Source organism: Theropithecus gelada, chromosome 3 (assembly GCF_003255815.1).
Source record: "Theropithecus gelada isolate Dixy chromosome 3, Tgel_1.0, whole genome shotgun sequence".
In the NCBI taxonomy this organism is placed as follows: Eukaryota; Metazoa; Chordata; class Mammalia; order Primates; family Cercopithecidae; genus Theropithecus; species Theropithecus gelada.
In genome coordinates this window covers 141,151,090-141,295,268 of record NC_037670.1, presented here as the reverse complement: position 1 = coordinate 141,295,268, position 144,179 = coordinate 141,151,090, and the positions used below count along the sequence as shown (strand labels likewise).

The 144,179-nt window shown below is 39.5% G+C and overlaps 2 protein-coding genes and 1 pseudogene across 8 annotated transcripts in view; 1 reads left to right on the top strand and 2 right to left on the bottom strand.

Annotated features, from left to right (window-relative positions):
- ST7 (suppression of tumorigenicity 7) overlaps positions 1–53,604 on the bottom strand; it is a 284,304-nt gene extending 230,700 nt beyond the window's left edge. For all 6 annotated transcript variants that reach the window (XM_025379148.1, XM_025379149.1, XM_025379151.1 and 3 more), the window contains exon 1: positions 52,383–53,604. In XM_025379148.1, coding sequence (XP_025234933.1) covers positions 52,383–52,533 — 151 coding nt within the window. In that variant the 5' untranslated portion in view covers positions 52,534–53,604. The remainder of the gene's footprint in view (positions 1–52,382) is intronic.
- Positions 33,435–34,168, top strand: LOC112620554 (annotated as a pseudogene).
- Positions 53,605–86,667: 33,063 nt separating the features above from the next.
- Positions 86,668–141,991, bottom strand: CAPZA2 (capping actin protein of muscle Z-line subunit alpha 2). 2 transcript variants are annotated; one of them, XM_025378554.1, is made up of 10 exons: positions 141,819–141,991; positions 116,867–116,930; positions 112,419–112,470; positions 106,612–106,675; positions 101,161–101,367; positions 99,235–99,314; positions 95,259–95,337; positions 93,433–93,504; positions 89,464–89,526; positions 86,668–88,191 (listed from the first exon to the last, which is right to left on the bottom strand). In XM_025378554.1, exons 1-10 carry the CDS (start codon positions 141,855–141,857, stop codon positions 88,051–88,053), a joined length of 861 nt encoding a protein of 286 aa, XP_025234339.1. In that variant the 5' UTR covers positions 141,858–141,991; the 3' UTR covers positions 86,668–88,050. The 2 variants fall into 2 exon arrangements, with proteins under 2 accessions (XP_025234339.1, XP_025234340.1); XM_025378555.1 differs by lacking the exon at positions 93,433–93,504.
- Positions 141,992–144,179: the final 2,188 nt, after the last annotated feature.

Sequence of the window (144,179 nt, the reverse complement as noted above, 5' to 3'; positions counted from 1 at the left end):
AAATGTAAATGGACTAAATGCTCCAATTAAGAGACACAGACTGGCAAACTGGATAAAGAGTCAAGACCCATCAGTCTGCTGTATTCAGGAGACCCATCTCACACGCAGAGACATACATAGGCTCAAAATAAAGGGATGGAGGAAGATTTACCAAGCAAATGGAGAACAAAAAAAAGCGGGGGTTGCAATACTAGTCTCTGATAAAACAGACTTTAAACCATCAAAGATCAAAAGAGACAAAGAAGGCCATTACATAATGGTAAAGGGATCAATTCAACAGGAAGAGCTAACTATCCTAAATATATATGCACCCAATACAGGAGCACCCAGATTCATAAAGCAAGTCCTTAGAGACTTACAAAGAGACTTAGACTCCCATACAATAATAATGGGAGACTTCAACACTCCATTGTCAACATTAGACAGATCAACGAGACAGGAAGTTAACAAGGATATCCAGGAATTGAACTCATCTCTGCAGCAAGCAGACCTAATAGACATCTATAGAACTCTCCACCCCAAATCAACAGAATATACATTCTTCTCAGCACCACATCGTACTTATTCCAAAATTGACCACGTAATTGGAAGTAAAGCACTCCTCAGCAAATGTACAAGAACAGAAATTATAACAAACTGTCTCTCAGACCACAGTGCAATCAAACTAGAACTCAGGACTAAGAAACTCAATCAAAACCGCTCAACTACATGGAAACTGAACAACCTGCTCCTGAATGACTACTGGGTACATAACGAAATGAAGGCAGAAATAAAGATGTTCTTTGAAACCAATGAGAACAAAGATACAACATACCAGAATCTCTGGGACACATTTAAAGCAGTGTGTAGAGGGAAATTTATAGCACTAAATGCCCACAAGAGAAAGCAGGAAAGATCTAAAATTGACACTCTAACATCGCAATTAAAAGAACTAGAGAAGCAAGAGCAAACACATTCGAAAACTAGCAGAAGGCTAGAAATAACTAAGATCAGAGCAGAACTGAAGGAGATAGAGACACAAAAAACCCTCCAAAAAATCAATGAATCCAGGAGTTGGTTTTTTGAAAAGATCAACAAAATTGACAGACCACTAGCAAGACTAATAAAGAAGAAAAGAGAGAAGAATCAAATCGACGCAATTAAAAATGAAAAAGGGGATATCACCACCGACCACACAGAAATACAAACTACCATCAGAGAATACTATAAACACCTCTACGCAAATAAACTGGAAAATCTAGAAGAAATGGATAATTTCCTGGACACTTACACTCTTCCAAGACTAAACCAGGAAGAAGTTGAATCCCTGAATAGACCAATAGCAGGCTCTGAAATTGAGGCAACAATTAATAGCCTACCAACCAAAAAAAGTCCAGGACCAGATGGATTCACAGCTGAATTCTACCAGAGGTACAAGGAGGAGTTGGTACCATTCCTTCTGAAACTATTCCAATCAATAGAAAAAGAGGGAATCCTCCCTAACTCATTTTATGAGGCCAACATCATCCTGATACCAAAGCCTGGCAGAGATACAACAAAAAAAGAGAATTTTAGACCAATATCCCTGATGAACATCGATGCAAAAATCCTCAATAAAATACTGGCAAACCGGATTCAGCAACACATCAAAAAGCTTATCCACCATGATCAAGTGGGCTTCATCCCTGGGATGCAAGGCTGGTTCAACATTCGCAAATCAATAAACATAATCCAGCATATAAACAGAACCAAAGACAAGAACCACATGATTATTTCAATAGATGCAGAAAAGGCTTTTGACAAAATTCAACAGCCCTTCATGCTAAAAACGCTCAATAAATTCGGTATTGATGGAACGTACCTCAAAATAATAAGAGCTATTTATGACAAACCCACAGCCAATATCATACTGAATGGGCAAAAACTGGAAAAATTCCCTTTGAAAACTGGCACAAGACAGGGATGCCCTCTCTCACCACTCCTATTCAACATAGTGTTGGAAGTTCTGGCTAGGGCAATCAGGCAAGAGAAAGAAATCAAGGGTATTCAGTTAGGAAAAGAAGAAGTCAAATTGTCCCTCTTTGCAGATGACATGATTGTATATTTAGAAAACCCCATTGTCTCAGCCCAAAATCTCCTTAAGCTGATAAGCAACTTCAGCAAAGTCTCAGGATACAAAATTAATGTGCAAAAATCACAAGCATTCTTATACACCAGTAACAGACAAACAGAGAGCCAAATCATGAATGAACTTCCATTCACAATTGCTTCAAAGAGAATAAAATACCTAGGAATCCAACTTACAAGGGATGTAAAGGACCTCTTCAAGGAGAACTACAAACCACTGCTCAGTGAAATAAAAGAGGACACAAACAAATGGAAGAACATACCATGCTCATGGATAGGAAGAATCAATATCGTGAAAATGGCCATACTGCCCAAGGTAATTTATAGATTCAATGCCATCCCCATCAAGCTACCAATGAGTTTCTTCACAGAATTGGAAAAAACTGCTTTAAAGTTCATATGGAACCAAAAAAGAGCCCGCATCTCCAAGACAATCCTAAGTCAAAAGAACAAAGCTGGAGGCATCACGCTACCTGACTTCAAACTATACTACAAGGCTACAGTAACCAAAACAGCATGGTACTGGTACCAAAACAGAGATATAGACCAATGGAACAGAACAGAGTCCTCAGAAATAATACCACACATCTACAGCCATCTGATCTTTGACAAACCTGAGAGAAACAAGAAATGGGGAAAGGATTCCCTATTTAATAAATGGTGCTGGGAAAATTGGCTAGCCATAAGTAGAAAGCTGAAACTGGATCCTTTCCTTACTCCTTATACGAAAATTAATTCAAGATGGATTAGAGACTTAAATGTTAGACCTAATACCATAAAAATCCTAGAGGAAAATCTAGGTAGTACCATTCAGGACATAGGCATGGGCAAAGACTTCATGTCTAAAACACCAAAAGCAACGGCAGCAAAAGCCAAAATTGACAAATGGGATCTCATTAAACTAAAGAGCTTCTGCACAGCAAAAGAAACTACCATCAGAGTGAACAGGCAACCTACAGAATGGGAGAAAATTTTTGCAATCTACTCATCTGACAAAGGGCTAATATCCAGAACCTACAAAGAACTCCAACAAATTTACAAGAAAAAAACAAACAACCCCATCAAAAAGTGGGCAAAGGATATGAATAGACATTTCTCAAAAGAAGACATTCATACAGCCAACAAACACATGAAAAAATGCTCATCATCACTGGCCATCAGAGAAATGCAAATCAAAACCACAATGAGATACCATCTCACACCAGTTAGAATGGCGATCATTCAAAAGTCAGGAAACAACAGGTGCTGGAGAGGATGTGGAGAAATAGGAACACTTTTACACTGTTGGTGGGATTGTAAACTAGTTCAACCATTATGGAAAACAGTATGGCGATTCCTCAAGGATCTAGAACTAGATGTACCATATGACCCAGCCATCCCATTACTGGGTATATACCCAAAGGATTATAAATTATGCTGCTATAAAGACACATGCACACGTATGTTTATTGCAGCACTATTCACAATAGCAAAGACTTGGAATCAACCCAAATGTCCATCAGTGACAGATTGGATTAAGAAAATGTGGCATATATACACCATGGAATACTATGCAGCCATAAAAAAGGATGAGTTTGTGTCCTTTGTAGGGACATGGATGCAGCTGGAATCCATCATTCTTAGCAAACTATCACAAGAACAGAAAACCAAACACCGCATGTTCTCACTCATAGGTGGGAACTGAACAATGAGATCACTTGGACTCGGGAAGGGGAACATCACACACCGGGGCCTATCATGGGGAGGGGGGCGGGGGGAGGGATTGCATTGGGAGTTATACCTGATGTAAATGACGAGTTGATGGGTGCAGCACACCAACAAGGCACAAGTATACATATGTAACAAACCTGCACGTTATGCACATGTACCCTACAACTTACAGTATAATAATAATAAATAAATTAAAAAAAAAAAAAAAAAAAAAAAGAAAAAAAAAAAAAATATGTTATCCATACTAATTGGCATTCATCCATATCAATGTAAAAAAAACTTTCCAAAAAAGAAGAAACTTAAATAGGATTTTTAATGGGATACCATAAAATTTATTCTTTTCAATTTAAAAGGTAGACAATAGACAATGGCAGTCTCATTCTCAATTTGAGAAATTCTGAACTCAGAGTTGTAGAGACAATGAAAAACGAAGGAGAGAACCCTGAACAGACTGTAGTCACCCTGCAAAGACACCCTCCATGTGACATGAATCAAATCAGCAACAATGGCAGCCTACAGACAACTCATTCAGAAGTTGTCCTTTGAACAACTCAAAACCCCTTCCTATGAAACATTTTCTTAAAAGCCCTTCAGCACACCATAGGGAAAAGATATACACATTCGTCAGCTATGGTGGCTCACACTCTAATGCCAGCACTTTGGGAGGCTGAGGCAGGAGGATCACTTGAGCCCAGGAGGTCAAGACCAGCCTGGGCAATATGGCGAAAGCCCCATCTCTCCCAAAGATATACAAAAATTAGCCAGGCATGGCCACGAGTGGTGGCTCACGCTTGTAATCCCAGCACTTTGGGAAGCCAAGGGAGGTGGATCATCTGAGGTCAGGAGTTCAAGACCAGTCTGTTCAACATGGTGAAACCCCATCTTTACTAAAAATACAAAAATTAGCCAGGTGTGGTGGTGCCCACCTGTAGTCCCAGCTACTCAGGAGGCTGAGACAGGAGAATTGCTTGAACCCAGGAGGGAGAGGTTGCAGTGTGCGAAGATCGTGCCACTGCACTCCAGCCTGGGTGACAAAGTGAGACTATGTCTCAAAAAAAAAAAAAAATTAGCCAGGTGTGGTGGCACACACTTAATAGTCTTAGCTACTTGGGAGGCTGAGGTGGAAAGATCACTTGGGCCCGGGTGGGGCTCATGACACTGCACTCTAGCCTAGGCGACAGAGTAAAACCTTGTCTTAAAAAAAAAAAACACATACACATTCTAAAAAACTAATTCAGGCCCGGCGCGGTGGCTCATGCCTGTAATCTCAGCACTATGGGAGACCGAGGCGGATGGATCACCTGAGGTTAGGAGTTGGAGACCATCCTGGCCAACATGGTGAAACCCTGTCTCTACTAAAAATACAAAAACTTAGCCAGGTATGGTGGTGGGCGCCTGTAATCCCAGCTACTCAGTAGGCTGAAGCAGCAGAATTGCTTGAATCTGGGAGGCAGAGTTTGCAGTGAGCAGAGATTAGCCCTTGCACTCCAGCCTGGACAACAGGAATGAAAGTTCATCTCAAAAAAAGAAAAAAAAATCAGTAGATGCATTTAATTTTATGTTGTTTTAATCATATAAAATCATAAGCAGATTTTATTATTAATTTGCATAATTTCTTCAATGGTTCATAGTGAAGAGATTCTGCCTTTAACACACATACACACACAAACACATATACACACACACACCCTCAACTGCAATCCTTAGGAGGTTACCAGAGATTCTGTATGCCTGATCAATTTGAAACAGATTGCGTTGAAAATATATCATGCTATTAACTGGAGGTAATTAATGAAGCTTGTAAACACAGCAAATGCTGTGTAAAAACAATAATATTGTATTAGAACCTTGAAATTAGAAAATAATAGGTCTTAGTTCACCTCCAGCTAAAATTACTTAGACAATCTTTAGTGTTTAAGAGTGTATATTCATAAGGCTGGGTATGGTGTTGCGTTCTCATAGTCCCCACCACTCAAGAGGCTGAGGTAGCAGGATCATTTAAGCCTAGGAGATCAAGACCAACCTGGACAGTACAGAGAGACCTGTCTCTAAAAAATATATAAAATAAATAAATAAAGCATTTTATTTTATTTATTTTTTTTTTTTTGAGATGGAGTCTCCCTCTGTCACCCAGGCTGGAATGTAGCGGTGTGACCTCAGCTCACTGCAACCTCCGCCTCCCAGGTTCAAGCAATTCTCCTGCCTCAGCCTCTCGAGTAATTGGGATTACAGGCGCACATCACCATACCCAGCTAAATTTTTTTGTATTTTTAGTAGAGACGGGGTTTCACCATGTTGGCCAGGATAGTCTTGATCCCCTGACCTCGTGATCCGTCTGCCTCGGACTCCCAAAGTGCTGGGATTACAGGCGTGAGCCACCACGCCTGGCCAATAAAACATTTTAATAAGAAAGTACGTTCATAAAACGTAATGTCTTGTCCATGTACTTTCCCATGTAGTTTTATTATATTTTGTCTTTAGACAAAATAGACATCAGATTATATTTGTTGAACAACATAAGGATCTTGCCATTATTATGGTACTGGAGGAAAGAATAAGAAAACTCAGCCACTTTTTTTTAAAAAAAATATAGCTCCTGTACTGATATTAATGCAATTATCAATCTATCACCCATAATTACAAAAAAAGGGATAAGAACACTAAACTGTATCAAAAATGTTCTCTGGTTACAATGACAATTACATAAGATATACCTTCTTCCAAGGTTGGCTGAGGAATAACCTCAAAGGTTTGTAGGCTCTGCTGACAGCCTGCAGTGATTGCTTCTGAAAGTATCACTGCCTGATCCTGCAATTTTATCACCTTACTAACTACTAGTCCTTTTCGCAACTCACACAGACATAAACTCCCGGTTTCCAGCTCATTTATCAAGTGAAAAGGTTCCTTCCCATGAAAATGGACACCTGAGCTCCAGGGACTGTAACAGAAAACAGCAGGAAAACCACTCAACTGTACTTAGTATCGGTAGTTTTCTTTTCTATGTTCTTTCAGGCAAAAGGTAGACTTTAAATTTGGAAATATATTATACAAATACATACATTCTTCTACATAATACTACAAGTAGTTTAATTTGTCTTTTAAAGTGGAGACAGGCGAATACTACTTAGGTGAGGTTTCAGTTGACGATGATTAGACTTCCTGCTTTCTTCCCTTCATTTGCAACACAGCAGTTTTTAAATCATCCACATGGATTTTTGTGCATATGAGATAAGGTGCCGGTTTCACTGTTGCTGCTCAAAACAAATGTCAATAGCTTCTTCAGTGTTATCCAACAGCAACATTAGGATGTTCTACTAATTGTCTGGTGCTGAAAAGGCATCTTAGATTCACAGTGCCATAGACTACAATATAGAAAAACATCCAGAAGCTGCAGAGAATGTCTACCAGATGTCTGGGTTTTTCAGAGAAGCAATAATTCTTTGAGTTCTGAAATTTTTAAATTTTAACATAACTCTTACCATCAAAAAGATCCAATAATGCTTCTCAATGAGGGTGCTATTGGTATTTTGGGCAGGATAATATTACAGTCAATATCCCCAGGTATTATGGCCAGTAGCACTAACAAGTCATTGTGACAACGCAAAGCCCACACCCACATTTCCACATGGCAGTACCGCCTCCCAACCTTCAAATGTATTTCCCTGCGATCTTAAGTCACACAAAGCTCCGAAAAGCTTCTCCTAATAACGCAATTACTTTTATAGACTACAAAAGTAACTGGATATGCAAATAAAGATGATGTAGGATATAGGCCTAACCTCTAAAAAGGATCTCGAACAAGCTGCTTCAAAGTCTCAAAAATCACTTTGCTTTTGGTCACTTGTTTCTCCCCTTGTAAAGGTATTAAAGTTATCTCAAAGCCTGTGCTATTCAATATGGTAGCCACTAGCTATAAAGGGCTATTTAAATTTAAATTAATTAAAATTAAAAATTCACTTCCTCAGTCACACTAGCCACATGAGCTCAACAGACACTGTATTACAGGACATTTCCATTATTGTAGAAAGTTCTACTGGACAACGCTGCTCTAAAAGCTTCCTAAGCATATGACCTGCCACCACCTCATTGCCATCTTGAGGGTAGTTTGCAGCAAAGATAGAATTCTTCACTGGCAGTAACAGAAAGTACTTACACAGTTCACAGTTCATGTCCAGACTCTTTTTGACATTTGGCTTTGAAAGAAAATTCTAGGCACAAGCGAAATTAAAAACAGAAATGTCAATCTTAGAACAAGTTATTTAGTATCTACAGGATGGATCAGTTCTCTTACAGTATCTTCTAAACAAAGTGTCCTAAAAGATAATGTTGATAAGTGAAATGATACTAAGAACATGCCTATCCTTTCTTTCTCATCTAGATATCACCTTCTAAAATGTTCTGCATGGCCTTTGGGGGCCACAGAGGTATGATGTCTATTTGCTCCTCCCAAATTCAGAGCTGTTCCATTTTCTCTTCTGTTACTGGACACTTTTCCTCATAGGGTTTGTTGTTTGCACACTTACTAAACCTTGGAATTGTGCCCAAGAAGGGGCCCTGAAGGCTGAACTCCAAGTATCTAAGATGCTTAGAATGTAAGTTCCTGAAAAAGTATTTAATAAAGCTGTAAAAGTATTTCTCTACCTCTCTACGATTTGAAACTCTAAGATGATGGCAGTAATTCTAATTCTGTTATAATTCCTTGTATACCAGAGTTCTCCAATTTCGTGTACCTGAGCTTATTAGGAGGCCTACTATTGAAAAAAAGAAAGAAGGGAGGATATTTCAATCTCAAGCAATTTGGAAGGCAGTATAGCACAAGCATGTGTGAGTTCCATCCACTTTCCACCATAAGTTGACATGCTCTAAGACCTTAGGCCAGTTGCATGGTAAGCCAAGATTCTCAACTGAAAAATGAACTGATAAAAGATTATCAGGCAAAATGCCTAGCACATAGTAGGGACACAAAGTATTTTGCTAATGTTACTTTTGCCCTTGCTGTTCCTTTTGCCTGAAACATTCTTCCCCTGATAGTTCAGAGAGATAGCTTGTTCTCATTCTTTAGGTCTCAGTTACCTCCTTAGAGAGGCCTTTCCTGACCACTTACGTTCAATATATGCCCGTTATTCTCTATCACAGCTCCCTGTTTAGTTTCTTCCCACTATTTACTCATGATGTATAAGGAATTTACATATTCACTTAGTTCTCCGTTATCAGTTTTTCTCACCAGAACATAAGTTCCATGAGGACAATATGTCCTGGAAGAAAAGCAAAGTCTCTGGCACATAGTAAATGCTCAATAAATAGTTGGCATATAAATGAATGACTCAGTTTCTGGATTAAACAAAGTTAACTGTTTCCTTACTACAGGACTCCTCATTCTTTTCCAAGCAAATCTGCCTTATGACCCTTCTAGAGGGTCATAGGGTACGGAATATTTCTCCTACCAGCTATCAAATCCTTTTCCTATAGAAGATCTTCATGTCTCCAGAACTAATATTTTATGGACACAAATTTGAAAAACACCAGCTATATATGTCAATTCAGTTGTATACTAGAAAGTGTAAATAGTATGTAAATGTCATCTAGGCACTTTTATCACCTTCTTTGGCAAAAGGGAGTTATTCATTTGCACCATGAGAAAACACTAGAATATTTAAATCAAACCAGGTAACTTTCTGGTCTCTGCAGATTAATAAAGAAGAATGCACCTATTCAGAAAATGACAACTAATGGACTGGAGGAGGGAACATAACAGATTTCTATACTGCCTGGTTAAGAAGAGACTGTAGCCACCTAAGCAAGCCCGGTATGATGAAGCAGCACTAAGAAGTTCATATCATGTATCAGCAGATCAGCTTCTACAAGAATTGGCAGAGGTATTAGCTCAATTTCCTAGACAGTGTTTCCCAGAGTGCATTCCCACACATTTGGATATGACAAGTATTAAACATAAAGAACTGGGAATTGGCCGGGATGGTGACTCACGCCTGTAATCCCAGCACTTTGGGAGGCCAAGGCGGGTGGATCACGAGGTCAGGAGATCGAGACCATCCTGGCTAACACAGTGAAACTCCATCTCTACTAAAAATACAAAAAATAAGCCAGGCATTGTGGCATGTGCCTGCAGTTCCAGCTACTCGGGAGGCTGAGGCAGGAGAATCACTTGAACCCGGGAGGTGGAGGTTGCAGTGAGCCGAGACTGTGCCACTGAACTCCAGGCTGGGCAACAGAGCAAGGCTTCATCTCAAAAGAAAAAACAAAACTGGGAATCTGCAGAGTTAACACCAGAAACCAAAAAGTGGAAGACACATCAGTATGTTATGGAGATAAGAAGGGGTAGGAACTCTAGTCTAATCCTATAAAGTCACTAGGAAATCCAAGATGGCCATATAGCAGAGATCAAAAGTTGCAGCCCACAGGTCATATCTAGCTCAGACGTGTGTCTTTTCAGCCCAAACACAATTTTTAAAATTTTAATTAGTTGTTAACATTTGTAAATTGGGAAACTTCACATAAAAATTGACATTTTCAACTTTCCTTGAAAAGTTAGAAGATATGACCCATATTCCCTCACAGAAACAACTGACTGGAACAAATAACTCACACCTACTGTAGGCATCTGAGTTTGCAACTCCTGGACATACTCAAAGTTATGATCCATATCAGGAGCTGAATAGCAGGAAAGAGGAAGGGGAAAGCACAGTCAAACTAAGAAACCAGACATTACAGTCTGCAGCACCATCCAACCCATTCTCTAAAACAGCTTCCTTGTTACTCAGGACTGCTTCCCATGGGCTCCCAATAAGTGCCAGCCCTGGCCATTTATGGCTTGTACGTTACCTCCAGCCCATCATATCACCTCACCAGGAAGGGTTTATTCCCCTCACTTGGCATTTCACACTGGTGGTGAGTGTAATAATAATGCCTTTCATTGGTGGCAGTTTGTTTTAAAAAGCTTTCAGGTAAACTTAGATATGTATATATGTACATTACCACAAAAGCACCCTAGGATGGGGATGGTTACTATTCCTCATTTGTCAAAGGGCAAAGGCACAGAGATTATTTTGTCTCTTACGAATAACAGCAAAGACAAGTCTAATATCCAGATCTCTTGGGTTGGTGATTCTTTCCTCTCTTCCAACTGTTTATTAGATTTGGTTATATGTATTACTTAGGTCATAGCAGAAAGCAGATACCATACTCTGAAGATTTTGAGGAGAATTTAATAAAGATGTAGAAAGGGCACAGGCTTTGGTGGAGGAGCACAGCCAGATAAGTCACTCTCCTTAAGTCCCCCAATCTCCTACTAGGCTTCCTCCAATGGGCTAAACCCAACCAGAAAACAGAGGTATGCAAGACATCTGACTGCAAAAGTCCATCCTGATTACCTCCCAGGATAGAAGGAGATGGTAAAAAAGAGTGAAAAGTAAGTATGAAAGAGCTAACAGAACAGGATTGGTACATCGTGTAATCTCTAGTCATTTATCTTAAATTACACATATTCCCAGCATCAATTTCCCAACAGAAAAAAACCACTGTTAGCACTTCATGTTCCACAACTAAATACTTACTTCTCTTTTTTATTATGGTCTCTAAGAGAGAATGCCTCCAATGTCAAAGTATCCCTCTAATGGTTAATGAATTCATTTTTAATAGTCTTGAGTATAAAAATATCACTAAAGATTTGCTTTTAATCTAAAAACATTTTGTCCATTGGTTTATCCTTGTTTGGAGGTAAATATACCCTCCCAGACACATCTAGTAGATTCTATCATAAAAATTAGGCATTCTTTCACCAAAGAGTTATAGTTGTTTCCTTAGTCAATGATTCTGTTATTTATTGTGCATTAAAATGTTAAACATTATATATTTTGGCAAATAATTAATTATGCCTTTAAGTTTCCTTGATACTTTTGGAAAGATGTCTTTGAATCTGAGAGAGTGAAGTGTTTTTTTATTTATTAATCAACCCCAAATCATCCTCCAGTCTATTTGCTTCAAAAGAAAATTTTAGAATCTTGAAGACATTATACTAAGTAAAATAAGTTAGTCATGAAAGGATAAATATTACATGATTCCTCTTAAATTAGGCTCCTAGTGCAGTCAAATTCATAGAGACAGAAAGTAGAATGGTGATGACCAAGGGTTAGCAGGAAGGTGGAATGAGGAGTTGGTGTTTAATGGGTACAGAGTTTCATTAGGTGAAGGTGAAAAAGTTCTAGAGATGAACAGTGGTGACGACTGCATAACAATGTGAATGTACTTAATGCCACAGAACTGTATACTTTTAAAATAGTCAAAATGGTAAATGTCACTATATATATTTTAGCATAATTTAAAAAAGAAAATTAAGAAATTAGGCATCTACCTCTCATCTACTTTACATTAAGGCAAAAAATTCTTTTTGTATTTCTGCTACCTGCTTTTCTATCTGAAAATACCTTATACAATACAATCAAAGTACACTACTGATTCCTTAGCCACATTTCTATCTTCAATGTATTTAGAACACCTCTTATTGCTGGTTTTGAAGTTTCTACATGGTGAGTCTCAATTTCATCCCTGATCCTTCTAAATAAACTCTATTTCCCCTAGCTCTGGTATCTACTCTGAGAATAAAAGCTGATGTGATCCCTCAGAAATGGTCTTTAGATTATTATGCTACTGGCCCATGCCAAACACTAAAGTTTCCAAGATGATTAAGTCAAGATTTCTGTTCTCAAGGAGAACAGAGAATGCAAATATGGCTTGATATGGTTTGGCTCTGTGTCCCCATCCAAATCTCATCTTGAACTGTACTCCCATAATTCCACGTGTTGTGGGAGGGAGCCAGTGGGAGGTAAATTGAATCATGGGGGCCATTTTCTCCATACTGTTCTCATGGTAGTGAACAAGTCTCATGATATACGATGGTTCTATCAGGGGTTTCCATTTTTGCATCTTCCTCATTTTCTCTTTCCGCTGCCATGTAAGAAGTGCCTTTTGCTTCCCACCATGATTCTGAGGCCTCCCCAGCCATGTGGCATTGTAAGTCCAATTAAACCTCTTTTTCTTCCCAGCCTCAGGTTATGTCTTTATCAGCAGTGTGAAAACAAACTAATTCAGTAAATTGTTACCAGTAGAGTGGAGTGTTGCTGAAAAGATATGTGAAATTGTGGAAGCAACTTCAGAACTGGATAACAGGCAGAGGCTGAAACAGTTTGGAAGTTCAGAAGAAGATAGGAAAATGTGGGAAAGTTTGGAACTTCCTAGAGACTTGTTGAACGGCTTTGCCCAAAATGCTGAGAGCAACATGGACAATAAAGTCCAGACTGAGGTCATCTCAGATGGAAATGAGGAACTTGGGAACTGCAGCAAAGGCTACTTTTATTATGTTTTACCAAAGAGACTGGTGGCACTTTGCCCCTGCCTGAGAGATCTGTGGACCTTTGAACTTGAGGGAGATGATTTAGGGTATCTAGCAAAAGAAATTTCTAAGCAGCAAAGCATTCAAGGGTGACTTGGGTGCTGTTAAAAGCATTCAGTTTTAAAAGGGAAGCAGAGCATAAAACTTCAGAAAATTTGCAACCTGACAATGCAATAGAAAATCCCATTTTCTGAGGAGAAATTCAAGCCAACTGCAGACATTTGCAAAAGTAACAAGGAGCCGAATGTTAATCTCCAAGACAATGGGGAAAATGTCTCCAGGACATGTGAGAGACCTTTGCGGCAGCCTCTCTCATCACAGACCTGGAGTTCTGGGAGGAAAAAATGGTTTCATGGGCAGGGTCCCGTGCTGTGTGCAGTCTAGGGACTTGGTGCCCTGCATCCCAGCTGTTCCAGCCGTGGCTGAAAGGGGCCAACAAAAACCTCAGGCCATGGCTTCAGAGGATTCAAGCCCAAGCCTTGGAAGCTTCCACGTGGTGTTGAGCCTGCGGGTGCACAGAAGTCAAGAACTGGGGTTTGGGAAACTCCACCTAGATTTCAGCAGATGTATGGAGATGCCTGGATGCCCAGGCAGAAGTTCACTGCAGGTGCAGGGCTCTCATGGAGAACTTCTGCTAGGGCAGTGCAGAAGGGAAATGTAGAGTCAGAGCCCTAACATAGAGTCCCTACTGGTGCACTGCCTAGTGGAGCTGTGAAAAGAGGGCCACTGTTCTCCAGACCCCAGAATAGTAGATCCACCTACAGCTTGCATCGTGCGCCTGGAAAAGCCACAGACACTCAACGCCAGCCCATGAAAGCAGCAGGAGAGAGGCAGTACCCTGCAAAGAAAGCCATGGAGGCAGAGCTGCCCAAGGCCATGGGAACTACCCTCTTGCATCAGCGTGATCTGGATGTGAGACCTGGAGTCAAAGGAGATCATTTTGGAGCTTTAAAATTTGACTGCCTCGCTAGATTTCAGACTTGCCTGGGCCCTGTAACCCCTTTGTTTTGGCCAATTTCTCCCACTGGAATGGCTGTACTTACCCAATACCTGTACTAGGAAGAACTAGCTTGCTTTTGACTTTACACGCTCATAGGCAGAAGGGACTTACCTTGTCTCAGGTGTGACTTTGGACTGTGGACTTTTGGGTTAATGCTGAAATGAGTTAAGACTTTGGCGGACTGTTGGGAAGGCATGATTGGTTTTGAAATGTGAGGGCATGAAATTTGGAAGGGCCAGAGGTGAAATGATATGGTTTGGCTCTGTGTCCCCACCCAAATCTCATCTTGAACTGTACTCCCATAATTCCTATGTGTTGTGGGAGGGAGCCAGTGGGTGGTAATTTGAATCATGGGGGCCGTTTCCCCCATACTGTTCTCATGGTAGTGAACAAGTCTCATGAGATACAATGGTTCTATCAGGGGTTTCCATTTTTGCATCTTCCTCATTTTCTCTTGCTGCCACCATGTAAGAAGTGCCTTTTGCCTCCCCCCATGATTCTGAGGCCTCCCCTGCCATGAGGAACTATAAGTCCAATTAAACCTCTTTTTCTTCCAAGTCTTGGGTATATCTTTATCAGCAGCATGAAAACGGAGTAGTACATGGCTGGATAACATTTCCACCTCCCCAAATTCAAGCAGAGAGCCGTGCTTAATGCCTCAAAGGAGGCGTATGTCAGCGTGGATAAAGTAGTAGCCTAGGAACCTTTCAGGCTTTTTCAAAACAAAATACTAACTATTCATAATAGGTCCAACTGGCAACCAACCAAATATACATAAAAAGTATAATAGAGAAATAAAATGTGAACATACAATGGAGAACTATGCAAACCAATGCAACAAGAACCAACAAACCTTTGAGGAGGGGTTTAGGTCAGGGTTAGTGATAGGAAGGGGCATATGGAAGGCCTCTCAGTACTGGTAATGTTCTGTTTCTTGATATGGGACACAGTAATCAAATGTATGTGTCACTTAATGAAAATTCATCAAGTTTTAAACTTAGAATATCTGCTCTTTTCTGAATGAATGTTACATTAATTTTAAAGTCTACTTCTTAAATTTTCCATTCTCATTTTGGGGAGAGAAAGACATTAGTAAAGTATATACTGTATCAGTGATGGTAAGTGCAACTAAAATAATAATAATAATAATAAAGCGAGAAAAGGGAACAGTCAGTGCCAGGGTATATAGATGAGTATGGAAGGGGATTTACAATTTTAAAGGGTCATGGAAAGCTGAACTTAGAAGGTGACATTTAATTAGAAACCTGAAAAGAGTGTGGGTATGCAGCTTTCTAAAGAAAGTACACAGAACAGATAGTTCAACCTATGCTTGTGTACTGCAATTTATATCACAAACTGAAAGTAATCCACCTATCTTCTACCTTTTATTTTTTTTCAGTGGAATTATAACAACCTAGACCATTAGAACATTTTTTAAAATGGTGTTTCCCCTCTGTGCATACAACAGAACAAAACAAAACAACACTAACCCCTTAGAGGAAGGGGACTGATTCCTAGGCACAAGCAGAGCTAGTCTGCTGAGCAAAAGTAAAAAGAATGAGTTTACCCAGAATAGAAAGAAAATGGTCCGAACAGGATAAAGAGGAAAGCTGAAAAAGAAATTACTCATTTTTACTCATTCACTTACTCACTCACTCTACAAAGAAATCAAAGTTTCATCACCGGCCGGGCGTGCTGGCTCACGCCTGTAATCCCAGCACTTTGGGAGGCCGAGGCAGGTAGATCATGAGGTCAGGAGATCGAGACCATCCTGGGTAACATGGTGAAACCCCTACAAAAAATTAGCCGGGTGTGGTGGCAGGCGCCTGTAGTCCCAGTTACTCGGGAGGCTGAGGCAGGAGAATCACTTGAACCCGGGAGGCGGAGGTTGCAGTGAGCCAAGATCCTGCCACTGCACTCCAGCCTGAGCAACAGAGCAAGACTCCATCTCAAAAACAAACTAACTAACAACAACAACAAAAACGGTTAATCACCAATCTATGCCACATAACACACACACACACACACATATATATGGTTTTCTGTCAATCTAGGATCACCAGACAAAAGGAAAAAAAAAATTTTTTTTTGGAGAGAGGGTATCACTCTGTCACCTAGGCTAGAGTGCACTGGCACAGTCAAACTTCACTGTAACCTTGAACTCCTGGGTTCAAATGATCCTCCCACCTCAGCCTCCTGAGCAGCTAGGACTACAGGTACATGTCACCATGCCCAGCTAATTAAAAAAAAAAAAAATTTTTTTTTTAGAGATGGGAGTCTCATTATGTTGCCCAGGCTAGTCTCAATCTCCTGGCCTCAAGCGATCCTCCCACCTCAGACTCCCAAAGTGCTGAGATTACAGCCTCATTTGAGGAAAATTTCTAACAAAATACTGACAAAAACAACCAACAAAACACTTAAAAACAAAAAAAAAAGCTCAGCGAGATAAGATGTTACATCCTTGGAATAAGAACAGATGCTGTTTAAAAGAGAACGGGTAACAGAATTGCACACTACAATGGATGAATTTCTTGGCATATAAATGATACCTAAACAAAGATTGAGAGGCTATTACCTAAATCTCCAGGATGCAGCCTAGTGAAAATGCTGAGCTCCACAGCTGTGCAGGGCCCCAGAGCTGCACTGTCCAAAAGAATAGCCACAAGCTACATGTGGATACTGAGCACTTGAAATGTGGCCAATGCAAGGGAAGATGTGCTAGAAATGGAAAGTACACATTGGATTTCAGACTCTTAATACCAAAAACAACCTGTAAATATCTCATTAATAATTTTTATATTTAATACATTTTGAAATGATAATATCTTGAATATATGGGGTTATATAAAAGATATTATTAAAAATAATGTCATCTGTTTCTCTTTACTTTGTTAATGTGTCTTCTAGAAAATGTGAAATTTCATATGTGGCTCGTGTGTGGCTTGAATATCATATTTCTACTGGATACCACTATGCTAGATCATACATTCGCTGTGGACAAGGGTTGTATCTAAATCATTTTTGTGTCCTCTAGGGAGCCTAGACCATCATAAACCCTCAGTAGGTATTTGCTATTTGCTGAATTTAAAAAATATATATATATGTTTCACAGCATTAGTGCCCAAGTGTGACATGTTAAAAGTGTACATTTTGGAAGTTCAGCCTGAGACAAGCTGGATAGTCAATTCAAGTAACAACATCTGCATTCCTGTATTTGGTTGATTATTTAAAGTATTTTCGGTATCCTTTATAGATTATGATTTATGTTTCTCATATTTAATCAGAACACAACAATCATTTTAATCACTACCTTCAATTGTTTCAATAGCTATGATCATACAGATTTCAAAAATCGAGAAATGAAAAAAATCTGCTTTATCTTTTAAAGAGTGCCCTCTAGTGATCATATTATTATTAAAATACATTGGTCTGCAAAGATGAATTAGTTTTATAATAAAATTTAAAAACAAATTTGACTATGAAATCTGTATATAACAATGTTAAAGGACTCTCTGAAAAATATAGTAAAAACTAAATGCAGCAGATAGCTAAAATATTGGCTTCAAGTGAACCAGTTTAATGAAAGAAAGCAGAAGAGAAAATATCCCTCAGTGTTATTTTTAAAATATCAATAAATATTCCATTTTACAAAAGTGGGTAAACTCACAACCTAATTTTCTAGCCCTATTACTCCAAAGAGATCCACATAAACACTCTGACCATCAAGTTAATCAAAGCAATTAATGTAGCTGAGATATGGGCTGAGTCAGGAAAACAGGAGGCCTCCTATAGAACTATATAAATGTTTCAAGCAGTTTGGATTTTTACAAGTCATAATAGGGGTTAATTTAACTAGTTCAGCCAGTACTCCTGAACTAGCAAAGGATAAAAATGATTCATTATATTAGGACTAGCTAGAAAATTAGAAAATTTTTGGAAAATAAGAAAAGGTGGGCTGGACGCGGTGGCTCATGCCTGTAATTCCAGCACAGTGGAAGGCCAATGCAGATGGATCACTTGAGGTCAGGAGTTCGAGACCAGCCTGGCCAACATGGCAAAACCCTGTCTCTACCAAAAATATAAAAATTAGTAGTCAGGCGTGGTGGTTGGCCTCTGTAATCCCAGCTACTCAGGAGGCTGAGGCAGGAGAATTGCTTGAACCTGGGAGGCGGAGGTTGCAGTGAGCCAAGATTGCCCCATTGCACTCCAGCCCGGGCGACAGAGTGAGACTCTGTGTCAAAAGGAGAAAAAAGGTGTATATACAGTGGGTGATGTCTGGTACCAAAGAGAGACTGATGCCAGATGTGAACAAGAGAAGCCCCTGGTAATAGGTTTCCTTTGAGGTATCTGAGCCAATAATAAGGTCAGAAATTATTCTTTAGAAATGTGGCCAATATAAGTGAAGGGATTGGTGCCGAGAGCAATCTCATGGAAAATCAGTATGTCTGAAGTTCAGGGTGTCACGCAGAGTCAGGAACCAAATCAGAGGCCAATTTTTAGTGACAAGAATCTGGGACTAGGCAAAGAACATCAAAAGAGGAGCAGTTTTCTTGCTGCAGCCTTGAACAGCCAAGCCAATGATGCCATAGCAGGCCTAAAGGCCCAGGAGGTTGCATAATAGGATGTACACACCCAGTAAGTCTACTCTTGTGCCTCAAACATATACCAGTTCACGGGGACTCACCTAGAACCCTGTTAGATACTTAAAGATGAAAAATACCCAGCCCATTTTGATGGCTCTATATGGCATGATAGTACTCATTTACTGCCGATAGCCCTTCTTTGGGGTAACTGAGAATAATGAAGAAGGGAGAGTCTTCAAATAACACATCTTCTTACTTTCTCTGCCAGAAGAAAAGCCATAGGATGAGAATCTATATAAATTTCTGAGCAATGGCTAATGTCCTGCTGAAAAAGCTGGACTGAAGGATTTCCAGCTCAAAGGTTGGAGATTAAGAATGTGGATAGGCAGACTATATGAAAGGGCTCAGAGAATTTGAATACACACATGAATTCTCACTTAAAGGTGCAGCAGCAGCAGTTCTTAATCATCCTTCTCAGTCTCCTTTGCCGGTTCTTCTTCCTCCCATTCTCTTTGGGTTGGAAAGCCTCACCATACAATTTAAGGACTCTCATGTATACTCACTTCTTTAGTAACCATATCTAATCCCATGACTTTAAATACCACCTATCCAAAATCTCTCTCTCTACCTCCAGACTCATATATCCAACTACCTACCCAATATCTCAGTTTGAATATTTAAATCTCTTCCACTGACATCCAAAACTAGTCTTTCCATGAAAACCTGCTCCTCTTTTCCCTCACACTAGCCTTCCCCATTTCATCTGATGTCAACTGGGATTGGTACTTATGCTCTCTCCAAAGAATATAGTATTTATCAGTAATGTTTTTAAATAATAAAAGAAAAAAACTGAAGCAGCCAGAATTCATTTATTCTTACAGTGGCATCCTGAGAAAATGATTTGTTATTTCCTGCTACCTAAATCCCTGAAAATGCTCTTGATTTTGTCCTTTCTGAAACTGAATCCTTTAACTTTCTATTAGATTCTGAAAATTTTTCGCTTTTCCTTAAAAATAGAGTCAGTTTCCATTGCTTACAAATAAAATCCCTTACCCTACATGACACCACCTCTCAACTCATTGACTCTGCTTCAGTACCCCTCAACTCTCAATTCACCACCAGCCCATCTCCTCCCCTCCTTCCCACTTACAGTTAGAATCAAACAGCAGAATCATCCCACTTTCAACTAAAATAGACTACTCACACAACCCAGAACTGCTCTTAGTGTTGAGAAATTTTGAAAATTAAAATTATCACGCTGGGCGTGGTAGCTCACGGCTGGAGTCCCAGCACTTTGGGAGGCCAAAGTGGGTAGATCGCTGGAGGTCAGGAGTTTGAGACCAGCCTGGCCAACATGGCAAAACCCCATCTGTACTACAAATACAAAAATTAGTCAGGCATGGTAGTATATGCCTGTAATCCCAGCTACTTGCTTGAACCTGAGAGGCAGAGGTTGCAGTGAGCCAAGATCATGCTACTGCACTCCAGCCTCAGCAACAGAGTCAGACTCTGTCTCAAAATGAAATAAAGTAAAATAAAATAAATCACCAAAGTATTTATTTCCAAACTGGTTATGTCAGCTATTTGTGGAAAGCACAGAGTAGGAAATCTCTAGCAGGGATTTCCTTGCAGTTCATCTAAAATAGTTGTGTGACACAAATTCTGATCACCTTTTCCTCTGATCCCACACAATCTCTATTATACCAGCTAACCCCAGTCAAACAAAATTAATTATTCCTAACTTCATGAAAGAAGGGACCATATCTCATCTCTGTATCCCCATGTGAGGCATGTTGAATTTACTTTTCGAATTTGTTCAGAAAGCAAAACAAAAATTGCTTTATATTTTTTGATGTCACCATACTTCAAATAATGTGTACTCTGAGTTGTACGTGATGTTGACTATCCACTACTAGTACACTGGAGTGTGAAATGTCTGCTAAGCTTTTCTGTTCATATTGAAAAATCAAGAGGAAATTATGTGGGCCTACAAATTGCTTAATTATCTTGACGCTTCTAACAAATTCATGAACTAGCCTAGGTCCAATTTCGCACACATTTCAAAAATACAAATACCATATTACCCACATTAATTCTTCCCATCTCATCCTTTTTTTAGTAAATATCTTAAACTTAGGAGTTGCGAATTATATGGGTAAACAAAGTGATCCAAACTTTTAAATTCTCATCAAATCCTTCCCTAAATTTTACTCTTAAAAACATCTCATCAACAAGGTGAACATGAGTATCAGTACCACTATACAATTCTCAAAGGTCAACAAGATGTGTTTTACCCCAAATTATGTAACTTTATATAGGAGAGCCTCACAAATATACGGACAAGCACCATCTAGTGGTAAAAAGAATTACTCTGGATAAACAGTTACCGTTGATGCTACCTAAATTATCTGCCAAAATTCAAATCATGGGCAGTTCTTATTCAGGACTCAATTTTATTAACAAATTTAATAATCACATCATGACTAAATCAAGGATAATGCCAGTTTTAGGGTAAATATTAAGTCTGAATGGTCATGAGAACAGTCCAGATTGAGCTGTTCTAACATCCTTGCATGAGTCTTAAACCTGCAGTAGAGGGAAGTGAATGCCTATATTGAGCACTGACTCTGCACATGTGTTGGGCATATTTACATACGTTGTATCTCATTTAATCCTCATAGCAACAGGGTAAGAAAGTTATTAAAATCCCCACTGTACAAATGAGAAAACTGACCCTCACATATTAAATAATGTATCCTAACTCATACAGACATTAAGTGATAGAGTCACCTCCCCATCTACCGTGCCTCCTGCCCTGCATCTATTACTGGGTCCTTGGGGAAAAAAATTAAGTAATACAATAGGAGAAGTGCACACAAGTTCACTGAGCACTTAGTTTAGGGCACACGTAACTGAACCCAACATGGAAAAGAGAGATGCGCTGTTGTATAATAGATAATCCCACAGACTCTGGGATTAACCAGACTCTTGCCATCTTAAAAGAAACCAGAGCCTGTATTAGTCTATTTTTTGTTGCTCATAATAAAATACCTGAAACTAGGTAATTTATAAAGAAAAGGAATTTATTTCTTATAGTTATGGAGGCTGAGAAGTCTCAGATTGACAGGCCGAATCTGGGGATGTTTAAAGACTATCACAACAAGGGAGTCCTTTATAAATTATTCAGCCCAATTTCAAAAGTTTCTCTTCTTTCTCAGACAGACAGACAGACAGACACGCACACACACACACCCCCCACACACAGCTGACATAAATATGTGCAAACTGGAGCTTGCATTCAAACTGCTGCTTTCCAACAGACATGCTCTCTGTGGCAAGGTTTGCAAGGTTTCTTCAAGGCCTTACATCTTCACATAATTTGATCAATTCCACCTTAAGAACCAAAGAATGTGACAAATAGATGAGAGCTTAGCGTAATGAAAGAGGACATGACTTTGGAACCAAGAATGAGACCAAAAACTTTAAGTATATAGTAACTGATTAATAGGTTATTTGGAGTTTCTTTAAGGTAGCAAGAAAGAGAAAGGGGTGGGAGAAGAATCAATCAAAAAGATGGGCCCACCTCTTCTTTCTCTTCTCCTTCCTACATAGTTCTAAAGTCATAGGTGGGGCCAAGCGAGGTAGGTATCTATGCTTGGGTGAAGACAGACAGTGGGGGTTGGCGGCAGCACTGAGACTCAGCAAGGTGAGGAGAGCATCGATGCATCGGGCGGCCCTGCTTAGGGTGTCATGGCCCAAGCAGAGAAAGGAGGGTATAAGAGCAGGGGGCAGGCTGCACGTGGTGTCAGAGCCCAGTGTGTATAGGAGGCACCCCCTAGGGGAAGGGGGATGGATGTAGAGGATATTGGGTGCTGGAGCCCAAACAACTGAGCAAGGCCTCTGAGAAGGATGCTCAGCATGTGGTTTCAAAGCCCAAGCATGTGATATCAGACCCAGAGTGAGGTGAGAGGGGATATTAAGAGACACTGGTTGCATACAGATGGGTTAAGCAAATAGGTAAATATATTAAGGATAATGGGACCTATGTTTCTGATTTTCAGGAAATAAAAGGTTAAGCAAATAGGTAAATATATTAAGGATAATGGGACCTACATTTCCGATTTTCAGGAAGTAAACAAATATGAAAAGAAGGAAACTGGAGACATTAGATGAGGATCTGAGATATCAATATGAACTTATAATTTCAAGAGAGATAGGTAAGAACTAGATATAAAAACAATACATGTGGCTGGGCGTGGTGGCTCATGTCTGTAATCTCAGCACTTTGGGAAGCCAAGGAGGGCAGATCACCTGAGGTCAGGAGTTCAAGACCAGCTTGGCCAATATGGTGAAACCCCATCTCTACCCAAAACACAAAATTAGCCGGGCATGGTGGCATGTGCCTGTAATCCCAGCTACTTAGGAGGCTCAGGCAGGAGAATCGCTTGAACCTGGGAGGTGGAGGTTGCAGTGAGATGAGACTGCGCCATTGTACTCCAGTCTGGGCAACAAGAGCAAAACTCCGTCTCAAAAACAAACAAACAAAACACATATATGTGTAAAAGTGCATAGATCTATATATGTATATATACATATATTCCCTTACTCTCCCCTGAGACGAATGGGAGCAGCAACTCCTCAATGGCAACAAGCATACCTTGTGCCCAGATCTTGGCTTCTAAATATTTTTCTCCACTGAAAGGAAAAAGGGATCCTCAGAGAAACTGCTGATTCCAAGACTGGAAGAGGAAAACTACAAGATGAGACTGGGACATCTTAGAAAGTAATCAAGTCCCCAAAGAATAACAGGGACATGTCAAAAGGATACAGAAGTTAGCCTGAAGGGGTTTCCATGGGCCAAATCTAGGACAATTTGAGTACTGAAATAATGATAGTAAAAATAGGCTATATCCCAGTGAATACAACAGAAAAGCAGGATTCCACACTGGTTTAAAGAAGTAAATGGGGAGGCCGAGGCAGGTGGATCACCTGAGGTCGGGAGTTCGAGACCAGCCTGACCAACATGGAGAAATCCCATCTCTACTAAAAATGCAAAATTAGCCGGGCATGATGGTGCATGCCTATAATCTAGCTACTCAGGAGGCTGAGGCAGAAGAATCACTTGAACCCGGGAGGCGGAGGTTGCAGTGAGTCAAGATTGCATCATTGCACTCCAGCCTGGGCAACAAGAGCAAAACTCTATCTCAAAAAGAAAAAGGAAGAGGAAGAAGAAGGAGGAGGAGGAGAAAGAAAGAAGAAGAAAAAGAAGAAGGAGAAAGAAGAAGGAAGAAGAAGGAAGAAGCAGCAGCAGAAGCAGCAGCAACAGCAGCAGCAGCAGTAAATGAATACAGTCATGCATCACATAACAACATATCTGTCAATGACAGACCACATTAAACAACAGTACAAGATTATATATCAAAAGATGAAAATGGAACTGAAAGGTTCCTATCACCTAATGATGTCGCAACCATTGTAACATTGTAGCACAACTTATTACTCACTTTGTAACTTACTGCCAAGATTATATACCAAAAGATTAAAATGAAACTGAAAGATTCCTATCACCTAATGATTCTGCAGCCATTGTAACACTGTAGCACAAACAATTACTCACTTTTGTAATGAAACCTACTGCGCTGCCAATTAAATAAAGTATAGCACATATAATTATGTATAGTACATTATACTTGAAAATGATAATAAATGACTATTCCTGGTTTATGTATGCACTACAGTTCTGTCATTATTTTAGAGTATACTCCTACTTAGTTCACTGTAAAACAGCCTCAAGCAGGTCCTTCAGGAAGTATTCTAGAAAGGAGAGATTGTCATTAAGCAACGCATGACTGTACATTAAGCGTCTGATAAAGAATTTACAGTTTCAAAGTGTCTCTCCAAAAATACTTGTTATCTACAAAAAAGAATAGAATAACTAAAATCCTCACAGACACCATCAATCAAGTAATCACAATGAGAATAATCAATAACGGGACCCAGAAAAAATCATTTGCCACCTGATAGGATTCTATGAGAAAAACATAGCATCATCACAGCCAAGGATACCTACATAACCTGAATTCAATCATGAGGAACCATTGAGGCCAGGTGCAGTGGTTCATACGTATAATCCTGACATTTTGGGAGGCCAAGGTGGGAGCATCGCTAAAGCCCAGGAGTTTGAGACCAGCCTGGGCAAAACAATGAGAACCCATCTCTACAAAACTTACACAAAAATTAGCTGGGTGTGGTGCCATGCGCCTGTGGACCCAGCTACTTGGGAGGCTGAGGGGGAGGATCACTTGAGCCTGGGAGGTCCAGGCTGCAGTGAGCCATGATTGCACCACTGCACTCCAGCCTGGGTGACAGAGCAAGATTGTCTAAAGAAAAAACAAAAAAACTACTGAACAGATTCAAATTGAATGGTATTCTACAAAATAACTGGCATGTATTCATCAAAACTATCAAGGTCAAGGTCATCAAAGTCAAGGAAAAATTTAGGAACTTTTGCAAAAAAAGGGAGTCTGGAGAGACATGGCAACTAAATGGAAGGCATGATTGTGAACTGAATTATTTTGCTTTAAAGCACATTATTGTAATAATTGACGAAACGCATAGAATCGAGAGAATTAGATGGTGTCACTGTACCAATTTCAGATTAATAAATCTCATTAATTTCTTATTTTGATGAGTATACTATGGTTATTTTGAAGAACACCTTTGTTTGTATGAAATATACACTAAAGTATTTCAGAGTGATAAAGTCCCACATCAGCATCTAATGGTTCTAGAAGAAAAAACTGTACTGTACGTTCAAGTTTTCTACAAATTTGAAATTATTTTTAAATAATTATTTTAAATTAAAGGTGGGTGAGGAATGCTAGAGACGCCTCCATATAGACTGCCAGCTGTTTCTTGTGACGACAGCAGCTGGAAGAGCTCAGCTTGTAGACAAACATGCACTGAGGCAAAAAGACCCAGAGCATGTCAAAGTCCAGGGGTTTCCAAGCCAGGATGCACCATCAAGCATCAAGTAAAACTGTGGAGGGAAAATTGAAATCCTGTGGAGGAACCACAGGACAAGGAGACTAAGGAGCCAATGAGGTATATTGGTTATGTGGGACATTTCGAATGTGGGGTATTTGGAAGTGTTCAGACTCAGATAAACTATAGGTGTCTAACTTGCAGATGACTCATCTGGCCTCCATGACAACAAAAGTGAAGAATTTTTTAAGGTGATCATGAATATGAGTGCTGGGCGCAGTGGCTCACAGCTGTAATCCCAGCACTTTGGGAGGTGAGGCAGGCATATCATTTGAGGCCAGGAATTGGAGACAAGCCTGGCTAACATGGCGAAACCTCGTCTCTACTAAAAATGCAAAAATTAGCCAGGCGTTGTGATGGGCGCCTGTAATCCCGGTTACTCAGGAGGCTGAGGCAGGAGAATTGCTTGAATCCGGGAGGCGGAGGTTGCAGTGAGCCGACATCACAGCACTGCACTCGAGCCCATGCAACAGAGTGAGACTCTGTCTCAAAAACAAAACAAAACAAAACAAAAGAAAAAGAAAAAAGGAATATGAGCATGATAAATATGATAAAGTTACATTTTATAAAGCATACTTTGAATGGAGCATGGTGTATGAAGGAAAGCAGTTAGTATCAAGCCAGAAACATGCAGTGGCCTCACGGTAGAAGGCCTAGGATATTAGGTTTAGGGGTCTCTATTTTATTTGCTAGGCAACAGAAAGACATTAAAGAATTTGCAAGCAATATCCCAGTATATAGGATAGATTAGGAGAGATTAGAGGCAGGAAGACCAGTTGGGAGATTACTGTAATAAGATTATAAGTGTTGAAATAATGGCAGAAGTAGGAAGCAAAGAGAGATTAAGGCAATACAAAGTTAATGGGATTTAGGAATTTAACGTATATAAAGGAAAGACCAGATGAAGACTATTAAGAGCCTTGACGAGAAATTGCACTCTGTTAGAAGGAAGAGATGGAGCTAGTAATCTATGCCTCACTGAAAATATACAATAGGCAATTGAAAATGAAAACCTGGAAGTTGAGAGAGGACAGAAAGGAGAAAGATCTCACTTTCATTTACACAAGCTTATTGAAAGATACAGCATAAGAAGACTCCTATAAATGGAATCTTGAGAAATGCCTCTTGTTAGGAAAAGAGACAGTGAAACAAAAAAATATTTCAATGAGTCAGAGAAAATGTCTTCTGCTAGTTATTTTCCATTTGTCCCTCCCCTTACACTTTCCCTGCTGCTTGCCCTAGGCTTCTGGTTGGGTTCCCCAATAGGGGATCAATAGAGATCAACAGGCACATAGCATTTTCCCCAGGCTCCCAATGCACAAACTGGCTGCGTCTCTCCACTGAAGGCCATAGCCTTTCCACATGGCTGCCTCCCCAGGTTTTAGAGCTGTGCCCAAGAATGGTCATGGTCCCTTCTGCAGCTTGCTCCAGGGCACTGTGCTATCCTTTGTTACCAGTAAAACATTCTTTATTATTATCCTGCCAATACCTTTGTAAATAGCCTTTTATTAATTATCTTCAGTTGCCAATTTGAATGCATGATTTGGGCCAGGCGCAGTGGCTCACGCCTGTAATCTTAGCACTTTGGGAGGCCAAGGCAGGCGGATCACCTGAGCTCAGGAGTTTGAGACCAGCCTAGGCAACAAGCAAAACTCTGTCTCTACTAAAAATACAAAAATTAGTCGGACCTGGTGGTGTATGCCATTAGTCCCAGCTACTCGGAGGCTGAGGCACGAGAATCGCTTGAACCTGGGAGCTGTAGGTTTGCAGTGAGCCAAGATCATGCCACTGCACTCCAGCCTGGGCAACAGAATAAGACTGTCGATCGATCGATGGATAGATAGATAGATATATAGATAGATAGATAGATAGATAGATAGATAGATAGATAGATAGATAGATAGATAGATAGATAGATAGATAGATAGACAGACAGACAGACAGAGTGTATGATCTGTTTCCTGCTAGGACCTTCATTTGAATACAGTGCCCTATCTTTGTCAGTCATAATAATCTCCATAATATATATTGAAGCATTTAATTTTTCCCACTATCCCTAAACAAAGTTCTAGTCAACAGCCTTTTCTAGAATGTAATTGGTTCATTCTATCTTTGATCTTCTCTGTTGTCTGTCAAGATGCTGGATTCTAAGATGTCAGAAGCGGGATACATCCTCACCAAATCCTGTGGAAGCTGGTGACTCCTGGGAAAAGGAAATCGGGGGACATCAGAAAACTTCACACCTGCAGTTCAGGAACCAACTTCTTTCTTATCTGGTAAGAGAGACATTGTTCCACCTACACTGGCCTGGCCTTCCTCAACTATGGTTCTTCTCTGAAAATGTCACATAAGTCTCCATGTTTTACCAAAGGATATGAGGCTGGCCCATGGAATGATTCAGCCAAGCTCAGCTGAGCAGATGAGAGTGAGAACGGTAAAAGCTCTGCTGACCAGCCACAGGAGAGAGAACTGAGGAGAGAAGTGAGAAATGAGAAGTAGAAGCCAAAGGAGGGCTCTGGAAATGTTACTGGGGTTATTAATTGTATCTCCTTTAAGAAATAACAGTATAGAAAGAAATTCCTTTTCAACTTTTATTGTTTTTGCAGGTATGGCCCGTGCTTCTTTAAAAATACCACCACTAGGCCAGGCGTGGTGGTTCACGCCTGTAATCCCAACACTTTGGGAGGCCAAGGCGGACAAATCATGAGGTCAAGAGATCGAGACAATCCTGGCCAACATGGTGAAATCCTGTCTCTACTAAAAATACAAAAAAATTAGCTGTGCGTGGTGGCACGTGCCTGGAGTCCCAGCTACTTGGGAGGCTAAGGCAGGAGAATCGCTTTAACCTGGGAGGTGGAGGTTACAATGAGCCGAGATCGTGCCATTGCACTCCAGCCTGGCAAAAGAGTGAGACTTTGTCTCAAAATAAACAAATATATTAAAAAAAAAAATGGGCCGGGTGTGGTGGCTCACGCCTGTAATCCCAGCACTTTGGGAGGCCGAGGCGGGCAGATCATGAGGTCAGGAGATCGAGACCATCCTGGCTAACACGGTGAAACCCCGTCTCTACTAAAAATACAAAAAATTAGCCGGGTGTGTGGTGGGCCCCCATAATCCCAGCTGTTCGGGAGGCTGAGGCGGGAGAATGGCATGAACCCAGGAGGCAGAGCTTGCAGTGAGCTGAGATCTGGACACTGCACTCCAGTCTGGGCAACAAAGAGAGACTCCGTCTCAAAAAAATAAAAATAAAAAAATAAAAAAAAATTACCACTCTTGGCCCGATCTGTCTGATCCCAGCACAAATGAGATTATATTTACGAGGCAGAAGCTCTGTGGGTGCCTTTCTTCCTTCCCACCCCTCTCTCACCTGAATGCAGCTCTCCAGCAAGACCTGCCTCCACATCAGAGGACTGCCAATAAACAGGAAGCATTCTTCCCAGAGGAATGTACCAGAAATCCATTTATTGAAACCCACAACATCTGCATTTTTTGCAGTACAGTCACACTTTTGCAAGAGTAGTTTGCAAGATAATGCCTACACCTTACTTACTTAGTGGGGTCAATAAAATTAGATTATTACATGGAAATAAAATTACAAATGCATCATGTACACAGAATCAGAACATTAGAACAGGGCTCTTGGAGAACACAGTCTAGACATTTTAATGGTCCTCAGAATATCTGACATTACATAAGCAAAGGAAAAACAAATTAGTTGGTAGCCAAAGCGAGTAATTAATTATAACTATCACAATCTCAGATTCCAAATTTTTATTTTCATCACAAAAACCTCCTTATTCTAACTGACTTTAGAGTGGAGACTAAAACTAATCTTTTAAAATGAATAGATAGTATTTTAAAAGACCTATGTAATTGGAAACGAAAATTAAAATAACAGTGTCATTTAACACTCAAACTAGCAAGAATGTGAAGTTTGGTAACATCAAGACTAGTGAAGATGTTCAGAAACAGGAGTTTGCATCTATTACTGGTGAGGTATATAATGGCACACCCCTGTGGTAAACTGAATCATTATTCATAATTCTTCACACCCTCCCTGTACTAGAATTCTAATCCACATCGTTGCCACATAACTTTGCAGTACCGTTCACTAGAATAAACAGAATATATTGCCCTACCTCATGGATGTGGGGCTTGACCTTGTGACAAGCTAGGGTCCATGAAATGTTAGCAAAAATGACAGCGAGTCAGTTCTATGCATGGCCCACATGAGGTTTCACATATTTCCACTTGGCTTCTTTTGCTTCTGCCACTTTCCATGAGAACAACATGTCCTAGGTAGCTGTTAGTCCAAGAGAATGAGAGACTTGGAGCAGACCTGAACTCAACCTCAATCCGACCTGCAGACTGGAGCCCAGAGCCTGAAGTCCAGAATCCTGCCCAGCTAATTTTTGTTGCAACCTATCCACAGGTTGACAGGGAAAAATAAATCCTTACTATATTAAGCCACTGAGTTTTGAACTTGGGGTCTTTCGGGGTTTGTTGCTGTTGTTGTTGTTGTTGTTGGAGAGAGAGTCTTGCTCTGTCACCCACGCTAGAATGCAGCGGTGTGATCTCGGCTCACTGCAACCTCCGCCTCCTGGGTTCAGGCGATTCTCTCCCTCAGCCTCCCAAGTAGCTGAGATTGCAGGCTGCCACCACCACGCCCAGCTAAATTTTTTTGTATGTTTTAGTAGAGAAGGGGTTTCACCATGTTGGCCACGCTGGTCTCGAACTCCTGACCTCAGGTGATCTGCCCACCTCGGCCTCCCAAAGTGCTGGGATTACAGGCATGAGCCACCGTGCCTGGCCTTCTTTCTTTTAATGTAGCATCACTACAGCAATCTCTGACTGAGACAACCATTCTGTAAAGGAATCTGGCAACACCCAATAAAGTTGAAGATGCTCATATGGTCCAACAAAGGGTACTTCCAAGTTTGTGTCCTAAAGCAGTGGTTCTCAGACCAATCAGATCTAATATTTCCTTTTAAAGGAAATTATTTGAAACACCCTTTTTCTATTCTATAATGAACATAATAGATAATCTACCTAACACACATAAATTTAAAAAAAAAAAAAAAAGAAGGCTGGGCATGGTGGCTCATGCCTGTAATCCCAGCACTTTAGAAGGCCAAGGCGGGCAAATCACTTGAGGTCAGGAGTTCAAGACCAGCCTGGCCAACATGATGAAACCCTGTCTCTACTAAAAATACAAAAATTAGCCAGGTGTGGAGCCAGGCACCTGTAATCCCGGCTACTCGGGAGACTGAGGAAGGAGAATCACTTGAACCCGGGAGATGGAGGCTGCAGTGAGCCAAGATCATGTCACTGCACTCCAGCCTGGGAGACAAAGCAAGACTCTATCTCAAAAAAAAAAAAAAAAAAAATTGTTTTCAAAAAACCCCCATAATATCTGATACGGTTTGGCTGTGTCCCCATCCAAATCTCATCTTTAATTATAGCTCCCATAATCCTCACGTGTCATGGGAGGGACTTGGTGGGAGGTAATTGAATCATGGGGGTGGGTTTTTCCCATGCTGTTGTGATAATGAGTAAGTTTCATGAGATCAGATGGTTTTATAAAGGGCAGTTCCCCTGCACACCCTCTCTTGTCTGCCACCATGTAAAACATGCCTTTGCTCCTCCTTCACTTTCTGCCATGACTATGAAGCCTCCTCAGCCATGTGGAACTGTGAGTGCATGAAACCTCTTTTTCTTTATAAATTATCCAGTCTTGGGTATTTCTTCATAGCAGTATGAAAATGGACTAATGCACTAGCCTAACTAAAATATGAAAAAAATAAATAAAATATTACTTATAATCAGGGCAGAATGGAGATGAGGCAAGCAAGGTGCTTAGGGTGCAAAATTTAAGGAGGCAAAGTAGTGAAAGTGCTGAACCTCCACTTGCAGGACACTTGCATCTGTATCTCCTCAAATTTTGCACCTAAGCAACCTCAGTTGCCTCACCTTAGTCCTGGCCCTATTTAGAATAATATAATTATATTAAAAATGCAAATTTTTTCATGACTTTGGTAGAGGATTTAATGAAGCAAATAGACATTTGCACCCCTATATACACTGTCATCATGAATGCAAAACCTACAAATGCAGGATGATACAAGTGTGTTATTTTATTCAGAACTTGGTAAAAGTTCTGAACAAAGTAAACTCTTCCCTCAATGTGCATGGTAGTTTCAATTAAAAAAAAAAAAAAGCACATACTAAAACCATGCCAAAAATACTTTAGTTTTACATGCAAAATGGAGGTTCTAGAGTCAGATCATCATACAAAGAATTTTTAAGTACAAGAAGACCTGACGGGGATATTTAAAAATCATATGGGAGAAAGGCATATACACACATCACAGGTCATCACACATCCTTTGTCCTCACCCTCTCTCAATGTCAGTAAGGCTCTCCCAATCAATAATTGAAAATATCCCTCCTGCTGGCATTTCCTGAAGAAAAAAGAAATACGTAAAAATTTAAAAAATAAAATGTCCCCCACAAATTTCCAAACTTTCCCTAGTTGATCCATTACTATTGATAACACTGTCCTTTGATAAATCAAATACATGTGTAAAGAGGTCCATGTAGAGTTAATTCATCTACTTATGGTAAAATTGATATGCCATGGTATACTCATGCAATGAAATATTATATAACATCTAAATTAACTATATCTACAACATGGGAAGAGCTCATAAACATAATGTTTGATAATAGAAACAAGCTGCAGAAGGGTATGGGCAGTAGTCTACCATGTACATTTTTAAAACTTACAAAATAACTATATATTGTTGATGAATACATGAAATACATGGGAACAATACCAACTTCAGGACAATAGTTACCAACAAAGAAAAAATGAGGGGAAAGGGATGTAGGAGTAGCTTTACCTGTCTAGGTAACAGTTTATTTTTAAAAACAGAGAGGCCAGGAGCAGTGCTCGCACCTGTAATCCCAGCACTTTGGGAGGCCAAGGGAGTAGTATCTTGAGCCCAGGAGTTTGAGATCAGCCTGGGCAACATGGGGAGACTCCATCTCTACAAAAAATTAAAAAGTAGTCTGACATGGTGGCACACACCTGTGGTCCCGGCTACTCAGGAGGCTGAGATGAAAGGATTGCTTGAGCCTGGGAGGTCAAGGCTGCAATAAGCCATGATTGTGCCACTGCACTCCAGCCTGGGTGATAGCACAAGAACTTGTCTCAATTAATCAATCAATAAATAAAGAGAGAGAGAAAGAGGTGGGACGAGAAATAAACAAGATGAGCCTAGAACATCTTGTAGTGCTAGAAAGTAAGGAAATCCTCAAAAGAAAAACCCACTATCATGGGAGCATGTCAAAGAAACACAGAAGCCAACCAGTAGAGCTCTCAATGAGCCAAAACTGGAAAAATTTGAACAATGAAATAAAGCAGTACTGGATTATAACCTGTATAAAATAAATATCCATGAGTCCATACTGATATAAACAAATGAATGAATAAGTGAATAAATAAATGGGGGAGGGAGAGGAGGCTGCAACACCGAGTAGAGGAGGCAGGAACCAGAGCGCGAGCAGTAGCTGAGTAGGCACCATGGCTGGGATCACCACCATTGAGGCAGTTAAGGGCAATGTTCAGGTTCCACAGCAGCAGGCAGATGATGCAGAGGGCCTCCAGTGAGAAGTTGAGGGGGAAAGGTGGGCCCGGGAACAGGCTGAGGTTGAGGTGGCCTCCTTGAACTGCAGGATCCAGCTGGTTGATGAGAAGCTGGACCATGCTCAGGAGCGCCTGGCCACTGCCCTGCAAAAGCTGGAAGAAGCGGAAAAAGCTGCTGATAAGAGTGAGAGAGGTATGAAGGTTATTGAAAACCGGCCTTAAAAAATGAAGAAAAGATGGAACTCCAGGAAATCCAACTCAAAGAAGCTAAGCACATTGCAAAAGAGGCAGATAGGAAGTATAAAAAGGTGGCTCATAAGTTGGTGATCATTGAAAGAGACTTGAAACACACAGAGGAACAAGCTGAGCTGGCAGAGTCCCGCTGCCGAGAGATGGATGAGCATATCAGACGGAGGGACCAGAACCTGAAGTGTTTGAGTGCTGCTGAAGAAAAGTACTCTCAAAAAGAAGACAAATATGAGAAAGAGATCAAGATTCTTACTGATAAACTCAAGGAGGCAGAGACCTGTGCTGGGTTTGCTGAGAGATCGGTAGCCAAGCTGGAAAAGACAATTGATGACTTGGAAGATAAACTGAAATGCACCAAAGAAGAGCACCTCTGTACACAAAGGATGCTGGACCAGACTCTGCTTGACCTGAATAACACGTAGAATGCCCCAATCCCACCCTGCTGCTGCTCCTCCCTCTGACCCTGACTCTTCCTGAGGCCAGCCTGCCTGAAGCTGACCTTTAACTGAGGGCTGATCTTTAACTGGAAGGCTGCTTTCCCCTTTTGCCTCCTGCTCCTCCCCTGTGTCTTTTTTGCCAAACTGTCTCTACCAATTCCCGGAGATTCCAGCTGGGCTAGAGGCTGAGCACCTTTGGAAACAACATTTAAGGGAATGTGAGCACAATGCATAGTCTTTAAAAGCATGTGGTGATGTACACATTTTGTAATTACCGTTTTTGTTGTTTTGTAGCAACCATTTGTAAAACATTCCGAATAATTCCACAGCCCTGAAGCAGCAACCTCATCCCTTTCTCACTTTTGGAAGGTGACTTTTCAGCTTACTGCATATTGCACTCTCCACAGAGGACAGGAAAAGGTATAGGCCTGCCTTACTGAGAGCCAAACAGAGCCCAGGGAAAGACTCCACTAGGGGAAACCTCATTGCTCTGTACGAAGTACCAGCTGAACCACAAAGGTGATTCCAGGAGGAGTTAGTCAAATGACAACAACAACAACAACAACAAAGTGTGCTGTTCAAGTTCTCACTTTAAGATATCTTTGGACAATATTACTTTTTTCTTTTTTTTTTTTTTCATTAGAAGTGACCAAATTAAGATGGTAAGACCTCTGAGACCAAATTTTTGTCCCATCTCTACCCCTCCCAACTGCTTACAGAATGGATCACATGACCCTTACGTTGAGGTGACCATTTAATTGCTTTCCTGCCTCCTTGAAAGAAAGAAGATTATGTTTTTGCCACTGATTTAGCCATGTGAAGCTCATCTCATTACCCTTTTCTGGGTTTGAAGCTGCTGTCTCTAAAAGTGCCATCTCATTGTGCTTTGTATCAGTCAGTGCTTTGTATCAGTCAGTGCTGGAGAAATCTTGAACAGCTTATGTACAAAATTTTAAATTTTGTATTATTTTGAAACTTTGTTTCTTTGGGTTTGTGGCACCCTGGCCATCCCATCTGGCTGTGACAGCCTCTGCAGTCCGTGGACTGGCAGTTTAGTGATATTTTAAAGCTTGTTTCCCCATTTCCTGGTAAGGTTTCCAGGAGGTCTGTTAGATGTACGTCCTGCAGTTTACTGGCTTCAAATGTACTCTCCTTTGATGTGGTCTCTTTGGGTCCAATTGGGAGAAAGAGAAATCAATAGCGCAACTGTTTTGATACTGAATATTGACAAATGTCTTTGAAATAAAGAACCAGTCCCTCCAAAAAATAAAAAATAAATAGATGGGAAAGAAGAGACAAATCTCCCATGCAGAAGAATTCAAAATAATTGATATAGAACACTACCTTTGAGGTGGGTGAAAGAGTGAATACACAAATGGGTAATGACCAGACCACATATAAAAATAGAACTCTGACTCACAACCTGCAACAACCAGTCCAGAAAGCCAAACCACAATGCTATGGACTGAATGTTTGTGTCACCCCAAAATTCATACATTGAAGCCTAATCCCCAATGTGATAGCACCTGGAGGTGGGGTTTTTGGGAGGTAATTAGGTCATGATGATGGAGTGCTCTATAAATGAGATTAGTTCCCTCATAAGAAGACACATGCCGGGCGCGGTGGCTCACGCCTGTAATCCCAGCACTTTGGGAGGCCGAGGCGGGCGGATCACAAGGTCAGGAGATCGAGACCACAGTGAAACCCCGTCTCTATTAAAAATACAAAAAATTAGCCGGGCACGGTGGCGGGTGCCTGTAGTCCCAGCTACTCAGGAGGCTGAGGCAGGAGAATGGCGTGAACCCGAGAAGCGGAGCTTGCAGTGAGCCGAGATCGTGCCACTGCACTCCAGCCTGGGCGACAGAGCGAGACTCCGTCTCAAAAAAAAAAAAAAAAAGAAGACACATGAGAAAGCTTGCTTCCTCTCTCTCTTCCATGTGAGGACACAAGGAGAAGAAGGCCATCTGCAAACCAGGAAGCAAGACCTCCAGACACAGGATCTTCCAGCCCCTTAATCTTGCACTTCCCAGCCTCCAGAACTGTAAGTAATAAATGTTTGTTGTTGAAGCCACCAAACCCTATGGTTTATTTGTCCAGAGTAGCCTAAACTGACTAAGCACAAAACTTATATAACAATTAGCCCAACAGTCAAGACTTGACCAGTAACTAACAGCTTCTCTAATTTCTGTACCAACTTTTAAGTTAAGACTTGCTGAAGAAAGCAAAATATATACCACTAATCAGTAACACAGGATGTCCCACCCTCTCCATGTCAGCAGCCTCCAAACAGGGCCTACCTGGAACTTTCCCTTTCTTCTACAATATAGCTTTCCTTCTTTTATTGTTTTCTGTTTTGTTTTGTTTTTTGAGATGAAGTTTTGCTCTTGTTGCCCAGGCTGGAGTGCAATGGCGTGATCTCAGCTCACCGCAACCTCCACCTCCCAGGTTCAAACGATTCTCCTGCCTCAGCCTCCCGAATAGCTGGGATTACAGGCATGCACCACACACCCGGCTAATTTTGTGTTTTTAGTAGACACATGTTGGTCATGGCTGGTCTCGAACTCCTGACCTCAGGTGATCCGCCCGCCTCAGCCTCCCAAAGTGCTGGGATTATAGGCGTGAGCCACCGCGCCCAGCCACTTTCCCTTTTTTCTACAATAAAGCTTTCCTACTCCTCTAACTGCCAAACACAAGTGATGATGGCTGACTCCTTTGCTATGGGAGGCTTTGAATAGATAGCCTTTACTTGTTCTCATTTAGATGTTCCTCATTTATTTCCACAAGAGGAAATAAAGCTTCATTCCTTAAGTGTGGCCTGAGCAAAGCGAACTCCTTCCCAAGAGCACAGTATGAGGAAGTAAAGGGTAACTTTACAGTGAAGAAACCTGATCAACACTATCTCTGCCAGGGGATCAAGGTCAATATTAACAGTGACAAGTCAAGTTGATACTATGTCGTGACAAAAATGGCACTTGACCTCTGTGGTCTTCCTCCCAAAAACTCATAATCCCAGAAAATCATTAGAAGAATATCAAACAAATCTCAATTAAGCAATAGTCTAAAAAATTATCGACCGGTACTCCTCAAAATTGTAAAGGTTATCAAAAACAAGGAAAGTCTGAAAAACTGCCGCATCTAAAAGGTTCTTAAAAATAGTTTATTTGAAAAAGAGAGAGAAAGCAATATGAGCAGTTGTGGCAAAATGTTAACAAACATTAAATATGGATGATGGGTCACCCCACTATTACTGTTTCTCATATTATTCCCTGTCCCTTTCTATACAGGTAAAATATATCAGAATTTCAATTATTTTTAATCCTTCAAAATGAACTCCAATTTAACCCCAACAGATTCTAGCTTTTCTCTTTTTCACCCTCCCATCTGTCACACTGGCAGTTTTCTGAAGGGACCAAGCAGATGCCCATTCGCACATTCTCCAAGCAGCCTGGGAATTCCTACAGTTATTTCAGTAACTACCACTATGATTTGAAAGCTTTCTCTCATCCCCTTGTTTTGGTGTTTACTTCTCCTTTGTGCTCTACACATTTTACTTTGGATTAGAGTTAGTTTTGTCCCTGTTTTTCTTTCCCTGAGTGCTCAATATCTCAAGATACTGAAGACAGGGACCGTGTCTTGGTCATCATTCCATTCCTCTACCCCCGCACCAAGCACTGTGACTTGCTAGTAGTATGACTCAATGAATTTATTATTTGATTGTAAGAGAAAAGAGGTTCAACATAAAGTCCTTTTCTAAGCCAGGCATGGTGGTGCACACCTGTAGTCTAACTACTCAGAAGGTTAAGGCAGAAGGATTGCTCGAGCCCGGGAGTTCGAGTCAGCACGGGCAACATAGTAAGACCCTGTCTCAAGAAGAAGCAAAAAGAAGGAAGAAGAAGGAAGAAGGAGCAAGGGAGGGAAGGAGGGAGGGAGGGAGGGAGAGAAGGAGGGAGGGAGGGAGGGAAAGAAGGAAGGAAGGAAGGAAGGAAGGAAGGAAGGAAGGAAGGAAGGAAGGAAGGAAGGAAGGAAGGAAGGAAGAGGGGAGGGGAGAATTTGTAAAACAAAACAAAAAAGTGAATATTAGAAAAAAAAATTTAAGTCCTTTTCTGTAGTGCAACATATCAGTAAGAACAAAATCTGAGAAATGATGAATGAAATTTGGCTTTGAAATTACCAATGAGGTTTAAGAAGTTCCAGACAAATTATGAAAGCAGGTAACAGAATACAAAGAGTTAAGGAGTAAAGTTAAGAAACAGATAATATAAGCTTATTCACTTACACTAAGAGTGGAGCTCCTCATGCTGCTATCATATTTCACCCCAAAACTGAATGGGAACAGAAAATATACAGAGGACATACATGTCACTATGAAAACAAAGAACAGATGTATTTAAAAAGAACTATCAGTCTAGAAACTGACTTAAGAGAAAAAGCTGATTGAGTTAGACACCAAGAATTACCAAACAAAGTCAGTATTATAGTAGGAGCCACAACAGTAACTACAACTAAATATCTAAAATGTACTGAGCACTAGAAAGTGCCGGCACTGGTTAAGGCTTTTTTCATAGTATCTCATTTAATCCTCCCAACAGTCCTATGAGGTACCCACCATTATTGTGCTCAGTTATAAAGAAGGTAACTAGTGTTAAGATCACAGAACTGATAAATGACTGCTGACCTTTTTGCTAGAATGTGGTAAGGGCGCCATCATTTTTTATTGCAGGTCAGTAATTCAAGAATGAAAAGGCTGCACACAATTAGCAGAAAGGTCCACTGGGACTGGACCCGCTAGAGCTGTAGACCTGCCTCTGGGACGCTGACTTGCACAGGCTGCCTGACCAAATTCACTCCTTAATGTCCACAACAATAGGAACTGGTAATACAGGGAGAGGGGACAGTGGTCCTAAGCACCAGGAACCAGAAGTGAGAGTAGTGCAACTGGAGCACTCACAGGCAGAAGTGGTCATTAACGGCCACCACTGCGAGTATGTGAGCCCTACTGAACTCTGCAGAGGAATGCGGTCTTCCAGAACAGGCTCAGAATTACTACCTATTCATACCAATATATCCTTTGTCCTACACATCCAGGAGAACATTGCTTGAGAAACTCAGGTTTATATGAGTTACTTTGTAATTAGCGGGGGGGGGAGGGGGTATAGGAATGATAGAAACCCACAAATAGCAAAGTGAATCATTTGATATGTTGTGTAACATACATCAAAGGGTTGATTTCCTAACCTCCATTTTATTTCTGAAAGTAACAAGTGATACATTAATTTTTTATTGATTTGCAAATTTTACATCCTATTTTGGATAATTTGCTACATTCTGTGGTAAGTAAACTAGGACAGAGAATCACAGGCATACAACATCGTGCTGCAAGAAGCAATAGTTACTTGTTCTCCAATGCCTCTAAGAAGGGTGAAAGCAATGTGCCAGGACTACAAAGGAGCTGCTTTCAATTAAATGCAAGGTAAAAATAATGTCATTTCACAAACACAGCTGGGCTTCCTGCCTAGGAGGGTATGCTCTGCTTAAACTACTTAAAATCTCCAGTAAGTAAATTGATTTGAAAGGATTGACATTGCCTGTCTAGCTGCCACGTTTTAATCTTCTGGGTGAGTAGTCAACACGAAAAAGAGATTTCCATAAAGCCAAGTATCAATAGCAATCACTTATGAACACCATGTTTTTAATGAAATGCAATTCATTATGGGCTGGGCGCAGTGGCTCACACCTGTAATCCCAGCACTTTGGGAGGCCAAGGCAGGCAGATCACCTGAGGTCAGGAGTTCAAGATCAGCCTGGCCAACATAGTGAAACCTCGTCTCTACTAAAAAGACAAAAATTAGCCGGGTGTGATGGCGGGTGCCCATAATCCCAACTACTCGGGAGGCTGAGGCCTGAGAATCACTTCAACCTGGGAGGCAAAGATTGCAGTGAGCCAAGATCATGCCACTGCACTGCAGCCCTGGCGACAGAGTGAGACTCCTATCTTAAAAAAAAAAAAAAAGCAACATATATTATGGAAATAAATGACTGCAATAAATAAGTGTAATCCACTAAAAAAGATACTGTCTTAATGTCTACCTATTGTTGCATGTTTTGTTTTTGCAGGTGTTACAAACAGAAGAAAACATGTTAAAATGGACCTTATATTTTATTTCTAGGTCATGTTTATTTCTAGAAAGTGAGCTGGGTATGAACCAATGGCTAGGTGGGCAGGAACCAATGAACCACATTCAAGATATGATAGGGGAAAATCTCTTGCCTGTGACACTACACAACTACATTTCCCCTGCTAGATCCAACCTGCTCATCACTACATTTATAAATATCATTTAAGTTTTCTCTTTGGACTGAACAATGATAAATCTTTATTTTATCTTAGCAGCTGACAATATTTCATGCAAACTTTGAATTTAGGTTCTCTTTAGCCCCAACAGTAACGTGCTGTTTGTCTTATCTTCTCCAAATATCTTATTACTTTTCTTCATCCCATTTATTCTCATGATTAAAACTGAAAACATTCATTCAAGAGTCACAGTTCCTTTAACTGTACTTTAAGAGCTACCAGAATTGTTACACTATTTTCTATAGATAAGCAATAAAAAATACAGTGTATAAAACATTTATAGGAATACTGTTTTAAAAAATTTTTATTATACTTTAAGTTCTGGGATACACGTGCAGAACGTGCAGGTTTGTTACACAGGCATACATGTGTCCTGGTGGTTTGCTGCACCCATCAATACATCATCTAGGTTTTAAGCCTCACATTCATTAGGTATTTGTCCCAACGCTCTCCCTCCCCTTGCCCCCAATCCCCCGACAGGCTCCAGTGTGTGATGTTCCCCTCCCTGTGTCCATGGAATACTTTTATAGCCTAAACTAAGTCTGCGTATCTTTGCTCTAACTTAATTGATGTTATATTGCCATCACTTCTGTGCTTTCCCTCCAAAAACAGAATTTCCTTATTCAAATAATGTAAGAGAAAGAAAAAGTTTCTCTTAGGATAATAACTTTAATTGATTAGATTTGCTATAAGATTTTTAAGATTCCATTTCAGACTTTTAGTGAATGATAATGCATATACAATTTCCAGTTTGGGGAAAGAACGATTGGGCAGCAAATTTCTAATATTTCAAAATTGTAGTTTAGCCTCTCATGCTTCACCTCTCAAATGTAAGGGTACAATTTAAAATACTTTCCTTAAAAAGTCTTATGAAAACAGCCAAATATTATATTTCTGCAACATAAATAAGCTAAGACAAAAATTCCTCTCTAAATGATGCCAACTCTGAGCCTGAACTGAGAAAAGTATAATTTGTTTTATTTTGCTTTAAATAAAAGACATGAATGATAGAGGATAGGAATTCTACACAAACAACATAATACACACGCTCCCCAACCCAAGACCCAGGGAAAAGTGCAAACTAGATCACACTAGTTCTTATTATGTAGCACTCTACAAATCTAAACACATGTCACAGAAAGAGAATCGATTGAGTGGAGCGGGTGTAATAAATTGCAAAACACCACAAGAGCATTATTTTGTTAGCACTATTAGGAATGTTCAATAAACAGGGTCTATCAAATAAATGAAAAGACCCAATTTGTAGGGAAGTAAATTTCATTCTTATTCCCAAGACAGAGTCCAGAAACTGGAAAAGCTTAACAGAGAGAAGAACTGTAAGCATTCTACTATTATCTATCGCTAATAAAATAATACTTCAGAATGGTATTAACAACTGACCAAAACAAGACAAAACTCTAAATCTAGGTCACACAATAACTCCAGATATGAGCTGCTTACGTGTCAAAACTACTTCCTTTTTTAAGATGATTTTATACCTCAGAGTGTTTCTACTGTTTGTGGTTTTTAAATGTTAATTTTTTAAAATAATAAAACAAATAGTCCTTCCTCACTGACCTGAGAGATTCCTTTAAGGTCCTTTAACGCTCTACAACCTTGCTTAAAATTTCTGAAAGACTGATATTTAAACACAATCTTTTATTAGATGTGGAGGTCAACTTAAGAACCAAAGTCCCAGCACTTTAGGAGGCCGAGGCGGGCAGATCACAAGGTCAGGAGTTTGAGACCAGCCTGGCCAATATGGTGAAACCCCGTCTCTACTAAAAATACAAAAATTAGCCAGGTGTGGTGGTGCGCACCTGTAGTCCCAGCTACTCAGGAGGCTGAGGCAGAAAAATCGCTTGAACCCGGGAGGCAGAGGTTACAGTGAGCCAAGATCGTACCACTGCACTCCAGGTTGGGAAACAGAGTGAGACTCCGTCTCAAAAAAAAAGAAACAGAACCAAAGTTAGGGTTCTCCACAGAGTATAAGTATAACCAGTACACTTTCAGTTTGCTAAAATTCAGAAGGGGAAAAAAACGCTTTCTCAGATAAATGTTGCCTTACTTTGTTGAGAAATTCGGTAACTGCAATTAAACAGTGACACCACAGCCACAGCAACATAAAATACTGCTACAGCTAACTAACTGGGCCTGTCAGTTCCTTATTTTAGCACAGTAGGTAGTACAGGAATGCCTGCTACTTTTAAATGATGGGTAATAGTAACACATCAGCAACTGTCTTGCTCCACTGAAACAAGAAAAATGAGTTTCATTACAAGTTCTCTCTTCTGGAAAATACAAAGCCCCTTATAGATATATTTACAATAACATCTCAAATACAATAGTGATGTTGAAAGATATTATTCCACATTTACAACACTCAGTAGTGTGGTTTCAAACAATCCAATAACCCATTATCTTGCTTGGTGCAGTTTTAGAAAGAATATTCAAGGATAAAAGAGATTATATTATATAGTTTAACCTGTCATTTCACTGTGAGAGCCAAGCCTATAGAATATAGAATATAGCCTTCTGAGGAAAAAACCTACTACAATGCCTCGGATTTAAATAGTATTTTACCGTCTACAAAGCACTTTCTTATTCATTTTATAATCTCATATGAAGACTGCATTCTGGTAAAGGGACCAAGTCTATCATCAAGCTGGAAGGCAAAACTCAGTAACTATCTCAACCACATAAATATTCATAGAACGCCCAGGCTTCCAAATAGGAAGAGAGGAAGTCAACTATCCCTGTTTGCAGACGACATGATCCTATATCTACAAAACCCTAGAGTCACCTAATTAAAGAGCTTCTGCACAGTAAAACAAACTATCATCGGAGTGAACAGGCAAACTACAGAATGGGAGAAAATTTTTGCAATCTACCCATTTGACAAAGTCTAATATCCAGAATCTACAAGGAACTTAAACAAATTTACAAGAAAAAAATCAAACAGCCCCATTAAAAAGTAGGCAAAGGATATGAACAGACACTTCTCAAAAGAAGACATTTATGTGGCCAACGAACATAGAAAAATTCTCACCATCACCGATCACTACAGAAATGCAAATCAAAACCACAATGAGATACCATCTCACGCCAGTCAGAATGGTGATTATTAAAAAGTCAGGAAACCACAGATGCTAATGAGGCTGTGGAGAAATAGGAATGCCTTTGCACTGTTGGTGGGATGTAAATTAGTTCAACCTTTGTGGAAGATAGTGTGGTGATTCCTCAAGGATCTAGGACCAGAAATAATACCATTTAACCCAGCAATCCCATTACTAGGTGTATACCCAAAGAATACAAGTTGTTTTACTATAAAGACACACTTACACGTATGTTTATTGCAGCACTATTTACAATAGCAAAGACATGGAACCAACTCAAATGCCCATCAATGATAGACTAGATAAACAAAATGTGGTACACATACACCATGGAATACTATGCAGCCATAAAAAAGGAATGAGATCATCTCCTTTGCAGGGACATGGATGAAGCTGTAAGCCACCATCCTCAGCAAACTAACACAGGAACAGAAAACCAAACACTGCACGTTCTCACTCATAAGCGGGAGTTGAACAATGAGAACACATGGACACAGACAGAGGAACACCACATACCAGGAGCAGTCAGGGGGTGGGGGGTGAGGGGAGGGAGAGCATCAGGACAAACAGCTAATGCATGCAGGGGTTAAAGCCTAGATGACGGGTTGATAGGTGCAGCAAACCACCATGACACACATACACCTACGTAACAAACCTACACATTCTGCACTTGCATCCCAGAACTTAAAGTAAAATTAAAAAGAAAGAAAGAAAGAAAACTCCATAGTCTCAGCCCAAAAGCTCCTTAAGCTAATAAACAACTTGAGCAAAGTCTCAGGATATAAAATCAATGTGCAAAAATCACTAACATTCCTACACACCAACAACAGTCAGATCAAGAGCCAATTAGGAATGCAAACATATTCACAATTGCCCCTCCCCCGCCACATACACACACAAAAACGTAGGAATACAGCTAACCATGGAGGTGAAAGATCACTACACGAAGAACTACAAAACACTGCTCAAAGAGATCAGAGATGACACAAGCAAATGGAAAAACATTCCATGCTCATGGATAGGAAGACTCAATATCATTAAAATGCCCATACTGTCCAAAGCAATTTATAGATTCAATGATATTCCTATTAAACTACCATTGACATTCATCACAGAACTAGAAAAAACTGTTTCAAAATTCATATGGAACCAAAAAAGAGCACAAACAGTCAAGGCAACCCTAAGTAAAAAGAACAAAGCTGGAGGCATCATGCTACTTGCTACTCATCTTCCAACTATACTACAGGGCTACAGTAACCAAAACAGCATGATACCGGTACAAAACCAGACACATAGACCAATGGAATAGAATAAAGAACCCAGAAATAATGCTGCATACCTACAACTATCTGATCTTCGACAAATCTGACAAAACAAGCAATGGGAGAAGGATTGCCTATTCAATAAATGGTTCTGGGATATATGACTAGCCATATGCAAAAGACTGAAAGTGGACCCCTTCTTTACACCATATACAAGTTAACTCAAGATGGATTAGAGACTTCAGTGTAAAATCAAAAACTATAAAAACCCTGAAAGACAACCTACGCAATACCATTCAGGACATAGGAACGGGTAAGGATTTCATGACGAATACACCAAAAGCAACTGCAATAAAAGCAAAAATTGACAAATAAAATCTAAATTAAAGAGCCTCTGCACAGCAACAGAAACTATCAACAGAGTGAACAGACAACCTACAGAACGGAGACAATTTTTGGAAACTACGCATCTGACAAAGGTCTAATATCCAGCATCAATAAGGAACTTAAAACAAATGTACAAGTACCTCATAGTATCTGTATGAATGGAGTTCAGGGTTCTACTAATGTGGAAAAAAATTGTCTGTGAGCAACGATATAGTAGTACAAGAAAGATTTGGTTGGGAAATTTTTCAGAATAATATTGGCAGGCAAAATGAAACTTAACAGACAGAATAGTAACTCAAAGCGATTAGAAATACTTCAGCACAACTTTATGTGTTTGCTGTGGCTCACACCTACAATTCCAGCACTTTGGGAGGCCAAGGGGGGCAGATCACCAGAGGCCAGAAGTTTGAGACCAGTCTGGATAAGATGGCGAACCCTGTCTCTACAAAAAATACAAAAATTAGCTGGGCATGATGGCGTGCACCTGTAATCCCAGTTACTTGGGAGGGTGAGGCATTAGAATCACTTAAACCCGGGAGGCGGAGGTTGCAGTCAGCTGAGATCTCGTCCCTGCACTCCAGCCTGGGTGACACAGCGAGATTCTGTCTTTTAAAAAAAAAAAAAAAGAATCCCAGCATATTTGGAGGGTGGTGATGTAGAAAAAGAGAGGTGAAAGCTCAGATTTGAGGGGTAAGAAAGAGTCATAAGCATCAGACTTTGTAAGTGAAGGTAATATACTTAGATTGTATTTTCAGTGCAATGGAAGCCACTGCAGGAAGTCATATGAAATCTGGACTTGTATTCACTAAGAATTAAGAGTCCAAACTGTAAAAAACATGTATACTCATTAAGTCCATGTATTTTCTTGATAATATGCTTTGCACTCGATTAATTCATCGTAAGACACAGAATCCCAGAGCTAGAAGGAAACTTAATGAATGTAAAACCATTATTTTACATATACAAAAACTCAAGGCCAGAGAAACATGCATCATTCGGATTGCTTTATTAATGGCTGAGAAAAATATCTCCAAAAATAATTAAGGGCAACTAAGATGTCTGGGATACCTTCTAAACTCAAAGCTGACATTAATCAAAAAATTGCCCTTTTATATATTCATAAACTGAACCACCATGCTTTCGATGCACATGACCCATCATAGAACACAGAAGATTTTGTAACAGTCTCTGACCACAATCTAAAGCTGCAAACTTAGATGGGACACATACTCAGCAATGCATTTGATCAACTGTACTGTCCCAATCCCAGCTCACTAAATACACCATAACTTCGATATTCATTCATCCAGTGAATAAGGATCTACTCTGTACAAGGACTTACACTGGAAGATGAAGAACTAGAATCTAGAAGAAGTGATAAAACACACATACACAAAAAAGATGCATATATACACAAACACTGACCCACATATATTACACACATATACCATAATTCACGTAAGGTAAAGTAACTGCAGACATGGCATAAACAGCAAAATAACTAGAATTAGAACTGAAGCTTCAAGATGTGACTGAATTGTTGTAATTCCTTGTAAAACTTGAACAGATAAAGAGCTGTTTCTTTTGATGAGCAAAGAAAAGTGTTTTGAGATGGAATCTACTCCCGGTGAAGATGCTGTGAACATTGCTGAAATGACAACAAAGGATTTAGAATATTACATAAACTTCATTGACGAAGCAGTGGCAGGGTGGCAAAATTGACTCCAATTCTGAAAGTTCTATTGTGGGTAAAATGCTATCAAACGGCATCACATGATACAGAGAAATCTGTCTCTGGAAAGGAAAGCCAATCCATGCGGCAAACTTCATGGCTGTCTTATTTGAAGAAACTGCCACAGCTACCCCACCCTTTAGCAACCACCACCCTGATTGATCAGCAGCCATAAACATCAAGACTCTCTACCAGCAAAAAGATTATGACTTCCTGAGGCTCAGATAGCACTTTTTTTTTTTTTTAGCAAGAAAGTATTTTTAAATTAAGGTCTAAACATTAGTCTTTTAGATATAATGCTACTGCACTCTTAATAGAATACAATAGAGTGTAACTATAACTTTTATATGCACTAGGAAACCAAAAATTTCATGGGACTCACTTCATTGCGGTGGCCTGGAACCAAACTCGCAGTATCTCCAAAGTAAGCCTGTCTTTTCTGCAGCTGAAAGGATCAGAAGGCAGCATGCCAGCTGGTCCTTGACGGACTGGTGGGATTTACAGATAGGGAAGAACATTTTAGACAACAGGCACAACGGGGGCAAAAGACCTATGTAAACCGCAACCAGACCCTCTAGAAGGAAAATCCAATTTTATGTAAATTTTAAGTAAATTAAAATCTAAATGTTAAGTACATTTAGAGCAAAAATTCTCAACATGAAAAAATGCCAAAGCTGAGCTGCAGCCTAAGTTATATACCATGTCAACAATGTAAGAGTTTTACATCTGTATTTATGAGCTTAATTAACACAGAAAAATGTCTTCTAAATAACTTGACGAGGCACGGTGGCTCACACCTGCAATCCCAGAACTCTGGGAGGTGGACGCAGGACTTCTTGAGCCCAGGAGTTCAAGAACATAGGGGACCCTGTCTCTACAAAAAAAAAAAAAAATTAGCCATGCATTTTGGTGTGCACCTGTAGTCTCAGCTACTAAGAGTGAAGTGGCAGGCTGAGACAGGAGGATTGCTTGACCCTGGAAGTTGAGGCTGCAGTGAGCTGTGATTGCACCACTGCACTCCAGCCTGGGTGACAGAGTGAAACCTTGTCTCAAAAGTAAGTAAATAAATAACTTTAAGCCTAGGTCAGGCTATTACATTTGTTTTCCAAAAAGAATGAAAACGGATTTCAAAGAGATTTGAAAACTTGCTTTTCAGCAAATAGAGAAAGAATTGGAAAATCACTTATGAAAAAATGGCAAAGTTGTCCGTTTTAGGAAAAGGTGTTTAAATTCAGCAGCAAAAAACTTTATAACATAGGGTAGATGAGAAAGTGCCATCAACATCACTGTTTAAAGTAAGTTATGGTGCTACTTTTTAAGACTCACCTATTTTAATAATATCCTGCATGACCGCTCCAATCTACAATTAATTTTCTGCCCTTTGGAAAAGTATTGCTTTATGATATTAATTCTCTTGAAAACTGACAAGTAATATTATTCAGGGTCTTTTAAAAACGTTGTTAAAAGTTCATTCTATTTTCAGTAAATCATAAAACTATTTTAATACTCTTATATCCAAATCAAGAGCAGAGCCTCAAAAATCAGTTAGCAGCTGGGCATGGTGGCACACACCTGTAGTACTAGCTACTAGGGAGGCTGAGGTGGGATGATCCCTTAAGCCCAGGAGTTCAAGCCCAACCTAGGTAACATACTAAGACTCCCTTAAAAAACAAACAAACAAAAACAAAAACCTATTATCAAAGCTAACCATTATGTACTATTCCTATTATGTTCATTTCTCCCCTTTCTTTTTTAAAATTCATTTTCATTACAAGATGTGGTGGCCTATGTGAATGTTTCTCTGTATGGTCTAAGAGAATACTGTGGAATTCTTTGAACTATATCCCTACCCTAAATGGCACTGGCTCAATGCAACGAAGATCACACAAGCCAAGCTGGTGGGAGTAGGGAAGTAGTATACCTCAAAAATAGCATTCAAAGCATTTTTACTTGGAAAACTACACGATGTAAGAGCTAAAAACAGCACGGTTGTTCATCAAAGTCCTTTTCTTTTATTATTTTAAATTAAATTCCACATGATTCACAGTTCTCTGGATCTGACCTGCACTTTCACAGCTTTGTGCCTTTGTTTGGGAGGTCCACCTCCGAGTCCTCAATCATGGAATTCTCCTCATCCTCTTAGGCTCAATTCAAGGGAAGCTCTCACAGTCTTGCCCAGCCCAATCTTGCATATGCCAAGCTGTATTCTTGTTGTAAACTCCTTATTTACCCTGGGTTTTACAAACTTGTTCATCTTTCTTATAGCACCTGTTATAGTACATTAGGAGGCATCTAAATTAAAAAAAAAAAAATCGAGTTAAGCTCATTTACCATAAAATATGATCAAATGAGGATTAAAATTGTCACAGATGGTCAAGATATTGAGAAGATACTGAGCAGATATCCAAGAACGACTCCAGAATACTTTTACCAGATTCCTTACCCCTACAGGTGCACAGCTGGGCCTTTGGACGCCCTGGCTCCTGGCTGCCTGATTGTGATGGTGTCCTTGGCTTCCTTGAGGAGGGAGGGAGGCCTGCACCATCTGCAACTCCCTAAAAGCAGCTCCAGATTCAGTAACCTCTCCAGGAACACACTTGCCTTCATCACAGGAAGAGTAAGCACCACAGGGCTGAAGAACAGCCAAATTAGTCCCATTAGAACTCTTTTAGACCTCCCTGCAAGGACAAGTTAGACCAGGCTAGCTCCTGCCTCCCCTCTCAGGGGTGCTGGCTAATGACTTCTTTCTCCCTAGGCCTTCCTTGCCAATAACTTCAGTACAGAAACTTTTTCCCAAAGGGGAGGGGAATTGGCAAGGAAAGGAGGGAATTAAGTTGACAACAACCTTTTGGCAGTTTTCCTACTATAACTTCTCAGTTACTTAAAAGGGAAGAAAATAGGCCTGTGATGTCTGCAACTGTCTTTTGGAAAACCTAAAGTGTTCTGGGGTGGTTTGTTGCTGTAATTTCATGTCTCAAAATTAATGCCAAAGTCCTCCTCCCACCCCAGATCCTGCTACATTCTCATAAAAACAGCAAAGAGGTGAGTGCTCCCTGTGTGCTTCCCCTTTTATCTTCCTTTATGACTGAAATGAGCATGAAACAAAACTGAAAAGTCCAGCATCACCAGGTCTTCTATCATGTGTCCAGCAAGGTACAGCCTGGATGGCACGTTCATCTTCATATTTTCTCTCTTAGAACTGTCCCTACACAAATTAACAAAGGCATCTCTGAGAAATGCTAGATTTAAATTGCTAGGAGAAGACCTAACAATGACCTTCCTTAACAAGTACACATTTTCCCAGTAGGTATTTTGCTTCTTGCCTGATCTGCACAGAGCACTGGATGTGACACTTACACATAGATACATGGATAATTATTTAACCTAACTGATGAAAATGTGATATACAAATGCATATTATGAAATAAAATTTTAAGTGTGTAATAAGGAGAAACACTAATATTTTTTAAACTAGTGTGTTTGAAACTTAATCCGAAGTGCAAAAGTGTTGAAAAGTGGGACCTGTGAGTGGTAACAAGGTCATGAGGGCTCTGCCTTCAAGAATGAATTTTGTTATTGAAGGAGTAGGTTTGTTATAAAAGTGAAATTGGGCCCCCTCTTGTTTTCTCATGTTCTCTTGCCCTTCCACCTTCCACCAAGGGATGACACCTCCCCAGATGCCAGTCCCTTGATCTCAGACTTCCCTGACTCCTGAACGACAAGAAATGAAATCTATTCTTTAAAAATTACCCAATCTGTGGTATTGTTACAGCAGCACAAAACAGACTGAGACTGTTACCAACAAATACATAATTCCTTTACAACATATATTCAAACAACTTCTTAAAGGTATAGAACTTTGAGACCAGAAGGGATCCTGGGGAAGTATTTGTTTAAAGCGAAGAAGACAATATTGTGACAAGCAGCCATCCAAAAAGATGAAAAGCCAGAAAGCCATGGTCTTTCCGATGACAGATTCCAAAGGGCTGAGCAGCACCTATTCAAATAGTGAGACAATTCTAGAGTGCTGAATCCTATCCGCCTCCCAGGGACACTATCCCGAAGGATATTACAAAACAAATGTAAATATGAACGTGAGTTCAAGTTAGTAATCAAAATACTTTAGTATCTGAAAGGTACAAGTTTCCTAACAAAAGGAGTACATTCTCTCAAGCGTTTTAAAAAGCGTTTTAATGCAGCTAAACACCTGAGGAAAATGCATTTCCAGATCTGCACTCCCAGAGTATGGAGATTAACAACGGAAAAAATATATGTGTACATATGTATCTATATTCAGGACTGTAAGAATTTCCCAGTATTCTGAAATTGAAATTTAAAACAAAAACAAAAACAAAAACACTCTACCTCGAAATTTCCAGATTTCAAGGATTGTAACCCTTAGCTCAAAATATACTTTGTGTTTCGGAACTCTCTGTAGTGTTAGGGCTCGTGTGTTTTCTTTGCGGGTTTTTAACGTCTCAGTGGGCTGGCTCCAAGTTTGTTAAATTCCTGTTCTAATTACCTCCTGCATTTACCACCGACCAAGGATGGGAGGCACGCGGCACTTGCTTAGCATATGTAGCTTTACAGGGAAAGGAGACCAGCAAAGATCACTGAAAACTGCAACAGAAACCCTCAGAAATTCCAGCTTTCCCCTCTTCCCTCCGGTCCCTTCGACAATCCATTTGGTGACCTGACACGTCATCCATACACTGCCAAGAGTGCCTTCGGGAACCCCTCTCCCCACTACCCAACCAGAGAGACAGCCCCACGCTCGGGGAGGCGCAACTCCGGGCCGCGGAGGGCGCCGCCCGGACAGCCTGGCTGGGTCAGGAGGCTTCGCCGCTGAGCACCCAACGGCAGCCGCCCTGGGGCCTCCGCGGCCGGGCGGGAGGGCGCCTCCCCGACTACACTTCGGCCGCTCGGCACCCACAGCCGGGAGGCCGTGAGGAAGGACTCGGTCTAACTCCGGGGAACCCTCGGAGTTCCGGCGCAGACACCCGAGGGGGTATCCCGGGAACTCCCTCGCCCGCGACATCCGTCCTTCTTCGTCTCCCGACCACCAGCGACGCGGCAGGGCGGCTGCCAGGCGGGCCCGCCTTGCGGTCTGCGCGCGTCGCAGCTTTTCCTCCGCGGGGCAGTGAAGGCCGCCGGCCGCCCCCGCGCCCGCAGCCACCCGGCCCAGCCGCCTAAGCCGCCGCGTTGCTGGCGGGTGGCCGCGGGAGTCCGGTGCGCGGGCCTCGGCGCGTCCCCGAGCGCGCGCCCAGCCGACCGCGGCCCCGCGCGAGTTACACTAACTTTCCGGGGCGGGGGAGGGGTGGGCGCCGCGGGCCCGGCTCCCGGGCCTTACCTGTGCTCAAATTGTCGTTGATTTTCAAAGGCACCCGCAGGACGTAGACCAGGAATAGCACGATGAAGAACCACACGGTCCACAGATACGTCCAAGACCAAACTATGCAGGACTTGAGCTGCTCCAGAAAGCCCGTGGCCGCTTCAGCCATGTTTCAGCGCTGCTCTCTGCTGCCGCGGCTCTCGGTGTCTGCCGGGATGATTCACCGGCCCGGAGGCGCAGCTCGCGCCGCCGCCGCCGCCGCCGCCGCGGCCCGGGCGCCCCCGGAGCCCGCCCGCCGCCGGGGACGCGGGAGCGGCGGGAAATCGCGCGGGCCGCGGGCGCGCCGGCTTTTCCTTCTCCAGCCTTATTGCTAACAAGTGGCTTTCGTGGAGCGATCACGTGGCCCCTGCCCCCTCGCGTTCTGGGTCCATTTATATTTATTATGCTAATATTTAGAAAGACAAGGCCAAGTGGCGCGTCGAAGGAAACTCCTCAGGCAGTTACAACCTGCATAAGTTGAACGTTTATCACACGCCAGGCACTGCTCCACGCTCCGTACAATCTCATTTAACCCCTGCAGCAATCCCCACTACGATCCTCTTTCTATAGGTAGGGAAACTGAGGCTCACAGCAGCTGCGTAGTTTACCTTAAGGTGGAACCAAAATTCAATTGCAGTGGTGTATTCTGGGGCCCGAGGTCTTAAACCCTACACTCTGCTCCCTCATCAGGATTCAGGCTCAGGGAATGAATAAACCCGGGACAGCTAGGAGAAGGGAGGAGGTGCGCTCCTGTCGCCGGCTAGCAGGCCTGAAGATAAATCACTCTATTCAGCAAGATTTGGGTGGCAGATGCTATTTACCTTTGTTCTAATTCTTTGAAGCAGCGCAGCGATTTTCCAGAGATATCTTGACAAGATGAATGTTTATCCTCCAGGTTTTTTGGTGATCAGAGGTCAAACTATTCTCAGCCTGTTTTTAACATAAACAATTCTCTGGGATAATTTTGACTGTGAAACGGCTACCTTTAACAAAAAGTCCATTTTAAAGATTTTTTTGTTTTGTTTTGTCTGTGCTGAATAAAATGTTTATTTTATTATAAAATGTTTTCTCAGCTGAAATTTTCAAGTCTGTTTCTGTCCATAAGTGATTTGACTTTCTATGTATTCGATGGTAATGAGGCAATTGCAGGTTTTCCAGTCTACAGCTATTTTTTAAATTCTGAGCATAAAGAATATTTTATTATAAATTGTTTTTGCTTACTTGTATAATAGTTTCCTCCATAATTAAATAAGCTCCTTTAACTTTTCACATATAGGGCCTATTATGGCATACATAATGGATGGAATTACTCTTAAATTTTTACTAATTCCAGCCTCTCTCTGCTACTGTTTCTTCCTCACATTTTATCTACTACAGTGAGATCCAGGCCAGGATAAGTGAAATTGGCACACATAGACTTTCTTTATAGTTATTTATGGCAGCACATGACCAAATGATTTTTGTGTCTAACACTGATACATGGAATCTCAGTAAAATAAAACAATATTGTCACCAGTAGAGGATCGTGACTGCAAGTTGTCCAGGTTCTCGGCGTTTTGAACAAAGAATTGAACAAAACACCCAGCGAAGCAACAAAAGAACGAAAGCAGGGATTTATTAAAAACGACAGTACACTCCACATTACGGGAGCGGGCGGGGGAGCGGGCGGAGGAGTGGCTCAAGGGCCCGGATACAGAATCCTCTTGGGTCCAAATACCCCCAAGAAGTTTCCCATTGGCAACTTCATGCTCACCTCAGGTAAATGAAGTGGTAGCCCGCAATCAGTCTGATTGGTTGCAGAAAGCAGCCAACCAGAGGCTGAAATGAAGATATAAAGGTAACACTCCTGTGCAAACATCTGATTGGTTACAAAAAGCAACCAATCAGAGGTTGGGATGAAGTTACAAAGTTATACTTCTAGGCAAACGAAGACTCGCCCACAGTCTGATTAGTTGTGAACAACAACCATTCAGAGGCTGGAGTGAAGTTACAAAGTTGCAAATGAAGACTGGACCTGCAATCAGTCCGATCTGTTGCAGACAGCCAATTTCCCATCTGCTAGGCCGAAAAGGTCAAAGGTAGCCTCTGGTGCTTTCGTTACTTACGCGTGGAAAGTTAAGGTTTTCCTTTCAATTTAGTTCAAGGAAGTCCTTAGTTTCCCTGCCTCCAGACCCTGTTCTCCTGCCTCAACATGAGTATATGAACCACCTATTTTATGTGATGATTAAATAACCCACCAGATTCTCAGCGAGTCACTAAATTAGGATATTGACTACTTAATTTAAATGAACATCCAGAGGCCTGGCTTTTTGCTGTCAATGAACTTCAATGAATGGACATGAATATGACTCTGCTGAGTCACAGTCTTCTAATTCTCTACTAGGCGCTCCTGGGAAGTCAGCCCTATATTACTCATCATTGCCTCTCCTGGTGTGCATCCTGGCATGTGGTGGGGACTGTACACATGTCTTTGTGCTTCAAAACAGAAGTAAGCATAATCTCTTGCAAACTGTGGCTGCTTCAGTATAGCTGGAGTGAAGGCTCTGCAGAGTGGTGTGGCTAGAGACAAAGCTAAAGATACAGGCCTGAGTCTGATTCTGAAGGGCCTAGTAGAAACCCTAAGGTGCTCATAGCTATGGGGCAGGGCATTGCACACACCAATCCAAATGACCAACTCAGAGATTTATTTAAGTGGAGATTTAAGAAACATTAAGGAAGTAGATGACTCATGCCTGTAATCCCAAAACTTTGGGAGGCCGAGGTGGGAGAATCACTTGAGTCTAGGAGTTTGAGAACAGCACAGTCAACATAGGGAGACCTTGTCTGTACAAAAATTTTTTTAAATTAGCTGGGTGTGGTGGTGTGCACCTGTAGTACCAGCTACTCAGGAGGCTGAGGTTGGAGGATCACTAGAGCCTGAGAGGTTGAGGCTTTAGTGAGCTGTGATTGTGCCAGTCACTCCAGGGTGAGACCTTGTCGAGAGAGACAAAGCGAGAGGAAGGGAGGGAGGGAGGGAGGGAGGAAGGAAGGAAGGAAAGGGGGAAGGGAAGGGGAGAGAAAGGAAGGAAGGATGAGAAAGAAAAAGAAAGAAAGAAAGAGAGAGAGAGAGAGAGAGAGAGAAAGAAAGAAAGAAAGAGAAAGAAAGAAAAGAAAAAGAGAAAAGAAAGAGAGAAAGAAAGAAAAAGGAAAGAAAGGAAGAAAGAAAAGGAAAATGGGAAGGGAAGGGGCGAGAAAGGAAGGATAAAGAAAGAGAGAGAAAGAAAAAGGAAGGCAAAAAAAAAAAAAAGAAAGAAAAAGGAAGGCAGAAAGAGAAAGAGGGGGAGAGGGAGGGAGGGAAAGAGGGAGGGAGGGGGGAAAAGGGGAAGAAGGGAAGAGAGAGACAAGCAGAGAGAAAAAAATAAAGGGAAGGAAGGAGAGAAGGAAGGAAGAAAAGGAAACAAGGAAGGAAGGGAGGGAGAGAGAGAGAGAGGGAGGGGAGGCAGAAGTGACAGGTCTTGGTGACTGATAAGACAGGCAGGGCAGGCCTGGCGCGACGACTCACGCCTGTAATCCCAGCCCTTTGGGAGGCCAAGGCAGGCGGATCACTTGAGGTCAGGAGTTTGAGACCAGCCTGGCCAATATGGTGAAACCCTGTCTCTACTAAAAATACAAAACTCAGCCAGGCGTGGTGGCACACACCTGTAGTCCCAGCTACTCGGGAGGCTGGGGTAGGAGAACCGCTTGAACCTAGGAGGCAGAGGTTGCAGTGAGTCGATATCGCGCCATTGCACTCCAGCTTGGGTGTGGCAGTGAGACTCTACCTCAAAAAAAAAAGAGGCAGAGCAAAGATAAAGGGGGGGGCTCTTGAGTGGGACTGTTAATGAAATAATGACACCCCAGATATACCTAACTACCTCTTGACAACCTCCCAATGGAATGGCACATAGCCACCAAGCTCATCACATGCAGAATGGAATGCATTACCTCTTCACCCTCACCTGTTCCTTTTAGAGTTCCATCAAGGAATGGGCACCATCGTTCCAGTTCCCTAATTCAGAAATCTGAGCATCATGTACCTCCTTTCCTCTCTACATTCAACTGTGCATTAAGACTCAGACCACCACTTCTCTCAGCCTTTGGTGATAGCCTGATCATTATTCATGGAGAACAAGGCAGTGGGCTCCCTGCCTCTAGTTGCACCACGGCCAGCACTACCACTGCCTCCTACCATCCACTTTCCACACTTCTCTACCAGTTACCTTTTAAAGCACAAATCTGATAACTCGCTCCTTGCTTAAAATTATTTAAGGCCCCACCCCTACTGCACTCCTACTTTTATCCCAGTGTCTAACTAAAGGATGAAATTTAGATGGTATCCAGGCCTTCTGCAAGGGCACTTCTGCCTACCTTCATAGCACCAGCATTTTGGCAAACATACTATTCTCTTTCACACTTTTGGACCTGCTCCACACAACCTGCCTATAATACACTTCTCTGTGCTCCACTTCCCTGACCAACATTCTTTTCTGCTTCAACTGCCTGATAACAGGTTATTTAGAGAACCACTTGAAATACCACCTCCTTGGTGACACCAGCTCCCTCCACTGAGCTCACTGTCTCTTTCCTGTGAGATGCAGCACCAAGAAGGTCATTAAAAACCAGGTTTAGAGTAGACAGTGCTGGACCATATTTCTGATCCTGCCTTTCACTAACTGGGTGCTCTTTGGCAAGTTATTAAGTTACTTCATCTGTACAATGGGTTACACTTATACCTTTTACATATGGTTGTTGTGAAGATTGAGTGATATGCATACCAAAAATGCTGAGCAGAACACCTTGTCCATATCTTTCCTCTCTGTTATTAAATGGAAGCCTTTGATGTTAAGTAATTTGTTATTGTTGTGGTTAATTTTAGTCCTCTGAATTTTAATCTAGTACAAATTGTGCTGTGTTTGGCACATGGTACGTGCTCATGAATATTGAGCGTTGTATAAAGGAATGAAAAATCAGTTACATGAAAAGAAAATTCCAAATCTTACATTTTACAAACACAGACACAAAGAACGCTAAGATTTAATTCAGGGGCAAAAGTTAAGATTTGGCCACCACCACGTGATGAGCTTCCTTGAAAGTTTGTTTCTGGCCGGGCGTGGTGGCTCACGCCTGTAATCCCAGCACTTTGGGAGGCCAAGGCGGATGGATCATGAGGTCAAGAGATCAAGACCATCCTGGCTCACATGGTGAAACCCCGTCTCTACTAAAAATACAAAAAATTAGCCGGGTGTGGTGACACGCACCTGTAGTCCCAGCTACTCAGGAGGCTGAGGCAGGAGAATTGCTTGAACTCGACAGGCGGAGGTTGCAGCGAGCCGAGATCACGACACTGCACTCCAGCTTGGGTGACAGAGCAAGACTCCGTCTCAAAAAAACAAAAAACAAAAAAAAAAACGAAAGTTTGTTTCTAAAGGTGTAACCACCTTTGGAATGGATAATAGTAGTGAAATGACCATTAACTTACAATAACTATGTCAAAAGCAATATGCTCCTAAATTCCTCTTAAATTGGTTTATATATTTGGTTAAAGTATATATCTTACTCTGATAAAATATCTGAGCTGAATAAGAAACCAGTACATCAGCGAAGAACTTTAAAATTTCTTTAAAAGTATTTATTTTTGTTTCTTGTTTGTGATATTTGGAAAGGATATATGCTTATATTGGCTGTCATAGTCTTTAGTTTTATACTTTGTTATAAATTTAAGAATCTACTTTTGTAAACAATTTTCAGAGTTCATCTAAAATTTAAACACAAGAAATAACTGTTCTGACTGGTTGGTTTTTATTTTAAAAATCTCATCCATGTTCACTGGTTGGGTTTTTGCATTGGTCAATATCCTATACTCGTGAATAACATCCTACATAACTGGTTATCCTTATTTAGTGACTTACCTAGACCCGAATAAGTGCAAATCCAATGTGTTTAGTTTAGAGATATAGTAAGAGCAGAAAACCAGGTTTGGAAGGGAATTTGCCATTTCTAACTTCTTCAAGTCAACACACTCTCTCATAAAATATTGAAGAGATGGAATTTCAACTACCTGTATATAGTTGAAAAGATGATTTGGTTAGCAAAAAGCTTGGGGAGAAGTTCTCTAAGGTATAATTCTGCATGTATAAGGCAGAATGCATTTCCATAATTAACATATACTGCACATACATCCTAATCTGACAGAGATTCACAGTGACTAAGTTCAGACATTATGATACATTTTGTTTCCCCATTCTTAACAAAGATATCTTAGTTTCTATATAAAGGCTTTCACAGACATGTCAACATTCAGTGATGTTCCTTAGCATCACTGATGTGTTTAAAATATCAAAATTACTGTAATAAGACCAGCTGTGTTGATATATGGAATAATTCTAATAGCAAGAATACAAAATAAAACAATCAGGTAGGTCGTGGTGGCTCACTCCTGTAATCCCAGCACTTTGGGAGGCTAAGGCAGATGGATCACCTGAAGTCAGGAATAGGAGACCACCCTGGCCAACATGGTGAAACCCTGTCTCTACTAAAAATACAAAAATTAGTCAGGCATGATGGCACATGCTTGTAAGCCCAGCAACTCCAGAGGCTGAGGCAGGAGAATCACTTAAATCCGGAGGCGGAGGTTGCAGTGAGCCAAGATCATGCCACTGCACTCCAGACTGGGCAACAGAGCAAGACTCTGTCTCCAAAATAATAATAATAATAATAATATAAAAAATCTGAAAGCAACCTAATGCTATCTCCACCCTAAAAACCTGCCCCAGCCAATGAAAGATGTTTTCTTATTTTCAAAGAAAAAGAAAAAAGAAAATTTCTTTGGAAAGAAGTAGAGAAGTGAACATAGCATCTCCTCTACACTGCTAAAATACAATCAGGAGACAAGACCAGAGGAAGATGGATGAGATTTGAAAAAAAAAAAAAAATCTTAGCGACAACAGAGAGATCCAGATGTGTTCAACAAAAAGACCAGAAATTTATTTTAAGGAACCCTCTAAAGTTCAGCGAGGTCTCTTGCTTCTTAGGCTAACTAATCATGAAAAGTAACAATATTACCCACTTCCTTTAATTAACTCTATTTATTCTTTACTCTGGTACTCACCCTCTTTCCTCTTGGGAAGATACTCTAAGATGGGGCAGTTTGTCAGTTGCACTTTAAATAGTGTGGAAATGTAATGGCGTGCATTTTTTAATTTCTTGACACTCAAACCCAAGAGGTTTTATCATTTTTTATGTCTATAGCACTTTTAATCAAAATAAAAATCCATTGTCTAAAATATTTTGTATATGTAAAGTATCAGTTGGTTGCAGTGGCTCACGCCTGTAATCCCAACACTTTGAGAGGCCGAGGCGGGCGGATCATGAGGTCAGGAGATCAAGACCATCCTGGCTCATATGGTGAAACCCCGTCTCTACTAAAAATACAAAAAATTAGCCAGGCGTGGTGGCGGGCGCCTGTAGTCCCAGCTACCTGGGAGGCTGAGGCAGGAGAATAGCGTGAACCTGGGAGGCAAAGCTTGCAGTGAGCCGAGATTGCGCCACTGCACTCCAGCCTGGGGGTCAGAGCGAAACTCCATCTCCAAAAAACAAAAACAAAAAAAGCTATGCCAATTTTATTACTTTATTTAAAAACTGCATTTTTTGGTCCATAACTGGCTAAGATTTCAGGAACAAGAGCCACATCTAGATATCACTTTGAAAAATTACATGATATCAAAAATACCTGGCACTAGTGATAACTATCACTTTAAATGCTTCCAAGCCAAATTCAAAAATTATATGCTATCTATTTACTTCCCATGTGCATAGCATGCTGTTTTCTGGTTTTGGCTTTTAATTTCAAGTTCATGCATATGAACCTCCAAAATACCTGACAGATTTAGACAAGTCAATTAAACAACCTTTTGCATTAAAAAAAAGTCAGAAAGCAGGTTAAACTTATGTTATAGAATTATCAGTAGAAATTTTCAAAATCTGCTGGCCATGATGATGTAAGCTTAAATTTGTTTCTATTGACACAGAGCATTTACTCCTAGATTTCCAAAAATTGATTCTATTCTCTTAATCAGGATGTATTCCCTTACACTTGATCAGTTACATTTCATTTTTTCTCATTTCTAATACCCAAGGCTATACTTAGGCATGCAAATTAAGGTGAACATTTCACAGTTATCTGGTATATTTGGCCTCTGCAGAAACCTAATCCAAAAAAAGGAAAGAAAGAAGAGTCAGATTATTTTTATCTTAAAGTACATTTCAGGCTAATACTAAGTAAAGCGATTGCCCACTCCAACCTAAATTAATTGTATTTTTAATATTAATTGTAGTCTCTCTTCTTTACTTTGCATTGCAAAAATCACTCCAGGTTTCTGTTTTATTCTGCATTGCAATGTCATTGCACACCTGCTAAATTTAGCACCTTAAGCACATTTAACCATAATTGGTTTTATATCCTTGTTAGTAATGATAGTTAGTGAATATGGATTATAATTGTAATGGTAGCTGTGGCTTCCCTTGAGTTTTTCCTTCCTCCCCCTCAATATTATCTTTTTTTTTTCTTTATTGAGACAGAATCTCACTCCTATCACTGAGGCTGGAGTAGAGTGCCGCGATCATGGCTCACTGCAGCCTTAACTTCCCAGGTGCCAGTGATTCTCTCACCTCAGCCTCCCACATAGCTGGGACCACAGGTGCATGCCATCATGCCTGGCTAATTTTTCGTATTTTTAGTGGAGAGAGGGTTTCGCTATGTTGCCCAGACTGGTCTTGAACTCCTGGGCTCAAGGGATCCACCCACCTCAGCCTCCCAAAGTGCTGGGATTACAGGTGAAAGCCACCATGTCAGATCTTCAAAACTATCGTTGTAATACTATATTTACAGTACAATTTTGTCTCTTTGAATAAATTTGTCATTTACCCTTTGAGCTGAAGATGTCCACATAATCAAGCCAATTTGAATTAACTTGTCAAGTATGACTGATTGGACAAACTACAGCAACTTACAGCAGACTATAGCAAATAGCTTGCTACAGTCTGGATTGAGTTATCCACACCCCTATTTCTTGTATGCATCGCATATTACACTTTCATTCCCAAAGAGGCACTATTTTGGGCTACCACGTTTAGACACATTTATCAAATAGTCTTTCTAGATTTGTTCATTTGTCCATGCTCTTTTTCAGATCCCCTCCTGGACCTAGCACAAGTACTGTGTGCTGGGCTAAATGGTAATGAATATGAAGTCTATGGCCATATCACCCTGAACACACCCGATCTTATCTGATCTTGGAAACTCAACAGGGTCAGGCCTGGTTAGTACTTGGATGGGAAACGAATATACTTGAGTTGGAGGGAAGAAGGGGTATGGTTGTTGTTGATTTATTTATTTATTTATTTATTTATTTTTTGGACCTCTCAGCAAGTTGATTTTCTAGACTTACCAAATAGAAGTCCTATATGATTTTCATATAAAAAGGACCAATGCATGTAAATGAGAGGGGGAAATATTTCATTTTGAGGCAGAAGCATCTAGTAGAACCACTATCTACACTATCTAGTTTTCCATCACTGAGAATATTCTAACAGAGGCTTGGCTGACCACCCAACCTCATCTGTAAATTGGGAACAATAATAGCATATGTGATCATGTCAAAAGGTATACTTGCAGAAGTTAGGAGGCATGACCAACTCATCCTGGCTTGCTGGGCCTTTCCTGGTTTTAATACTGTAAGTCCCATGTTTTCAGAATCCCGTCAGTCACAGTGGGGCTAAATGACTTCTGAGTTTTCTTCCAACTCTTAAGACTCTCAGTTGCAGGGTCTGCCTCCGGCAAAATTGGGAGGTAGGAGGAAGTTTATTTTCTGTACCTTTTAATGGACTTTCTCACTTCTTTAGCTGTCTCAGGCCTTTACTTCCTTCCCTCATCTACTCTCAAAATCTGCTTTTACAACTATCAGTTTGTTTGTGCATAAATAATTTGTTATTCTTCCAAGTGCTATTAACAGATACCAGATAACAGAGCCATAAAATAAAATAATCTTCACAAGTTTTTCCAGGCGTCAGCATATCTTGGGGGTCAGAGTGACCTTACCAAACCTTTACCTGATAAATGTAATTCCATCAAAAAAGGTAAGAATAAATATATTATAATAAATATATTATACATCTGCAATAAAAAAATCACAAATAAGAGCATGTATCTGTAAAAAAAAAAGCAGACAAGCTATTAAAAAAACTATACCTTGATGTTTCTTTTATTACTAATTATCTACTTATTCATCTGTTTTATTGTTACTAACACACTAGAAAACAAATAATAGCAATAAGCAAAGGTTTAATAAAAATGTATGGGAAATAACTTAACTTTGAAAAAACTATTTTAGGAGCACGTATCTGTTAAAAAAAAAAAAAAGAAAGCAGACAAGCTATAAAAAAACTATACCTTGATGTTTCTTTTATTACCAATTCTCTACTTATTCATCTGTTTTATTGTTACTAATGCACTATAAAACAAATAATAACAATAATCAAAGATTTAATAAAAATTTATGGGAAATAACTTAACTTTGAGAAAACTATTTTATTGTCTGCAAATGAGATTGCCATTTTAGCCTAGTTCACAAAACAGCTGAGTGCCGAGGATTTATAGATGAAGAAAACTGAGGAAACAAATGCAACTCCAAATTCAGATATTAACCAGCTGTGGTAAGATTTTATTCATGATTTAGTAGATGCAACATGGAATTTAGTAAATAAATATGTAGGTTTAGAAAAAAATGATCTAGGGGCCGGGCGCGGTGGCTCATGCCTGTAATCCCAGCACTTTGGGAGGCCGAGTCGGGCGGATCACGAGGTCAGGAGATCGAGACCATCGTGGCTAACACGGTGAAACCCGGTCTCTACTAAAAACACAAAAAACTAGCCGGTTGTAGTGACAGGCACCTGTAATCCTAGCTACTCCGGAGGCTGAGGTAGGAGAATAGCGTGAACCAGGGAGGCGGAGCTTGCAGTGAGAGGCGATCATCCCTCTGCACTCCAGCCTGGACGACAGAGCGAGACTCCGCCTCAAAAAAAAAAAAGTCTCCAAACTTTGGCCAGAAATTTAAAAAAAATTTAAACTTACTTCCAAAAGATGCATATCTATTTTTTATAAGTTAATATATTCTACAATACCAACATACTAAGTACATGGTGTAAAATAAATATAAAGGCATTTCAAACATGAGTTAAACATAAGCATAAGTTTTAGCATTTCCTCCCTAAAACCTAGGAGATTGTCTACATACTCTGGTCTGCCTGAACCCTGCTTTAAGGATCAGTGGTTTGGAGAAATTATAGATTAACCGTTATTTCATTTATTGCCAAGTTCCCTTAAATTACATAACAACATTGCTGCCTATGGTAGCTAAATCCCAAGTTTGGAAGCAGACCTCATTTTGCTGGCTCATCTATGCACTCTGAGGATGTCATGTAACCCTCACAGCTTCCTTGCAATGGCTTCAGTTCATCAGTATGTGACTGCTTGGGTCTGAACCTCCACAGTGGCTGTAGGCATTTAGGAGCCTCCTTAGCTCCTAGCTAAGGAGTAGCAAGATTGTTATCCCACAAAAGTACACATATGTTGTCTCAGCTCACCTCAGCAAGAACTTTCTAAAAATGTAATACTGTTATAATGGTAATGTACATTGGCTTTAGAATTTCAACTTCATTCTTTTTTAGATTTCAGTTCTTTAAAGGGTAAGAAATTCTCCATCTTTTTATCTGCTATCCCTTTTTATTTATTTATTTATTTATTTTTATTTATTTTTTTGAGACAGAGTCTCACTATGTTGCCAGGCTGGAGTGCAGTGGTGGGATCTTGGCTTATTATAATCTCCACCTCCCAGGTTCAAGTGATTCTCCTGCTTCAGCGTCTGGAGTAGCTGAGATTACAGGCGAGCACCACCACACCCAGCTAATTTCTGTATTTTTAGTAGAGATGGGGTTTCACGATGTTAGCCAGGATGGTCTTGATCTCCTGACCTCGTGATCCATCTGCCTGGGCCTCCCAAAGTGCTGGGATTACAGGTGTGAGCCACTGCACCTTGCCTATTTATTTATTTTTATTAATCATAGTTACTTTAAACCACATTATCTGTTAACTTCAACATCTGGATCACCTGTGGACCTATTGCTATGGTTTATTTGGGTTTTTTCCCCCTCTCTTGGCTTTTTTTGATTTTTTTTTTTTTTTTTTTTTTTTGAGATGAAGTTTCACTCTTGTTGCCCAAGCTGGAGTGCAATGGCATGATCTCGGCTCACCACAACCTCTGCCTCCCAGGTTCAAACAATTCTCCTCTCTCAGCCTCCCGAGTAGCTGGGATTACAGGCATTCGCCACCATGCCCAGCTAAATTTTGATATTTCTAAGAACTTTTTTTTGTTTGTTTTGAGACAGAGACTCGCTCTGTCACCCAGGCTGGAGTGCAGTGGCACCATCTCGGCTCACTGCAAACTCCACCTGCCAGATTCTCCTGCCTCAGCCTCCTGAGTAGCTGGGATTACAGGCATCCGCCACCATGCCCAGCTAATTTTTGTATTTTTAGTAAAGATGGAGTTTCACCATGTTGGCCAGGCTGCTCTCAGACTCCTGACCTCAGGTAATCCACCCGCCTCAGCCTCCCAAAGTGCTGGGATTACAGATGTGAGCCACGGTGCCCAGCCTGATATTTCTAAGAATTTTTGAATGAATGCTGAACATTATTTACTTAAAAAATGGTAGAGTCTACAGATGATGATATCTTCTACCAGAGAAGGTTTACCTTTTCCTCTGCTAGGCAGAGCAAGAGTATTAAAAATGAATTTTCATTTATAATATTAGTGGAAATCAAGATATGAGATTGGCTAAAATACTTTAAAGATACCCTGTCCAGTGTACCAAGAAGAAAAAAAAGGAGGTGGGCAGGAGGATAGTACAAAAAGCATGATTCCTAAACATTCCTGGAACTAGTTGATAATTGGAAATTTTCCAATTTCCTCCTGCCAACTGTATGGATAACTGAGTCCTGATTCATTCACACAGCTTCTTTCACGCAAGGGTGGCAAAGCACCTACAATTTCCGAAAGTGGGGAATTCATCCAGCTTACAGAACAAGTTATATAGACACTTTCACGATCTGTTTCTAATAGGTGCCTGAGCACATGTCAGAATTTGGTCTGAGGCTTCCTTTCATTTTAACATGTTACCTGGTAGCAAGGATGTTCAGGCTGTAGAGGAAGGAGAGGGGAAAAAGCCTATAGCTCTCTCAGTTCCGTGTAACTGTAGTTGACCTTAGGAGCACCAACCTCCACACAGTCAAAAATCCATGTATGACTTTTTTTTTTTTTTTTAAATAGACACAGAGTCTCTCTGTCACCCAGGCTGGACTGCAATGGCATGATCGTAGCTCACTATATCCTTGAACTCCTGGGCTCACGCAATCCTCCCACCTCAGCCTCCTGAGTAGCTGGGACCACTGACACATACCACCATGCCCAGCTAATTTTTTTTTTTTTTTTTGATAGAGACAGGGTCTCACCATCTTGCACAGGTTGGTATGTATAACCTTTGTACATACTGCCCCAAAATGTAACTACTAACAGCCTACTCTTGACTGAAAGCTTTGCCAATAACAAACACAGTTGATTAACATATATTTTGTATATGTATTATATACTATATTCTCAGGCCGGGCGCGGTGGCTCAAGCCTGTAATCCCAGCACTTTGGGAGGCCGAGACGGGTGGATCACGAGGTCAGGAGATCGAGACCACCCTGGCTAACACGGTGAAACCCCGTCTCTACTAAAAAATACAAAAAACTAGCCGGGCGAGGTGGCGGGCGCCTGTAGTCCCAGCTACTCGGGAGGCTGAGACAGGAGAATGGCAGGAACCCGGGAGGCGGAGCTTGCAGTGAGCTGAGATCCGGCCACAGCACTCCAGCCTGGGCAACAGAGCGAGACTCCGTCTCAAAAAAAAAAAAAAAAAGAAAAAAAAAGAAAAATGTTATTAAGAAAATCATAAGGAAGAGAAAATAGATTTACCATGCCTTAAGTGAAAGAGGATCATCATAAGTCTTCATCCTCTTGTCTTCACACTGAGCAGGCTGAGGAGGAGGAAGAGAGGGTTTGGTCTTCCTGTCTCAGGGGTGGCAGAGGCAGAAGAAAATCCACGTATAAGTGGATCTGCACAGTTTAAGCCTGGGGTGTTCAAGGGTCAAGGTGTATTTATAGCTATTGATACCAACCAAAAATTTCAAAAAGCCAGTGATTACACATGAACAAATTGGCTTTGGCCTGTTCATATCTGGAGTCAAAATAATCACAATAACATTTGGAAAATAGAAAACATTATATACAAATAATGAAGAACAATGACCCTAAGTATCTACTGTTAGCGAGTGTTTTAGTATTTTTCCAGCATAGTTTTAACATTATTTTATTCAATCTATAAGTTTGATTTTGCAGGCTGCTCTTTCTTTTCTTTCTTTCTCTTTTTTTTTTTTTTTTTTGAGACAGACTCTGGCTCTGTTGCCCAGACTGGAGTACAGTAGCGTGATCTTAGCTCACTGCAACCTCTGCCACCTGGGTTCACGCAGTTCTCCTGCTTCAGCCTCCCAAGTAGCTGGGACTACAGACATGTACCACCACGCTTGGTTAATTAGTTGTATTTTTAGTAGAGATGGGGTTTCACCATGTTGGCCAGGCTGGTCTCAAACTCCAGACCTCAGGTGATCTGCCCACCTCAGTTTCCCAAAGTGCTGGGATTGTAGGTGTGAGCCACCGTGCCCAGCCACAGGCTGCTCTTACATATTATCATTAGAAGATTATTTTCCATAGTAGTATATAGTCTTCTTAAACATGATATTTGATGATTGCATGATATTCCTTATGTCGTAGTATTTTTATTTTTTATTTTATTTTATTATTTTATGTTTTTTGAGACAGAATCTCACTCTGTCGCCCAGGCTGGAGTGCAGTGGCGCGATCTTGGCTCACTGCAAGCTCTGCCTCCCGGGTTCACGCCATTCTCCCGCCTTAGCCTCCCCAGTAGCTGGGAATACAAGCGCCTGCCACCACCCTCGGCTAATTTTGTTTTTGTATTTTTAGTAGAGACGGGTTTCACAGTGTTAGCCAGGATGGTCTCGATCTCCTGACCTCGCCTTGGCCTCCCAAAGTGCTGGGATTACAGGCGTGAGCCACCGCGCCCATCCTATGTCATAGTATTTTTAAGCCATTCCACAATTGTCATTACTAATATTTTGCTATTTTCAGCAATTCCATGATGAATATTGTTGCGTTTGTAACTTTTTCTTTTTAGATTTAGGGTGATTTTATTGTGGTAGATATGCAGAAGTGGACTGAAGGTTAAGAACATGTTGAAGTTCCTTGATATATGCTACCCAGTTGCTGTAAGCAATTCTTAGAAAGGTTCACTCATCCCGATTGTATAAAATCTTAACCACAGCCTCAAATTACAGCCCAGTTGACAAATGACTGTGTAACATGCATTATGAGTTGTGTCCTGTGGTTTCGCTACAGGACATTTGTATTCATTTATTCAGAGCTACATATTGGACATTTTGGAAACAACTGGGAGAATCTGACTGTGGAATTGATAAAAGGAAAAAGTTTCTATTGTGTGTTCATCATAAATCATAATAGAAAAAAGACTTGGCCGGGCGTGGTGGTTCACGCCTATAACCCCAACAGTTTGGGAGGCTGAGATAGAAGGATCGCTTTAGGCTAGGAGTTCAAGACCAGCCTGGGCAACAGAGCAAGACCTCATCTCTAAAAGGAAAAAAAAAAATAAAGGAAGAAGAGGAAAAAAAAAACGACCTTAATTCTCAGGGAACAAGCATCATATTCAATCAATCCATTTAAAAAATTCAGAGTGGGTGCAGTAGCCCATGTCAGCACTTTGGGAATCTGAGGTGGGAGGCTCACTTGAGCTCAGGAGTTCAAGACCAGTTGGGGCACATAATGAGACCCCCATCTCTACAAATAAAAAATAAAAAACATTAGCCAGGTGTGGTGGCACATTCCTGTGGTCCCAGTTACTTGGGAGACTGAGGTGGGAGGATCCCTGGAGCCCAGGAGGTGAGGTGGCAGTCAGCCATGATCATGCCACTAAACTACAGCCTGGGTGACAAAGGGAGAACCTGTCTTAAAAAAAAAAAAAAAATCCAAAATTCGCAAACTGAAATCCTTCTACACTGCAGAACATTTAACTCTGCATCACCAAAATGACACACTGTCTTCTGTGGACATTACATTTTATTTTCAAGGTCTTTGTTTTTACATTGGCTAAGAAAGAGTTGAAGAAAATTCCCTCTGAGGAGTAACTCTTCACAGAAACAAGTTTTACTGGTCAAACTGCACCCTCTCCATATTAGTTTTCTAAGGCTGCCATAATAAAGGATCCCAAACTCTTTCCTGTGAGCTCTGTCTTGGTCTCCTCAGATTCTGTGCAATGTCTCTCCAGTTCAACGTTTCTATTGGGCTATCCCAGTCTTCCCTTCTCTCACGGGGACCTGGATGCTCTCTCAGGAGGGCTCACCTCATTTGTTTCCCAACCCTCAGGAATCACCGTCCTTTATTGCCTCATGTCCAAGTGTCTTGAAAATTGTTGTTTCATATGTTTTGTCTATTTTGTTGCTGTTTCAGATGTGTGGGTCAATGGCATTTACCAATAAGATATCCCCAAAATAGAGGGATGAGTCTTAAGAAAAATATAAATTATCATAAGGATTCAAAGAGAGAGAGAAATTAATGTGCAGAAAGCTTATATGAAGGGGATAGCCCTTGGACCAGTCTTTGTGGTGTGGGAGGAATTTGGACTTACAGAGAAGATGGATACAGTATAGGAAAGAGAAGCATGAAGTAAAAGGTAATCCAGCAGAGGAGTAAGCATGGGTGAAAGTGAGCCTTACAGGATGATGGTTTTGTGAAAATGTTTCCAGGAATAATTCTATATATTTCATAACCTATATTAAGAAGTATTCTTGTTTTGTGGGCGAAATAATCTATTCTTACATTTCCAACAAAAATCTGTGATAGGTTACTTGCTCTACGCTATGCAATTACGCTGCCTTCTGGTCCAGTTCATTCATCAAGAAGGATTTGTCGAGCACTGGTCAAAGTTCTAGGTGCGGAAGCTACTTTGGTGAACGAAACAAAGACTCCTGCGGCTGTAGAGCTAACAACTTAGGACATGTTGGCGGCAGGAAAGTGGGAGGGAAGGGAGACAATAAACAGTAATCATGATATAGTCGGGTCTTTTCACACAACATCATCGTTTTCTTTTCCTCTTTTGAGACGGAGTCTCGCTCTGTCGCCCAGGCTGGAGTGTGGTGGCATGATCTCGGTTCACTGCAACCTCTGCCTCCCGGGTTCAAGCAATTCTCCTATCTCAGCCTCCTGAGTAGCTGGAACTACAGGCACCCACCACCACGCCTGGCTAATTTCTGTATTTTTAGTAGAGATGGGGTTTCACCATATTGGTCAGGCTGGTCTCGAACTCCTGACCTGAGGTGATCCACCCACCTCGGCTTCCCACAGTGCTGGGATTACAGGCATGAGCCACTGCGCCCGACCACCTTCATTGTTTTCAAAGAAAATCCTTCCTTAAGAGAAAATACCTTTATCTTAAGTGCATAAGGTAAATAGTTTAATTTGCTGAGTGACTTGTATACCAACCTGTTTCTTTTTTTTTTTTACTTTTTTATTTATTCATTTATTATTATTATTATACTTTAAGTTCTAGGGTACATGTGCATAACGTGCAGGTTTGTTATATATGTATATTTGTGCCATGTTGGTGTGCTGCCCCCATCAACTCATCATTTACATCAGGTATAACTCCCAATGCAATCCCTCCCCCCTCCCCCCTCCCCATGATAGGCCCCGGTGTGTGATGTTCCCCTTCCTGAGTCCAAGTGATCTCATTGTTCAGTTCCCATCTATGAGTGAGAACATGCGGTGTTTGGTTTTCTGTTCTTGTGATAGTTTGCTAAGAATGATGGTTTCCAGCTGCATCCATGTCCCTACAAAGGACACAAACTCATCCTTTTTTATGGCTGCATAGTATTCCATGGTGTATATGTGCCACATTTTCTTAATCCAGTCTGTCACTGATGGACATTTGGGTTGATTCCAAGTCTTTGCTATTGTGAATAGTGCTGCAATAAACATACGTGTGCATGTGTCTTTATAGCAGCATGATCTACTCATCTGACAAAGGGCTAATATCCAGAACCTACAAAGAACTCAAACAAATTTACAAGAAAAAAACAAACAACCCCATCAAAAAGTGGGCAAAGGATATGAACAGACATTTCTCAAAAGAAGACATTCATACAGCCAACAGACACATGAAAAAATGCTCATCATCTCTGGCCATCAGAGAAATGCAGATCAAAACCACAATGAGATACCATCTCACACCAGTTAGAATGGCGATCATTAAAAAGTCAGGAAACAACAGGTGCTGGAGAGGATGTGGAGAAATAGGAACACTTTTACACTGTTGGTGGGATTGTAAACTAGTTCAACCATTATGGAAAACAGCATGGCGATTCCTCAAGGATCTAGAACTAGATGTTCCATATGACCCAGCCATCCCATTACTGGGTATATACCAACCTGTTTCTTGTATAGGGGAGACCCTCTTGTGAAAGGGTTTCTGGGATCATGTAGTTCTGTCGTGCCATGTGGGGATGGAAAGAGTTGTTTTAAATGGGTAGTTAATAAAAATGTCAAGTCAATGTTTAGAAGTGGCATTAATTCTAAAGGCTGAAATTTTGCTGTTTCCCCATCAAAAGCAGCTTTATGTTATGCTGCGGATGAATGGGGCTTTATGAGCAAATGGGTAGGTTGTGCTAATTGGTAGGTACCTTATGGTTGAAAGAAGAATGTGAAATTCCACTCTGGACACTAAACTGTGCCGGCTTCAAACTTGGAATGCTAAACATTTAGTAGATTTTATTTTTCTATCTCTTAAAGTCACACAACTAGGTGGTAGCAAATAGTGCCCAAGGCTACCAATAAACTGTGCTCAAAGGAAACACCCACCATCCATGAGTTCTGCGAGCACTTCTTAGTGATTTCAAATCCCAGGGCAACGTTGCCCTTCTGGACATTGTATCTCACGTTGGGATATCCTTGGGTATCTGTGAGTTTTCTAAGAGCTTTTACAAGAACTTTCCAAATGTGTTTATTTTGTTCAGGTGATAATCATGAAAAACGGACACATATGTATTTGGGATGGTGGAGAGGGTGCCCTATATGGCAGAATTCCTGGGGCAGTGTCCACATTCTGTTCATTCGTGCTCCATGAGTGCAGACTGCAGTGCGGAGGGCTCTCCGGGATCGTGTAGTTCTGTGGTGCTGCATCTTGTTACCATCTTAAACTGTCTACTGTCACTAAGTTTTAGTGCTGCCTTTGCATGTCATTCATTCGTTCTACACATGACTATCGAGAGCCTTCTATGGTGACACCATTTTAGGAACAGGAGATTGAAGTTTGTATTTCTTAAGATTGTGTTCAGCTGATGTAACAGAAAACCTAAATAATAGTGGTTTAATCAAACAGGTTTCTTTTTCCTGACAGAACAAACAGCTCAGAGTCCAGGGCTCATGCAGTTGCTCAAAGCCCAGGCTCTGGCCAGGCACAGGGGCTCATGCATGTATTCCCAACACTCTGGGAGGCTGAGGTGGGCCGATTGCTTGAGTACAGGAGTTTGAGACCAGGCTGGGCAACATGGCGAAACCCTGTCTCTACAAAAACACAAAAATTAAACAGGCGTGGTGGCACACGCCTGTAGTCCCAGCTACTCGGGAGGCTGAGGTGGGAGAATCATTTGATCCTGGGAGGTCGAGGCTGCAGTGAGCCAAGATCACGTCACTGAACTCCAGCCTGGGTGACGGAATGAGTCCCTGTCTCAAAATATATATATATATATGTGTGTGTGTGTGTGTGTGTGTATGTGTGTGTGTATACATGTGTGTATATATATGTGTGTATATATGTGTGTATATATATGTGTGTATATATAGAGAGAATATATATCTATATATTATATAAATAGAGATATAGATATATAGAGATAATATATATTATGGTATATTATATAGAGATAATATATAGATATATATAGAGAGATAATGGATAGATAGATAGATAAATAGATAGCGCCCGGGCTCCTTCCACTGGCCTGCTCTACCTCTGGTACAGTGTGCAGTGTTTATTCCCAGGGCTGCAAAAGGGCTGTTGCATCTCCAGGAAACAGATCCACATTCCAGGGAGGAAGAAGGGCAGAGGGAAGAGCAAGTCAGAAGAGCTTCTTTCCTTTAAGGAGCATTTTCTGAAGCCCCACCCCACTACTTCTGCTCACAGCTCATCACTTGGCCCCCAATATTTGCAAAGGAAACAGGGCAAATGTGTACTTCGACTAGGCAAATTGACATCTCAAAGATACTTCAAGGTGTGTTAGGAAAAAAAAAAAAGAAGGAAGGAAGGGGGCAGAGAAGAAGGGAGGGAGGGAGGGAGGAAGGAAGGAAAGAAGGAAGGAAGGAAGATAGAGAAGGACGGAGGAGGGAAGAAGGAGGAAGGAAGAAAGCATTTTGAGTAGGCAACTCGAAGTATCTGCCACAGTAGTGAACGAGGCAGATATCTGCCTTCCTGCAGCTGACACTCTATTAGAGGAGAGAGACTGCAAACTTCACTGTTGTTAATGTAATTTCTATCATGTCCAGATTAATATCTATTCATATGGAGATTAACTCAGCCACATTCAGAATTTTTCCTCTTGTTTTTCCACTGGTGTTAATTCTAAACTCTGAAACTTTGCTGTTTCCCCATTAAATGAAGAGACAGCATCCACCTCTGAGTCTGTCTCTGATCTATGCTGGCCTTGGCAGTGTTGTGTAATTGTCTCATCCTGGTCTTTTGTTGTCAGTCTCTACCCCACACTTGCTGAGAGGTCTCTGATCTATATACATGTATTGTCCAAGTTTCTTTTTTTCTATCAGCTGCAAAGCTTGGAGCTATCACCGCCATTTTGTGACCATGAGAAGTCAACAAACAAACAAATAGAAATGCTACAAATGATAGAGCAGAAAGATAAAAGGAAATTGAGTCTTCGACACCATTATTGAGCTGCTGAACTAACCCTGGAATCACCTACACCTGAACTTCTTTTCTTAAAATTGATTAATTTCTAAATTGACAAAATTGTATATATTTATTATGTACAACATGATGTTTTGAAATATGTATGCTTTGTGGAATGTGGATTTCCTAAATAAACAACAAATGTCTTTATGGTTTAAACCCTAATTTAAACCAGGGTTCTGCAAATGTTTTCTGTAAAGGGCCAGATAGTAAATGTTTTAGGCTTTGCAGACCAAGAGGCAAAATAGAAGATACTAGGTATGTACCTATATATGAAGAAAAAAACAAATTTCTACAATTTTTTTTTTACTGGAAAAATCCAAAATATAATCATCGAGTACAATACAGGCTTACTACTGAGACAGTGGGGAGAGATAGAGAACACTCACTTCACTGGGGCTAGTGCTCCCTCGAATCATGGTAGAAACATGGCCTCATTTGCCTACACAGCTTTCCCTTGCTTCTCTGAGACACAGTGATCTTCCTTCCTGGGAACTCACCACCGTCTGCTGCCCACATCTCTCTTTTGCCACTTACAGACCTGTCTTCATAGTGCTGGATACCTTTTCATGTGGGGAGAATAGGCTTGAAACTAAGGCTCCTTGAGTTTGAATTCCAGCTGAACTACTACTTAATTTTTTTTTTTTTTTTTTGGAGACAAAGTCTTGCTTGTCACCCAGGCTGTAGTGCAATGGTGCCATCTCAGCTCACTGCAATGTCTGCCTCCTGGGTTCAAGCAATTCTCATGCCTCCGCCTCCCGACTACCTGAGATTACAGGCATGCCCCACCACGCCTGGCTAATTTTCTTGTATTTTTAGTAGAGACAGAGTTTCACTATGTTTGCCAGGCTGGCCTTGAACTACTGAGCTCAGGTAATCCACCCACCTCAGCCTCCCACAGTGCTAGGATTACAGGCGTGAGCCACCGTGCCCTGCCAATTTTTGGAGCATCAGTTTCAAAGTTTGTCTATAAAATAAGTAATAATACCTACTTCACAGAATTATAATGATAAAAAGATCTAACAAGAGCAAAACTTTAGAGTAGTGAATGGCATACTTTAATGCACTTTATTAGGTGTTATTCATCTTTTTATTTCTTCAACCATTTAGTGATGTAAAAATCCTTCTTCGCTTTCCAGCTATATGAAGACAGGCAATAGGCTGGATTTTGTTAAAAGTCATTCAGGACACTTGTGAAAGAAGGTAAGATAGACTTACCATTGGGATAGTTGTAGGGGCCACTGAAATGGGGTTTTGCGGTGCGGGAGAGACATTGAACTCAACTTTGAATACAACAAAGACAAGTGGAAACTTTTAGCCAAGGAGCAGGATGCGGGTCAGATGGAAAAAATTACTAAGAGGAAACATCAGAGGTAAAGGATTCTGGCTAAACCGACTTAGCAGGATTCTTGCTAAAACTGGACAATACAGAGATAAATGTGGGAGCCCAAAGGTTGAAGCCCAGTTGAAAAAGAGCTCAGGCCGGGTGGAGTGGCTCACGCCTGTAATCCCATCACTCTGTGTGGTCAAGGCAGGTGGATCACCGAGTTTGAGACCAATCTGGCCAACATGGTGAAACCCCATCTCTACTAAAGTACAAGACTTAGCTGGGTGCCGTCGTGCATGCCTGTAATCCCAGCTGTTCGAGAGACTGAGGCAGGAGAATTGCTTGAACCCAGCAGGTGGAGGCTGCAGTGAGCTGAGATGGCGCCACTGCACTCATGCCTAAGCAACAGAGTAAGACTCTGTCTCAAAAAAAAAAAAAAAAGAAAGAAAGAGAAAGAAAAGAAAGAAAGAAAGAAAGAAAGAAAGAAAGAAAGAAAGAAAGAAAGAAAGAAAGAAAGAGAAAGAAAGAAAGAAAGAAAGAAAGAATAAGAAAAAAGAAAAAGAGCTCAAAAAAGTCTAACTAGAGAGTTTGGTCAAGGTGAGAATCTTTGTGAATTTGGCCCACGGGCCACACATAGATTGCAGACCCTGGTTTAAGCCACTGTCAGTAGGTGACTGTTGCCGAAAGCGTGACTGAGTGTACAAGAGTAAGGGGGAAGGGGCAGGACCCTCCACATCAGCCAGCTCTCTTGTTTTATCTGCCTTTCTTTCTACCTTTACGCTGCGAAGGCCATTTAGAGACCTCATTAGCAAATGATGTGAGGGGTTTTAAGCAGGAAAGGAAAATGACAGGACTTGCATTATAAAAAGATACTCCTAGGCCGGAGCGGTGGCTCAGGCCTGTAATCCCAGCACTTTGGGAGGCCGAGGTGGGTGGATCACTTCAGGCCAGGAGTTTGAGACCAGCCTGGCCAATGTGGCAAAATCTCATCTCCATTTTGTAAAAATTAGCCGGGCGCAGTGGTGCATGGAGGTAGTCCCAGCTACTCCGGAGGCTGAGGCAGGAGAATCGCTTGAACCCGTGAGGCGGAGCTTGCAGTGAAGCGAGATCGCGCCACTGCACCCCAGCCTGGGCGACAGAGCAAGAATCCGCCTGAAGAAAAAAAGAAAAAGAAACAAAATAATAAAATAAAAATACAAATCACTCCTCTGTGGCTGGATAGGAAATGGATTCGAGGGAAATGAGAGTAGATGCCGAACAAAAACAAACGAACAAAAAAGTTAGATTATTCCCACAGTCTAGGCAGTTTGTATTAGGGTGATAGCATTAGGAATAGAGAGAAGTGGACTTACTTGAGATGTATTTTGGCAGTAAAATGGACAGAACTTGCTGTCAGTTGAATGTGGTTAGTGAAAGAAAGAAAGGAACTGAGAGAAATGCCAAGGACTCCGGCTGATTCAGCCAAGCCCACTGCCGCCTCGACCTTTGCTGAAGCTGGTTCCTTGCGGGCAATACTGTCCCCCACGTTTTCTGACTACCGCTTCCTTCTCATCTTGGTTTTCATGCCATCTCTTTACAGAGGCCTTTCCCCTATTTTCTTTATACCTTTATCACTATCTGGCATTTTTTGTTCTTGTTGACTTATGTAGTGTCTCTCTCTCTCGTCTAGTGACTAAGGCACTTTTTACTGTCTAATTCACTGCCGTGTTTATCAAGTACCTAGAATAGTGTCTGCAACCAGGAAGAGTTGGAGGAAAGTTTGTTAAAAGACGAATTGTGTTGAAAATAATTTAACAGTGGAGGTCTGCAACATTTTTTTCCTGTGAAATCTGTGAACATTATTCAGGTCAAGAGATACTGGATTATAGGGGCCATGAACTCTAATTGTATGAAGAGTGCGTGTTGTGAGAGGAGACAGAGATAAAAATGGCAATGTGCAGACACGAATGCACTTTTCTGAGAAAAGAGATCATAGCTCGCTTCACATTTAAGATGAGTCCCTAACTTCAAAGACAGTCAAGAATCCCTGCGTTCTTGGCTTGAACATACTCAAACTTTTCTACAGGTGTTAGCGGGCAATGAATACCCTAACTTATCACTATTTCCGCGTCCTAAAGGTTCTTTTCCAGACCAGCAGTGCCCTTCTGCTGAGTAATAGCCGAACCCTGAGCCCAGAGATGCTCCAAGGAATGGGACACAGGATATCCTGGCCTCGTTTCTCTGCGCGGCATCTACCTGTACTGCGATTAGCTAGAAATGGAAACAGTGCTCCCTGCTGGCGCCTCTTGGAAACTGCAGTCTTGTCCATTCCTGTCGTTAGTTACAGAAACAGGATCTCATCCCACGCAAATAGATGCTCAGAAACACAAACCATTTTCCCTTTCAAGCAGAATTTTTAAACACTAAGTGAGACACATAGTGATAACATCTCTGAACACAAAGATGCCAAACACAAAATTAAAAGACAAAAGGCAGGCCTGGTGCGACGGCTCACACCTGTAATCCCAGCACTTTGGGAGGCCAGGGCGGGAGGATTGCTGGAACCCAAGCGTTTGAGACCAGCCTGGGCAACATGGCGAGACCCCGTTTCTACGGAAAATAAAAATAGCCGGGTGTGATGGTGCGAGTCTGTAGTCCTAGCTACTCAGGAGGCTGAGGCAGGAGGATCACTTGAGCCCAGGAATTTGAGGCTGCAGTGAGCTATGACCGTGCCACTGCACTCCAACCTGGCAACAAAGCGAGATTCCAGAGAGAGAGAGAGTGCGAGCAGATGGAGAGAGAACAAAAGTTTGCAACCATTTCTAAGGGGCTCTCCCATGAATATTCTTCTGTAGAATATTTAACATATTCTGTGGGAGGAAAAATCTGTCAATCTTTTCCTTTATGACTTCTGAGTTTTGTTGACTTTATAGGAATAGGAAGGTTTTTCTGTAACTCAAGATTATTAGTTCCAAAATGTTCACTATTTGGTTTGGTCAGATCTTCAAGCCCATATGATTTTTGTTTGTTTGTTTGTTTGTTTTGTTTTGTTTTTGGAGACTGCATCTCGCACTGTCGCCTGGACTGGAGTGCAGTGGCGCAGTCTCGGCTCACTGCAACCTCCCAGGTTCAAGCTCACTCCTAGGTTCAAGCAATTCTCCTGCCTCAGCCTCCCAAGTAGCTGGGATTACAGGCGCCCGCCACCACGCCTGGCTAATTTTTTTGTATTTTTAGTAGAGATGTGGTTTCACTATGCTGGCCAGGCCAGGCTGGTCTCGAAATCCTGATCTCATGATCCACCCGCCTCGGTCTCCCAAAGTACTAGGATTACAGGCATGAGCCACCTCTTCTGGCTGAGGATCTAAGTTTTAAGACTAGGTTAAGCTGCAGGTGAAAACAAACAAAATAGCAGAGACTTAAACAAGATAGAAGTTTCTCAGGTAAAAAGCCAGGTACATGATTTGAGCCGGTGTTGTGTTTCAAAGTGTAAGGGAGAGTGTTCAGTTCCATTTGTGCCTAGACCTGATGGCTCAAGACGGTGGCATCAGAGTTTCAAAGAGCAGGATAGAGGAAGAGAGAATAAAAAGGAGTACACAGGTTCTGACCCTGAGGGCAAATCCCAGGAGTTGCCCTGCGACACTTTCTTTTATCCCATTAGCCAGAACTTAGTCACATAACTAAAAATAAATATTGAAGGGACAACTACCAATTTCCACCACGGATTACCCCCTTTGATTTATGTGAACACATTCTTCTTATTGCACACAGAGTAGTATATTTACCCCCTCCCCAAGGACCCATCCCTCACTACAGTCAGCTCCAAGTCCAAGATAGCAGCGTGAATGCGCAATTCTCATCACCAAAAACAAATGTATCTCGTCATCCAGCAAACTGTAAATCAGAAGATGCTAAGTGCCCCAACACTCTTAATATACAACGTAGGAACAGAATTATTGCAATTCAGAAATGAAACAAGGTCTCCCTACTCTGGTAGTGATTTTATTGCTTAGTTCATGAGGTAGCCCCTGATTCTGCTCTCTGGGGAAAACTTGTCCATCATTCCCAGGAAGGTTCTGTATTGTCTGTTATCTTTCCTGGCTACAACTGGCGCTGCATAGCTTTTGGAGTTCACTGTTGTTGATTGTAACCACACATAGCAGTTTGTCCAGAATAGTTCGTATTTACACCTGTTATTTCAATGTAACAATTAAGAGCTCTCCTTTCTCTCAAAAGTATTGTAGCTTGGCCAACAAATTACATAATTGCTCTATTCCAAAATCCAATTCACAAGGAACTGCCAACAACCACCCAAGCTTGGAAGAGGAACCCAAGCCTCCGATGAGATTGCAGCCTCAGACATCACCTTGATTTCAGCCTCATGGAACTATGAACAGAGGACCAAGCTGACATGTGCCTGAACCCATGAGAACTGTGAGATAATAAGGTTGGATTGTTTTAAGACCTAACTTTGTGACCACTTGTTATACAGCAATAGAAAACGAATATATTTTCTAAGACAATGGGCTTGGGGGAAGGGCAATATACTTATTCTCATCTCTGCCTTATAACCTTGTCCTGGTTAATGTTACCACTTTGGACCTACAGTCCACAAATTACAAGCAAGAGAAAGAAGGATCTTGACAGTCTGGTTCAGTGGACTTGGGGACATTTTTATTTTTTTGTTTTTTTGAGATGGAGTCTCGCTCTGTCACCCAGGCTGCAGTGCGGTGGCACAATCTCAGCTGACTGCAACCTCCGTAGCCGGGATTGCAGGAACCCGCCACCACACCCGGCTAATTTTTGTATTTTCGGTAGAGACAGGGTTTCACCATGTTGCCCAGGGTGGTCTCGAACTCCTGACCTCAAGTGATCTGCCTGCCTCAGCCTCCCAAAGTGCTGGGATTATAGGCGTGAGCCACTGCGCCTGGCTAATATTATTTTATATCATTAAATCTTTGGTCCAATTTTAACTTGGTGTAAAGTATGACATATAGATCCAACTTTTCTCCCCCAGTTGGCTACGCTGTTGTCTCCGCATCATTCATCTGTTGCCCCACTGATTTGAGAGGCTGCCCTTAAAGTCAGGATTAGGGACTAAACTTTATCAAATGGTTTAATGTTATTTTCTCAGAGGATTATATGTGCTTTCCTTCTCTTAATATGCTAATGTAGGAGGCTACAGTACTAGATTTCCTGACAGGGAACAATCATTGAATTCCAGTAATAAACCATACTTGATCATAATGTAGGATTCTTTATGAATGTATTAAGGAATTTTACTTTTGACTGTACTGGGAAGTTTAATCAGTTTTCTGGTTTTGGTGCTATTCTTATTTAAGCTTATAAATCATTCTCATAAATTAGATGTCTATCTTTTTCTACCAACTAAAATAATTTCTGTAACATAGAAAATTATATGTATGTGTTAAGTTGGATAAAATTCTCTGTAAAACAATAAGTCTAATGACTTTATAAAGGGGTATTAGTAAACTTTCTATTCAATTCATCCTATGGTTATGACCTGTCATTTTTCTACTTTTGCCTGAGTCAATCTTTGTATATATTTCCTCTCATGTAGAGTTATATGTCAGCATAAGTTGTATAATTTTTTAAATAAGAACAGACATTTAAAATTTGAGATTGTTGTAATGAACACCTATATACCTATTATCCAATTTTTAAAAAGTTACAATTCCTTTATACTGTTCCCTAATCCTATTCCCTTATGTTCCTCCTCACACATATAATATCCTAATTTTTTTGAGAGATAGGGTCTCACTTGGCTACCCAGGATGGAGTGCAGCGGCATGATCAAAGCTCACTGTAATTTGAACTCCTGGGCTCAAGTGATCCTCTTGCCTCAACCTCCCGAGTAGCTTGGTCCGTACACACACATCACTATGCCCAGCTAATTTAAAACTTTTTCTAGAAATGGGATCTTGATATATTGTCCAGGCTGATCTGGGAACGCCCGGGCCTTTCAAAATGCCTGGATTACAGGCGTGAGCCACACGTCTGGCCTGATGTGGTGTTTTAATCCGTTGTATGTTTATATACTCACTACATATAAAATAAAACATTTGTATTGTTTTATGTATTTTTAAACTTTAGTATACTTTTTTGCAACTTGCTTTTTTCTCTCAACGGGAATTTTTATAGTATGTTAATATAACCTCTGACTCACAAGTTTTTAAAAGTTGTATGCTCTCCCAGTGTTAACAAACCACAGTATCTGTACTCATTCGCTGTGGGTGGATATTTAGGTTGACTTATGGTTTTGCCTTTTCAGGTCTCTGGAATGAAATTTATTTCCTTTAAAAATGTCTCTTTCTCCTCTGTAAAGCCCCAAAGTAGGGGCAAATGAGTGCATGCGGGCAGGTTTTCTTTACCTTGCCTTTTCCTCACTGCAGATGCTTTCAGTGTCCTGGAACACTGATCTCCTATATTTTGTTCTCCTTTCTCAAAGAACTAAAGTCTTCCCTAGGTCCTTAATTTGTACTTAAGGGAGTTATGGCTCCCGGCTATTTCTGTTTAGTATTCTTTTGGGAAACAGGAGGCAAGCCTTCATTTTCAGGCCAAAGTCTGGGATGGAAGAGATCCGGATCAGGTATTCAGACGCTGAGAGGCTAGCAAGTTAGCAGCCCAAAGGAAGGTGACACTTTGCACTGTTTAGTCAGCAAGACTTTAGGGATATCCTTGCAGTAAAAAAAAGCCTTGAAAATTTATTTGGTTAAAGAGCTGGGAATTTCACAAATTTTCCCAGAAGTCATCAATCTTCTAAGATATGCCAACTGGGCTTCCTTAACAGTCTTCTATTAATCAGAGTGCTTTAACTGCAGATTGTCCCACAGCTCATGTTATGAGAGTCAGTGGCTGATTTGGTATTCGTGATGTGTTTTTTTTTTTTTTTTTTTGAGACAGAGTCTTGCTCTGTCGCCCAGGCTGGAGTACAGTGGCATGATCTTGGCTCACTGCAACCTCTGCCTGCCGGTTTCAAGCAATTCTCTTGCCTCAGCCTCCTGAGTAGCTGGGACTACAGGTACGCACCACCATGCCCAGCTAATTTTTGTATTTTTAGTAGAGACAGGGTTTCACCATGTTGGCCAGGATGGCCTCGATCTCTTGACCTCGTGATGCACCTGCCTCAGCCTCCCAAAGTGCTGGAATTACAGGCGTGAGCCACTGCGCCCGGCCTGTGATGGGTTTTCTAGCGAGTTTGTGTGAAAAAAATCTGTTTTCTGATATAGTCACACTGCAAAAATGGAAACTGATGTTAACTAGTACACTTTTTGTGTACTAGTTATACAAAAACTAGAGATAAAGTATCTTATTGGCCATACTACAGTTTATAAGAACACTAATTTTTAACTTCACTGTGTTATAATTTCATTTTGTACTGTGCTGTTTTAAAAAGTCAGATTTAGTTTTGAACTGGATGACATTCTGACCCATGACATTTCTTTAGTGGAAACCTATTACCTGCATATTAATGCTTCCTTGAGATACAAGAGGATTTCCCGCCTACCAGTGGCACGCATACTTGCCAAAGCAGTTTAAAACTCATCCTTTCCAGAAAACCTCCCTTGGCTTGACATCTCTTTAAAAAGTTATCTTAGGTAAGGTTTGAAGTCTATCTTAAAAACAACCTGTGTTGCCCATGGCACATCTTCCTAAACGGGTTTAAGGTGTGCCAAGATACTGATCTTCTTAACCCTTACAACAATTGGCAGGCAGCCTTGTCCATTTCCTGCAGTGTGCCTTATTTATTTATATATTTTGAGACAGGTTCTTACTCTATCACCCAGATGAGAGTGCAGTGGCGTGATCACAGCTGACTGCAGCCTCAGCCTCCCCAGGTTCAGGTGATCTTCCTGGCTCAGCTCCTGAGCAGCTGGGACTACAGGCGTGTGCCACACCTTTGTATTTTTAGTAGAGACAGAGTTTCGCCATGTGGCCTAGGCTGATCTTGAACTTGTAGACTGAAAGGAGTCCACCTGCCTCGGCCTCCTGAAGTGCTGGGATTAGAGGTGTGAGCTACCATGCCCGGCCACAAATATTTTCTATATATGTTGGGATGTGACAAAGGTTGGAAAACACTGTTGTTCCATGACTAGTTTGTAGATTCCTTTATAAACGGTTTTATATTTTCCGAACTCCACAATGCCTAGAACAGTTCTCTGAATACATCTGCTTAAATGTGAATGACCTGACTTTAATTTCTAATGCCAACTAGACCTTAAAGGTTTAATTGGCTATTTTGATCTTAATCTATGACTATTTTACATATTCTCCAATAGCTAGCACTACTGGCCAAACTTACAATAAAGCTTTTGCATAATAGAATGTCCAATTTGGACATGCCTATACAGTGTCTGCCTTTAAGAAGTTCTCAGTTTCAAGCCCCCAAATCTACACTATTCATTTATTCAATCATTCTTTCATTCATTCAGAGACGGAGTTTCACTCTTTGGAGAGAAAAGGCATGATCTTGGCTAACTGCAACCTCTGCCTCCTGGGCTCAAGCAATTGTGTCTCAGCCTCACAAGTAGCTGGGAATACAGGCGTGCACTACCACGCCCGGCTAATTTTGTATTTTTAGTAGAGATGGGGTTTCACCATGCTGGTCAGGCTGGTCTCGAACTCCTAACCTCAGGTGATCCACCAGCCTCGGCCTCCCAAAGTGCTGGGATTACAGGCATAAGTCACTGTTCCTGGCCCAAAACCTACACTTTAAGACTAGCAAGTACACTATGATTCTTTTATATATTGTACCTTAGAGAAGTGAACAGAAATACACATCTTTCTTGGGATGTTTCATAATGTACACATTACAAAACACCTGTGTTAACTCGTGGCTAAATGTGCCTTTATATTTCATACCCCATAGATGGCAAAGGTGCAAACTGATGATCAGCATGGAAGATCTTTTGAAAGGGTCTTTCATTATTCCAAAGGTTTCAGTGTGGTTACTAAAAGTCAAAATGACTTTAACTGTAGAAAGGGCTACCCAAATGTCATACAACTGTCAATAGTCCTTGATTACTTTTTCAAGAATTTCACATTTCAAGAACATTTGCAATGAACGAGAACTTCCAGGACATCTTTCTTTTAATGGTTTTACTACTATTTTAGTTTCCAAAATCCCAAATGAGGAAAAGCCACATGAATATCTGTATATTTATATAACTTATTAACTTATTAAAATGTAATCGTATAACCAAGTGTAGTCTGGAAAAGCACCACTCATGCCAGAACTCTTACTTCTATCAGAATTCTTGATTTTAATGTCACAGAGGTGACCTTTCCAACCCTGGGTGGCACAGTTGCTTAACTCCTCTCCTCTCTCCCCTCAGCCAGTCACTCCCTTGGACATATTTGTCATTACTAATAACTACTCAAAATCTCAATTTTAGTTAAGCATACCATTCTTTAATCACCACTTCTTACATTTCTTTTTTCTTATTTTGAGACGGACTCTCACTCTGTCACCCAGGCTGGAATGCAGTGGCACAATCTCAGCTCATTGTAACCGCCACCTCCCGGGTTCAAAGATTCTCCTGCCTCAGCCTCCTGAGTAGCTGGGACTATAGGCATGTGCCACCATGCGCGGCTAATATTTGTATTTTTAATACAGATGGGGTTTCACCATATTGACCAGACTGGTCTTGAACTCCTGACCTTAAGTGATCCACCTGCCATGGCCTCCCAAAGTGCTGGGGTTATAGGTGTGAGCCACTGTGCCCAGCCCACCACTTTTTTTTTTTAAGACAGAGTCTCGCTCTGTCGCCAGCCTGTAGTAAGTGGCGTGATCTTGCCTGCAGAGATGGGGTTTCACCATATTGGCCAGGATGGTCTCGATCTCTTGACCTCATGATCCACCTGCCTCGGCCTTCCAAAGTGCTGGAATTACAGGCATGAGCCACCGCACCCAGACCAGTTCTTACATTTCTAGGTCATTCTTTATAGTCCCCCTACTTTAACACACCTATAATCCATTGGTTGTACCATATTTTCACTATCCCTCCTGTCTCAAGCCTTCACTTCCCTGCTTACCCAGCTGAAATTCCACAGACCATCATTATACCTTGCCCCTATTCATGTGGTCATTCGCTCTGGGCAAAACCACAGCCTTGGTTTATTTCATCTACTCCATGCCTGCATCCATACAGCTTTACACGTTTGAAGAAAAACATACAGCCATGCTCATCATTGGTCTCATTTACTTTAAATTATCACTAACCTTGAGGTCCTTCATCCTGTCTGCCTATAAAATTGTTTCCCAGGTTTATTCACTTTCCCATTATTCTAGCCCAGAGCTTTCCTCTAGTTCCTGTCTCCTGTATCTAACTGCTACATGAGATATTTCTCCTTTGAATAGAAAACTGGAACTCCTGAACAGCCTCCTTCCCCAAACCAACCTCCTCCTCCAAGAATCTTTCTCAATTTCTCCAGCCCCAAACATCCTTGATGGTTCTCTTTATCTCACACTCCATGACCAAACTCTCCCCAAGTCTTGCTGATTTTACCTTTAGGATGTATCTAGACCTCACTGCTTTATAACACTTCTACAGCAACCGCCTCAGTCCAAGCCAGCATGCTCTCAATGAGACTACTGCAGTAGTCTCCTAGCTGTTCTCCCTGATTGTGCCTTTGCCACCACACTTCAACCTACTCAGGAAAGCAGCCGCAATGGCTCCTACTAAAATTACATCCCTGAGCTATAGGATACTCTGGGTTTCCATTCTTCTTTCACTTTAATAAATGCCATTCTTTTATTATTTTGAGGCGGGGTCTCCCTGTGTCACCCAGGTTGTAGTGCAGTGGCTCGATCTCTGCTCACTGCAACCTCCACCTCCTGGGTTAAAATGATTCTCCTGTCTCAGCCTCCTGAGTAGCTGGGATTACAGGCGTGCACCACCATAACCGGCTAAGTTTTTTTGTTGTTGTTTTTAGTGGAGACAGGGTTTCAGCATGTTGGTCAGGCTGGTCTCGAACTCCTGACCTCGTGATCCACCTACCCGGCCTCCCAAAGTGCTGGGATTACAGGAGTGAGCCACCGCACCTGGCCCAATAAATGCCACATTTTTTTTTTTTTTCCTTTGAGACAGAGTCTCATTCTGTTGTCCAGGCTGGAGTGCAGTGGTACAATCTTGGCTCACAGCAAGCTCCGCCTCCCGGGTTCAAGCCACTCTCCTGCCTCAGCCTCCCGAGTTAGCTGGGACTACAGACGCCCGCCACTGCGCCTGGCTAAGTTTTGTATTTTTAGCAGAGACGGGTTTTCACTGTGGTCTTGAGCTCCTGACCTCGTGATCCGCCCAACTCAGCCTCCCAACGTGCTTGGATTACAGGCGTGAGCCACCACGCCTGGCTGCCATTCTTACACAATAAAAGACTAGTCTATTCTGTGCAATCATTATTTCAGACTGTTCTAAATTATTTTTGATAAATCTTCCGTCTCACAAGCAAATCACCTTACAAACAGTTGCATATATTTTCAGTAATGCATTCCAGACTAGAACAGAGACAGGAAACTGATGACTTTCATGGGATAGAAACTCATGATGGCCTGATAGAACTAAGTTTGTCAATTAGATCTAGTATTTAGTTCACCATCATCAAACTTTCAAATATATATATTTTTAAAAAAGGAACAGATAATTAATGTTACCAATTCATTTTCTTTAGGAATCCCAATGTGTTAAAACTTGTGTTTTAAAACTAAAAGAAAAGATGATTTAGCCAAAATGTCATATTTTCATATTATATTCTCAATGCTTTCAAAGCCCAACAGTGATTTTAAAAAGAAATTAAACAACATGCTTTCATTGAATTTTTAAAAATCTATACAAGTCAAGCTAATGAAATATTTTATTGTACATAATAAAAGTGGTGTTTTTCTAAAAAAAAAAAAAAAAAAAATTTCCAGGCCCAGACGTCTGTAGGAGTATGTGAGGAAAGGATTCCACTCAAGTATAATAAGCAATACTCTATTGAATGAAACCATAACTCCGCTTCACTCCCTATGGTAAATACTAACATTCGCCACAGGCTTGAAATTCCTGTAGCATCAGTAGAACTATTTTTTAAAATATTACAAACATGCTTATGACGCACAGGAGAATGAAAAAATTTAGACTGTAACCACACACCATATGTAATCCCAGCTTTTCTAATTTACAACCAGTTAAGAATTACAATATCCAAAGAAAGTATTTTAAAATATATATGCTCACTGGTAAGTGATTTTCTACTCAAATAAATAGGAAAATTTGCATTTTAATGTCACATTGAATTTCAGTACTTTTCAATCCAAGAAAAAAAAAAAAAAACCGAGACATGGTTATGAGTTAAGGATTATATATATTACAATTTGCCTTGTTATAATACATTTGTGGCTTTATGATAAAAATAACTCAGGGACATATGGAATTCAAGCTGATTTGCGTAACTGTCACAAGAAAAAAAGCATTAAATGCATTTCTGAAATAAGTATTTTCATTTAATTTCAGAATCTCAAAACAGCATTAGACCTCGCTTTGTTTAAAAAAAATTTAGTTCAACACTAAGCTAGCTAAATAACCTTCTTGAAAGGTTTAAACACAATTGATATAGAAAATGCTTTCCCTCTAATCTCAACCTTACATAAATGGAACAGGTGAGGAAGAAAAGGTAGACAATTTCTTTAGCAGCATATATGGCTAAATCCATCAACCACCTTAAACTAGAATGTCCATTATTGACCGCATTAAAAAGAACTGGGGTAATATAAAAAATTACCCATTTCATAAACCAAAAGACAACAATGTTAGGGTTACAGTTAGTAAAATATTTTTGAGACACTTCAAAAACTTTTAACCATAAACTAGAAGAATCATCTCTTCTTCATTGTTAAGAAAGAAAGGCCTAACAGAAAGACATTTAAACTAAACTGATTTTCAATCCTCTTAGAACAAACAAAAGGAAAAATAATGGTTGATTAGCTAAGCTTTGTGCTCTAATCAAACTAATTAATTACAGTGATTTTAAATGGCAACAGCCCATCTGACTGGGCAGCTTGACAGTTCAGAATACTTTTGCAATAATTTTTTAACGCAAAGACACTAAAATGATCTGGTCATGCAATGTTCATCTTATGCATTCTGCATCTCTTTGCCAATCTTGTAGCTAAGGATCTTGTTCCAATCAATCTTAGTGCGTGTAACTGGCAACTGTCGACGTAAGGCTTTGAAAGTAGTGTCCGACATTGTCTGATAATTCTCACTGATGGCAGTCTATGAAAAACAATAGTTAGAAGTTTAAAGTAAAGCAAAAGAACAGAACAATTTATAAAGCATACAGATGTTTTCAGAATACATTTTATTTAAGCAGCCCATTTCACTGTTTTTAAACAGTCAAATAAAAAAATCCCAACATTTTGTTAAGGCAGCTAGAAGAAAAAGCCTATAATAATTTTGAATAATTAAACTTAATGAAAATTATAAATTAGATGTAATATTTGTGTCCTCGTTTTGAATTTATTTTAGTATGTCAGAACAACTTATGGATTATTATTTTTAAGGAGTAGAAACTTGTCTAATTCACAAATTAAATGCTTAAATTCAAGAGTACTGTAGTTTAGAAGCTGATAAATAACATAAAAAGTAAAGCACAAAATGAAATGTGATCTAAGCAGATTGCACATAATCCAAATGGTAAGACACAGCCTGAATTAAAATTTCCAACCAGAAAAAAAATAGCCACTTAAAAAGTCTGGCATATTTTGACTGATGCAGATTGAGCACCCCTAACTGAAAAATCCGAAGTTTTCAAAACTTGAAACTTTTTGAGCATCAACATGATGCTCAAAGGCAATGCTCACTGGAGCATTGATGCAGATTTCTAATTTTCAGATTACGGAAGCTTGAGTGGTAAATATATAATAAATATTCCAAAATCCAAAAAAAAATCTGAAATCTAAAACACTTTTGGTCCCACGCAACTCAGATCAGCGATACTCAATCTGCACTCAGAAATTACAGTTGGCTAAAACCTAGTCTTTTTTTTTTTGAGACGGAGTCTCGCTCTGTTGCCAAGCTACAGTGCAATGGCACGATCTCGGCCCACTGCAACCTCTGCCTCCCAGGTTCCAGCGATTCTCCTGCCTCAGCCTCCCAAGTAGAACCCACCACTACAAGCACATGCCACCACGCTCAGCTGATTTTTGTATAGAGACGGGGTTTCACCATGTTGGCCAGGATGGTCTTGATCTCTTGACCTCGTGATCCACCTGCCTCAACATCGAAAAGTGTTGGGATTACAGGTATGAGCCACCGTGTTCGGCCTAGTCTTAGTATTTTTAAAATACAAAATATTAATGGAATTCAATTTACTTGCCACTCTTTTTGCCTACACTTTAATAAGTCTGCCCTTGTGTTAAAAGTAGACACACAACAAAAAGACTCTTACTGATGCAATGGAAAAATTCAGCCTTTGAATGAAATTCAAATTTCAGTGCCATTAATTCATACGTGAATGTAGCTTATATAATATTTAAAAAATCATACCTGGTATTCATTTTCTGCAGCTTCTACAATCTTTATAAATTCTTTTGCTGTTTGCACTTCATTCTGAATAAAAAAAATAAAAATAAAAATTGTAATTTAAAACCAAACCACTATTACTTTAAAATATATGTATGGTTAATGTAATGTTACAATAAATAACACAGAAGGAAATTATGATAAAGAACAAATATTGTAAGATCAATTATTCTAAGTCTAAGGGGGAAATAGGTAAAATTATTTTAAAAGTCTACAGAATAAGCTGGTGTCAATGTTTAGCTGGCTAAGGAAAGTGAACTCTCAATGATATACACATTGATGAAAAGTTCAATTTTAAACACTGGACATGCATTCCAATAGACAACCTTTATGGGTAACAAGTTTGGTAAAGATTTCTAATTGATGACTCTTTATCTAAATATTGTTAAATATTTACTGAACATTATGTAACAGAACAGTGATATAAAAAAAAAAAATCACTAATCAGGAAGAATGTATTTTTCTGGAAATTTTTTTTAACATGCCAATAGATGGTTTTGTTTGCTTTTTCCTAATAGTAAAGTTAACAGAATCTGGATTTAAAAAATGAAACAGTGTTAATGTAAAATTCTCTAATATCTTATACTTTATATATATGGTGTAAAAATATAAAACAATGAAAACCTCCTAAGATAGAGTAAAAATGGTCATTCCTAGAAAAAATGAGCTCAAGCTGGCATATTAGTCAAGTTTAATTACTATGACCATCTCTCAAAACCCCACACTCCGTAATTTTGTTGACAAATTTCTCTTAGGAAGTATCTGTTTTTTTTTTCTTTTTTTTTTGAGACAGGGTCTCAGCCTGTAGCACAGGCTGGAGTGCAGGGGTGTGATCTCGGCTCACTATAATCTCCACCTCCCAGGTTCAAGCAATTTTCGTGCCTCAGCCACCCAAATAGCTGGGACTATAGGCATGTGCCACCATACCCGTCTAATTTTTGTTATCTTTAGTAGAGATGGGGTTTTTGTATTTTTAGTAGAGACGAGGTGTTGCCATATTGGCCAGGCTGGTCTCACACTCCTGACCTCAAGTGATCCATCGACCTCAGCTTCCCAAAGTGATAGGATAACAGACGTGAGCCACCGCACCCAGACAGGAGGCATCTTTGCTCAATGTCAAACTCTCCCAAACAAGATGGCACCATACCCTTGTTATGTGAATAATATTGAATGTACTAATTACATATGATATATAACTATATGGAGTAGAACATCTCATGGAAAATCAGATATTAGTAAGTTTTTTTCACTGGCAAATTTTGCAAGAACAGTACCAATTAGGTCAGAGCAGAAATCACCTAAGTGCTAATAAAAAGTTTTTTAAAAGATAGCTTCAGGGGCTGGGTGTGGTGGCTCATGCCTGTAATCCCAGCACTTTGGGAGGCCAAGGCAGAAGGGTTGCTTGTGGCCAGGGTTTGAGACCAGCGTGGACAATATGGTGAGATCCCATCTCTATAAAAAATAAATTAGCTGGGCATGGTGGCACATGCCTGTAGTCCCAGCTACTAGAGAAGCTGAGGCAGGAGGATCGCTTGAGCCCAGGATGTCGAGGCTGCAGTGAGCTGTATTCACACCACTGCACTACAGCCTGGGCAATAGAGTGACACCTTGTCTCAAAAAAATACACACGTGTATATATATATATAAAATATATATATATGTCTATGTCTATGTAAATATATAGCTTATCTTCTTAGGTAGCATCTGGCTTAACACATTTATACATGTTTCTTAAAGTTAAATGCTTTCTTGAGTTAAAAATAAAGTTTTCTTTAATATTTGTAAATTGTATATAAGCAGTGGATGTTTATAATACACAGATACTTTTAGGTATATGACACAAATGAGAAAATGTCACTGTTAATGTTATACTGTCAATATCCATGGGGCAAGAAAACCAAAAGCCAAACTTTTGGAGGCCAAGGTGGGTAAACTGCATGAGTCCAGGAGTTCAAGACTAGGTGGGTAACATGGTGAAACCCCATCTCTACTGGGAAAAAAAAAAAAATAGCTGAGTGTAGTGGCACGTGCCTGTAGTCCCAGCTACTCAGGAGGCTCAGATGGGAGAATGGCTTGAGCCCTGGAGGCACAAGTTGCAGTGAGTTGAGATCATGCCAGCCTGGGTGACAGAGCCAGATCTTGTCTCAAAAAAAAAGAAAAAAAGAAAAAAAAAAAAAATCAACGAGGAAACAGTTGCATATGCAAGGGAAAGAATGTGTGAAAGAATTCTGTGGAGAAATAAAACCAAGTTCAAAAACTCTTAAATTTGAAAGATGAACTTAAAAAAAAAAACTTCATTAAATCATGATCCAAATAGCCACACAATGAAAAGATACAATAGTTTAAAAGTTAGGTAGAAGATCATAGACCTAAATGTAAGAGCTAAAACTATATAACACTTTTAGAAGAAAACACTGGAGTAGATCTTCATGACCTTGGGTAGGCAATGGTTTCTATTAATATTTCAAATCTCAAATGACAAAAGAAAAAAATCAAAACCAAAATCTTCTGTTTTGCAAACAATATCATCAAGAAAGTGAAAAGACAACAACAGAAGGATGAAAATATCTGAAATCGGCCGGGCGCGGTGGCTCAAGCCTGTAATCCCAGCACTTTGGGAGGCCGAGACGGGCGGATCACGAGGTCAGGAGATCGAGACCATCCTGGCTAACACGGTGAAACCCCGTCTCTACTAAAAAATACAAAAAACTAGCCGGGCGAGGTGGCGGCGCCTGTAGTCCCAGCTACTCGGGAGGCTGAGGCAGGAGAATGGCGTGAACCCGGGAGGCGGAGCTTGCAGTGAGCTGAGATCCGGCCACTGCACTCCAGCCTGGGTGACAGAGCGAGACTCCGTCTCAAAAAAAAAAAAAAGAAAATATCTGAAATCATGTATGTGATACACTAGACTTATATCCAGAATATACGAACAATTACAACTCAATAATACAAATGTGAATAATCAATTAGGAAATGAGCAAAGGATCTGAATAGGTATTTCCCCCCAAAAGATATACAAATGATCACAAGCACATGAAAAGATGCTCAAAATCATAAGCATCAAGAAAATGTAAATAAAAACCACAATAAGATACTACTTCAAACTGACTAGGATGGTTATCATCAAAAGGACATATTTTGGAAAAAGATACAGAAAAATTGAAACTCTTATACACTGCTGGTGAAACTATAAAATGGAAAACAGTCTGGCAGTTCTTCAAAAGGTTAAACATAGTTCCAAATGACCCAGCAATTCCACTCCTATGTCTATACCAAAAATAAATTAAAATATCTACACAAAAAATAGTACACAAATGTTCACAGCACCAAAAGTAGAAAACAGAAATGTCCATTAACTGAAGAATTGATAAAATGCTGTATGTCCACACAACAGAGTATTATTTGGCAATAAAAAGGAAAAAAGTACTAATACATGCTCTAAAAGGATGAATGTTGAACATGTTAAATGAAAAAAGCCAGTCATAAAAGACTATATATTATGATTACATTTATATAAAATGTCCAGCACAAGCAAATCCACAGAGCCAGAAAGTAGATTAGTCACTGCCTAGGGCTGGGAGGGTTCTGGGGGAAGGGCTGGGTAGAATGGAGAATGATTGCTAATGGTACAGGGTTTCTTTTAAGGAGCACGAAAATGTTCTGAAATTAGATTATGGTGACTGCTGTCCAACCCTTTAGTAATATACAAAAAAAAATCTGAAGCTTCTACTTTAAATGAGTGAACTGAATGGTATACAAACTATATCTCAATAAAGCTGCAAAAAAGTTAGGTACAGGTTTGTAATTACTTATCTTTAATCTATCAGAAAACACTTAAATCTGAAGCAGAAATATTACTTAAAAATGTTCATTCCAAAACTGTTCTGCTTTTAAAGAAGTATTAGGTTAAATTTTATTGTGGAATTAATTACTTACAGACACTGTTAGGGAATCTTGTATATCTTTATGACTCACTAGCTGAACATTACCATCTTCATAATAATGAACCTATTAGAAAAAGAAATCACAGAAACCACATTACAGGAATCATCAAGATCCTCATTGCTTCAACAAGCATATCAATGCAGATGGACTACATATTTCAGCTCTAGTCTAGACTTCTCTGCTGAGCTCCAGAACCTGTGAACTCCAGCAAGACTCTCCCTTCCCTCAGCCGAGTGAGGAGACTAGTTAGAGACATCCCTGTAGTTATTCAGGCAAGCCTTCTATTGACCTGACCGCTGGACATTTTTTCCTCACAATCATTCATTCTACTGGTACCTAAAACCGAGATGTCCAAATCTGAGCTCACAATATTCCCTCCCAACCCTGCTCCTCTTTTGTGTATTTCCACCAACCACTTAATTCCCCAAACTCAGACATGAATTTACTCAACAAAGATTGAGTGAGTGCAATAAATATACTGCTACTACGTAAGGTTCTGAGGGTATACGGCTTTTAGAAAGACACAGTCCCTGATCTCATATTTCAGCACAACATGGTAAAGGTATGTATAAAGTATGTTAGCAATAGTCCAGATTCTTTCTGAGGGTTAAAAAAGGACTTCAGCATATTTCAGAGAGGACTAGAGGTATATGAAGTTGGGGAGAGCAATAGCTGGAGAAATATATGCAGGTAGCAAACCAGTCAACTCTGGGCCTTGTATGTCATGCAAATATGTCTGGATTATCTGGTAGATAAGAGTGTACCACTAAATGGTCTTACAAGTAACATATCCACATTTAAATTTAAAAAATTATCTTTTTGATGGCAGTGTGAATGCCAAAGAGTGCAGCAATTCAACAAAATAACAATCATATGCTAAATGCTGAAGATTGTACTGTAAACCAGACAATCCTTGCTCTCAATAAGCTTTGGTCCTACAAGACGCACTATTTTAGAAATTGCTGTAATTATCCAGGTAAGCGCCACTGAGGCCTAAGTGAAGGAATAATAATGCTGACAATAATGACTACCATTCATCGAGTACTCGGTATCTGTCTCTGTTCTAACCCTTTTAGCCCTATTAACTAAATCTTCCAACAATCATGTATGCTTTTTTTTTTTTTTTAAATGGAGTCTCACTCTGTTGCCCAGGCTGGAGTGCAGTGGCATAATCTCGGCTCACTGCAACCTCTGCCTCCCAGATTCAAGCAATTCTCCTGCCTCAGCCTCCCAAGTAGCTGGGATTACAGGCACATGTCACCACACCTGGCTAATTTTTTGTATTTTTAGTAGAGGTGGGGTTTCACTGTGTTAGCCAGGATGGTCTTGATCTCCTGACCTTGTGATCTGCCTGTCTTGGCCTCCCAAAGTGTTGGGATTACAGGCATGAGCCACCGTGCCCGGCCAATATATACACATGTTAATACATGCATATAATATAGTTATACAACTACACACATGCATATATTAATATTATACTTCACCACACTCCACCCAATTCAGAGGAGAGAAGTACACAACTCAAACTCAGAAGATGAACAAATTGTATCTGAAGAGCAGACCAAATGGCAGCATCTAATTTTAGCTGTGTTTTATAATCTGTTAGCTATCCTTGCAGATTTTTGACGACTAGGGAATGAACTGCCAGGTTATTTAAAATATTTAAAACAGCACTATTGTTTTTCCTATTACCCCAAAACAAAGACCTGAAAAAGAACTATATAAAATGTACTATGAAAATGTAAACTTAGGAATTCGTTGTTTCTCTGTTCAGAATCTTCTTAAAGATCAGTAAACAAATTCTTTTTATTTCATACCTGAATTTTCAAGATGCCAACCACCTGAGTGGTTGAAGGAGTGATTGTAAACTTCCATTCTGACCTCCAACGACCATTCCTTAAAAATAAAAACAGCAGCTGTAAATAAGGTAGGGAAAATAATTTGAATCAATTTTAAATTTCAGATTATATTTCATGCTACAGTATGAGTGTGTGTGGGGGATGAACACTGGACATTAAATTTTTAATCACCGAAACAGTCAAAAAGAATCAAAAGGTTAAATCCAGTTATGATATATATTTAATTTAATCTTCACCCTACTGATAAAAAAGAACTTACATAATGGATTTAATGCCAGAATTCTAAAGCTAAGGCTTAAAATACAATTCAGGCTGGTGTGTGTGCAGTGCTGTTTGCCACTAATTGATCACAATCAGTTACAGGTTTCTTTGTTCCGTCTCCACTTGACTAGCCTTAAAAAAACAAAACAAAACAAAAACCAATACAAAACTAAGTCATAAGCTACTGTGGAGAAAAATTTTAAGCTACTTCTTCAATTGTATCACTTATATTTCCAAAATAAATGGAATAAATGTTTAGAGTATCAGGGGATTTTATAAATACACTCAGTGTAGTTTAACATCTACTGAATGATACAAAGTACCATATAATTTAAAAAGAACGGCTAGTAAATGTTACACAACACTCTTAAGGAGGTTTTGATAACTGGAAATAAAGGGCTATAGTTATTAACATGAGGTTTTTAAAAATATTCCAATTTTATGTTTAAAGTCACCATATAAAAGGCATTTCTCTGCTCCTGAAATGATTTTTGGTATACAAATACATACTCATGGTTCGAAACTGAGAAATTACAAACTGGTATGTTATTACTTTTTGTCTTCCAGTGAATTTTATCTTTCTTTTTTAACAAAATTCTGGATGAGTAGTATAGCTTCTGATATTCTATTTTGCTGACAAACTTTTCACGGTAACTTTTCTTTTTGTCTCTGCTCTTTGCAAGCTAAGGAAATTCTGATATGTTAGCTTTTTTGAACAGTATATAATAGTCACAGGGTAATGAATCACTATACTGGCTTTTGCTAGACAACGATTTCTGGGTTCAATATTCATGCAGTCTACCCAATCATAAAGTCTATAGAATGATAGTACAACCTAATTCAAAAATCTGAAATGCTTCAAAATCTGCAACTTTTTGAGCACTGACACAATGCTCAAAGGAAACGATTAATGGAGCATTTTGAATTTTGAATTTTTGAATTAGGGATGTTAAACCGATAAGTATGATGTAAATATTTAAAAATTCGAAATCCAAAAGACTTCTGGTCCCAAACATTTTGGGTAAGAGATATTCAACCTGTATTCTCATACTTACGGTTACACTGAATATTTGGAAATTATTAGAACAATGTATATGTTCTACAAAATAACAGATAATTAAAACATGTCTTGATTTGAGTGACTCATTCAAGATTTTTCAAAGAAGTTTGGTTGGAAAAATAACTTTTGTTTCATGATTCCAAAATAAGTATTCCTTTTACTGAGGTTGAAAAAATAACTTTTGTTTCATGATTCCAAAAGAAATATTCCTTTTATTGAGGTATTAGTGCCAAGTCAACTAGTGAGTCCTTAGCATATACAATACTGACTAGGACAATATACATTTATATAACCATTGATTATGAAAAGCACACAAAAAAAATTCCAAACCAAGTAGTATTACCAATTTGAGAACTATTTTAAAAGATTCTTCCAAAGGCATTAATTACTACAGTAACAGTAAATGACACTGAGTAGATAGAACTCTTTCATTAGTGGAGTAAATGGCCAATATGTCCTAGCCTTTAATTCTATTCTGCCCCTCTCTTACATTAACTCTTTAATTAAAAGTATGTATTCACTCAACAAATATTTACATTAAGCCCCTAATACTGCTAGACCCTGGAGAAATGGAAAAGACTAAGAAGAGAAGGTATCTACTGAAACCTAAGAAACATCTAAGACTAGCTGCTTCTGATTTTTACTCTACCTATATTTTAGATGAACTGAAGTATATTTCTTTTTTTTTTTTCTTCTAGAGACAGGGTCTTGCTTTGTCACCCAGACTGAAGTGCTGTGGCGTGATTATAGCTCACCCAGGCTTGAACTCTTGGGCTCAAGATATCCTCTTGCCTCAGCCTCCCAAGTAGCTAGGACTACAGGCATGCACCACCATGCCTGGCTAATTTTTTTTTTCTAGAGATAGGGTTGTACTGTGTTGCCCAGGTTTCTTGAACTCCTGGCCTCTGGCCATCCTCCTACTTTGGTCTCCAAAAGTGCTGGGATTATAGATGCCTGGCTTGAAGTATAGTTCTTTGTATTAACTATTTAGATTTTACTGAGACTACTGTGCCATGATATTATCACTTTGGAAAAATCATATCAAAGCATATAAAATACATTTTTTTTCCAGAAAGTGAAAGCCATTAACTTAAGTGATACAATGCTCATAGTGATGGTTTAGGAAAAATTACCCTTGTAAAGTGAAATAGTGAGAATAGAAAACTCAATGACAAGTCAGGCATGGTGTGAACCTGTAGTTCCAGCTACTTGACAGGCTGAGGCAGGAGGATCACTTGAGCCCAGGAATTTGAGGCCAGCCTGGGCAACACACCAAGACTCTGTCTCTAAAAAGAAAATAAAACTCAAGGACAGACATTTTCTTCATTTTATATATGTTAAAGCTGAAAGGAATTAGATTTTAAAATGAATTAGTAAACTTATTATAACATCTCCAATGTATTATAAAGAAAACCTTAGTAAAAAGAATTTTCTTCTAATAGTAGTTCCATCTCAACAAGATTGATTTTATTATGTATTTCCTGGCATAAATAACATCAATTAGTAGTAATTTTATAAACATTGATTGCTTCAGGATTCCAGTAGGTTAATGCTACAAGATTTTAGACCCAACATAGAGAAACTACACTTATATTAAGTCCATAAAAGTAACTCTATATGCCAGAACCTTTAGGGAACTGCGGCTAGTCATTAAGGCATATGTTTACTTATGGCATTGGTTTTCCTTCAGTGATGATGGATCTGCATTCCTCCAAATATTCTTGGTTAACCTTGCAATCTTGCATTTATTTCTGAGATGGCTAAGTAGCGGAGCAACCTTGGGCCATGAACCCAACTGGCCCAAAGGGGTTACCTGTTACTTTACCTTTAATAGCACCACCAACCAACTTGGCTAGTGAGTCAAAGCCTAATATACTAAAAGGTAAATATTATGACCATACTTATTCTGGTAACCTCAGCATGTAAAACAGGGATAAATGTAAAGATTTCATTCAATTATGGACTTGTAAGGTCTTAAAGAATCTCAGAATTTTGTAACAGGTGCTCAGAAATAGTCTTGTCTAAGAATAAAAAGGACCAACAACTTGTCAAAGGTCCAAGATCAGTAGGGTCAGTCAGTGCTCCTGAGGGCTTGATGTTTCTAAGGAATAATGGAATGATCTGTACACAAAATTACCAGGCATGATTGCAATCTGCCTCATTGTATAAAACATGTCATTACTTCCTCACATTGGCTAACCAAGTACAAAGCAATCCTCTACTTCAGAGCCACAAAGTTCACAAAAGCAGCATCATTTTTTGCTTTATAATTACCTCTGTTCTCCTCCACATTAGTTTCATTCAGGAACAGCCCCTTCACAGAATGAGCATATGGATTGCCAACTGGTGTTCTTGCAGGCACACATGCTCCCTCAGGATGCTGTTTGCTAGTCCCATTCTCTTTTCACTGAATGTCGATGGATTTACCACTACCTTTAATGATTAGGCTGTTGAGCAAATTTACCTTCCTTATATCAAAAGGCTAAAATTTTGTATCATGTCTAGATTGTTCTTAATCATAAACAAACAAGGTGTTGCCCAAATCACTAAAGCGAGAACTACAAAGACTTAAAACAATGCCAAAACTCCCCAATACCCAAGATTTTAACTTACCAAAAGTTTTTTGCTTGGAACTGATGGCTTTCTATGCATGCAATAATGGTTTGCTGTCCATCTATTTTTTTGCCATACACCTTATTGGCAAAGAAAATAAGCATAAGAATAAATTTAGGGTCACGGAATGTCCAACTTTAAAAATCTATAAAATACTGCAAATTGCACAGTACTTTGACAAGAACACATAAAATACAAAGTAGGCCATCATTCCAATATAGTAGCTAGAAAAACATGTTCTCAAATATTTATGCCTAATCAAATTATTAGTGGACCACAAAAGGGGACAACATTAAATAAAATTTATTAAAATTAATTGTACTCTGAAATATTCACGAGCATTCTAGATAATCTACTTTCATAAGTAATTTATTTTAAACATACAGATGCTAATCTAGCTTTTTCCATGCAAGTGAAAACTGGACCTAGTTTATGGTTATCACCTTTGTTCACTTCACAATCTTAGGGGCTGCTGCTTCTCTAGTCATTTAAAAGTATTGGAATAAATTAACTTACTTATAAGTGAGAAAGGTTGTTAAGAGAATGTCTGTGATGTATCACAATGTTATTTCACATCTTGCCTACTGCTTTAAAAATAATAATTTGTGCCTTTCAATCCTCTAGAACAAATGAGGACTCTACTCCCTTACTCTCATTATTCCTCCAAAATAATTCTGATGAACAAGTTATAATTCAAGTAATAGATATTTGAAGTTATATTGCAATATTTCTCAAATAATTAGAGAGCTAGATACTTAAGCAGAGCACATGAATTTTTGTCCTAACCAGGAAACTTCCAAGAAAGAAATGGGGTATGCTACTGGTGATATTAATAATTACGTTGAGAAAGCAGGTATAAACTGGGATATATGGTAGAGTTAGGTTGGTGGGGTAAGCAGAGGCCACGCCATCCACAGGGCCTTTAAGCCACCTTCAAAAGCCTGGACTCTAAGTGCAATGGGAAACCTCTGAAGGATTTCAAGCAGGGAATTTTGATAACCTGATTTGCATTTCAAAAGATCACTTTGGCAATGGAAAAGGTCACTGAAGCACAAACTGGGGGTGCTAAAAAAGCCTGTCAGGGTACAAACAATATTATGAAATTTTAAAAAAAGAAATGTATTCCTACTACCATATTTTGTATTTCTTTTTTCTTTTTCTTTTCTTTTTTTTTTTTTTTTTGAGACACAGTCTCACTCTGTCGCCTGGGCTGGAGTGGAGTGGCACGATCTCGGCTCACTGCAACCTCTGCCTCCTGGGTTCAAGCAATTCTCCTGCCTCAGCCTCCCGAGCACCTGGGACTACAGGCACGTGCCACCAAGCCCAGCTAATTGTATTTTTTTAAAGTAGAGACAGTTTCACCATGTTGGCCAGGCTGGTCTCGAACTCCTGACCTCAGGTGATCCACCTGCCTTGGCCTCTCCCAAAGTGCTGGGATTACAGGCGTGAGCCACTGTGCCCAGCCATGTATTTCTTGAAAATATAAAAACAGGCTGAACCTATGAAAGAACCACACAAAAAAACACAAGAAATGTAACTATAAAATACATAAACACATAATTTTACTTCCAAGTAATTTTATTTGTTCTCAGATTTCTGTAACTTAATAAATTTGATCTAAACTGAGATGAGTCATGAACATAAGATTACAGAATCTCACCATATCATGCTCCCTTAATCAACGTATTAGAATTTCTACATGGATTTAAATCAAGATACAACCATTTCTCTATTTTAAGCCATCCTAATGTATCTATTTATTATCCAGAATTTCTTGAAAAAAATAGTAAACATTCTTAGAAATATTTAAGGAAAAAAATGACAAATTATACAATGTCAATTCTGTAAGTTACTGTAAATTTTAGGAGACACTAAAGACTCTCATTTACACAAAACACACACACAAAGCTGCTACTGATGACTTACAGTGCAGACTCCATTCGGGTAATGTTCTTTTACATAAGCTCTCAGAGCAGTTTCTACTGAAGTTCTCCACGATTCAACTGCATTTTCTACTTCACAGGGTCTTGGATCAGTTGCCTCCTTTCTTAAGTGATCAAATTTAAAACAGATTCTGTTCTTTGGATCCAAAAACTTTCCATTTCCCAAGTCGCCATGTTCTGTTATCAATACCTTTGATTATGGAATGAATTTAGAGAAAAAAAAAGGAAAAAAACAGCATTTCAGTACTAATACATCATAATTACACTCATTTCAGCTTCTTCCTTAAAACTATAAAACTATTCTATTCCAGGCATATATTTTAATCATATGGTATGACTATTAATACTTCAAACGAGTTGACTATCCAGACAATGAGGTTACTCTCATCCAGTGCAGATCAGATTTCCTCCCAATATAACTTCCAACTACTGGTGGAAAAAAATGCAACCTCTAAAAACACTGTTCAAGTGGGTTTGGTGGGTTTTCTGCTTTGAGAACTCTAACAGGTTACAATGTCTGATATCAAACTCTAGTTCCTCAAAACTACAGAACTTGTGAGAACCTCCAATCAGGTTGGTTACCTGAATGGTTTTGGTCTGGTGCAAATCCTCTTCGGTGTATCTCCCACCTTGCCTCTGGGCCCACAGTCTTACCTACTCTGAAGTATCTGCTTCTTGCTTCTTAAAAACCACATTGACGACTGATTTTAATTGACTTCCAAATATTTAAAAACATAATTCATTTACATAAATTTAAATTATACATCCACAATGCATAATGTATTATCTGATATTCTGTGCTTTATTTAAAAAATTTCCCCTTTTCCTTCCCTTGCAATTCTTCCAGTCTTTTGACTCCTTAGCTATCTCGGGACTTATCCATCCCTCTGATGTATATCATGCTAACAACACAGGACACACCTTTCTAGATTTTTTTCATAGTCATAAAATCTTACAGATAAAGATATACACATGTCTATATTTGCACACACACAGAATTTTTTGGTCATTATTTTACTGCACTTGATCTTAGCCAAAAGGCCGAGAAGCGATTGGTCATTATTTTATAAGAATGTGATGAAAACACAAACACAAACACACACTCTTCTCTGCATCTGGCTTCTTTCAACATAAACATCCTATGGAAATCCCTCAAAGTCAGCTGATGTATTTCTCACCATTCTTTTAAATGGCTGCATAATGTCCCATGATGTGATTATAACATAATTTAGTCTGCCAATCCACTACTGATGTGCCATCTCTTTATTTCTGGGCTGTTTCCTTTTTAGGGGAAAGGAGGAACACATTAAAAATGGTGAAATAAGACTGGGCATGGTAGCTCATGCCCGTAATCCTAGTGCTTCGGGAGGCCGAGGGGGCAAGATGGCTTCAGCTCAGGAGGTTGAGACCAGCCCAGGCAACATAGTAAGACCTTATCTCTACAAAAAATTTTTTAAATTAGTCAGTCGTGGTGGCATGCACCCATAGTCCCAGCTACTCAGCCCAGGAAATTGAGGCTGCAACGAGCTGTGATTGTGTCACTGCACTCCAGCCTGGGTGACAGAGCAGGACCCTGACTCAACAACAACAACAAAAAAGGTCAAATGAGTACCGATGTACATATATTTTAACATACGGATGTTTCTATTTCCATTGGATACTTTTATTTCTATTGAATAAATTCCCAAGCAGTGGTGGTAGGGACAGCAGGTATTGTAATTTTTAATATATACTCCTGTGACAATCCAAATTTCTATACATATATGAGAGCATGTTTCCATCCATATTACCACCAATGATAGGCATTATAGCTGTTTTTTTAGTCTGATGGGTAGAAAATATATCATTTTAATTCCACCAACTACTGATAGAACTAAGTATGGCTTTTCACATTTGTGGGTCATTTGCTTTTCTGTGAGCAAATATATTAAAATATTTTTATCTGGGGTCTTTTTCTTATCAATTTATAAGAGTTCTTTAAGATAGGTTTCATTCTACAGTTAAAAACATTAATATATAGTAAAATGTCCATCTTTTATACTTCCTGGGTATCCAGTATTATTTAAGATGGTCTCCCTAGCCCTGTATTGCACATGTAGACTCAGATTTTCTTCTAAAATTTTAGTCATTTTTCACATTTTTAAACCACCTGAAATCTATTTCTGTATACTGTATGTGACAGAGGTCTAACTTAATTTTCTTCTTGATAGAAACCAGTTATGCCAATATCTGTATAAAATTTTTTGTATATTCTGAGACTAAATTCTGGTTCTCTATGCTGCTCTACTGATTTTTTGTCTACTCTATACACCACCACATTGACGTAACATAGGCTGTAAAACAATTTGTACTATCTGGTAAGGCAATTCTCCCTCACTGTGCTTAATGTTTTTTTCATATATATATATATATATATGTATTTCTTGGTTATTTCAAGCATGTGCTTTTTTTTCCACATAAACTTTACGAAAATTTTGACCAATTAAAAAAAACCGATCAGGATTCTAATTCAAATTTCATCAAATTCATATATTACTTTTAAAATAATTTAATTTTTTATCTAAGAATGGAATTTAGAGCACCTTTCCATTGGTCAGATCCTGTTTTATGTTTCAAGACTATCACATTTTCTTTTTTAAAGTTCAGGGGTACATGTGCAGGTTTATTACATAGGTAAACTTGTGTCATGTGCGTGTTGCACAGATTATTTCATCACCCAGGTATAAAGCCTAGTTCCCATTAGTTATTTTTCCTGATCCTCTCCCTCCTCCCACCCTCCACCCTCTGATAAGCCCCAGTGTTTTGTTCCCCTCTATGTGTCATGTGTTCTCATCATTATCTCCCACTAATAAGTGAGAACATGTGATATTTGATTTTCTGCTAAGATACTGTGTTAGTCTGCTAAGAATAATAATGGCTATCAGCTCCATCCATGTTCTTGCAAAGGACATAAAGCTTGTTCTTTTTCATGGCTGCACAGTAGTCTATCATGCCACATTTTCTTCACCTAGTCTATCATCACTGATATTTAGATTGATTCCATGTCTTCGCTATTGTGAATAGTGCTGCAATGAATATATGCGAGCATGTTTCTTTATAACAGAATGATTTATAATCCTTTGGGTATATAACCAGTAATGGGATTGCTGGGTCAAACGGTAACTCCGTTTTTAGGTCTCTGAGGAATCGCCACACTGTCTTCCACAATAGTTGAATATACACTCCCACCAACAGTGTATACGCATTCCTTTTGTTTTGTAAGCTCACCAGCATCTGTTATTTTTTGACTTTCTAATAACAGCCATTCTGACTGGTTTGAAATGGTATCTCATTGTGGTTCTGACTTGCATTTTTCTAATTATCAGTGATGGTGATCTTTTTTTTTCATACGCTTGTTTGGCCTCAAGTATGTCTGCTTTGGAAAAGTGTCTGTTCATATCCTTTGCCCACTTTTTAATGGGATTGTTTTTATCTTTTAAATGTAAGTTCTTTATAGATGCTGGATTTAAACCTTTGTCAGAGGCATAATTTGCAAAATTTGTCTCCCATTCTGTAGGTTGTCTGTTTACTCTGTTGACAGTATCCTTTGCTGTGCAGAAGCTCTTTAATTAGATCCCATGTGTTAGTTTTTGCTTTTGTAGCTCGAGAAGACCGTCACTATTTTCTTCATAATCCTATGCCTTTTTTTGATGAAGCGTATTCCTATAATTTTTACCATTATTTTAAATTGAATTCCCTGCCACACTCTGACCCCCACCATTTCTAGTTTCAGGTCCTTACTTGCTGTAATAAAGGACAACTAATGAGTTTTGTATCCTTACCTTAAATTCAGACTTCTCCCCAAATTCTTTTATTAGTTCTAATAGCTTTTTTTTTTTTGGTTGGAAGTGATATTACTAGTGTCTCTTGGTATTCCTAAATATATAAATCATGTCACAAAGAAATTTTCTTTTCCAAATTTTACAAGTTCTCAAGTTTTTGTCTTATTTGCTACCTCTCCATTTATGATAAATGATAATGCTGATAAGCAGGCATACCTAGCTAATTCACATTTTAACTAAAATTGTTTTAGTGTTTTACTTTATGACATTAACTATTAACTTTTGTTAAAGTCTTTCATATTTAAAAGGTTTTCTTCAATTCCCTATTTTACTAGAATTTTTGTTTTTAATGAGAAAATGGCTACTGAATTTCTCAAATCCCTTTTCACAATCTATTGATACATCATAAGATTTTTCTTTTTGATTTATTAATATGTAAGACCAATCTGTCTTATATTGACCCATTTTTGCATTTCTGTAAAAATTCTATTTAGTTTTGATATATTATTCTTTGGATATATTTCTAAATCCTATTCGTTAGTATCTTACTTAAAGTTTTAAAATCTATAGACCATGTGAAGTTAGTATACTGTTTACCTTTTTTATCTTTTTAGTTTTAAATATTTAATATTAAAATTATGCTAGGTTCATAAAGTGATTTTGGAGGCTATCTAACATTTTTAAAAGACACAGCAAATTTTCTTATAGCAATTTATGCCCAAAAATAATTGTTAATATAAGAGGTACAAAAATGTTTAATATAGCATTATTTATAGTAGTAAAGAAAAAGCAAAAAAACTCCAAATCTTCCCAGAGATAAAATAAAATTTGCAGATTAATACAATGACACTCTACATAGCTTTGTATATACACACACGTATCTATAAATAAGCTTAAAATTTCCCTTCAGTTACAAGTCACCTTCTAGCCTAGTCTTTGCTTGTCCCCGTAGCTATGACTACATATTATAGAATGAATAATGCCAAATAAAAGCTTTGACATGATTAGCCACTAAGAACTTTCTCTTATGTTCTTTCTTAACCACTTTCGCTTATGTTCTACCTACTAGTTCTTCTTCATAGTGTTTTACATAGGCTGTCCTTCATGCAAGCATGAAATGCATTCATACAATCACTATTTATTAGAAACTCTAAACCAAAAAAAAAAAAAAAAATGCTAGTGACCTTTTGTGGCTTTTCTTAGCTTAGCAAATCTAACTTGTATTTTGGAAAGAAGAGATTTAAAAATTACTAAATGCTAAATTACTCCCACGAAGAACTGTAGAATTCCACAGCAACCAAATTATGATATAAATCTACTAACATATATTCTAGACTTTGGATTAATATAGGATTTTCTTCTCAGAAAAAAATAAGAAAGTAAAATCTTAAATGAATTACATCTGAGTATTTCTAAAAGGGACTTTCTGCTAATAGTATTATTGGTATCAACAAAAGAAAGTAAAACTTCAATTACTTGCCCATAAGTGGTTATGATTAAAATATGAATAATTTTTTATCTTGAAGCATACCACTTCACAGCTCTTGCAGGATACCTTAACGGTTACAAACAAAACAAAGAATAGCTAGCTACTGTGTTTATATGAAACATACCTGATCTTCATAACCTTCAATTTTTACTGGAGTAAACTGGTCCAAGTTATACTGTGCAAATGCACTAAAAAGAAGAAAATGGCAGTTACTTAAAATTATATATTTAACGGTTTTTAAAAACAATGGTCAAAAAATTCACCCATCAATAAAGTCTCCTCCTATATTGCACACGGCAAAATAAACAAAATTGTAATTCTCCATTACTGAACTTATACTAACTACAAATATCGACATGGCTATTTTAAAAACTGAACAATGATGTCCAGCTTTCAATGTTTAGCAAAATAAAATTAAATCAGCAAATATAACTTGGCTTTTCATTCAAGACCCTGAAAATAAAGGTTACTGATAAGAGATGCATCCAATTATTCAAGTATATATTTACTATACCAGGAAACAGACTAGGTGCTGTGAGAGTTGCAAAGAATACTTAGATATATTCTCTGATCAAGAGGCCTACAGGTGAATAAGAGATAATGGATAAACATAACCATAACACAAAGTATAAAGCATAGTAAGATAATTACCAATGAAGCACTGCAAAGAATGCTTTTTAGAAAAAAAAAAAAGATTACCTTCTGTTGAGGCAACAGTGAGAAGAGAATTGGGGTAATTTCTTAATAACTGTGATACTGAAAAACTGACTTGAAAAACTGGGTAGGCTCTGGTTTATGGAAATTGGAGGGATGAGCAGAAAAGAGTAGAGGGACCGTATGAGCACAACGCCTGAGAAAATAAGTTAGGTACAACATCACAGAAAGCACCAAGCTCAATGCCTGGCACGTAGCAGGTGTTCAGTTATATTTACTGAAATGAACTGAAAGGCTCTGAATGATGGAATAATTACTTTATTTGGGACACAGAGCAGAGTCACAGAAGCTTTTTGAGAAAGGAGAACACAGAAGTACTTCTAAAGAAGATTAATTTGGCAGCAGTGTATATATGATGAATTGGGCAGTGGAGCAACAAGAGCCAGAAAAAGCAGTTAGGCCGTTGCTAAGGTTAAAAACTGCAGAGTGTGAGCTAGGAAATGGTGACGAGATGGATCCAGGAATAAAGCTACTCTCTCTCTACTCTCATAGGAGTAAAGAATAATACATTACCATATATTTGTGTAGAAAAAATTCTCAAGAGTATAAAATATTATCTAAAATTTCTATTTTTAAATTAAATCTACAATCTGGGAAATCACTGTCACTTAACAGAAAGGATATTGAGAATTTCCAATCTCAGAAATATATCTCTAAACTTAATCTTCTTGGAAACTTTCCAGATTATTCGGGATGGCCAGGCATCCACTGAATTTTCAGGTATTAGCTCCTGAGTCTCCTTTAGAAAGGAAAGCTTGGTTAAACAAAGCATTATTGATGAGTTAAAAGGAGACTAGTAAATGTAAAAACAGCAAAGTAGAATTAAATCATTAGCTGTTAAATTCTTGATACTGCATCCTCAAAAAAGATGACAGTGAATACAGAAGTGTACGAGGGTCAGAAAGAAAAAAGAAGCTATGCACTTCTGATTTTCCTAATTCACGAAAACCGTAATTTTCCTAAGAATAAACTCAATACAGCCAGGGTATTATTAATCCTGAAATGATTTATCCAAAAGTATGTTTTAAACTAAGTCACTTAGCTAAAATTTTGGATTCATTTTCCAGTAAGGTCATATTTAAATAAGTTTAAACAGTAATTTGGGCCCAGGCTGGAATGAAAGCCTTTTATTGCCCAAACCGCCATCCACCTCTAACTTGGGAGGAGGGGATAGAGGAAGAATAGGAAATCTGAAAAGGAGATAAATAATATGAAATAGGTTAAAATTTCATCTTAAAGGCTCAAAGTAAGTTAAATGGTGACATTACACAGTACAGTAGAAAAGGTACTCATCTAGGAGTGAAACTATCCAGATTTTGCTTCAACCCTATCATTAACCAGTACAGGCCACCTCACTTACTTTATAGATATAAAAACAGTAGTTTGGACCAGATAAATTCCAGTCTCTTCAGTTCCTAAAACTCACTTTATGCACCCACTCATCATTCATTCATCCACCCCTCCATCTATGCAAATACTGAGCTCATATTATAAGCTAAGCATTCTACTAGACACAGTAAAAACAATGTTCTCCCTGCTCTTGCAGAATTCTGTGGCCCAATCAATTTCTAAGTCACCTGTTAACTGTATTTAGATTTTTACACCCTTTCCATCAAGTTGTATCTTATACTTTTCTTCATGCTCTTCCCTCAGTTTAGCCATATCGTTTCTCTTACTGTTAAAATCCTGCTCATTTAAAACATCTCAGAAATCATCTTTAAATAGAAATTAAAAATTTCTTCCTTTGGGTTATAAAGGCCTTTCATATGCCTCTATTGTATTTCATTTCACTTGGTCTGATATTAAACATGTCTGACTCTCCATTGGAAAATCCCTAAGAGGCTTATTTATCTCATCATCACAGCGAAGTCTGGCAATGTCTGTTGAATAAGAAGCTATTTCTGGGTATTTCAAAGTGTTCTTGACTTGACAATACCAACTCTTCAGTATGTCTAATTTTACTCTGAAACATACTGAGTTGGTACCTTTTTGTAAAGATGTCCCATTACAACCACTCTAAAGAATAATTGTCATGTTTTCCCCCCTACAAAAAAGGTAAGGGGCAAAGAAAAAAAAAGAGATAAAGCAATAAGGCAAAGGTGGAAGGAGGAAATGTAGATGTATGTGGGAAAGATGTATTTGTATAAAAGAAATTCAATATCAAAAAGTGCAAGTGAAAAAGAAACAGTCTATAGCTATACACTTACTCTAGTGAAACTGCCACTGGAAAACATTCTAAATGCTTTTATAATGTCTTCTGAGCTTTTGTTATGTAGTTTTGGATGGCCTCAATGATAGGTAACAAATTATTATCTTTTGAAGACAAAAGTAATTCAGAACTAAGTGGGGTGAAGAACAGGGTAACACTATTTTTGCTCAGAAATTATTTCACAGAGAGCACACTGAACCACAGTAACAGCATTCTAAAGTCAAGTCAGTGACTTACAGTATATATTCTGTACTTCACAGACACCCAGAGATGTCTACAACATGAACTTAAATGGATAGTTTTGAGAAACTGCATACTACTGAAGTTAATCAAACTCAGTATTTTTTTTTTTTTTTTAACTAGTAGGCAAACATTTGCTGACATTACAACCACATGCAAAGAAAATCTGAAGTTTCTAGTAAAGGTTTTGATGAGTTTTTTCTTAGGGTCATACTATAAGCATCATATTTTATCACAATTACCGATGTCCTCAAATGCTCATTTGCTTAAAAGATCAGAATATCATGCATTTCCTATTACAATGTACATGAAGTGTGGACCACAGCTGTTCCAGAAATTTGGTTTATAATAAAAGACAAATGTAGCTCATCTTCACATTTCTCTTGCAACAAATACAATTTATTTAAATTAAATCTAACAATCATTAACAGATCAATAATTCTTTGGACAAATAAAAGTCCCGTACTTTCATGTATCTTGAGTCAAATGTATAACTATTTCATGCTATTTATGAATAGTACTCTGACCAAGTTTCTCATTTTCTTGACTTAAAAACAATCCACTAATTTTTGCACCAACATGAAACAACCCACAACTTATTTAACATAGAGAACGCAAAGGAAAAGCTTACTTTGAAAGTACTGTTCATAAACGCTGTATGTTTCTTTTGCATCCATAAAACTTTTGTCAACATGTTTTATACAATTATAAAGAAAATTAATATTACTTTGATAAAAAATTTCAATAAACTTTAAAATATTTAGGAGCAAGTGGTCATTTACTCATAAATTGGTAACTAAAATCAAAAGGATAAACTACACTGATTCCTATGAAGCACTTTAATATAATTAACGGGTGGAAGCAACTCAAGTGTCCATTGGCAGATAAATGGACAAACAAAATGTGCTATACACATACAATGGAATATTATTCAGCCTAAAAAGGAAGGAAATTCTGACACACACTACAACATGGATAAACTTTGAAGACATTAAGCTAAGTAAAATAGGCCAGTCACAAAAGGCAAATACCGTACGATTCCACTCCTAAGAGGTACCTAAGTTGTCAAATTCATAGATAGTTGAATGGTGGTTGCCAGGGGTTTTCAAGTATCAGCTTGAAAAGATGAAAAAAGTTCTGAAAATGGATAGTGGCTATGATTACACAACAATGCAAATGTATTAAAGCCACTGATCTGTACACTTAACGGGTAAAATAGTATGTTTTATGTGTATTTTCCACAATTAAAAAACTGCTACAAATAACAGGAATTTTAATCACAAGCAAATGCAGATATGCCTACAAGTCTGTCGAACCTCCACCTTCATAAAGGCCATATTATTTATTTTTTAAAGACTTCAATTGTTCGAACAATAAAATGAGAGAAATTTTCACCATCAGTCAGATTTTTCTTTTTCTTTTTTTTTTTTTTTGAGATGGAGTCTCGCTCTGTCACCAGGTTGGACTGCAGTGGCACCACCTTGGCTCACTGCAACCTCTGCCTCCCAGGTTCAAGTGATTCTCCTGCCTCAGCCTCCCCGAGTAGCTGGGACTACAGGCATGTGCCACCGCGCCCAGCTAATTTTTGTATTTTTAGTAGAGACGCGATTTCACCATGTTGGTCAGGGTGGTCTCAATCTCTTGACCTCGTGATCCGCCTGCCTTGGCCTCCCAAAGTGCTAGGATTACAGGCGTGAGCCACCGTACCCAGCCATTAGTCAGGATTTTACATATTGGTTATTATACTAGGATGAAAAGTAGCTGACTGGATGGATACTAAACTTTCTTTGTAAGAAAGAATGCACTATTTCATCATTTTCAAATGAGTAGTAGAATCAGTAAGCCTAAAATAAGTCTCTAGACTTTATTTTGGGAGGAGAAGTAGGCAGAAAACCAATTATTTCTCTGAAATTGCAGGATAGCTGTGAAAAGTCATGGCTGGGGTCACTGGTTCAAAGATGATGTATTAAGATTTAGAATTGCCTACTTCCTTAAATCACTCAAAAATTCAGTGTGCATGTATGTGTCAGGTACTATGTTAGGCATTTATGAGTAAATAAACTCCCAACTTTAAAAGCTCTCAAAAGCTATTAGGGTCAAACATAAAATAAAATGCAAAATCTACATAAAAATGGTAGCAACCACAATTTCAAAATAATTTTTTCCAACTTTGCAAATGTCAGAATATAGTATTAACTGAGGGTATAAGCCACGCTAGACACACAGTGAATAATCTCATGTCATAGTTGTACCTCTAAGTCCTTCTGTGATGAAAAATATCTTTCTCCTAGCCTGCCTAGTAGATACATATAAAATCATACACATTTGAACTTGATGTGCAAATATCTATGTCAGAGATTAGTGCTTTAAAAACACTTTAAGGCCGGGTGTGGTGGCTCACTGAGCCTGTCATCCCAGATCTTTGGGAGGCCGAGGCGGGTGGATCACAAGGTCAGGAATTCGATATCAGCCTGGCCAATATGGTAAAACCCTGTCTCTACTAAAAATACAAAAATCAGCCAAGTGTGGTGGTGTGCGCCTGTAGTCCCAGCTACTTGGGAGGCTGAGGCAGGAGAATTGCTTGAACCCAGGAGGCAGAGGTTGCAGTGAGCCGAGACCACACCACTGAACTCCAGCATGGGCGACGGAGTGAGACTCCATCTCAAAACAAAACAAAACAAAAACGCAAAAATACCCTACACACTTTAAAAACATCTCTCATTTTCCCATGTCATTTTAGTTAGGTTAGTATAATAAATACTACTTACTGGGCTGCTCCTTCCCTGAGAAGATTGTCATTATTAAGCAGTAACCGAACATCTGCAAAACAATTATTGTGTTATCTACATTATTATTTTTATATGTTTCAAGAATGTAATGAATGCAGATTATTTTGGTGATGTATTAACACCTCCCACCCCAAACACAAGCAAGATCAAAATATCACCCATGACCAAAATAACCAAACACACACCATAGTATTAAAAAAAAAAAAAAAGAGGTTTTGGTTAGTAAATATGAAGGGGAATGAAATACAAATACATATTCCTTTACACCCTTAATAGTCAATGCAGGCAGACTACAATCCAAGCGTGTCCAATCCACGGCCTAAGACAGCTATGAATGCGATCCAACACAAATTCGTAAACTCTAAAACATCGTGGGATTTTTTTTTTTAAAGCTCATCAGCTATTGTTAGTGTTAGTGTATTTCATGTGTAGCCCAAGACAATTCTTCGTCTTCCAATGTGTCCAGTAGATTGGACACCCCTGCTGTACGTAATATATCTCCAAGTAACTAAAGGGGAAATAAGCTACCCTGGAAATATGGTATGTTAAAGTCTGAAGAAAAGATTTAGGATTATTCTTATTTTTGAAGGTGACTTCAAAAATAATATTTTTATTGAAAAAAATCCAAGAACTTTGTAAAACATAAAAGAAAAAAAGTCACATACGGCTCTCACCAAAAAACCAAATTCTTTTCTAGTCTTAGTGTATTTTCTGTCATTATTTTTCCCAAGCACCTGGCTATTTCACTTATTTGCAATTATAAAGTAAATAATACAATATATCCTAATTTTTCACTAGATGAAAATAACACAAACAACCTAAATATCTTCCATTAAAAAACTGGTTAAATGTAAAAAGATTATAGTTCTTACATAGAGTGTGAAACTAGGCAGCCATGAAAAATAATATACACTTATATTTATCAATAAGGAAATACATTTGTGATATAATAGGCAGGAAGAGAAAAATTTAGTATGTATATTATCATATTTATGTATTGTTAAATATACTTGTTAGTTGAGAGATGTTTGAAGTAATTCATTTGAACAATGGGGAACTAGAAGGTAGAATTTTGTGTGATGTTTAGATTCTTTTTTGTACTTTGGAAAGTTTAGAATGACTATGAATCATTTTTACAATAAAGCCACTTCAAAAGAAAAAAACCCACTGCCTATTCACATACCTCACCTCTTTTCAGCAACAGGTCCTTATTTAAAAAACAATATCCTTTGCTAACCACTGAAATACTACTATTTAAATTTTGAAATAAACTGATTTTAAACAATGGATGCTTCTGCCTAAAAAACTATTTTAAAAAATGAGAAATTTATAATTAGTGTTATTTTTATCCTACAAATGGGAAGTTCTATTTGATAAATATGATTATTTTATTTTCAATAGTTTAAACACAATGAACAGCGATACTGCATGGATAGTATGCCTATTCCAGTTCCAAATGGGTAAATGATTGAAAAATAAGATTTATTTGATCAGTTAGCTCTACTTTGGAAAAAAATAATAAATTCATGCTTTTATCATAAGAAGAGTAGAAGAAATAAAGAGGATAATTTGAATAAAATATTTCTCTTAAAGAAGAAATCAGGCTGTGGCTCCAAGCCAGGCAACACATAAACCACAAGGTGGAGGACAGGAGACTTAAGGAATATAGATTTCAGAGCCCTAGTCCAGATCCATGACTATGTGTTTGAGAATGAAGACCAGAGATCCATGTTTTAGTGATTCTAACAGAGTTAGCCTAGGAAGCAGCATTTGGGAACCATCTAACTGTTAAGGTTTTATTAACTTTGTAATTCTAAAATGTTGTGGCTGTTCTTGGAATCATTCTGACACTGTGGTTTTCAATAAAAATAGAAAATAATCACATTTATATGATATTTCCCTTCAAATAATTTAATTCTTTTCTAACTCTTTTTTTTTTTTTTTTTTAGATGGAGTCTCACTCTGTCACCCAGGCTGGAGTGCAGCGGCGCGATCTCAGCTCAATGCAACCTCCACCTCCTGGGTTTGAGCAATTCTCCTGTCTCAGCCTTCTGAGTAGCTAGGATTACAGGCATGCACCACCCACACCTGGCTAATTTTTTTTTTTTTTTTAAAGTAGAGACAGGGTTTCACCATGTTGGCCAGGCTGGTTTTGAACTCCTGACTTCAGGTGATCCACCGGGATTGGTCTCCCAAAGTGCTGGCATTATAGGCGTGAGCCACTGTGCCCGCTCTTTTATCCCTTTCATCTAACTCTTAAATATTCTTTCGGTTAAAATTTATTAGATAAATCCTATATCCCCACTTCTATTCCATAGCTTACTCTCTACCCAGGCCTATTTAATAGGCTCATATTGAATGCCCAAATTTACTACAACTCAACAGAGAATATATTAATTCAATGTCAATTTCAAATAGACTTAGGAAAGCAATTTCTAGGATGCATACATTCTTTTAGGACTTTCCTGATTAAATATGCAGGGCATTTAACTCAAGGTAAGAAAAGTATGTAGAAAACTTCTCTTAAAATTCTATTTATTCTTGGCTCTGTGAATTGTACAGTTTGGAGGCTACTGACTTTAGTGCAGTCTCACCATTATCAATTTAAGTTACATGCCACTTTTTGACCCTAAGGAGGAAGAGACTATCTTCTTTAATCCCCCAATCATCAAATATATTAATTATATGTAGGTTACAGAGGTTGAATATTAAAAAAGAAGTTAAATCTTACAGGAAGTGAAAGTACTTCTGAATTCTCTCCAACTCCCCAGTTCACCACATAAGATTTTGTAGTTATATTAAACAGCAGATTTTAATTTCCAGATTTTTTTACAACATAAATTTTCCATTCTGCCTTCTAAGCACAGCTCAGTGGTTAAATTTTAAAATGCGTAAGAACTGCCAGATGTAATTGTAAGCACTAAATCATGTATATTGTAGTTTGTGGATGACCTCAGGCACTTCTAGAATAATTTTAACTTTATACAACTTTTGCCTCACTTTCTGACTTTCAAAACTAATCTTTCCTGAGGTGAGATTCCATTATATCTTTTTTTTTTTTTTTTTTTTTTTGGTAGAGATGGGGGTCTCACTATGTTGCCCAGGCTGGTCGCAAACACCTGGCCTCAAGCAATCCTCCTGCCTCAGCCTCCCAAAGTGTTGGGATTACAGAAGTAAGCCACAGTGCCCAGTCCTGTATCTTATACTAAGGAAAAAAATGATTAAACTTCTTAAAAAACATTTAACTAGTTTACTATGTAGAATGTTTAAAAAACTGAAACTCAAGAGCTCTGTGTAAATTCACTTTTAAGACATGGTAAAGTTCAAATATATATGAAGAAGAAACAACAACACATTTATAGATAGTACTTGAAAGTAATGTATTCTTCTAACACCATAAGAAGTTTTATAAAGAGATCACTACAGGCCATTTTTCTTTCAAGCATGTTGTTCTTACTGCTGAAGAGCAGCTACTGTTACAGTCTATAGCAACCAGGAGACTTTACAGCAGTTTAAATTTCAGATCTATGGGTGAATAATTATAAAAATGTCTGCCAGTGAAGTTTAAGGTAAGGCCTACTGTGAAGTGATTTACAAGACATAATTTAAATGACAAATTGTTTTTACATGTGCTGTCAGGGTCTATGCAGTATGAAAATGTTTTTTCCCTTTTTCTTTTGGCTGTTCATACTGATCTCATAGGATTTTCTTTAAAAGAAATACGAAAATTCTTCTCACAATTCCAAAAAATATATGGTCATGAGGAAACATCTGTTGTCTTTTTTTTTCTGAGATAGGGTCTCATTTTGCTGCCCAGGCTGGAGTACAATGGGTGTGATCTCGGCTCTCTGCAACCTCCTGGGCTCAAGTGATCCTCTCAACTGAGCCTCTCAAGTAGCTGGGACTACAGGTGCATGCCACCACACCTGGCTAATTTTTTTCTTTTTTTTGGTAGAGACAAGGTTTCATTATACTGTCCACGCTGGTCTCAAACTCCTGGTCTCAAGTGATCTGCCTGCCTCGTCTTCCCAAAGTGCTGGTATTATAGGAGTGAGTCACTGCACCTGGCTTGTTGTCTTTTTAAACTATTTAAGAGTTCTAGTGAAGAAATATCTACTACATGTGCTTATAGTTTTACTTAAATAAAACAATTTACCAAAAAGACTCTCCTTTCCCAGAATGAGGATATAGTCAGTGATATGAATAAAATTTATTTTAGTCTTTAAAAGGGTTAATTTGCTAACAGAATTATCATATATAAATATATTATATTCTAGCCATTACAAAATCCAGGCTAACATATTTTCATTGTAATTTAGAAAACAGATTTTTCTGCATACTCTCCTTAGCTTATTTTGATTATTTTGGTATTCTTTTAAAAAAAGAGCTTGATACATCAAGCCTAGTGTTATAAATCAAACACTCACCATTAAAAACCTCATTAAATTCTCCAGGAGGGGCATGAATGATGAATTTTGCTGCTATACGCACCTAAAATAGAAAGAAAGATATAAATGTTCCATATCATAGGTTTCCGCTAAAATAAGCACAAAACATGCAAAACTATACTATTTCAAAGTTCTACTGAAAATGGCTTAAGATTTTAAATACAGTGACACTTCTTCACTCAGTCACCTTAAGATCACTACTGTTTGAATAATATCACAACACACAGACTGAATGCAGATAAAATATACAATACAGTTAAAGATTCAAAGCTGCCTACAGATAAACAATTTCTTATTTTATTTAACTTTAATTTTTTATTTTTTGAGATGGAGTCTCACTCTGTTACCCAGGCTGGAGTGCAGTGGCATAATCTCAGCTCACTGCAACTTCTGCCTCCTGGGTTCAAGTGATACTCCTGCATTAGCCTCCCAAGTAGCTGGGGCTACAGGCATGTGCTACCATGCCCAGCTAATTTTTTGTATTTTTAGTAGAGATGAGGTTTCATCATGTTGGCCACGCTGGTCTTGAACTCCTGACCTCAAATAATCCGCCTGCCTCAGTCTCCCAAAGTGCTGGGATTACAGGCATGAGCCACCACATCTGGCCTATTTTATTTCATTTTTTGGAGGCAGGATCTTGCTCTGTCACCAGGCTGGAGTGCAGTGGCGTGATCTTGGCTCACTGCAACCACTGCCTCCTGGGCTCAAGTCCTCCCGCCTCTGCCTCCCAAGCAGCTGGGAGTACAGGCATATGCCACCACACCTGGATAATTTTTTGTATTTTTGATACAGAAGGGATCTCACTATGTTACTGAGGCTGATCTTGAACTCCTGAGCTCAAAGGATCCTCCCATCTCGGCCTCCCAAAGTGTTGGGTTTACAGGCGTGAGCCACTACGCCTGGCCAACAATTTCTTATAAGCAATTTTATTTCTTCTTAACTAAAGTGAAAAAAATCAATCACAAAATTTTCTATGTGTGAAGACGATGCATTTAGGTATAAATAAAATGAAGAACAATGATATACATATTCGACTAAAAAGTCACAAATTAGTAATATATGTAGGAAAAAAGGAGAGAGGAAAAGTCTAAGTTCAAAAGGTTTAACAGGAGACCTGACTAGATCTTAGGAAATCTTAGTTCAAAGACAAGTAGGAGATTAAATATCAACAGGTGTGCTAACAGGCGTATTTTAAGAGAATAAAGCCTATTTTGATAAAGAGATTAATCACTAATGAAAATGTATCTGAGAGAGTAGATGATGTGCCTAACATAATAGTTTAGTGAAAGCACCTTAAGTATGTATAGGAGCCATCCAATCACACTACATGGTACCTCTGAATAAGCTGAGGTAGTGTCCCTGAAAGTGTAGTCCTTAGGCAAGCAGCCTCAGCAGCACCTTGTCAAAAATGCAAATTCATTGGCCCCAGACCAACTAACCGAATCAGAATCTCCAGAGACAGGTCCTGGGAAACACCATTTAAACATTTCCAGATGATTTTTATGTACATTCAAGTATTCACTGTATGAAGGGACCATCCTTGGCAAAAACAAGCCTTGATTTATTTTTATATCTACCACTTTGATAGCACTATCATTGCTTTGATGTAGAAACTAAAAATAATGGAAAGAAAAGGAAATGGCTGTGTATGTTTGTATATGTGTTATGTGTGCATGTATATGTGTCTAAGTACAGATACAGTTTTCAGAGGAGAGAAACATGGAAAAAAGGTATAGATGGCTAGAACGAAGATGTTCCTAGTTAGAGGTCACGTGTATGACAAGGCCTTCAAAAGGTCAGAAAACGTCTGTTTAAGACAAAGGGAATTTTTGTAGCTTTGAACTTGGAAGCAGCATTTTGTAATTAATAGAACTTTAGGTTCTGGAATCAGACGGAACTTCCTCTGTTTAGTTACCTCACCTAAAAAGTGCCTATAAAATAGTAACTAGCTCATAGAATTTTTGGGAAGAGTAAATGATCTCAAGTACTTGGTAAGCCCTAATTTAAATACCAATTTTTGTTATCACCTTATCATCTTTTTGTTATCTATCTGGTATCTGACAACAATCATAGATTCTGCTTCAAACTTCTTAGTGTTCCAAACTACTGCTGACTGATAACTTCAGGGTGGGGCTGGTCACTGAAAGATGAGGCAAGATTAGAGGGCTGGGACTTCTGACCCACCTCCTAACCTCCACTCCAGGGAGGGGAGAAGGGCTGAAGGTTATGTTTATTATCAATCGTCAGTGGTTTAATCAATCATGCCTACGTAATAAAGCCTCCATAAAAACCCATAAAGAGGGTGTGGAGAGCTTCGGAAGAGCTGAACACAGGGAGGCTTCTGGAGGGTAGGGTGCTTGGGGAGAGCATGGAAGCTCTGCTCCCCTCCGCCATACCTCACCCTATGCATCTCTGCATCTGTATCCTTTACAATAAACTGGTAAAAGTAAGTAAGCATTTCCCAGAGTTCTGTGGGCCACTTTAGCAAATTATTGAACCCGAAAAGGAGGCCGTGAGAATCTGGATCTATAGATGGTTGGTCAGAAGTTCCAAATGCCTGGACTTGCGACTGGTGTCTGAAGTGGGGGAAGGAGCAACCTTGGGGACCGAGCCCTCCACCTGTGGGATCTATCTCCAGGCAGCTCCAGGTAGATGGTATTGGAGTTAAGTTAGATGACACCCAGCCGGTGTGCACTGTAAAACTGATTGCTTGATTTTTGGTGGGGGACTCCCACCTCTCCCCACCAAACACTGGGTCACAGAAGTCTTCTGTGTTGACTGTTGGGCTGAGTGGGAGAATAGAAAAAAAAAGGTGTTTTGTCCACACACAGACATGATACCAAAACCATGATCCATTAAAAAAACAAAACAAAACAAAACAAAACAAAAACTGGTAAGCTGGACTTAATAAAAATGTAAAACCTGCTCTGTGGAAGACTTCTGTTAAGAAAGAAAAGACAAGTTTACAAAGTGGAGAAAATATCATCAAATTGCATACTCAACAAAGGATTTTTATTCAGAATATATAAAGTACCCTCAAGACTCCAACAGCAAGAAAACAGTAAGCAAAGGACTTGACACTTCGCCACCAAAGAGGATATATGACAGGTAAGTGCACAAAAAGATGCTTAATATCATTAGTCAGTAGAGAAATGAATATTGAAATCACGAAATACTACTACATACCTAATAGTATGACTAAAATAAAAAGGACATAACACCCAGTGCTGGTGAGGATGCAGAACAACTGGAACGCTCATACATTTCTGTGGAAATGCAAAATCATTCAACCAATATGGAAACAGTTTGGTCATTTCTTATAAGATTAAGCAAGCACACACCACAGGACACAGCAATCCTACTCCTAGGTATCTACCCTTTAGAAATGCAAACTTATGTTCATATAAAAACTTATTCACAATTGCTCAAAATTGGAAACAATCTACCACCCAAATGTCCATAAATGGGTGAACAAACAAATAAACAGTGCTACATTTACACAATGAAATATTACTCAGCAATAAAAAGGAACAAACCATTAATGTATGTGACAACTGGAATGAACCTCAAAAGCATTATGTTGAATAAAATAAGCCAATCTCAAAAGGTTACATAGTAACTCTACAGTATTCCCTATAAATGACATTCTCAAATAAACAATATTAGAACAATGAAGAAAAGATGGATGGTTGCTAGAGGCTGAGGGGTGGGGAAGGGGAAGAGTGTGACTACAAACAGAGAAATGAGAGGGGGAAAAGAAACGGAGTTCTGGGGTTGATGGAACTGTACTAGTATATATCTAGATTGTCGTAGTTACATTGATCTATACATGTGCTAAAAGTCATCAAACAAGAGTACTTACTATATACTAATTGAAAAAATAAAATTTTTTATGTGTTTTCAAAACACATTGCTTCTAAAACATTTAAGAGTACTATTAAAAGGTAAAACATACATAACAATTTTAAAAAGGCAAAGATAGAGTAGGGCATAGGCCACTGTGCATGCCAAACATACACGGAAGCCTATTATGATTATGTAAACATCTTCATTTTCTTATCCCCTTTCTGCCCCTATCCCCTTCCTATTGAGATAAGGAGTTGTTAGGAAGTATTTAAACTGAAGTCTTTTGATCACTACCACAGGCAAGAAATTAAAAATGTGATAACAAAACACTTTTAGAATTTTGAGGTAATTATTAACACTCCTAATGACTTATACAAACACTACCTATAAAACTGGCTAAATTAAATTCCTGATAGCAAGCAGTATACATATAGTATATTTAGTAATGCATTTAACTAGTTGAGATTTAAAAATTTTAGTTGTTTCCAAAAAAGGCAATATACCATTTAGAATTTTAGTCAGCTCTATTTTGGGTTTTCACCAAGAAAGCAAAAATGATCTGTACTGCATTTTTATTCTATGAACTTATTTGCCCTTGCGGTTGCACTAAATGTACACAGTAATCAAAAGGTATTACTTCTCTTCCACAACATCCAAAGGGAATGGTGGGTCAAAAGTACCACTAAGGGTTGGGAGGTCAAGGGAGCAGACTAGCTGAGAACCCCAAACACAATGTGGATTAAACCAGCCGTGCCTGAAATACTTTAATCTGGTTCTTTCTGAATTTCAAAAGGTTAAGAATCTGACCTTTGGATTTCTCAGGCCCCAGACAAAAGAAAGTGTGTCTCTCAAAGCAAAAGTTTGACTGTCTTCCTAAGAAGGTATCGTTCAATCATCCAGGTATTTTTTATCCACTGCTACAGACTCAACATTCCTCCTTGCTGATTTTAATTTTAAAAATTATTTATTCTAGCTCATTTCTAAATGCAAAAAAGAAAAAAAAATCATACAAGTTAAAAAGAGATCCCAAGAGTAGAATTTCTGAAAATAATTACAAACGTATTTCCTTAAAGTTTAACAAACATGAAGGGTAAGTAAATACATTCCATTTGCCCTTGGGAATTATAGCTTTTAAAAAAGAGTCTAGTGAATTATTAGATACATTTCTAAGCCCACTGCTAAATCTTTTTTTTCCTAATCCACCATCTTCCTCCACATGTTATTCTTCAAAGTCAATTCTGGACAAACTGGAGTCAAAATCATGAAAGAGTTATTACTTTTATTGCATTTCTAATCTAATTCAGGATTTTGGGGGCATAGTTTTGTTGGGGACCAGGGGCTACAGGTGGGAAATTAACCATATTCCTCCATGATAAAGTCCCTGGCAGCAGATAGGCATACCTCACAACAATCACATCAAGAAGTATAGAGTAGTTTTGAAAAGTTAACCTATAGAGCTTCAAGTATAACCTGAGTTAAATCCTGAAATTATATTTTTTTCTTTCTCTTGATTCCAAACATTATGTGGTATAAAATATACACGTAGGTAACAAATATAACATAAAAAAATGTTCCATTCTACTGCGTTTCTTGTAGAAGAGCACACATCACTAGTCACTATAAAGCTACCTATACAGAAGATAAAAGTGGTGTGTTCAAAAAATACCCAAAATACATGTGAGCCCTGAGGGAAAAAAAAACAATTTCTGACCATCAACTGTCTGAGACAATACAAAAGTAATACTGTCAAACATTATTTTTTCATATTTTGTTTTTCTTACGAGTTTATTTTGTAAAAAAAAAAAAAATAATAATTCTTCAAGCAACCCATTACATAATAACGTTAGTAACAAATGGTAACCCACAGAATAAAACAAGAATCTATGAGTCCATACTGGCATAAAGAAATAAACTAATGAATGGGGGAAAATGAAAAGCCCTTTATCGTAGAATTCCAATTAATAAATGTAAAAGGAGGGACTGAATTAGAAAATCACCTTGGGTGACCACCACTGTAATTCTTGCAAGCAAAAATCATCAAGGAAGGCTAAAGTTGGTGGGCAGAAAAATAAAACAACAGGATATTTACATGGTTTGTAAGTATCTTTCCAGGTGACACTTAATTACTAAAGAATAGTAATTTTACACTGAGGAAACCTGCCATACACCACCTTTATCAAATGACCAAAGTTATCAACAGTAATAAGAAAAACGGAAAAACTGACATCGTGTGCTCCCTGAGAGTACATACTGAGAACACACCACTTCTGTGACACTCTTGCTAAAAATTCACAGGCTGAATCTAATTATCAGGAAACAAATAAACTAAACTTGAGGGACGGTCTACAAAATAACAAGTCTGTACTCTTCAAAAGAGTTAGGGTCATGAAAAATAAACAATGCTGAGAAACTGTTCCAAATTAAGCAAGACCAGAGACATTACAACAAAATTCAGTGTGATTCTGGTTTAGATCCTGAACCCGGGGGGTGGAGGGGAAGGTGCATTAGTGATGTAATCTGTTTTGTTTTTTTTTTTGAGACGGAGTCTCGCTCTGTCGCCCAGGCTGGAGTGCAGTGGTATGAGCTCAGCTCACTGCAAGCTCCGCCTCCTGGGTTCATGCCATTCTCCTGCTTCAGCCTCCGGAGTAGCTGGGACTACAGGCGCCCGCCACCACGCTCATCTAATTTTTTGTATTTTTAGTAGAGACTGGGTTTCACCGTGTTAGCCAGGATAGTCTCGATCTCCTGACCTCGTGATGTGCCCACCTCGGCCTCCCAAAGTGTTGGGATTACAGGCGTGAGCCACCGCGTCCGGCCTGATAATTGTACTGTAGTTTTGTAAGAGAATGCCCTTAATACAGTCAAGTATTTAAAGACTGGGGGAAAAAATTCCTTCTCTACACTGAGGCTGGGTGGTTTCTCCTATATTTTTTCTAACTTTAAAGTTCAGCTCTTTGTACTTAGTCCTTCAATCTGCCCAGGATTGATTTTTGTGCCTTATGTGTGATGGGGCTCTATTTCTTTTTTATTACACTGTTATATGGATAAATAAAACATTCCAGTACTATTTGCTAAAGTATATTTCTTTTCCTCACTGGACCAAAAAAAAAAAGATCTTACATATTTAGTCCTATTTAAACAATATAAATTATTTGTCAGAGATATTAAAAAAACACATCTTATAGTTTAGTAAATTCCAACAACCCTTCTGATAAGTATCCAAAGAAGTTAGCAGTCATCATTCAAGTAGTAATTGTAAGAATGTGACTCCCTCAAGAAAGTCCTAAATATTCAATAAAATTAGCAGGCAGCAAGAAGTGATGCTATTCTAGAGTTTAATAGAGGCTTTGGTTAACACTACAAAAATATCAATGTAAGTAATGTGAAAGCAAATTAATTTTCTAATCCTCCTCACCAACTGACTTTAAAGACTTTCCATGGCCAGTGTGGTGGCTCACGCCTGTAATTCCAGCACTCTGGGAGGCCAAGGTGGGCAGATCGCCTGAACTCAAGGGTTGGAGACCAGCCTGGTCAACAGGGAGAAACCCTGTTTCTACTGAAAATACAAAAATTAGCCTGGTGTGGTACTGGGCACCTGTAATCCCAGCTACTCGTGAGGCTGAGGCAGGAGAATCGCTTGAACCTGGGAGGATCCAGTGAGCCGAGATCACACTGCACTCCAGCCTGGGCGACGGAGCAAGACTGTCTCAAAAAAAAAAAAAAAGGGCGGGGTACAGTGGCTCACGCCTGTAATCCCAGCACTTTGGGAGGCCGAGGCAAGTGGATCACCTGAGGTCAGGAGTTCAAGACCAGCCTGGCCAACATGGTGAAACCCCATCTCTACTAAAATACAAAAATCAGCTGGGCACGGTGGCAGGTGCCTGTAATCCCAGCTACTCGGGAGGCTGAGGCAGGAGAACTGCTTGAACCCGGGAGGCAGAGGCTGCAGTGAGCTGAGATCGTGCTATTGCACTCCAGCCTGGGCAACATAGTGAGACTCCCTCTCAAAAAAAAAAAAAAAATTCTAGTAGGCATTGCTGCAGTTCACAGTGAGCCATCATCCCCTTAAAATCAAGTTAAATAATTTTGGATTAAATAGAGGATTCTAATTACTTGAGTTCTGATTAATCAAAATCTAATCATATCTACTGTTGTTTGTTTACAGTTATTTGAACCAACTCATGATTTTGGAAACTCAAAAATAAACTGCTCTAGTTTAGACTTTATAATAAAGCAAGACAAATGAGTACTTTTTTGATATGTCATCTATGGTGAAATGTATTTACCTTAATTTACTTTTAAAAAATTGGCCAACTTTCCAGGCCCTCTGCTTTCAAAATCCTCAAAGTTTAGCACTGATTTAGTCTGGGAAGGGGAAAAAAAAAAAAAAAATCAGAGCGGGAGAAACTGCCTATATACTGCCATATCTGAGTGCTTAAAATGGTACCTGGCAAATAGCAGACCCTCAAATATTAGCTGAATAAATAAACATTTAACCTCCCTCCAAGGCAGAATCTGTTTCCTCTGCCCTATACTCTGTAATCAGTAGTTACTGATTACAGGCTGAATAAATCTATAAGCACAAATAAATTCCCATTTATTCAAAATGGTCAGGGAATGTAGTCTTTCAATGAAATGAACATTTTGAGAGTTACCACTAATGCAATTCTGTAGATTGGGGTCCCCAACCCCCGGGCCACAGACAGGTCCCAGTCTGGGGCCTGTTAGGAATGGGGTCACACAGCAGGAGGTGGAGTGGGCAAGCAAGCATTACCACCTGCACTCTGCTTCCTGTCAGATCAGCGGCAGCATGAGATTCTCATAGGAACGCACACCTTAGTATGAACTGTGTATGCGAGGGATCTAGTTTGTGTGCTCCTTATGAGAATCTAATTAATGCCTGATGATCTGAGGTGGAAGAGTTTCATCCCAAAACATTCCCCCATCTATCCCCACCTCGCTAGTCCCTGTGGAAAAACTGTCTTCCATGAAACGGGACCCCCGGTACCAAAAAGGCTGGAGACTGCTACTGTAGATAGATTGTTAATTTTCAAATAATTTACATTCAAAAATCACAAAAACTTATCCCAATAAAAAGAGACAGTTTGGTGTAATGGTTTATAGCATGGTCTCTGGAGCCAGACTGACCAGGCTGGATTTCTAATCTCTACTAGTCATTAGCTATGTGACCTTGCGTGAATAAATAATATTAGTTATTATTATTAGCAGCGATAGCAGTAGATAAGAAGTATGTCTGCATTAGCATAGTCCCAGTATTTTCTTTCTTTTTTTTTTTTGTTTGAGATGGAGTTTCACTCTGTCGCCAGGCTGGAGAGCAGTGGCACGATCTCTGCTCACTGCAACCTCTGCCTCCTGGGTTCAAGTGATTCTCCTGCCTCAGCCTCCTGAGTAGCTGGGATTACAGGCGCATGCCACACGCCCGGCTAATTTTTGTATTTTTAGCAGAGATGGGGTTTCACCATGTTGGTCAGGCTGGTCTCAAACTCCTGACCTCATGATCCACCAGCCTCAGCCTCCCAAAGTGTTGGGATTACAGGCGTGAGCCACTGCGCCTGGCCAATATTCTTAAATATAGACCTGGAGTACAGACATTTTCAAGTGATTATATCTTAGTTTCTTTATGCCCTACAGTGTTCAAGGGTGGCTTATGCCCATGTATTACTGTGCTGTCTGCAGTGCGTTCACTTGCCATACATCAACATCCTTTCTTCTTATTTGGGATGTCACCCTTCCCCCTCCACTTGACCCTGCTCACCTCAAACACCAGTAATAGCAACACAGGAGAGAAAGATGGTGGCAATGTGCAGTTAAGATGTGGGGCTTTACGTAAGTAAAGGCAAATGATCTGTAGCCAAGATTTTGTTTTTATTTTAACTTCCGCAAACCTCAGTTTTCAAAGGTAAAAACTAAGGGAGATCACATGCATCATTATTTCTCAACTCTTATACCTCAGGCCCTAATAAAATACAATATTATCTATGATTATTCTGATATAGCTGATATTACCCTTAATTTATGAAAGAGAAAACACAAATCCAGAATTAAGTTCTGAATGAAGTCTCTGGATGAAGTCCTCAGCTTTTTACATAGCCGCCTCCCAATACAGCATAAAGTCTTCTATGACGATTCTTTTGTGAGTTACAAAATAAATCTCTAGGTAATCCATTTCCATTGCTTCCATCATCACCACACAGTAACTCTCAAATCTACACACCTATCATAACCTCACTCAAGATAAAGATCTTATCCTTTTTCTAACTATAATTTATCTATTAGAGATCTCCATCAAAATGCCTCAAAGATACCTTGAACTTCTCTTCTCATTCAAATGTATTGCCTTCTGTTCCTGATAAAATTATTGCCACTACTTAGAAATCATTCTACACTTCTCTCCTACAGTCACATGATCAGCTAAGTATCTGTCTCAAGTCCATTCCCCTTTTATTTGATTCCATTCCATTTTATTCGGACCCAGGCACTTTGTTCCTGGATTGTTATAAAGCTGTCCTGCCTCTGGCCTCATCTTTCTCCAAAATTGATTTTCCACCTTGCCACCAGACTGGTATTTTTCAATGTAAATTCTGATGTTTCCTCCCTGTCAAGATCACTCAATGGTTCCCCAATGCCAACAAGATTAAGTTCAAAGTCTTTAGCATGATATATAAGGTTCTTCTAAGGCTGTAAAATATTAACTGTTAACAGCATAAGCTCTTAAATAACATTAAGCAGGGATTCAGACTACAGCTCCACTGCTTACTACTTGCATGACCTTAAGCAAACTAAATTCAGTTTCCTCACTAGCAGTAATGAGATAATACACTTAGAAAAGTGCTTGGCACAGAGTAAGCACTCAAATAATAGCTATTACCTTTGTAATCTTTCTGCCACTTTCTAGCTCCTACAACCTATCCATTCTTTGTCATCCCACATATACACAGAACTGGAGCCTTATCACTCCATTAGGTCTCTCAAACAAGAACTCTTGTCTTTCCTGTCACCATATCACTTCATATACATGATTTGGCCATCTTTTATTTACTGTAGTGAAACTGCACACAGCAGCAGAATATCTTAAACTTTGCAAAGCATCAGAAGAAAAGGTCATACAGAAAGGAAAACTCTAAGATCAAATTATACGATTAAAAACTTCTTGATACATTATTTAGTACAGCAATCATTAGCAAATACCTTTGATAACTAGCTAGTACTATTGAGACTTGTGGTTTAAGGCCTAAAATTAAGGCTCAATATTACATGTGCCTTGACACTTTGGGAAAACAGGGAGAACCTTGAATGGCCTAACTGCAAGTTCTCTTCACTCTGCTCCCACAGACAAGGTCCCCTAGACAAACAATCTTTTATCACAGGGAAGAGACACAGTTCCTTCTTATCCCTGAGTAGCAAGCTTCAGGTCCCTGCCAGCCCTTGGAATTATCAAACAATGAATGGATCATGTCCTGAGAACCAGGGATCACTCCACCCTCTTGGTACTTACTAAAAGTCTGCCTCCTACAGCCCCTGACTCTTCTTCACTCTGTTTCCAACCAAGCACAACTCCCATGCGGGCCTGCGTGGTGTGCTGTCTCCTCTCTCCTGGGCTGCTGAGTATTCGTGATTAATAAACTGCTGTCAATCTCATCTGTCCAGTGTCAGGTTTTGTATGTTCTGTCAACCCCCCAATTCCAGGGCAAGAACCCCTCCACCAATGGAGTGAAGAGGAGGCCATTAAAACAAGATCTCACTTACCGGTGAAGCCTGAATTTAAGATATGTAATTGGGGACATACCAAGGCACACAGGAAGCAAGGAATTCAGATACTTAAAAACATGTTTTAAGCAAGCAAATAAGGTGACATATAGTCTAAACATTAGAAGAGAACACAAGATTCTCCACAAATCATATTAATTTTTTTTCAGACATAAATTTACAAGTGTGGTTATTTAGTTTCCTATCAGCCAATGGATGTGAAGGGAGGAGAGAAGTGGTTGACATACAACAACATTTTAACAAAGGAAGATCCGAGCCAAACTGACAAAGGCAGCAGAAAACAAAGTTCCTTCTGAGGAACGAAAACATTACAAACTAAGCCCTGAAATTCAGGAGCCAGTCAAACCTCTTGAGTGCTTTAAACTTCTAAGTAATTGAATTTTTATTGAAGAATGCAAGTTTACATCAATAAACACCTCAGATGAAAACAATGATCAGAACTTTGAGTTATACACTTTGGGAGGCTGGGATGGGAGGATCACTTGAGGCCATCCTGGTCAACATGGTAAGATCCTGTCTCTACAAAAAATGAGGAAAAAAAAAAAAAAAAAAATTAGCCAGGCATGGTGGTGAGCACCTGTGGTCCCAGCAACTTGGGAGCCTGAGATAGGAGAATCACTTGAATCTGGGAGGTCAAGGATACGGTGAGCTGTGATTGTGCCACTACACTCCAGCCTGGATGACAGAGCAAGACCCTGTCTCAAAAACGAAAAACAAAAAAAATCCCTCCAATTTACTGCAAATCTACTGAGACTTTGGAAGTGATCAAGTAACTGGGAAAGATTTTGTGGATACTGCTAGCGGAGTGAAAGAAAATGAATTAGAAGCTCTTACATCAATTTTAGGCAATCTTCTTTCACTCGTTCTACTCTTCAACCTGGAGAGAACTCCTTGTTAGTATACAAATTGGGAAGATAAAATTAATTTATTACATAGTGACAAATGGTCTTTGATGGAGCAAATTAGAAGACCTAAAACTGCCATCCTCAAAAATGAAAACTTTGCCAGTTGGTAGTTTATGATTCCTTTCAACCTTCTTTGGAATCCCTACAAGACTGAAAAAAGTGAACAGAATTCAGTCGTAAACAGTTCAGGCAAGGAAAAAAAAAAAAAAAAAGAAGGATATTCATCTTTCAAAACCAGTTGTTGTTGATTCCACTTTTTTTTTTTTTTTTGGAACGGCGTCTTGCTCTATTGCCCAGGCTGGAGTATACTGGCACCATCCCTGCTCACTGCAACCTCCACCTCCTGGGCTCAAGTGATTCTCCCACCTCAGCTCCTGAGTAGCTGGGATTACAGGTGAGCACCACCATAACCGGCTAATTTTTGTATTTTTAGTAGAGATGGGGTTTCTCCATGGTGGCTAGGATGATCTCGAACTCCTGACCTCAAGTGATCCACCCACCTTGGCCTCCCAAAGTGCTGGGATTACAGGCATGAGCCACCGTGCCCAGCCTGATTCCACTATTCTTAGAGAGAATTCCCCAGTCCCTTTTCTTAGGAGAGAAAGGAAAGAATGCTATTTTCTCCATCAAGTAAAAGCACAGTTCATTTTGATAAACCCCACAGTAAACTGTCTTCTGCTTTCCACCATGCACTACTTTCTTTTTGTCAAGTGTCAGCAGATGTCGCTTAGGATCAGAAGTGTCTCTGACTGCACTGAAAAACGCCTTGTGCTGATGCTTGGACATTGCTTGTCATACATCGTACTTGACATGCTGCTGGCAAAGACAGAGACGTTGATGCCCTCAGATTGTATACAACATGCCTACATCTTGAATCTAAAAAGAAAAATCAGCTTCTCCACGTTCTTTCTAGTATGATCAAGAGGCCAGATAAAGAGCCAAGGCAAGTGATACTAACTGGTGTTATAACATTCACACATCATGTCGGACCAACACATGCAGAAGCCGAACATTTACCACAGTGATGGGAAGAGGTGAGTCACAAAGACCCAGAAAGGACACTACTTGTAGCTAAATCCTATGGAGCAGTGGTGCCTTACTTTCCTCAAGAAGTTCCTCATACCCTAGTCCTCCTTAAATGGAAGGTAAGGCATATTTGGTATGAGAAGCTGTGATCAAAAGCCTTGGTATCATTACGGGACCCTGATGAACCAGGCAAGTATCAGCAGGTTTTTGAATTGTTGCCTTTGGCCTTGAGTGACATCTCAGAAAAAGCAGTGAGTGCAAAAACATCTAGTACTTCTAATGGCCTATAATACTTGGAATATGGAATTTGGAAATGTACAATCTTACACCTACACTGCTGAAAAACTTATCAGGGAGAGAGAACAAAGGGAAGGAGGGCTGGATGAACACAAGCTTCACATGTATCTTTCTGCCTTGCAATCCTTGACTGTGTCACTCTTTGCATTAATGGTACAGAATGTACCTTTCTCAAGCAAAGACAAGCTCCATGGTGAAGTGCCACAGGGGAAGTGACTGGGTTCCCTCAGCCTATGATGGCCCTTCAAGATGTGTTTATTATTGGAAGTCATAAGCAATTGGTAGTGCTACCTCAGTTTTATAATTACCACCTAGAACATGAGAGTACAACACGAGAGTTTACCGTGGGTTGTCATTCATTACCACAATTTACAGAAATTGATGGCAAAATTAAAGTTACTTCACCTGCCTATGTCCATGAATTCTCCAGATTGTTCTGCTGCCTTTGCTGAACATTTGGCAACATGTTTTCAAACACTAAGGTAAAACTTGAGTTCCAGGAGATTTAAAAACTGTCTGAAGAAAACAATTCCTTAACAAGAAATGGAGTCCTCACCAAAGCAGCTATAAAAATGGTAAACTGACAAAAATTTAAAAAAATGTTTTTAAACCTTAAGCAACTGAAAAAATAAAGATGAAAGTATAAAAAGCAGACAATGTATGTGCATGGGAGCACACAGACATACATGTACACAAATACACAGCACCAAAACAAAAAACGAAAAACAAAAAAACCCAACAACAACAAAAAAGCCCCAAAACAGCCATCTAGAGGCATTAAATTTAGAGGCAAAGGACCCTGCACTCTCCAGCAGTCCAAAGGTACACTACTATGGGAAATATCTGTACTAAAAATGACTCACTGTTTAGCTTAAATTCAAATTTACTGAGGCATCAGTATTTTATTTGAGAATCCTACCTACAGCCCCTATAATTTCCACATGGTATGGGCCGCCATGATCAAGGAAGGAGATAGTACGGTAGGAATTTTTCAGATATGAATGGCGGTCAGACTCACCTGGAAAGCTCGGAAAAAATACAGATTCCTACCCTCTATTCTAGACCCAGTGAATCTACTTCCAGAGAATGGGAACCTAGAAATCTATGTTTTAGAAAATCTCTCCAGGTGATTCTGAAGGGTGACCAGATACCGCACCCATGTCCTATAAGGGCCTTTAGATGTAAAATTTGTCTAGTCTAGTCCCCTTGTGAAATGAATTATAGGTTTTACTTGATTCTCAAGAAAATGAAACACCAAAAACGGTCACTACTTTAGACACTGGTAGTAAAATTAAAGGAGCTATTATGCACTTTTCCACTTCAACTAAAAGAATTATTTGAGGTTGTTTTCCACAACTCTCTAAAAAATGGCTGTCTTTTGAGAATTAGAGGTAAAAAAGGAGACAAAACCTACTTTTTTGAACTCTATGACATTTAAATAGTTTATGACCAAGTGATCACTATTACATGTCTGTGTTTCAGGTGAATTTATTTTAATACAGGTAAACTTAAGAGTGGTAATTTGTTTTAGTAAGTTTTCCTCAAAAATTTTTTCCTTTATAATTATCATTTTGATTGGTAATTAAAAACAGGGCCCACAGCACTTAACCTAAAACTGGGTCATCTACAGAACTCAACATTGATTCTTCTTTAAATATGTTTTTACCATTTATTTAAAATATGAAGAAACCCATGAATCCAAAGTAGGCATTATTATCAACTAAAAGAGAATAAGTTATGTAAACTATTCTTTATCTTACGTTTTCAATTTCCTTTTCCCTTCTGAATCATTTCCCTTGTACACCCTAGAATGTTCTCTTACAAAAAAAGTATTCTTAAAATGAAATAGCAGGAAAAAACAAAGTAGTAATACATATTTTTCTCTTTTGTTTCACTACTAATTTTTTTCAAGAATAATTTATACTTACTGTCTCCACTCATCCTTTAGTTGACATTTATTGAGCCCCTAATACAGTGATACAGTGAAACTTAACCCTAGCTGCACATTCAGATCACCTCGGAAGCTTTAAAACAACAACAACAAAACAAACAAACAAACAAAAAACAAGGAATTACGGATACTCCAGGCCTCACCCACAAGAGGAGCCTGTGCGTTCATTTTGTTTATAAACTCTCGTTGATTCTAATGTGCAGCCAGAGTTGAAAATCACTGATTTAATACATGGTAGGCACTCTACTGGAATTACCAAGATGATGAAGACATAAGGCCCGGCTCTGAAGAACACAAGAAATAAGGACAGTGGGTAAGTCTATTAAAATTGGTAAATGCTATAACAAAGATAAGTACACATTGCTAAGGGAGCAGAGATAGGTCAGGATACAAAAGAAGAGGAGAAAGACCTTGAGTCTGGTTATCCAAAGATGAGTAGTTTAGAATGCAAACGAGACTGAAAGGCCATTTCTGGGAAAGGGAAAATACATACTTTTTATTACAGACTCCAGTTATCTGGCTTATGTTTCTCCACTCCTTGCTCCAAACGCTAGTAAAATTATTCTCTTGAAGGCCACTAATCCCTAGTCCACCACTTAAATAGCCTTAACTGCACCAGTTTCCTGTCTGTACAATGAAGATAATAACAAGGTTATTCTGACAATTAATAGAGAGAATACATGTTAAAGTGCCGGGCATAGAGTAGGTGTAATTTGTTTCTCATTCCTTTCTCTTAAATCCAAAGGCTTTTTTCAATCTCATACCCCTAATCTCTGCAACTGCTCCTTCTTGAAATTCTCTTCACATTCTGTGACCTGAGCACCTACTCTGTGCTAGCTAGCTATCAATAGGTAACACTTCGACTTCAAGGGTTTCTCCTCACCTTTAGGTCTCTCTCCACTTCTTATTCCTCAAATCAAAGTATTAAGTATATGCTTCCTGCCCTCTCCTCTTTCCTAAGTCTAAGCTTTTTGTCCTAAAGGGCTTATCCCATCTCGCTTTAACCCACAAAAAGGATTCTCAAATCTCTATATAATCTCTGGAGGTGACCTCTTTTCCAAGCTGTTTCTCTGTCTCCCGTATCTGCTAGGCATTTTCACATAAACAAACTAGCATTTCAAACTCAGTACAACCAAAACTAAATTCACCATTATTTCTCCCAGCTGGGTATCCTCTTTCCCGTGTTCTTCAGTTGTTACTAGTGGTACCAATTCCCAGTCATCCAGACTTCAATGCTCACAGTTTTCTCTGACTCATGCCTTTCCCCTATATTCATTTACCAAGTCTTGTTGATTCCAACTCTAAAATCTATTAGCAATCTTTTTTGCCTCCATTTCTTGTGGGATGACTTTAAACCAGGTCCTGAAGTCCACTTAAGCCAGGTTCTCAACTGTTCTTACTAGCTCTAATCTATCTAGACCCATGGGTCTCAACCAGGGGTGAATTTGTCCACCAGGAGACATTTTGGATTGGTAAGCCTTGGTGGTGGTAGTGGCATATCACATGGGCCAAGGATGTTGCTAAACATCCTACAATGCACAGGACGTCTACTTGCCCAACAATATCTGGCCCAAACTCTCAACAGTGCTGAGGTGGAAAAACCCTGACAGTGAGCTGTTAAACAGCGCAATTCACCTTTGCATCTCTTATTCTAAAAGTACCGAAGATAGAGTAGACACTCAACTATTTAACTGAATTCTTTTCACACAAAACTCACTGCCTGCTCATTCCCACTTTCCTGTTATTTTTCCCTATGTTGTGCTCTCTGGTATGAGTTTGACCCCAACTGATGTTTACCATGCCCCTAAGCAGAAGTAGTTTTTCTATCTTCTAAATTTTTAGACCCAATTTAGTATGTATCTTATATATGTCCAATTCACCTTTGAATCTACAGTTTTGCATTGCATTGTATCTACCTTCCAGGTGATCACTACACTTTAGTGAATTTAAAACTTAATCTATGCTGTCATTATTGCTATTCACAAATATTCCAATTCGCCTCTTCTTCCCTGACCTTTCTGAAATTAGGTTTATACATGTAACCTGCTTTAGCTAATTGAAATCTGAGGAGAAGTGACGTGAGCTCCTTCCAGCTACTCGGAAGGCTGAGGCAGGAGAATCACTTGAACCCAGGAGGTGGAGGTAGCAGTGAGCCGAGATTGTGCCACTGCAATCAAGCCTAGGTGACAGAGTAAGACTCTGTCTCAAAAAAAAAAAAGTGTGCAATTCATTCCATTTCCTTCCCACCACTGCAGTGACTGAGAAAAAAGTTTAGATGGAAGCTCTTTAACCAACTGGAAAGCTAAATTACTTCCCTGAGCAGGGCTCTCTGTTGACCCACACTAGATGTACATCGAATGAATGAGATGCAGTACAAAGCTCCCACATTCAACACTCTGGTGCTGAGATTTTAGGACGTTTGTTACTGAACTATATCCTTGCCTATCCTGATTCACAATCAATATAAGATGCCTAACTTTATGTACCACTAAAAAAGGAAAAATGCTACCAATGAAATATTACAAGCCATTGATTGAACAATGCAGCCTGATTTCAGAGATCTTAAAATCTAAAAAAGTATCAGTACTGAAATCAGCGAAATATGGTATATTTGGTAAATGAATGAAGATGGAGGTAAACGATTTCAAAAGTCATTTTCAGTAGAAACACTGTGAATTAGAATGCATAAGAAAAGTTCTCAGCCATTAGATGCATAGTGAGACATGTAAATATGTCATAAGAGCAAGAATGTAAAAACTATACTTAATTCTCAAAATAAAATTTATGAAACACTCCTTTTTTGACAACAGCCATCGGTATGTTTATGGAACCTGTTAGAAGAGTGGTTTTCAGAAGACAAAGACCCCATTTTCTTTGATATGCATGAATCTCTTATTACAAATTAGTGCTATAATAACTTCAACAAATTTTTGCTTCAGGTGACTGATTAGGCTTTTAGGTCATAGCTTGGAACCACAGGTCAAGTTTTGCCATCATGCTTTTCAACCTTAAAAATTATTTAAATTCTCTAAGTGTTTTCATATCTGTATTCTCACACTAACGTGCAATTATTCTATCCAACTACTCATGCAAAAATGGCTCCCAAATGCACTGAAAATTTACTACAAATTTACTTTAATGTGTAAAGTCTGAAAAACTCCACTAATGTTATAGCTGCTGTCAAGTTCTTGTCTGCAACAGAAATTTTTGTATTTTATTGGTGAAATAACATAATTTATCTATAGAATGGAATTAGAAATGAATATTGTCTACATTAATAGCTTTCTGCTTGAGTTTACTTTCTCATTAATAAGAACTTTTTTTTTTTTTTAATTTTTTGAGATGGAGTCTTGCTCTATTGCCCAGGCTGGAATGCAGTGGTGCGATCACCGCTCACTGCAACCTCCGCCTCCCTGGTTCAAGTGATTCTCCTGCCTCAGCCTCCTGAGTAGCTTGAACTACAGGTGCACGACACCATGCCCAGCTAATTTTTTGTATTTTTAGTAGAGACAGGGTTTCACCATGTTGGTCAGGCTGGTCTCGAACTCCTGACCTCAGGTGATCCACCCGCCTCAGCCTTCCAAAGTGCTGGGGGTATAGGTGTGAGCCACAGCGCCCAGCCAATAAGAGCATTTCTAATTTTACATTAATATTGTGAAATACAATGGCAGCTTCTATTGTTTTTACATACACAAAATTTCTGAAGCCAGTCACTAAGGGAGAAGTATATAAACTACAGATAGAGCCATGCTATTCAGCGCATGTAGAGTAATGAGAGATGCTAAAGATGACATTATTCTGCACTTAGGAATTCCAATGGAAAAGGGAAAAAACAGTAAGCAAATAACTATTATGCAAAATTGTATTTAATACTAACGATCTCTTGTAGAGTTCAGATGAGAGGCTAAAAAAGCTGTGTAATCTAAGCTAAATCTTGAGGGATGACTGAGATTTTCATGTTTCAAAAAAGGGGACAGACCTGGGAGCAGTGCCAATACTCAAAGTAGATGAAAAGTCATGAGCAGAGAAAAATAACTACAATTTATTGTGTGCTTACTACATGCCAAGCCCAATAAACTTACAACAACTTAATGAAGAAGGTAACTTACTACCACATTCTAACATTTCAGAGCAAACTGAAGTTAAGATTAAATAATTTATCTGAGGTGCTGGAAATGGACCAGTGGCTGGGAGTGGTGGCTCATGCCTACGCCTGTAATCCCAGCACTTTAGGAGGCCAAGGCAGGCAGATCACCTGAGCTCAGGAGTTCCAGACCAGCCTGGGCAACATGGTGAAACCCCATCTCTACTAAAAACACAAAAATTAGCCAGGCACACAGGCATGTGCCTGTAGTCCCAGCTACTCAGGAGGCTAAGACAGGAGGACAGGAGAACTGCTTGGGCCTGGGAGACGGAGGTTGCAGTGAGCTGAGATTGTGCCACTGCACTCCAGCCTAGGTGACAGAATGAGAATCTATCTCAAAAAAAAAAAAAAAAAAAAGAGAGAGAGAGAAATGAACTAGTATGCAGTTCTCTGAAGTCTCTCTAAATTCACAGCACGATTAAGTAACAATATATATTGAAAATGTCAGAACTATTTAGGTTAAAACGGAATACAAGGCCATGAATACCATTTTTTAAGAGCTGGACTTCCTTGTAAAGGCAATGGAGGATCCAGGCACTAAAATTTTGAGAGTAGATAAATGACACAATAAAGCATGGCTTAGATACAGGAAACAGGAGGAATTAGTCTAGAAACTTTATAGTAAAAGCCTAACAGTGGCAAATACAACTGAAGGGAAAGAATGGATATGAGACATTTTTCTTGACTTTACTTCTTAACTGTTGGCACAGAACAAGTATAATCAAGTTGCATTCTGTTTGTACAGTGAAATTTTGTTACCAAACATTATTTAATAATCAGGTCAATGAAAAGATAATAAACCAAGTATTAATATAAATGAATTGACTTTTCAAGCAAGAAATAAGTTATTTGTATAATACATTTTGATGATGGAAGTGACAACTTTTACCAGTTGATTGTAAGGTACGGGGCCAAAAAAAGTTAGAATAAAGCTGAAATTAAAAACCAGGATGACTGGAATAATGGGAATAAAGATATAAAGAGAAAAATTATCAAGAGAGATAGATTATATCCCCCTTTGTGTGAGAGGAAAGAAGAAGGGAGTTCATACATTTACTTCTAGGCAAGCTCCATTTGTATGTACCTAATTAATCATCTCCAGTGAACATGACTAGCAGATAAAAATCTGACCAGTAATCTGGAAAGAAGTTAGTGCTACAGCTATGTACCTGGGAGACATCTGCAAAGACGTAAAAGTTGAAGCTATGGGATAGATTATTGTAATCACTGAAGTAAAGGGTTACAGGAAGAAAAAAGATCCTTTCCCATCAGTAACTAAGTGTATTCCTTCTGGAACTTGAATCTCTCATCCAGAGAGAGGTTTCGGAATGGGTCATTTCAATTGAGTCTTACACAACTATTTCATATAATTTCAAATTCAAAAAAATGCTTTACTGTACAATACAGCTGACCCAGGAATGAAAATGAACTGTTTTGGGTCTAGGGTTTCTGTAACTATGTAAAAAAGTCTATGGGACACACTATACAAGTTAAGAGCTTTAAAGAACTTCATTGTGGTCTTCAGCTAAATTTATTTCCCATTCACCCAGTGGCCAAAGGAGAAAAGGTTATTAAATTTCATAGTGATAGCCTCAAAAAGCAATTGTGTATGACTTTAAAAAACAAAACTATTATTCTAGATTAATTTCTAAAATGCTTCCTACCAGTAGCATAACACATTTAAATGTGTTAATAATAAGCTTTATTCTAAAATGATCAAGACAAAAATTTAGAACTTAACACTACTTGTTTGGTATTACTTTTTAAAAAAGGGCCAGGAATCATGGCTCATGCCTGTAATGCCAGCACTTTAGGAGGCCCAAGTGGGAGGATTGCTTGAGCCGGAGTTTGAGATCAGCCTGGACAACATCGTGAGACCTTGTCTCTATAAAAAAAATTTTTTAATTAGCTGGGTGTGGTGGCATGCCTGCGTGTACTCCCAGCTACTTGGGGAGACTGAGGTGAGAGGACTGCTTGAGCCCAGGAAGTTGAGGTTGCAGTGAGACATGATCACCACTGCACTCTAGCCTGGGTGACAGAGTGAGACCCTGTCTAAAAAAGAAAAAAGGAAGAACCAACGTTTCTCCTTTTTCAAAATAAGCTGTCAACAAATTAAAAATGAAGAGACAAAACCAGAAGAGGTTTTTATCAATTTTGTTTAAGAAAGCATAACGTCGGCTGGGCATGGTGGCTCACACCTGTAATCCCAGCACTTTGGGAGGCTGAGGGAGGTGGATCACCTGAGGTCAGGAGTTCAAGACCAGCCTGGACAACATAGTGAAACCCCGCCTCTACTAAAAATACAAAAATTAGCTGGGCATGGTAGCACGTGCCTGTAATCCCAGCTACTCAGCAGGCTGAGTCAGGAGAATCGCTTGAGCCCAGGAGGCACAGGTTGCAGTGAGCCGAGATTGTACCACTGCACTCCAGGCTGGGCAACAGAGGGGGACTCTGTCTCAAAAAAAAAAGAAGAGAGCATAATGTAACAAGACCTTCATCTTGACTGTCCTTGGGTGAACTACTTAAGGCTTTTGAACCTCACTCTACTCATCTGTGAAATGGAAATAGAACAACTACCTCTTACAACAACAAATTAAGTAATGAATGGATCTAACTGAGCCAAGCATATATAAAGTACAGTACTAGATACATCTTAACAGCTTCCCTTCCTCAGATTTGCAATCTAGAATGGAAATCTCAAAAACTTAAAAGTATTCAAAACTTAGTATTTTTTTTTTTTAGAGATGAGGTCTCGCTATGTTGCCCAGGCTGGTCTACAACTCCTGGGCTCAAGCAATCCTCCATACCTTGGCATGCAGAGTAGCTGGCATTACAGGTGCAAACCACCGTGCCCAGCTTGACAGCTTATTTTTGAAAATTACCAATAAGGCGTAGAAAGAGTAATATCAAAATATCACTTTTAAGTCCTCTCTGTTTTCTGATCCCATACTGGACACATCCTCCTGCCCCAAAATGAAAACAACCTTTAGATATCTCAATTGACAAGAACGTTAAAATTTCACTTAACTGGTTACTTGAATTTAACCTAAAAGTTTTCTCAGTTTTTAAATTAGTAAATATAGTGATGAAATTTCTATGTAAAATATCTACATAATATTCTTACAAAACACCAAAAATCAAATTAGAATTTTCATTCATTTAACCATAAAACATTTTGCTACTAGGCGGCGCAGGCTTTAAGACATAGAATCTCCTCATTCCTCTTTATGAAGCTTAGTGCCCTGAGAGTGCCGGATAATAAGGCATCTTGTTATCTCATTTTTAAAAAACTTTTTAATTTTAGGCCTTTACAACACATGGCAGGTCTTATTAACTCCCACACTGAGTATTCTCTCTTCAGCTAGATTTCTAGCCACTCGAGCTACTAATCACCACTTAAGAATGGTAGAATATAAACACGACAATCTCTTTTTAAGCTTTTTAGCATGACTCAATTTTAAATATGCGTTTGTGCACTCCTGTACATTTTCAGTCACCTACTTAGGGTTATTTACCAAGATTATACATTGAATACTGTATAGCAACTTTCGTGGATACAGGGATCTGCCTACTGGGTCTATGGGTTATGGAGACGTTGCTCGCCCCCATTTTGTTGTTGTATTATCACTTTCACCAAACAACACAAGAGAAAGACAGATTTCCGAAAATAAAGATGAGGCTGACTTCTGGCCATTCACATTGGGAATGGGACAGAACCTTCTATTTCGGTGCAAGAACACAGCATATAAAAACACCTAGAGCAGAGGGTCCCAAATGAAAATATTCTTAGACTTACACGAGGATTTCTTAAACACCACAACGTACCTAAATGTACCTGTATTTTCCTCCATTGGCTGTACTGCTTTGAAATTTAAAAATGGAGCACTCTTTAACGAAGAGTGGACATTTCCAACCCTACAACTAACTCACTCTTATGTTCTGTCAGTTACTTCTAAGTTTGAGAAACGTCAGGGTCCTTTCCGAGAAACAGTCAAAATTAGCAGGGTTCTCCCCTATTCCACCACCCTCAGGAATGGGACGTTCACGAAAGCCAAACGAAAGGGGCGAATTAAGAGAGCAGCAGTTCAATGAATTATTCCATTGCTCGTTTTAAATATCTGAGAACTTAAGTAGTTCATCTGGTTCCACTGCTGTCACAGCATCTGACATACAGTAAAAGGAGTAGAACAATTTCCCCTCTCGGAAGAAGTCCTAGCAGGAAGGTGACGTGCCACCAAATCGACCCCCGGGGAGAATGCTGACAACGTGGGCAGAAAACAACTATGGGGAGGGGGTCGTCTTTTTGTGAGCAACTCCGCTGCCTCCCGGGAACATGGGAGCTGCAAAGCTTACTGCTAGAGCCACGAAACGAAAGAGAGAGGGGGAGAGAGAGGCCTCCATAGGGAAAGGGAAAAAAAAGGATAAACCGTAGAGAACCAGAAAAGGAAGCGTTTTGTTTTGGGGAGGGGGAAGTAGAAGGGAGAAGTGAAGGTCTGCTTCCTAAGCGATTTTTCCCTTCCCCCTCACCCGCCGCTACACTCACAGGCCAGGCCGCCGCGCTGGGCACTGCCCTTGGGCCGCTCCCAGGCACGGACGCAGACCCCTTTGCGTCCCCGGTCCCCGGGCCCCGGCGCAGGCTCCGCGGCCGAATAGCAGGAGAGAGTCCCGGGCAGCCGCCGCCCTCCCCCGCGCCCGCGCCCCCGCCCGCCGTCGCCCGGCTCCCGCTTCCTATTCTCGGAGTACACACCCTACAAGGAGCGGAGCGAGCAGGCCTGGCAAAGACCTGCCCCCGCGCGGGGCCTCGGGTGACGGACAGGGGCAGGCACTCGGCGCAGCAAGGATGGGGGAAGAAGGGCAGACGAGGGCACCGCCAGCTGCGAGCCAATGCCCATCCCCCGCGACCAGACTCCGGGCCCACCCGCCCAGGCTGAGCCGGCTCCCGACGGCCGGCGCCGCCACCCCCACGACTCTTACCTTCTCTTCATCAGACAACTGCTCCTCCAGATCCGCCATCTTCCTTCTGGCGACAAACCGCGGCGGCGGCGGCGGCAGCGGCCACCTGACTTCCCCGCTTCCGTGCGGTCCTCAGCGCCGCGCGCCCCCGCTAAGGGAGGGGCCCGCCGCTCAGGTCGCCGCGCACGCGCCCCGAGAGCCCCGCCTCCCTCGACCCGGCCCTCGGGGACTGAGCGCGGCTGTGCGCGTGCGCGGGTGCCTGGTGGCCGGGCGGGGGACGTTGTCTCCCAGGGCCGCCTGCAGCAGGCTTGCTAGCATCGTGAGTGTAACGTTCTCTCCCCACAGTGACCATATGGGCTCAGTCTGCGATGAGTACATTCTGAGCCCTTCGTTATGTTTCTATCAAGTCTTGAACTCTGCCAGCTAAAATGTGAAAAGGTGGACAAATAGAAGCTTTTTAAACATTGTTTTTAAAAAATATTAACTAGTCGGCTTTCATTAAAATACACACACACGACCCGCTCCATAATTGAAAGATTGCTCTTTATATATTCCTTTATTCATCCAACAAATATTTTCTGGTCCTTTAACGGGGTGCGGGGCACTGTGTTAGTCTCTGGGGCTATAGTGTTGAGGGGGAAAAAAACAAGCTAGACACGCCTGTTCATAGCAGCACAATTCGCAATTGCAGAGAAATGGAACCAACCTAAGTGTCCATCAACCAATGAGTGGATAGAGCAAATGTGGGTATATACATCATGGAATATTACTCAGCCATAAAAAGGAACGAAATAATGCCTTTTGCAGCAACTTGGAAGGAGCTGGAGGCCATTATTCTAAGTGAAGTAACTCAGGAATGGGAAACCAAATATTTTATGTTCTCACTTATAAGTGGGAGCTAAGCTGTTAGTGTGCAAAGGCATAAGAATGATAAAATGGACTTTGGGGACTGGGGAGGGGATAAATTACTACATATTGGGTACAGGGTACACTGCTCAGGTGATGGGTGCACTAAAATCTCAGAAATTACCACTGGAGGACTTACCCATGTAACCAAAAATCCACCTGTACTCCAAAACTATTGAAATAAAAAGAGAAACTTCTGTTCTCAAGAAGCTCATTTTTCTACTCATTAAACAAACATATATTGAACAGTTGGGGCCGGGCGTAGTGACTCACGCCTGTAATCCCAGCACTTTGGGAGGCCTCGGCAGCAGATCATCTGAGGTCAGGAGTTCGTGACCAGATTGGCCAACACGGAGAAACCCCATCTCTACTAAAATACAAAAATTAGCCGGGAGTGGTGGGAGAGTTGCAGAAGTCATTGCAACCTGGGAGGTGGAGGTGTCAGTGAGCCAAGGTCGCGCCACTGTACTCTAGCCTGGGTGACAGAGCGAGACTCTGTCTCAAAAAACAAAACAAAACAAAACAAAACAAAAACAGTTGGGGAAGGCACTGTACTATTCCAAGGGAATACAAAGTTATGTTAGACATGGATCCTACCCTCCTGAATAGGGTTGCCATATTAAATATAGGACACTTAATCAAAAGTGAATTGCAGATAAGCAATCTTTTGAAAAGTATGTCCCATGAAGCGTTGGAGACATACTTAAAAATTACTCATTGTTTTCAAATTTTACTGGACATCCTTTACTTTTATTTGCTAAATCTAGCAACCCTGCTTTTGAAGCTTGAAGTTTATGAGAGATTAAACATGTAATCAAAGCTGCATATATATGAATCAATTGGGAATCTTGTGAAAATGAAGTTGCTAATTCAATAGATCTGGCATGAGGCTGGAGAATCTGTTTTCTCCAGAATACAGCCTGTGGAATAACAGGCTCCCAGCTGATGCCAGTGTTCCTGATCTGGAGACCACGTTTTGCGTGGTAAGGCCTTAGGGTTTAAGACAGGCGTTCAGATTCTGTGAGGAACTGTTGAAAACTTTTGAACAGTGACATGACATGATCAGAAACGTGCAGCAAGATGAATCTGACAGCTGCACATAAATGAAATGTGAGAGTATTAAATAAATGTTCAGATGCACGACCCTATTATTAAGTAATTTACTGGGTGTTTGTAATGTGCAAATCATTGTTTTTTGTGAATGGACAGCAAGCAGCAGCTATGCTGATGGTTCATTTGGGGAGAGAACAGGAAGGAGAAGCATGCTAACACAGGCAGAAAAAAGCAGGTGTCCTTTCGATGATAAACGTTGTGAAGAAGATAAAGAGGATAAACCACGTAGTTTAACCAAGGGTAACAATGGACGAAAATTAACATATTTACTCTTACAGATTACAAATCATTGCTTCATTGATTTCTCACCGCAACCTCATGAAAAAAGGTGCTTATCACTACCATTATACCCATTTTACAGAA

Excerpts from the sequence above, each read along its gene's own strand:
- CAPZA2 (XM_025378554.1), bottom strand. The coding sequence starts at position 141,857 with ATGGCGGATCTGGAGGAGCAGTTGTCTGATGAAGAGAAG. Across the intron at positions 93,505-95,258 it reads TTGGCATCTTGAAAATTCAG|GTTCATTATTATGAAGATGG; the intron begins GTATGAAATAAA and ends TTTTTCTAATAG. Across the intron at positions 88,192-89,463 it reads CTGCAGAAAATGAATACCAG|ACTGCCATCAGTGAGAATTA; the intron begins GTATGATTTTTT and ends TGTTTTTCATAG.